The 104264-nt window shown below is 33.9% G+C and overlaps 9 protein-coding genes, 1 long non-coding RNA gene and 1 other non-coding gene across 15 annotated transcripts; 5 read left to right on the top strand and 6 right to left on the bottom strand.

The window, feature by feature from the left end:
- Positions 1-34201: 34201 nt before the first annotated feature.
- Positions 34202-34314, bottom strand: LOC112287165 (U5 spliceosomal RNA). The gene has a single exon (XR_002971206.1). It is a non-coding gene; the product is annotated as a U5 spliceosomal RNA (small nuclear RNA).
- A 2453-nt stretch (positions 34315-36767) lies between these two features.
- On the top strand, positions 36768-41633 carry LOC112286881 (putative chlorophyll(ide) b reductase NYC1, chloroplastic). The gene is made up of 10 exons (XM_024529237.3): positions 36768-37882; positions 38042-38120; positions 38447-38582; positions 39140-39214; positions 39426-39648; positions 39819-39887; positions 40064-40203; positions 40361-40483; positions 40635-40827; positions 41001-41633. Exons 1-10 carry the CDS (start codon positions 37148-37150, stop codon positions 41187-41189), a joined length of 1962 nt encoding a protein of 653 aa, XP_024385005.1. The 5' UTR covers positions 36768-37147; the 3' UTR covers positions 41190-41633.
- A 72-nt stretch (positions 41634-41705) lies between these two features.
- LOC112286882 (enhancer of rudimentary homolog) lies at positions 41706-43455 on the bottom strand. The gene is made up of 4 exons (XM_024529238.3): positions 43249-43455; positions 42784-42877; positions 42451-42571; positions 41706-42175 (listed from the first exon to the last, which is right to left on the bottom strand). Exons 1-4 carry the CDS (start codon positions 43249-43251, stop codon positions 42082-42084), a joined length of 312 nt encoding a protein of 103 aa, XP_024385006.1. The 5' UTR covers positions 43252-43455; the 3' UTR covers positions 41706-42081.
- A 2248-nt stretch (positions 43456-45703) lies between these two features.
- Positions 45704-51082, top strand: LOC112286816 (biotin--protein ligase 2). 4 transcript variants are annotated; one of them, XM_024529116.3, is made up of 12 exons: positions 45704-45930; positions 46293-46384; positions 47124-47813; positions 47954-48203; positions 48432-48493; positions 48626-48774; positions 49098-49218; positions 49478-49633; positions 49995-50040; positions 50148-50220; positions 50333-50409; positions 50588-51082. In XM_024529116.3, the coding sequence occupies exons 3-12, from the start codon at positions 47162-47164 to the stop codon at positions 50625-50627; spliced, it is 1626 nt and encodes a 541-aa protein (XP_024384884.1). In that variant the 5' UTR covers positions 45704-45930; positions 46293-46384; positions 47124-47161; the 3' UTR covers positions 50628-51082. The 4 variants fall into 4 exon arrangements, with proteins under 4 accessions (XP_024384884.1, XP_024384886.1, XP_024384885.1 ...); XM_024529118.2 differs by having other exon boundaries at positions 45842-45980; XM_024529117.3 differs by lacking the exon at positions 45704-45930 and adding an exon at positions 46031-46162.
- Positions 51083-54207: 3125 nt separating this feature from the next.
- On the top strand, positions 54208-58152 carry LOC112286480 (uncharacterized). Its single transcript, XM_024528391.3, has 6 exons — positions 54208-54352; positions 54594-54640; positions 54758-54977; positions 55179-55832; positions 55985-56403; positions 56616-58152. The coding sequence occupies exons 1-6, from the start codon at positions 54242-54244 to the stop codon at positions 57655-57657; spliced, it is 2493 nt and encodes an 830-aa protein (XP_024384159.1). The 5' UTR covers positions 54208-54241; the 3' UTR covers positions 57658-58152.
- A 1909-nt stretch (positions 58153-60061) lies between these two features.
- On the bottom strand, positions 60062-64659 carry LOC112286427 (putative plastidic glucose transporter 1). The gene is made up of 12 exons (XM_024528299.3): positions 63831-64659; positions 63335-63473; positions 62900-63100; positions 62643-62742; positions 62398-62510; positions 62086-62179; positions 61829-61985; positions 61535-61681; positions 61337-61410; positions 61077-61165; positions 60654-60768; positions 60062-60427 (listed from the first exon to the last, which is right to left on the bottom strand). Exons 1-12 carry the CDS (start codon positions 64084-64086, stop codon positions 60245-60247), a joined length of 1668 nt encoding a protein of 555 aa, XP_024384067.1. The 5' UTR covers positions 64087-64659; the 3' UTR covers positions 60062-60244.
- Positions 64660-65009: 350 nt separating this feature from the next.
- LOC112286425 (putative aarF domain-containing protein kinase At1g71810, chloroplastic) lies at positions 65010-73852 on the bottom strand. The gene is made up of 22 exons (XM_024528298.3): positions 72617-73852; positions 72177-72221; positions 71945-71983; positions 71594-71764; positions 71167-71319; positions 70764-70799; positions 70627-70670; positions 70264-70354; positions 70046-70087; positions 69746-69854; positions 69330-69444; positions 69092-69141; positions 68832-68910; positions 68491-68541; positions 68121-68262; positions 67780-67824; positions 67221-67349; positions 66890-66931; positions 66344-66616; positions 65773-66186; positions 65465-65596; positions 65010-65242 (listed from the first exon to the last, which is right to left on the bottom strand). Exons 1-22 carry the CDS (start codon positions 73061-73063, stop codon positions 65231-65233), a joined length of 2661 nt encoding a protein of 886 aa, XP_024384066.1. The 5' UTR covers positions 73064-73852; the 3' UTR covers positions 65010-65230.
- Positions 73853-78322: 4470 nt separating this feature from the next.
- LOC112286518 (callose synthase 5) lies at positions 78323-94329 on the bottom strand. Of its 2 annotated transcripts, none has more exons than XM_024528459.3 (43): positions 93953-94329; positions 93337-93553; positions 92991-93091; positions 92608-92729; positions 92320-92413; positions 92030-92140; positions 91821-91946; positions 91410-91502; positions 91126-91217; positions 90704-90830; positions 90049-90186; positions 89767-89843; positions 89571-89652; positions 89091-89216; positions 88830-88947; positions 88303-88637; positions 88113-88165; positions 87664-87724; positions 87280-87361; positions 87133-87182; positions 86902-86988; positions 86561-86686; positions 86270-86367; positions 85752-85836; positions 85387-85553; positions 85083-85206; positions 84868-84980; positions 84588-84720; positions 84306-84457; positions 83839-83948; positions 83500-83637; positions 83243-83311; positions 82886-83075; positions 82478-82709; positions 82128-82243; positions 81755-81838; positions 81342-81454; positions 80937-81166; positions 80028-80635; positions 79723-79912; positions 79549-79599; positions 79182-79364; positions 78323-78807 (listed from the first exon to the last, which is right to left on the bottom strand). In XM_024528459.3, exons 2-43 carry the CDS (start codon positions 93524-93526, stop codon positions 78580-78582), a joined length of 5805 nt encoding a protein of 1934 aa, XP_024384227.1. In that variant the 5' UTR covers positions 93527-93553; positions 93953-94329; the 3' UTR covers positions 78323-78579. The 2 variants fall into 2 exon arrangements, with proteins under 2 accessions (XP_024384227.1, XP_024384228.1); XM_024528460.3 differs by having other exon boundaries at positions 94142-94280.
- A 570-nt stretch (positions 94330-94899) lies between these two features.
- LOC149988332 (uncharacterized) lies at positions 94900-96353 on the top strand. The gene is made up of 5 exons (XR_016504911.1): positions 94900-94923; positions 95124-95174; positions 95329-95392; positions 95506-95629; positions 96229-96353. It is a non-coding gene; the product is annotated as an uncharacterized LOC149988332 (long non-coding RNA).
- Positions 96354-97921: 1568 nt separating this feature from the next.
- Positions 97922-99326, bottom strand: LOC112286519 (uncharacterized). Its single transcript, XM_024528461.3, has one exon. The coding sequence runs from the start codon at positions 99297-99299 to the stop codon at positions 98151-98153; it is 1149 nt and encodes a 382-aa protein (XP_024384229.1). The 5' UTR covers positions 99300-99326; the 3' UTR covers positions 97922-98150.
- Positions 99327-100461: 1135 nt separating this feature from the next.
- LOC112286269 (small ribosomal subunit protein uS9) lies at positions 100462-101127 on the top strand. Its single transcript, XM_024528001.3, has one exon. The coding sequence runs from the start codon at positions 100492-100494 to the stop codon at positions 100921-100923; it is 432 nt and encodes a 143-aa protein (XP_024383769.1). The 5' UTR covers positions 100462-100491; the 3' UTR covers positions 100924-101127.
- Positions 101128-104264: the final 3137 nt, after the last annotated feature.

The following is a 104264-nucleotide window of genomic DNA, read 5'->3' on the forward strand; positions in this document are numbered from 1 at the left end:
CTTATAAAGAAGCAAAGGAAGTATTGTATAGATGTAAAGTAAAAAATCATAAATATGTAATCTTTATATGTATGTATGTATATATATATATATATATATATATATATATAAAGCTCTAGCTATAAACATACAGATAAATTGTACAATATCAAAGTGTAAATAATTTTTTGGATATTACTAAAATTAGTGATATAAAGAAAATATTTTATTATTTTTAACTTATATACAAAATATTTATTTTGTATTCACATAATAAATTTAAAAGAATTACATAAAAAGAAGTAGTAGAATGCTTCTTATCTTATATTATAGAAAATAAAAAGATTTTAATTTTAGGTCTCACTCTTGACATATAATTATTTTTAACAAACTTTGCTAAGAATTTTTTTAAAAATATTTTTTATAATTTATAAATAGTATGAATATTTTTTTGATCTTATTCAAATTATCAAAATTAGAATTAATTTTATTATAACTTCAATGGTTTTATTGATATATAAAATCAGTTAAATTAAAATAGTTTAAAAAAATATTTTAATTTGATTTATACAATAATTTGTAGTGTATTCTAACAAAGTCAAGAACTAATTCCAAAACTATGTGTAAAATAAATTTCTATCAAAACTTAATATAAGTAATCAATAAAAAAATTATTTAAATTTTTATTATTAAAACATGTTAAAGTTATTGTTGTCCAGGATATCTTATTTGTTAGCTCATAATCCAAACTTTGATACTATAGACTTTGGTTGATTTAAAATTTGTCAATTCAAGTTAGAAAAAAATCTTTTGAATACTTGGATCAAAGTTGGCAATTAGCTCCAAAATATCTCCAAAATGAGTTAAAGATTTTGACCAATATAAAGTCTAGTACTTTAGAACTAGTAAAAGATTCTTTAAGGAATTTAGTTAAGACTAGTAGTCAATTCTAAAAAGTTTTCAAATGAGTTGGACTTGAAGTAACACTAATTTTAATAATTCTAACATAATTAACTTTTATCAAGTAAATAAATTGAATAAAAATCTTAATTGAAAGAAATTTGCACTATTTATTGTTACTACTTGGACTAAAATAAATATACTTTAATTAATAAAAAAATAAAAGAAAAAACAATATTTATTTGAATCTAAAATATTTATTTTTGATGGATCATGAGATTTTAATAAGATTTATTAATAAATACCAAAGATAATAATTCTTTCTACTTAGGATTTTTATACACTTATTATTAATTCTAATTAAATATGGTGGCTAATCATTTTGCTTAGGTAATTAATTAATTATTTTATAATAATCTAATTTTTTATTTTAAGAATTTGATTTTTAATTAGGATAATTATATCCAAATTGTTGTGGGTTCTTTTGTGGATCCTATTGATTCAAGTTTGTCAAATATTTATATTCTATAAATCTAAATTTATATAATATCTAAATTCTATTAGTTATAGTATATTAATTTTCTAAGGTCAATTGGTCCAAATCTGTTTAATACCAAAATTCTACTAGTTTGGATCTAGTGCACATTTAACTAGATTATTTAAACCTTATCTTGGACCTTAATGGAAAGCATGACAAGATAGTAATGTACATATTATATTGTCAAATTGGTTGTCTACACTCTACTAAATACATATTAGATGAGTTTTTTTCTTTAGAATTCTTTAGAAGTTATGCAGGATTGTTTATATATACATAATAAAACAAAGTTTTTACAGACCAAAATACTATAAAATATAAATTGAATAAATTATATCAAAGTATTATAATTATATTTTTTAAATATAATAAACCAAAAAAATCTAAAATTAAAGCATAAAAAGAAGGTCTTGAATTATTAATACAAGATCATCTCTTTTTTAAAAAAAATTAGTCAAGGTTAACTTTATCTAAAATCTTTTTCTAAAGTAATCACATATAAAGTTTTAAGTCAATCAATTTATAGATCTAAGATTAGATTTTCTAACTTCTAATATTAAGATCCATATTTTTATCCATATATATATATATTGAATTATTTAAAATATCAATTTAGATTGAAGTAACATAATAATTTCTCTTAATTGCCCTATAGATTGCATCTATAGTTGGAATATATTTTTGGTGATGAGTTCAAAAACAAAACCTCCAAAAATTATATTTTTACATTATTTTAGACTTTGATGTTGGCTAAAAGCTCAAATTTTATATACATGATTTAGTAGTCAAAATATTTTTAAAAATTTATTAATCATTTAAATCTATCTATTTAATGCCATTTCTACTTTAAAATTAATTACTATATCAAAGATTGTCCTATACAAGCAAAGACTAAGACCAAGCAAAAATCAAACTATAATAAAAGTAAATAAGGATTTCTACAATTACATAGTAGATTTATTACATTAAAAAAGAGGTGTGACTTGATTAAAATATGTTTCTTTTTATTTTATGAAATATATATAATTTTAATGGTATAATTATGCAAAATTTTATTTCAATTTTAAATAAGAAAAGAAAGGCCTAAAAGAAAGCATCACAATTTAAGAGTAAAATTAAATCAACTAATAATCTAAATTTTCTTCTTGATCTAATACTATTACAATTATTAATAGGTTTGAAATAATTTTCATTAATAAGGCCATCTAGTTTTTCAAAAAAAAATAACAATAAACAAGCATCTAACAAAATTTTAATTTGCAATAAAGGTTATAACAGCTTCTAGCTCCAAGCTACTTCTTTTTCATACTAAAAGCTTAATACTATCAAAAAATGATATAAACATGGTGATGATGGTACATACTATAGAATTAGATCAAAGTAAATATGTTTATAATAAAAAATTCCAAAAACTTTGGATTTTATATAATTATTTTATTTTTAATTTTTTCCATCTTCCAAAAGATAGCAAAAAAGATATTATCAAGGATATGAGTCACAAACAACAAAATCATCAATATATTCTTAAATCACTAAAAAATAATAGATATTTATTTGAAAGATATTATATTAATAAAATTATAATGACTATTATTAAAGACAAGAAGATTAGAGATCCTTGAAAAAAAATAAAGAATAAAAAAGGCATTAATTAGAGTGAAGAAGGCATCATTATTGCATCTATATATACTATCTAACTAAGAACTATGTAACAACATTCTACATGATCCCTAATATATGTCGAACTTGGAGGATATGTATCTAATTTGTAAGACAAGCTTCTTATATGTGCATTGTATGTCTAACTTGTATCATAAGTGGCCAATATGTGCAATATGTCATCAACTTATTCTCCAAGTTTTTAACCTATCAATTACTTATAAACACGTATAAAAGCAAAGCCTTGTCTATGAAACTTCTAAAAAGTTTTTTTTATAAGATATTATTAAATTTATCTAATTTTATATAATTTTACTTATTCATATTATCTATGTAATTATTAGAATAAATATATATGTTTAAGATATTATTCCCTCTATTTTAAAAATAAATTCTATAAAGAATGGTCATTATATATTTCAAGAGGCTAAAATGCAACAAATAGTATTTAATACTTACTTTAATCTTTATTCTATTTGAAGATAGTTGATAGGTCTTTTCATCCATCAATAGTATCTTATAATATCAATGACACGAATCAAGACAAGAATAATCTCAAAACACTCTTATGTAATTTAAAAAGAATAAATATTCACTCTAAAAGTAATATAATATTAAGAGTAAAATGACAATTGTTAAAGACAAGAAGAATATAGACTATTGAAACTAGATTAAGAACAAAAAAGACATTGATAAGAGTGAAGAAGACTTCACTCTTGCCTCCATATATATTATCTAAGTAAGAGCTATATGGCAACATTCTATAGGACCTCCAACACATGTCTAAATTACAAGATACATGTCTTAACTTGAAAGATAAGTTTTTAATATATATGCAATATAGTTAGCTTATTCCATAATCTATCAATATATGTGATGTGATTAACTTATTGACCAAGTTTTTAATGTATCAATCAACTACAAACACATGTTTAATCAAAGCCATGTCTATAAAGCTTCTACAAAGCTTTTCTAAAAGATATTATGAAATTAATTTATTTTTACCTACTTCTATTTAATCATATAGATAATTATTGAATAAATATATATATTTGTGATATTATTCTCTCTTCTAGAAACAAGTTCCTCAAAGAAAGGTCATCATATGTTGAAAAAATCTAAGATGTGGTAAATTATATTTGCAACATATTTTAATTTCTTTGAAGATGGTTGATAGATCCTCTCAACTATCAATAGTATCTCATACTAAGGTAGAAAGACCACCCTTTTATTTGATTGTTATTGAGGCTTTCATAACTTCTTTAAAATTAAATATTTAAAATACCATCAAGAATTATTTCTACCTCTAATAAAATCACAAAATATCAAAAATCTCTTCTAAGGTTGTAATACCAAATATGTTATATCTCACCATGCATTCGAAAAAAAAAAATGTTCTTAAGGATCTTCATCTTGATTATATCATTTTAAAGATTGTGACAATTGTAATGTCTCATCTAAAAAATTAACAAATGATAGCTCTTGAGTTCAATCTATTTATTGTTGATTTTTCATCTTTTTATTCTTACAAATACACAAAAACTACAAACAAGGTTAGAAGATAGAATAATATCTATCTTGAATCTTGTTTCTTTGATAGCAAAGATTTTTTATTCTTTATCTTCATTTTTATCAATATTGATAAAAAAACATCAACTTTCTTTATTGCATCTACAAGATTCTTTTTTGGCTCCCATAAGTGTTCATTAAAATCATATCATCACCAATGAACAAGATATTTCATCTTATTTCAGTGTTGCATTGAATCTAAGACTTCTTCTCCCTTGAATTTTTTATTATTATCTACTTTTATAGGAAAAAGTGGTATTTATCTTCTTTTTATAATATTTATTATCTTATATGGCTCAAGAAGAAACATGTGAAATAAGAGATGAATCTTCATAGACTCCAATAGATATAATTGATATGCAACATGATTAATTTTTTTATAAATAAAAAATAATTTAAGCTTATGATAATCCAACTTATCACAAACATGGCTAGTCTTGATATTATGACAAATTAACCATTCCTTGTTATCAACATAGAATTGAAATTACTCCTTGTAATAGGCATTTGTATTGATCTTTTATCTTTCTTTAACTTCTTTTAATTGTGCTTTCATTAATGTATATAGTTAAAATAAATGATGGGCCAAATCTTCTGTAGTAGAATTATCAACTTTAAAAAAAATTAAAAGCATCAAATTATAAATAATAATCATAATTAGCAAAAAAAAATATTTTTTATATAGACAAATTTATTGTATTATTATAAGCAAAGTTAGCCACTAGGAAAAGAATTATCTAATTATCTTGTTGGTTGTTGATGATACACTTTAAATACTATTCTAAAACTTGATTTATGTGCTCTATTTATCCATCAGTTTAAAGATAAAATATTGAGTATAATATTTTGTCAATCTTTAAAATCTTAATACAAATTGAATCTCTCTATCTAATATAATATCCTTGAAAAATCTATAATAGCAATAAATATTGTTAAAAAAAATCTTAATTATTTTTTCACTTATGATAGATTTTTTATATAATATAAAATATTACATTTTGATAAAATGATCTATTTTCACAAATATAAAATCATAAAAATTTGAAATTAAAAAATTTGTAATAAAATCCATAGAAACAAAAAACCATGGTTTTTTCAAAATAAGTAATGGCTAAAAAAGTACATAAAGTTGATGACGAGTAGTTTTTGATCTTAAAAAAATATCACATGATGTAATATATATATTTATTCCAATGATTACCTCTATAATTAGATAGAATTATATAAAAATAGATTAATTTTATAATATCTTCTAAAAAATCTTTTTAAAAGCTTTATAGATATTGCTTAGACTTTATAGTTTATTAATATGCTAGAAAATTAATCAATAAGTTACCTACATATTACACAAATGAGTAGTTTGTAGAATAAGCTAACTATGTGGCCTACATATAAATAACTTATCTTACAAGTCTAAACATGTGTCTAACAAAGTCAACACGTATTGGAGTCCTATAATATATTGCTATACAGCTTATAATTAGAAAGTATATATGAAGGCAAGAGTGAAGCCTTCTTCATTCTTATCAATGTCATTATAATCCTTGGTCTTGTTTTAAGACTTTCTAGTCTTTTTGTCTTTAATGATAGCCATTCTAATTCAATATATAACCATTTTTGAAGAATTTTCTAATCTTTTTGAGTAATGTAAGAGTGTATTAAGGATTTATTTCTTCAAGACTTATGTCCTTGAAAATTTGACAAGAATGTTTATTTATTATTTTTGTCTTAGTTTAGAAGTGAAATGATTATCTTATTTCTATTTTTATATTTTGAAGATTATAAATTATCCACCTTTAAATAAATAATTTAGTTTTATAAAACTAATTTTATCTTTAAAAAGAGTGGGTTACCTTTGTTTGTATAAATTTTCATTTGATATTAAAAGTTATAGATTATCCTCTTCTAAATTAATTTTTTGAAGTTATTTGAATTATCTATGAAAAAAAAGATTATAGATGCTATTCTTAATAAAAGTGAAAATAGATTTATAACTATTATAAATCTTTATAATTTTATTAATATTCTAAGAATAGAAATCTCACATATTTTTAATATTAATCATAGAAGTACTATTCCTACACATATAGAAGAAGTCTACAATCTATGCTAAGAAGTTGTGTAGTTGAAGAAAGCAAGTAGATCAATCTCACAATCAAATCCAAGAAGACTTGCTTCTACAAGCACAAAAGAGGCAAGGATTAATATGCCTAAAAAATTTGATAGAATAAGATCAAAATTTTGAAAATTTTTGTAACAAAAGATCAATTTGAAGTTGCATCTTTTTTAATGTTCCAATGGATTCACTCAAGTTGGATTCATAGACGTACTTCTACTAAAAATTATTCTTCCTTGGTTTGCACCTTTAATAGAAAAAGATTCATGACTATTCTATGATTTAAATTTATTCTTGAAAGTATTTATAGCTATATTTTAAAAAAATGATCAAAAAAAGATAACAAAGACTAAGTTTGTATCACTATGATAAGGATCATGTTTAGCTACTACATATGTTACTAAATTCTAAAATCTTATTTGTAACATTGTCATATTACATGTATTCTTGCTTAAAAATGTACCAAGCTCTTAGTTGTAGAAGGTAAGTAGAAATGCAAGAATAATCCTATCAAGTCTAATAGAATCATAAATAACCTTAAGAAGTCCTTAATAATCCTAATTGAACTTTGAAAAATCCAAAATAAAGTTAAAAGATGTTATAAAAGAAACACAAAGAAGTCTTGAACTAATTCCAAAGAAAAATAATAAAAAAATCTTTAAAAAATATGAAAATAAAACTTTAAAGAAATAATGATAATATTAAAGAAATACTAAAAATAAAAATCTTAATGTAATCCTAATTGAAATCCTAATTGAATCTTAATCAAATCTAAGCTCAAATCTTAGGTCAAATTCTAATTAAAATTATAATTGAATCTTAATCAAATCCTAAATCAAATCTTAATGAAATCCTAATTCAATCTTACATCCTAGATAAATCTTAGATAAGTTTTAAACCAAATTTCAAAAAAATCCTAATCTTAATCAAATCTTAAATCTAATTCTAATCTCTAAGTAAACCATAGACAGTTCCTAAATCTAACCAAATCCTAGATTTAATTCTAAGTCCTAACCAAACCATAGACAAATCCTTAAGCTAATCCTATAGCAAATTGAAACTTCAAAAAGTAATAATCAAACTATTAATATCAACTCAAAATTTGCATATTTCTTAATATCTTATTTAGAAACAAGTACAAGAAATATGAAATGAATCTTACTTATCTATTGAAAAAAATGCAAGATAATTTAATCAAGTATTAGGCAGCCTCCCACTAAAATCTGAATATTAAACTTCTAATACTAATAGCTCCTTCTTGAACCATTGAATTGCTTCTAAATTTTACTTTAAATGTTGGAAATTGAGTGTAGTATCCATATAAAAAAAAATCATTACAATCCAATTGATAAATTGCTAATGACCTTAGAAATATTCACTAACCTTAAAATTCTAATTTCTAAGATCTCAATCCACAAAAACCTTTATATACTTTGATCTAACTGTTTAATACATTTCAAATTTGCAAATACATTTATAACTAGCATTCTAATACATTGTCCAAAATTTACCTATATATACACTACAAAATTTAAGAAAACTTTAAATTTATAAACATATTTTTATTTCTCAAAATCTAAATCAACTAAAAAAAACACTAATCTTAAAAATCCCTCAAAAATTCAATATTGATTTAATTAATATAAAACCAATGCCTAAAAATCTCTTTTTAAATTTTTTCTTAGATCTTACTTTTCAATCTACTAAAGAACTTTGAAGTCATTATAGGTGTGCAGGTTTGTGCCTTAAAATTTGATTTTGATTTAAATTGACAACTGGTCCTCTCCAAGTATCAATTCTTAGCTTCTTTAGGTAAATTATACTAAAGTCTATTTTTAATTTCCTTCTATATGTGCCTTTATTATTTAATTTTCTAATCTATTTTTTTATTTTATTTATGATCATATAAAATAAATAGAAGTCTATTTTATAAAAAAAATAATATTACTACCTTTTAATTTTACTATCTTTTTTATAAGATATTAGTGAAAAAGGACCAAAAGATCACAAAGTCTTAGCCTTGCTAGATTCAAGGGGCTTAAACTTGTTTTATAGACAAAGACTTTGTCAAAAAAAAAGTAATATTGTTAGTCAAAAAAATTAAGTCCATACATATAGAAGTCATAGATAGTCATTTTTTGTTTTTTGAAAATATTATCTATAAAACTAAACCTTTAAATGTAGCAATTAAAGATCATAATAATATAATAATATTTAATATAATAAGATTTCCTTCTAATTTGGCTATTTTAGGATTATTATGGTTAAAAAACTATAATCATCAAATAGATTGGATTTCTTATAACCTTAACTTTTTCTATAGTTTGATCTAAAATTCTATTAGTTAAGTAAAAATATATAAGTCTAATACATCTATATGCTTACTAATAGATACAAAAGCTTTCATGCATGTGGCAAAAGAAGAGTCATTTTTTATTATATATGATATGCCTATTTTTAATAATAGAAAGATGTTAAGTAGTATTTTTAGCCAATATTAAGATTTTTAGGATTTTTTTAAAAAAAATATACATATTCTTTCAAAGCATCAATCCTATGATTGTTCAATTGATTTGCAAGAAAAAACTCAACCACCATTTGGATCAACCACCAAAATGAGTTGATTGCACTAAAAAAGTATATTGATAAGAATTTGACTAAGAACTTCACAAGCCATTCAAAATCTCTAATAGAAGCTCTTATCTTATTTGTGAAGAAAAAGAATGGATCTTTGCATATGTATATAAATTATCAGAGACTTGATAAGATCACCATCAAGAATACATATCTCCTAGCTATGATTTTAAGACTTTTTAACTAATTCAATTAAGCAAAGATCTATACAAAAATAGATCTATGGATAGTATACAACATGATCTACATCACACAAAAAAATGAATAAAAGACTACTTTTTAAATTAGATATAGACATTTTGAATATAATGTCATGCATTTTGGTCTCACAAATACACTAGCTACTTTTCAACATATCATAAATGATATTTTTTGTGAATTTATTGATGATTTTATTGTCATTTATTTAGATAATATTCTAATCTATTTTAAGAATATAAGAATTTTAAAAATAAAATCATTATTTAAAAGGTGCCTTCAATTCAATCACCATATATATGGATCAAAAAAACCTTGAGTACTTCATGTTGGCGTATATCTTGAATTGTTGCTAAGTCCATTGGAGCATATTTTTATCAAGATTTGATTTTAAGATTACTTATTGATCCAAAAAATAATAAGATTGATCAAACATCCTTTCTAAATGCTCTTATCTTGCACCAAAAGAAGATGATACATCTTTTGATCAATAAAGAAAAATTCTCTTGAAGTCGAATCATTTTCACCTTTGAGCAATAAAATCAATATTGACTATTGATTCAACATTTTTCAAGTAAGTTCAATTAAGTATATCCTCTAATCTTCTCATTCATGATATTAAAAATAATTCTTTCAAGTCTCATGATACTTCTAAGTTTGAATTCAAGAATAATCTATCTTATTTTAATAGATGATTATTCATTCTAAAAAAAAATCATGTTTATGTGTTCTTCAAGCTTATTATGATTTTTTAATATCTAAATATTTTAAATACAATAAGACTTTAGAGCTAATATCGAGAGATTTTTAGTGGCCTCAAATGTGAAAGGCAATTAAAGACTTTGTACAATCATGTGAAATTTGTTTAAGATTCAAAACTCTTTGTAATCAACCTTATAGACTACTTGCCCCATTACTTATTTTGGACCAATCATAAACTTTTGTTTCTATGGATTTATGACTGATCTTCTAATTTTAAGTTTATATGATTTTATATTTGTAATAATAGATTATTTTACAAAGATGGTATATTTTATACCATGTACAAAGTCTATCATAAGTAAAGAAATGACTAAGTTTTTTCTTAACAATATTTATTGCCATCATAGATTATCCAAGGATATAATATTGGATAGAAAAATTCAATTTATATTAAGATTTTGAAGAACTATTTTTAAGATTTTAAAGTTGGATATAAAGCTCTCTTTGACTTTTTTTTTACAATTAATAGGTAAAAAGAATATGTGAATCAAGTTTTAGAATAGTATTTGAGGTATATCATCAACTATCATTATGATGGCTAGATAATTCTTTTGCAATTGGTAGAATTTGCATATAATAATTTAGTATATTTTTTTATTCAATAAATACCTTTCTTTTTTAATTATGATTATTATCCAAAATTTGATACTTTTAACTTTTCAAAAGTTGATAATCTTATGGCAAAAGATTTGACAAATCATTTCTTAGAGCTACATGCAACAATAAAGGCAGAGTTAAAAGAAGCTCAAGAACAACAAAAGATCAATGCAGATGCTTATTATAAAGAAAAACCACAATTCAATATAGATAACAAGATATGATTTCTTTGTTGTAATATCAAGACTACTTGTTCTTGTAAAAAATTGAATTATTATAAGTTTAGATCTTCTTTTATTTGTAAACAAGTTAATTCTATTGATTATTGATTACATCTACTTGAATCTATGAAGATCCATCACATATTCTATATTGTCATGTTGTAATATAGTTAATGAATAAAAAAGAGGGGAAAAAATTATATTATTGAAGATCTCAATTTAAAATATTATAGAAAATTATCTTAGAAATATAAATAATAGTCAAAAAGATGGTAAAACTAAAAGGTGTTAATATTGCCTTTTTGCAAAATAGGCTTCTATGTATTTTGTAGGATCATAAATAATGCAAAACAAAGTAGATTGGAAAATTAAATGATATAGGTATTTGTAGGAGAGAGTTAAGAATGAATTTTAGTAAAATTTTCCTTTAGAAGCCAAGAATTAATACCATGATAGGAATAGTTGTTAACCTGGGTCAAAATCAAACTCCAAGGCACAAAACCGCATACCTATGGTATTGTGTTGTAACATAATTATATAAAGAAAATATAATCAAAAATAAAATTTTAATTAATATCTAATCAATTTTTTTCAATAATAATTTGAGATATTTAAACATGGCTTTTATAAAATCCTCTTAGATTATTTTCTTGTCTTAATAGCTAGTGGATTAAAGATTAATTAGTAATTTTATCTTTTAGGCTATAGAAACTCTTTTATTACCTTACAAAGGCCATAAATTGATAAAATTAGATTAAAAGAGGTAAATAATTAGTAGAGTTGATACTAAGATTAAATTGAAGATAGAGTTGGACTAAAAAATCCCTATGATAGGTTAGATTGATACCTGAGGGTTGACCATTTGTGGAATAGGACCAAAATTAGACCTGTATCCACTAAAATGATTGCCTAGGACAAAGTAGGAGTACATTTGAAGATCAATAAGTAGAATTGATGAACTAGCTTTAAATTAATTTCAAAGGTGTAAAGCTTGTTTTCAAAATATTTGAAATAATTTTATAATTTTTGTTCAAAATTAAGATTTGTATCGGTAATTTGGAATTTATTCAATACAATTAGAGCTAGTACTCTTAGCTTGTTTGTGCAATTGATATCACATCTATAGTTTAAAATTTGATAGTACTTGGTTAGTTGAGTGTGCTAAGTGTGTATAAAATTTTGTATTAATCTAATGGTGGAATTGAGAAATATATGGGATTTGATACAAGAGGATATTAAAAGTTAGAAATGTGAGGTTGGATAGGATTTCTATGATATCTCAAGATCTATTAATCAGATCAAGGTGAAATTTGGTATAATAATAGAAGATTTGAAGATTAATCTATATGTCAATTTTTAGTTGAAGTTAATAATTGGAAAAGGAGAAATTACTATTAGAATATCTATATCAACTTTCAAATTGACAACTAAGTGACATTAGTGCGGTTTTTGGAATTTTTCTTACAATTTGTAAGTTGGATTGGACTAAAATTTTTTAAGCATATGAAAGACTTATAATGGCATTTTCGTTAAAATTTTTGGACCAAGTAAATGGTCAAATTAGGAATTATATTTTTCTAAAATTCACTGACTAAAGTTAGGACTTCCAAAGAAAAATCAAAATTACCTAATTACAAAAGTAATAAGGCAATTGGAATTTGTGTATGGTTGAGGTTACTAAAAAGAGTATTTTTGAACACTTTGTATTGGCTTTAAGTTCTTTTAAATTGAAATATTAATTACTTTATATTTAGATGGTTGAAACCTATTAGGCTTTTTGAATATTTACAAGGTACAACTTTACCTTCCATAGCCAGGTGCTCTAAGTATTCTTAAGCAAGAATTCACATAATACAACAATGGTGACTCTAAGGTTCTTTAGTAGATTAAAGAGTGGCATTTAATAGCAGACTTGAAAAAAGATTTTTAGGTATTAATTCCATATTTTTTAAATCAATAATGAAATTTTGAAAGATTTTCAAATTTAGTGATATTCTTGGTAGAATTAGGATTTATAAAATAAAAATATATTTGAAAATTTAAAGATTTCTTGAATTTTATAGTATGTATATGGGTGAAATTTGGTCATTATATTGGTGTATTAGTCATAAATATATATAAATTTTTTGAAATCAATCAAATAGTTAGATTGAAGTGTATGAAGATTTTTGTGGATTAAAGTCTTAGAAATTGGAATTTGAAGGTGAATTAGTATTTCTAAGATCTTCACCAATCTATCAATTGAATTGAAGTGAAATTTTTTTATATAGATATTAGATTTAATTTTCAACATTTAAATAGAATTTAAAAACAATTCAATAGTTTAAGAATGAGATATTAATACATGAAGTTTAGCATTTACATTGAAGTAGGAGGACGCTCAATATACAATTGAATTATCTTACATTCCTCTCAATTAATAAGTGTAATTGATTTCATCTTTCTTATATTTGTTTCTAACTAAAACATTAAGAAGTATGCAAATTTTGAATTAATATTAATAGTTTGATCATTGGTTGTTGAGGTTCTATTTTGCTTTAGGATTTATTAAGAGTTTGTTTGAGATCTAGAATTTGTTTAGGATTTGGTTTAGAATTTGGTTTAAGGTTTGATTAAGACTAGAATTTGCTTAGGATTTGGTTTAGAACTTATTTGATGTTTGTTTAGGATTTAGGATTTTATTGGGATTTCATTAAGATTTAACCTAGGATTTGATTAAGATTCAATTAGGATTTTAATTAAAATTAAATTATGATTTTTATCTTTAATATTTCTTGAGGATTATTTTTGTTTATTTTGTAAATTCTTTTAAATTTATTTCAATAAATTAAAGTTTGATTGAGTTATTATGAATTACTTAAAGTTTATTTAAGACTCTATTAGATTTAATAGAATTATTGTTTCATTATCACTTACCTTCTATAGTTAGGTGCTTGATACATTTTTAAGCAAGAATATACAAAATACAACAATATGTCTCTTTTTGAGCCATGTAAGATAGTAAATATCTTAGAAAGAATACAAATGCTACTTCCTTGTATAGAAGTGGATAATAATCAAGAATTCAAGATGAAATAAGTCTTAGATTCAAAGTGATGCCAAAATAGATTAAAATATCTTGTTTATTAGAGTAGATATGATATTAATAAATACACATGAAAGCAAGCAAAAAAATATTACAAATGCAATAAAAAAGTTGAAGCTTTTCATTGACAATATCCATCAAAACAAAGATAAAGAAAAGTAATTTTCATGAAAGATTATGATTTTTCTTTATGAAAATCATCTCTAAAAGAGAGGATAATATAATGAAATTACATATTTATTCCAATAATTACTTATATAATTAAATAAAAGTATATAAAATAGATGAATTTCATAATATCTTTTAGAAAAACTCCTTGGAAGCTTTATAGATGTTGTTTTGATTTTACATATATTTGTAGTTAATTGATAGGCTAGAAATTTAGTCAATAAATTAGTAATGTATCACACAAGTTAGTAGCTTATAGAATAAGTCAACTATATGGCCTACATATAAATAACTTGTCTTATAAGTTAAGACATGAATCTAACAAAGTCAACACATGTTGGAGGTCCTATAGCATATTGCCACATAATTCTTAGTTAGAAAATATATATGGAGGCAAAAGTGAAGCATTCTTCACTCTTGTCAATACTTTTATAATCCTTATTCTTGTTTCAAGACTTTCTAGTCTTCTTGTCTTTCGCAATATCCATTCTACTTCAATATATTACCATCTTTGAGTGATTTTTTAGTCTTTTCAAGTAATATAAGAATTTATTAAGGATTTCTTTTTCAAGATTCATGTCCTTAACATATAATTGTATAAAATATTTAATTATCTTTCACATTTGAAGCCACCAAAAATATCTAAATATTAGCTCAAAAATATTCTTATAAGCTTAAAATATCATGCTCCTAAAAAATTATGATGAACTTAAAAAATAAGTATTTATGCTTTACTTTTTAGAATATATAATTTTTTCTTAAAATAAAATAGATTATTCTTGAACTCAAACTTAAAAGTATCATGAGATTTTAAAAAATTATTCTTAATATCATAAAAAAGAAGATCAAAGGACATACTTGATTGAATTTTCTTAAAAAATGTTGAATCAACAATCAATGTTAATTTCATTATTTGAAGATAAAAATGTTATAGCTTCAAAAAAGCTATAAAAGATGTATCTCTTTTTAGTACAAGATAAGAATGTTTAAATAGGATATTTGACAAATCTTTTTTTTTTTTGGATCAATAAGTAATTTTAAAATCAAATATTAATAAATACATGCTTTAATGCACTTGGCAACAATTCAAAATATGTGTTGATATAAAGTACTTAAGATTCTTGTGATCTATATATATGGTGACTAGATTAAAAGTGTCTTCTAGATAATGATGCTATTCTTGAAATGAATCCATAATTGCAAGAAATTCTTTGTCATAGATCTTATAAATAATCTTGACTATTAAAAAAAAATGAATAAAAAGCTTTTAGATGGAGCTAATTATTTGCTTCTATTTGTGACAAAATCACATCCATAGCAAAGTTTGATGCATTTCTTTTATAAAGAATGACTTACAAAAGTTGACATGATTTAAAATTGGTGCAAAAATAAATATTGTCTTCAAGGCTTCAAAAGATATTTTATTTTTTTGCTCTACTTAATTTTGTCTTTATATATTAAATATATAAAAAAAACTACAATTTAAAAAAAGTTCTTCATAAATATTTGATAGTAACTAGAAAATTCTAAAAAATATTGTGCATCTCTAATTATTTTTGGAATCTTCCAATTTATAGTAAAGTGAACCTTTTTGGTATCCATCATATTACCTTTGTTAGAAATAATATATTCTAAATAAATTAATTTTTATAGTATAAAATATACACTTTTCCATCTTAGTATATAATCTTGTATCTCTAAGTTTTTGTAATATACAACAAACATGAAATTCATATTCATCTATATACTTAGAGTAGATTAAAATATCACTTAAATAATAAAAAATAAAATCATCAAGAAACTGACAAAATATGTCATTTATAAGATGTTGAAAAGTAACTGGTGTATTCATGAGTCCAAAAGTCATGATATTATATTCAAAATATCCATACTGAGTTCAAAAAGTAGTCTTTTAATCATCTCTTTTTTTAATGCAGATTAAGTTATATGCTCCTTATAAATATATTTTTGTATAGATCTTTGTTTAATTGAGTTGGACAAAAAGTCTTAAAATCAAAGGTATAGGATACCTATTTTTGATGATCTTGTAAAATCCTTGATAATTCATATACATTTGCAAAGATCTAACTTCTTTCTTCATAAATTAGATAAGAGTTCTTTTTAGAGAGTTTGAATAGCATATGAAGTTTTTGGCTAAGTTTTTGTAAATATATTCCTTTAGTGCAGCCAACTTATTTTGCAATAAGTTGTAGATTGGTCCAAATGGTAGTTGAGCTATTTTTTAAGATTAATTGAACAATCATAAGATAGATGTTTTAAAAGAATATTTTTATTTTTCTTTTCAAAAATATTTTAAAAATCTTGATATCGATTAGGAATATTACTTGACATATTTCTACCATTAGAAATGGTTATGGCATATATAACAAAAGATGATTATTTTTTTGCTGCATACATAAAAGCTCTTGTACTTATTAGTAAGGATTTGGATGTATTAAATTTATATATTTTTACTTGATTAAAAACATTTTGGATTAAATTACAAGAAAAATTAAGAAAACAAGACATCTAATCTATTTAATGGTTATATTTTTTTAACCATGATAATTCTAAAATGATAAAGTTAGAGAGAGGTCTTATCATATTAAATATTACTATGCTATTATAATCTTTAATTGCTACATCTAAAGGTTTAATCTTATGTATAACATCTCTAAAAGGTAGCAAATGATCATCTATGAGTTTTATATGTATAAGTTTATTTTTCTTAATTAAAAATATTTTTTTTTATAAATTCTTCATTCATAAAATAAGTTGAGGATTCTAAATCTAATGATGCAAAGACTTTGTGATTTTTAGATCCTAAATATACACCTATTATAAAACAAGGTGAAAGATTTGATGAGAAAATAAGACCTTTATTAAGTATTATACATGATTTTAAGTGCATGGTCCCTATTATTATTAAAAAAAACTCATTTTTTGATATATTGTCTTCTTTGGCAACTGTACTTCTCATTTTGTGATTGTGTTGTCTTTTTGAATAATGTTGAACAGTATGCTGAGTTTCTCCATAATATAAATACAAACCTTTTTGACAATGTTGAGTCTTTATTTACTTTGTAAGAGGTTTAAAATATACCTTATCAATTTGTATTGGTTCCAACCTTGATGAATAAGTTTTTAAAAATTTATGAGCTCTTGTCATTACTTAATTCATTCTTCTTTAGCCAAATCTTTGATCTTAATATCTTTAAAATAGTTGATTCTTGAATGCAATGGCTTGAATAATAAATAGTTTCAAAGAATCTAATTTTGGAATTATTAATAATAAATCTTTTATATCATACTTTAATCCATATTAAAATTGATTGATAAGAGCTTTATCATTTCAATCTACATTACAAGCGAGGTTTTGGAATTCAGCAATATATATGATAGTTGGCCATGATTCTAATTGTAAAGATATGAGTTTGATCTTTACTATTCTATTTTTATTTATTTTTTTAAATATGGCCAAAAATACTTCTAAAAATAAATTTAAATCATAAAGAAGTCATAAATCCTTTTCCATCAAAAGTACAAATCAAAAGAAAGTACTTCCAAATAAAAGTGTGCCTATTAATCAAACTTGAGTAAATCTATTAGGATATTGGAAAAGATACAACCTTAAATATAGCTTGACTTATTGTAAAAATCTTCAATTTTTTTATCTTATTCTATTAAACTTTTTGAATATACTAATTCTTACTTCTCTTGTGCTTATAGAAATAAGGCTTCTTAAATTTGGTTGTAAGACCAATCTACTTACTTTCCTTAACTATACAACTTCTTAAAGTAGTCTAGAAATCTTCCAAAAGTATAGGAATAGCGCTTCTATAGTTGACATTGGTGATGCATGGGATTTTTACTTTAAGAATGTTGACAAATTCGTAAAGATCTACAATAATTACAAATCTATTCTTATTTTTATTAAGTATATCATCTATGATTTTTTCTTTCATTTCAAAAAACTTAATAAATCTACAAGTTAAATTAGAAAAAGATAATCTACAACTTCTAATGTCAAATAAAAATTATCACAAAGAGTTGAGATCTTCTCTCTTTAAAAAATAATTAGTGTTAAAAAAATAAATTGTTTGTTTAAAAGTAGGTAGTCCACAAGCTTTAAAATACGAAAACATAAGTAGAATAATCCATTCACTTCTAAAATAAGATAAGATTAATGAATTAATACTCTTATCAAATTTTCAAAGATATGAATTAAGACAAGAATAACTTCAAAACACTCTTATGTAACTTAAGAAGAATAAATATTCACTTCAAAAAAAATATAGTATTAAGACTAGAATAGCTATTGGCAAAGATTTAAAAAAATATAGACTCTTAAAAGTAAACCAAGAATAAAAAAAAGCATTGACAAGAATGAAGAAGGCTTCACCCTTGCCTTCATATATACTATTTAACTAGGAGCTAATGGTAACATTCTTTAGAATCTCTAATATGTATTTAAATTACAAGACATTTGTCTTAATTTATAAGATAAGTTTTTTATATGTACACCACATAATAAGTTTATTCCACAAGCTACAAACATGTAATACATGGCTAACTTGTTAATCAAGTTTCTAACCTACTAATCAATTATATACACGTGTAAAGTCAAAGCCGCAATTAAAAAGCTTTTAAAAAGCTTTTTAGAAGATATTATGAAATAAATTTATTTTTATCTACTTCTACCTAATCATATAGGTAATTATTAAAATAAATATATATGTCTATGATACATAATAGGATAAGAAGATGGCTCTCATATTTAATTATTATTGATGTTTTTATAACTTTCTTCAAATAAAACATTTAAAACACCATCAAAAATGGTTTTATCTCTAATGATATCACTAAATATTAAAAGTCTCTTTTAAATTTGTCATACTAAATATATTATATTTTTTCATCTATTCAAAAAAGAACATATTGTGTTTAAGAATCTTTATCTCTATTTTGTTGTTTTGAAGGTTATGACAATTGCAATATCTTATTTGATAACTCAATAATTAATATTTCTTGAGTTCTATCTATTGGTTGTTAATTTTTTATCTCTTTAGATTTACTAAGACAAAGAAATCACAATCAAAGATAGAAGATAGAATTCAAGCTTCATTGAATCTTGTTTTTTTTAAAATAGGGAATTTTTTTACTTTTTATCTTAATTTTGATGGATTTTGTCTACAAAAGGCTTTGACCTTCTTTATTGCATTTGTAAGATTTTTAAATAGCTTCTATGTGCATTTAAAAATATCATAGTTGTACTAATTTATAAAATATTTCAACCTTATTTGGTATTGCCTTAAGACTTCTTTAACTTCAAATTCTTAATTATTGTCTATTTTTATAAAAAAAAAGATGTAACATTTGTCTTCTTTCTGAGATATCCATTATCTGGTATGGCTCAAGAAGAAACACATGATGGATCTTCAAATACTTTAGCAGGTATAATCAATAAGCAATTAGATTGGATTATTTATTGATAGAAAATGATCTAAGCCTAAGATAATTCAACTTATTATAAATCCAATTATTTTTGATATTATAAAAAATTAATCATATTTTATTACCTACATAAAATTGGATATTTGCAATAGGCATGTGTATTGATCTTTTGTTATTGTTAAGCTTTCTTAAATTATGCCTTTATTGTTACATATGTTTTGCTATAAGATTATCAAATTTTGAAAGATCAAAAGTATTAAATGATGCATGATAATTTTAATTAGCAAAAAATAATTTTTATTAAATAAAAAAATATATGGTATTATTACAAGAATATTTTTTTTAATGATAAAAGAATTGTCTAATTGTCTTAATAGAACTTAATAATATATCTCAAATATTGCTTTAAAACTTAAAATATCCATTTTAAATATTTATTAGTTTGAGGATAAAACACCAAAGATATTTTTATATCTACTTTCTATATTTTAAAAAAAAAATTAAAACTTCAATATAAATTGAGTTTTTCTATCAAATATTATATTTTTTGGCAAAAAAAATTTCAAAAAAGAGTTTAGTTATTTCTTCATCTTTGATAAATTTTCTACATAATAAAAAATATGTCATCTTAGTAAAATAAACTATTATCACAAATGTAGATTTATATGAATTTAAGAATAGAAAATCCATACTACAAAAGAAGCTATGATGGTAGAATTTTTTAAATAATTATATATATATATATATTAAAGATGTGGATTTTCAAGAATATTATATAATAAAAAATATTACAAATAGTCAATTCAAAACTAAAGTAAATATAATATTAAAAAGCTTATTATTATAATTTAGTTAAATAATATTATTTTTATTCACCTAATTTAATTTTAAATATTAGTATTATATTAAAAAATTCATAGAATTATTCCTAATAGTTTTATCTATTAGAATTTGTATACTTGAAATACGCCAAAATTAAAATGTGATATAAATTAAGTAGAGATATTAATAATTTTTATTTAATTATAAATCTTTAAATAAAAATGTATTGTAATGTATACTTTGTAAAAAACAATCAATTACAATTATAATATAAAAGCCTAAAGAAAATATATATTATTAATATTAATTTCTTTAAAATTATCATATGATACTTATATATAAGGCTTAGTAAAAAAATTAAATTATAAAATAAATTTATCGAATATAACTAAGCTAAAAATATTTTTTTATAAAATGTGCTTTTATTAATCAAGATATTTTGTTAAGACTTGCAATAAAGCTTCAAGTTTTTGGTTTGTTATTTTTTGATAATTGATATAAGTAAATTCTACTATTTTTAATGAAGTATAGATTTCAAAGTAATAATAAAAAGTCAAATTATTAAGTAATATCTATATATATATATATATATATATATATATATATATATATATAAGTGTTTACATCAAAATAATAATTATTATCTATACCATTACAAAATAGAAGTAAAAGCATACAAATAATATTTATAGTTAGTTTTTTTGTAATTTATAGAGATAGTTGGTTGTGTATGAAATAATACTTTTTAAAGTTTAAAAAATTACAATCATAAAATTATTTAACTAATATAATAATCTACCAAATCTATCATAATCATTTAGAATGGTGTTTGTTATGACACCAAAAATGATATAAATATATATTGATAGATTATTAAAATTTTGATATTAATATCAGTATTTTAAAATACAAATTAATCATAATTTTAACATATTTTTTCTATAATTAATGTCTTTAAGAGATAAAACTTGATATTTATTATTTTTACATGCATTGATTTATCTTTGATAGTAATTTTTTTATATTTAAATAATTAATTTTTAAAAAAAAATAATATCTAAGAATATAGAAATGAAACTTATATAATTTTTAGATCTCAAATAAACTTATATTATAAAGCAAGAAGATAATTTTATAAATAATATAGAAAATTTACAAGAAGGCTCAAGCTATAAGCATCCTTCAAGTTGTTAAATACACATTCCAAATTGTTATATTTACTTCCAAAAAAAAGGCCTTTGATTGGCTAGTTATTATTGTGTGGAGCTTCATACCTACAATAACTACAAGCATTAGAGTTGCAATGGTCATGATAATTGTTTAGTGGGTACGGTCAAGAAAAAATTAATTTTCACTTTATTCTAAATCAAGTTCCAATTATAGTCACTACTAGTAGGTGATTTGGATGCATATTTGGAGATATTAAAGTTGTTATGTAAAATCTAGAAGTTAAAGTCTACTTGGTTGCTAGAATAGCAATAATACAAAGATAAATTTAGGATTGATGAAAGAAATTTAGAATGCAATGATTTAATCCTAATGTACTAAGATCTACTTTAATGAATTTATAATAGAATAAAAAAGAGATTATTTCAAATAATAATTTGATAAAAATTTCATTTAGAAGAAAAGATTAGCCAGAGCAAACCTTAAAGAATCATATCTTTTTAGATTGATTAATAATTATAAATATTACCTAATATAGAAAAATCTTAATTTAAAGTCTTGTTGGATCTCAAGCAATTGAGCAACTTTAATTTTTTGGTGTTGATTATTTAATTGGTAGTATTAATAATCTTATGCATAAGTTCATTGAAGTTGCATTAAATATTGATGCTTGTCTTTCAACTTGCTTTTAAAAATAAGTACCTATGCAACTTCACAAATATAATTGCTTATTTTTGTCAAATTGTATTTTTTTTTTCTTTAGATTTACTTTACTGCCTACCAATATTATAAGAAAATTTGCTCTTTGTTGCAAAAAACCTCCCAATTTCTAAAGATGCTCTAAATGCAAATACAACATAAGATGAATCTTATTCTATCTATTTTTAAGCATTTAGATTAAATATAATTATAGAAAAGAATTATATAACTTCTTGCAAGCATATTTTTCATGTTGATCAAATAGAATTGTGGCTCTTTTGCAAAAGAATTATTTGTTCCATTTACAAGATTGATTTTTTTTCATAATAGTAACAACCTCATCTTTTGGATTTTAAACAAAAATCTTGATATTTCTAGACATGCCTTCAATTTACCTATTATCAATGTACAAGACAAAGACTTATAGTAGAACAAAGTTAAAATCAATTTTCTATTAACTTCATCTAATAATTGGCCAATGGCACTATTATAGGGTGCTTGCCACCTTTTTGATTCATGCAATTGTGGTAGGTGTTGGATTCTACACATCAATAATTAGTCAATCAAAGGAATCTATTTTTTTTGGTGTGTATATATAAATTTGGAGTATCATATAGCAACTTGAAGTATGCTTATAGTCCGACTCTAATAAGAATCTAACTATACAATCTATATATTACTTTGATTTTTTTTCTTTATTTCATATAATACTAACTAATATATAAAAATAAATTCAGATAGATTCTAATAATATATTCTTTTATTAATCAAGTTTTATTTTTAATATAAGCCAAAATTTAAAAGATTAATTATTAAAAAGAAAATATTGGAATTAATTTATTTTTATACTGTATGACTTAAAATTTAAATAAAGTAATGTGTAAATTTTAGAATTTCGGAATTAAAATAAATTAATATATAAAATTTAAATCTTTATATATTTTCATTTTTTATCTATGAAGAATAGGAATTTTTTAATTTTTTTGTCATCACTTAGTATGTAATTGGAATCTTTTTATATGAAACTATCACATTATTTATTGATATTATTATTACTTGTTTCAATAGAAGAATTATAATATCAATGTCATTGTGTAGAACATGAAAAACAAATAATCAAGATGTATTCAAAAACATTCAAGTTGTCAAAATGCTTCTATAATATTCTCCTATCTTAGTACTTTTTTAAAATATGGCATATGGTGTAATATAATTAATAAAAAAAATTAAAATATTTAATTTTTTAATTCATAACTACTGACAAAATTAAATTAAATATTATCAATTTAAAATAAATAAAATAAAGAAATAAATTAAATAGCTACAAAAGAAATTTGCAACCATAAAGAAAATCTACAGACTTATTCAAATATTATATACTATTCATTAATAATTAAATTTTATCAATCCTATTTTATTTTTTAAATTATTTTTAAAAACATAAATCAAAATACATATATTTTTTAAAAAATAAATATATTAATACATTATATTTGAAGTCTTTGCTTATATCTTCTAATTTTTTGATATTATTAATATTTTTATTTTTCATTAATATCAAAACTACACAAAACCAAAAAAATAATAAAAATATATATTATAGATTTAAAATTTTGTATTACATCATATCATGGTATAAAAATTTAATGCAATAAAAATATTTTCCTTCTTTTGAGAATAAATTTTAAAAAATAAAATAAAGTTCAAACTCAATTATTCTATCATGTGATAATTCCAAAAATATTGTACTTCCATCTTCAACATGGATTACATGGTGTGAATCTTCAAATCAACTCACTAGTTGTTTTAAGATAAAAAAGATGCATTTAAAGTGCCAAAATTATAATATACAATGAATAGTATAGGAATTCTTAAGTAAATAGAGAATTAAAATGTTAGTTGTAAAAATAAAGTCTTAATAAGTCTTAGAGACAATTATCTTAGTTAATTTAGAACTTTTACTTATTTTTGAGTATTAAGAATTATTTATTAAAATCAATATCTACATTGGCCTTCTATCTATATATATTACTTATAAAAAAATTATAAATGTGAGTTAGTAGTTAAAAGAAGCATGAAAAAGAATTTCATGTCTTTTTAATTATTTATAAAAAAATATGATTTATAATTTATTTATATTAATTTTGTTATTATAAAAAATCACCAGGATATAAAAATATAGCATTAAAGTGCTATTAGCATTATAAAAATATTATAAAAAGTTTTAGAATTTATTTAAATTTTATTTAAATTTTATTTAGAATTGTTTAGGAATTTTTAAAGCAATTTTTAAGACTTTGGTGAAAATGAGTTTTACCACTTGGAAAGCCATTATGAAGAAATAGAGCAAGATTTTAAGGCCACGAAAAGTTTGTGGATTAATTGGATATTTTTAAATACCATGGTGAAGTCAAAAATGAAAAAATATTGGTTCTAGTAGTAGAAAATAGGAAGACTAGTAGCTAATGTAGTCCTTTTGGGAAGGAAGGTGCACAAGTTCCATACGGATTGTAGCATCTTGAATGTAATTAAAATTATAAGACTAAGGCCTTATAGCCTCTTTTAGTCACCTTTATTTACTACATATAAGCCTTAATGAGGCTCAAATCCTTAATCTATAAGCAACTTGCCATTGAGGTAAAATATTTTCACTTAAATATTTAATTTTTTACTTGTTATTTTTAAACCTTCATAATTTATTCATAATAATTCGAATTAAAAAGTTTTTTATACTATTAAAAATATTAAAAAAATATTTTTTAAAAAATAGATTTTTATTTTATTTTTATTTTTATTGGGTGAAAATTCAATAAACAAACTATGATGAAGTTTTAGATTGTAATTGCTTGGTTTCATTTATTTCATTTTTTTGTATTTGTTCTTCTTTTGTTCTTACTATTTGCTTCATTCAAACCATACCACCAATTTCAAGCAACTCTTAATTGAAGCCATCTTGTAATTTGGATTGAGAGGTAAATTAGTTTAGATGTAGTGTGTTACATGCTGCTATCAATAAATATTGTGGTAATACAAATCCAACAAATTGAATCCAAAAAAATAGCAAATTTTGAGAATTTAAAAAATTCATATAAAATTTTACCACAAATATTTGGATACACGTCTTATTTTAATATTCAAATTATAAAAAAAAAAAAAAAAAAAAAAAAAACCACTAAGGTAGACATCTTCTTTTTATTGTATATACATCTATGCAAAAAATAATTATTTCTTATTTTAAATCATGATTCTTATTATATTTATAGCTTTAATGTAAACATTTGATATATCTTTGTCAATTTTTTTTTTTTTTTTTTTTTTTTTTTTTTTATACTACTCCACATTATTTCAACCTTCAATTCTTGTGTCTTTATAAACCTTAGTCAAATTAACTTTTTGAATAGAAAATATAAAAATATTATTTTATTTTTATTATAATTCATCAACATCAAAAAAATAAATAATAATAATATATTTTAAATATTTTTATTTTTTGAAATTAAATAAATAATAAATAAATTAGGTATTTTTTATAGAAATATGTATGTGAGGGTATCCATATATTAAAAAAAGGGAGAGGAGATTCTATTGATAATAAATAGTTAAGAAGTCATAATTTATTAAAAGACAAAACTTAAAATAAGTTGAAATTTACCTACTATATAAAGTTGCACTGGGATTTTATATAAAGTTGTATTTTATTTTTATTATAATTCATCAACATCAAAAAACAAATAAATAAAATGTATTTTAAATATATTTTTATTTTTTGACATTGAACAAATTTCTATTTAATCCTAATACCAAAGATATGAGATGTTTGGTGATTAAACAACAATGCATCTTGGATATTACCAAGGCCTCTCTTTAACCTTCACTCACATTGTCATTGCTTGACATCATACCATTGTGTTGCTCAACTCAAGTACTTGAGCAACTACAAGTCATTTTCAATGAATTAATGTTAGTGAAGTTTTCTTTTTTTTGTTTTGCTTTTTGTTTTGGTATATCATTCCTTTGTACCAACTGGCTCTAACTTTTTGTTTTGTGTTGTTCAACTTCAGCTCTTTATTCTAGTAATGTGGCTTGTAATGGTGGTCCTTTATTGCATATATAGATCATCCTTTAATTCATTTTTATCTTAATTGATGTTGTCTTTCTTGCAAGAAGATGGTGAGGAAGGTTTCTAGGTTAAGTAGCTTCTTTTCTTAAAGTGCAATTGAGAGAAACTTCAAAGTTGGAATTTTCTTTTGAGGTGGTTTCATTCAAATTCTATGCCATTTATTACAAATATAAGACAGAAGTATTTAAGTCAATGGTAAAATTATAGAAGTCAAATTTAGAGTTACAAAGGCACTAAACATAAAAGCTTATGGAGAATAGGAAAAGATTGAGGAATTTTTACAACAAAAAATCTAATTCAAATTAGTGTTTTAAGATTTTTTAGGATTGAGTTTTCATGTTTTATGTATTTAGACTTCTAATTTCTTTAATTCAGCAGGTTCTATATTGCCAATAAAATGAATAAGGCTTGAGGCCTTTGTAAATATATCAACCTATTGTGAATATGTGGAGGTCTAACATACATTAATTGTATCATCTTGATATTTGTTTTTAATGTAATAATGGTCCAATTTAATGTATTTTTTTTCTAGTATATGACAGAATTTTAGACCAATCTTATGTTACTTATATTGTTGCATAATAGTAGTTTAGAGTCTTCATCATGAAGTTGTAGTTCTTTGAGTAATATATGGAAGTAGGTGATATTGCAAGCAACTTTAGAGAGACTATAATACTTTGCTTTCATGGAAGAAAGTGCTATAGCTGATTAGAGTTTACTCAACCAAGTAATTGGTACTAATCTAATTTTGTATAGAATTTTTTATATAGATTTTTGTAAGTCAATATCCCTGGCCCAATTTGCATGAGAAAAGGTAAATAAATCCCTTTTGTTGTAGGTAGGATATCCATTTTTTTGTAGGTAATCCATTTTGTCCTTGAGGTATCACAAGTTTATTTTGCAGCAACAAGATGTGTAAGTTGTAGCTTTTTCATATATCTTGATAATATTTTGACCAAAAATTATATGCCATAGCAACTAATCTTTATATTCAATAACCTCTCTATTAGGCTTTGGTATATTTTAGAATCAACTTCAAGAATCTTGATATTATGTTATAGTTGAATTTTTGGATTTATCAATACAAAGGATGTTTTATAATAAGTCACATTCTTGTTTCTCTTTCTACTTAAGATCTAAATTCTTAAAACTTTTTGAGTATTTGAGCTTTACTATGTATGAAATAAATCTAATTTTTGCTAGAGTCATTATTTGTAAAGACAAAAAAATACCTTGATCTTCCTAAAAAAGGTATTTTCATGGATCTAACTGAATCATGATGGAAAAGTTAAAGTATCTTTTTAATGTTATGTGGTGAGGCCTTTGGAAATGACTTCAAACATTATCCTCTTGCTAAGCTGTCTTTATAGGTTTCTTGAATGGTATTAAACAGTAGTCTTTTTACTTGATTAGTTGTGATAGATATTGCAATTTGATATAGTTTATATGTCTATATCTTTTGTACCACAGTCTTATTTTTTTTATTTTTTTTTTATTGTAATCAAATTAGCTTCAAGGTCTATTGTTTTATTATAAAACTAATAGAGTCTATTTTGTTGATTTCTACTACTTGCTACTATTATTTTTTTGTTATACTTATTATCTAATATTAAGAAATTTTTTTGTAAATACAACTACTTTGCCATTATCTATTAATAATCTTATTTTTCTTTACAAATTTATTGCCGACACATATAAAACATAATGCCGACATATATAAAACATAATGCAAGTTTATTGCTCTAGAAGTTGATGTTATATTGGTATATCCAAAAACTTAAATCTTGTGAATTTTCATCTATTGTTTTTACTAATCTATTTAAGATTTGTCCATCTATCACTTAAAAATTTAAGATTTCTTCTATAAAGTGGTTGTTAGTTCTTGAATCAATATAAAGATTTATGTTTTAATAATCAAGAAAATTTACTTTAGGTAATCTTGTCAACATATCATCTATAAATTTTTCTTCTATATAGTTGATGTTAGTATTTTGATATTGGTTTTATAAGAAATTGTCAATAGTGTAATTTAGTCCTGCATACATGTTGCAAAAATATGATCTAATATTTTGATGTTGTACAAATTCAAATGGCAAAGTAGAAGATGATTGTGTTCATGCGCTTAAGTAGTTTGATGGTCCATTGAATCAAATTAGGTTATGTGAGATCTTGGTCCTTCAAAGTATTATGGCATTGCTTTAAAAAAAACTTCTTCTACTTGAAAAACCTCGTGGACAAATATCTTGTGTGTGCCTTTCAAAGTAGGTGTATTGAAGTTGTACTACCAATGCTTCATCTTGTCTTAGTTTTTATTCTCTTATTGTCATTTGATGAATTTTAGTCAAGAATTTATCTATAACATCTTCAAATGTGGACTAATTTATATAAGTGATGCCTTGAATCATCATCTTGTAGCTTTGTAGCATTCCTTTGACAATAATGTTTATAAATATCTTGTTTGCAATGATTTCACCAAAAGCCTTCAATTTATTTTTCATGTCCATAACTTCTTTAAGATAAGTACTAATATCTCTTCTTTCTTTCATTAACATTCTATTTAGCTTATTTGTCAATAGCATGATTTTTTATTAATCTCTTCCATTGAATATTTTTCTAAGCATGTCTCATATATCTACCAAATCATAGTGGTGGACTATCTGCTACTAACATAATAAGTCTTGATTGTGTCCTCTATTTTACTTTTGTTAGTTGTATCTCACTGTACGATCTTCCTACTATAGTTACTAGAAATGAAGGTATTGACCTCTTTGTTTCTATAATGATGTTGAAGTTCTCTTGTCTCAGGATTGCAAACATTATGAGCTTCTAATCACAATAGTTTTCAACTCCTAATAACTTGTATAACTCTCCTACTTCACAACTTGAAGATTTCTCTCTAGTTTTTGTTATTTCTCTAAGGTTTAAACCTTTAGGGTACGTTTTCCTACAGTGCTTCTATTACCTTTTCTCACTAAGTAGGGAGTAGGGTTCACCTAACCTTATAATACCATAATTGCTCTAATATCATGTTGCTAATATATACTTAAGAAGTCATATTTCATTAGAAGTTAAAGATTATATACAAGTTGAAGTTTACTTGCCACATAAAGCCATACTTTAGTAACTTTATTTTTCTTTCTTTTTTTTTTCTTTTTTTTTTTTTTTTTTTTTTTCTTTTTTTGATGTAATTATAATACAAAAAGAAATGGAATGTTTGGTAGATGAACAAGGGCACAAGTTTGGTATCACCAATAGTTTCTACCTAAAAATTCTCAAACAAAAACTAGTTACTCAAAATATTGAGAAAATAGGAAAAAAAATGAATTAAGAAAAATATTGCTCAAAATGACTAAAGAAACCAACATTTTGTGCATAGATTTCCTGTGAATTCCAACAATATTGAATTTCATTAACTTCTTTTAAATCAAAAACCCAAATTGTCAATTGCACACATTAAAAATGTCATCAACTAAATTTTGGTAAGTTATATGAAAATTGATAATTTATTCACTGCAATTTAACACTTAAATAAGCATAAAGAATTAACTACATGTCTTCTTTGATAAGAATTGTGCAATTGTCCATGATGTATAATTTACAAATGTCACTGCAAATGAGATGTGAGTTTAAACGAATAAGGTTCTTAATGCTTACAGATCTCACATGAATAATAAAGACAAGTTAATACATTCAAATATTCAGAAATTTGATAAGTATATTTTTTTAAATACATGTAAATTTTATTTTTGAACCTTTGTATGACTGGACCATGAAAGGTAAGTTCTCAAAGTTAGAGAAAATTCAAATAATTGTATTATTTTTAAATATAAAATTGAAAAATAAAAATGTATAACTAAGCATATTCCAACAACCATGCTAAGACATACAAATTGATCAACTATCAAACATACTATTGTTGTAAGTTAAGTAATTACTTTAAAATATAAATGAAGCATATTGTTGTTTTTTTCCTTAAATGTATATAGAATTACATAAAAAATTAAAATTATATTTCAATTTTGTATCTATGTATGTATGTATATATATATATACACAAATAATTTCAAAATCAATGTCACTTTCATGTAGTTCATTAATCAAAGTAATGTGTAAAATTTTGATGCATTGTATGCAACTTACCTTTCAAATATTGTAAAAATATATGTGTTGTAAGCAAAGCATCACATATAAAGTTAACAATGTTTTTTTTTCTAAAAAAAAAAAAAAAAAAAAAAAAAAAAAACTCAAATTTATACAATTAAGATTTATTGATTATTCAAAAAAAAAAAAAAAAAAAAAAAAAATCAATCAATCCAATCCAATCCAACATCATATGAAAAATCACATTGTTTGAAATCACCTTTTCATTTCGTCAACATTGAAATGTTATATATTAATATCAGAACCGCATGTTTAAATTGAATGAAGTTATATAATATTCATCAGAATGACCACTTTAAACTCAATAGAAAGACAAAACTAGCTAATATTTTAAACTGACAGAGTATTGTTTTATTAAAAGCAGATTACATTCTTACTAAATGTACATCAAGTTTCCTTTCTGTTTTTTCTATAATTAAAAAGGCTATGTATGTATGTATAAACAGGTCATGAATAAAAGTTTAGAATTTAGTTATTATTATAATCAGTACTCCTTTAAAGTAAATAACTGCAATCTACAACATTTTGAGTTATATGAGGTTGATTTTGAAAACATAAAAATGATGAATATCGTATAACTACTTCATTTAGTGCAAATAATAATGATAATAATAATAATAATAAATTTATTATTTTTATATCTGATCAAAATAAGTACTCTGAACAATTACCTTCTAATCTCAAACCTATAATAGAAATCAACAAACTATCTGTAAATAAGTTCTATAATTTTCTTCATATGTTAAAATTATAGTTGACTTATATTACTGATATAATTTCTTTTAAGATGGTATCTTTTTATAATTATACCTTTTTTAATTAGGAAAATTAATAGGTTTTTTTTCCGAATATAAAATTTAGAGTTATTGTTATAATTAATGTAAAATATGAAGGTTTTATTGCAATTATTGGTAATTCTACCATTAAATTTTAGTAATTTTCATACGTCACTACTTTGATATATACATATACTTTAAACATGTTTAATATAGTTCTTAAGTAAAATATGTACTTTATTGATTGTCATCTAATAATTTACAGAATTTTACTAACACTATTAAAAATATGATTTTGCTTGAGTTCAACATCTTAAACCAACACTGCTTTATCTTAGAATATACTTTTACATGAGAAAATAAATATTCCATCAATTATTAGTTGTTAAAATTCTACAATATAACTTAACGTCATCCAAGCTAATACAGTCTAATACAACCACAAAACAATTACTGAAATATTAAAAAGGTGCTGTTGTTGTAAGGAACGTACAAATCTTGCAACGACACAACCAATAAAATTTGTTAAATATATACAACAACAATGATTTTTTTAGATATTTGACATTTTAAAAAAGATACAGTTATTTTTAATAGTTTTTAATATATATATATATATATATATATTCACAAAAGGGTAGGGGAAAAAAAATTAAAAAAAAAATAAAATCCTTTAGCAGAAGCAATGAATATAAATACCAATTTTTATTTTTAAATTTAGGCCAGTATTGGTAAGATATTGTCTTTCTTTTTTCTTCATTTTACTTTTATAACTTTTAAAGTTTAAATTTTAGAAAGACAACTTACTTTTATTTTCAAATCTTTCAAATCTTTTGAATTTTATGCTTTATAAGTTGTGATTCCTGAAGATGCAAATTTATGTATTATATTATATTTTTAAATATATAGTCTAGATTAAAGTATTAAAATACAAAAAAAAAAAAAAAAAAAAAAAAGCTAAACTAAACTAAAATCAAAATAAAACACCAATTTCTAATAGTTAATGGATAATTATTGATTTTTATTATTTAATAAAAATAAGTACTTATATGTAATTGGGCAAGATAAGTTGACATGGCTATTAAGAGGGAGGCAAGCAACCTAGATTGAAGAACCTTAGCAAAGCTAATTCCCATCATGATTTCCATCTGCCACTTCTGATGATTGATAGACTCTAATAATTATTACATTTATTTTTTTATTTTTTTTGTTTTTGCTACACATGATGCTGTTTAAGAAGGAAAAAAATATAAGAATAAATGATTCTACATAAAGCAAATTATATTTGCATTGAATACATTTGGAATAATAATTCTAATCATGTTACCCTGAATAAATTTAACAATCTGCATAAGATGTTATAAAATGGTCAAGTCAAACATAATACTTTATTTTTGTGTGAATTGTAAATATAAAAAAAATCAACGCAAATTATTAGAACAATTCAATCAAATTCATCGTTCAAGCACTTTTTCGAAACCATTTTTAAATTTGCATTGTAGGGTTTCAAATTTTCAATCCAAATGTGGAACACCGAAATCATTTCTCATTGTACATCTCAGCTTTACTGACTCTTCTTTCTTGATATTTTAGTTTTATTTTATTATTATTATTTAGGTCTTTACTTTACCTTTACAGCTTTTGGTGCTTTTATAACCAATTTCCTCTGCAACAAATGACTTTTTATGATTTAAAAGCCGGACGAAAAACATCCTGGAAAGCTGAATTTTGCACAAGCACTACAGCTAATCAAAACAGTCAAACTCTGTTGAATAAAATAAAGACTAATCCGTAAGCTCACTACAACAATTCCTTTGCGGCATCGAACAGGTCGAGAGGAAGCATGTTTTTATCACCCTCCCATTCAAGCCAAAACCCCAAACCTTGAACCGCTTCGAACATGAAATTTCAGCCATCAGTTACTAAAGAAATTACCTCAGATGCCATGTTTCCAATCTCGAGCAGTGCATCCATCCGCCGTTGCTAACACCAGAGGTGCATCAGTTCAAGAACCAGAATAAATGCAAGAATAAACACAAGGAACACTGTAAAACAATGCAACACTGAAATCAGAAAAACAGCACATCATCGAGTTTCTGCGGGGAGAACAGAAACAGCACCAGTTTAAAGGAATCAATTACAATTATACTGCTTCCGTTCCAGCAGCGAACGGTCAGTATTCTGCAGATAATGTTGCGAAATTCAACAGCAGCAGACTGATGGTGGAAAGAAATAAACTACCGCTACGGGCCAGTTAGGGTTAGAAAGTAGGGGCCCCGGGAGGACATGGTTAGCAGTGCCTAGGAAAGGACTGCTCGGAGATTTGCTGCGCTGCCAGGATTTCCAATGGCGAAGCGAGATCACAGCTACAACTGACAGGTGCGCTCACACCGAATTAAACTCGACACGTCCTTCAATCAGCATGGATGTCATCACAAACACTCCTCACTCTTCCTGTAGCCGACACACAAATGTAGTCGCACCATGATCCTCCTGGACCACTACCGTTTCCACTACGTGTAGTGTGTAACCCCAAAATTGACAAAGGAAAATCCAAGTTAATTTTCGCGTAAGTTAGGCCCTGTGAGGGGCATTCCAGAAAGTGGCGTATGCCGGAAAGTGTACTATGTGCACGGTATTCTTTAGTAAAAGGCGAAGGAATAATTCGATCTGAGCACGGCGTTAGGCTGCAAGCTATCACCGAAGGGAGCCTGCTGCTATATTCCCCTCGGCGGAAGCAATGACATGTTGCATATTTGATTCATATTGATTTGACATTCAATGCTTACGTTGGGTGTAACACATTTTTCTCTTGTTGTGTTGCAATTGGATTAAATAAATAAATCGTGTTTCATTTTTGTCTAGTACATGAAGACAAGAAACAAAAACATGTGAAGCAAAAGAGAAAAATAGAAAATTAAAATCAAAAACCCATTAGAAAAGACCTAATTTTATTTTTGTTTAATTTTTTTAAAATTATGTAATTACACTCATGTGTGTGTGTGAGTGAAGGGTTCATTTTCAGCACAAATAATGATAGTATACGAATAAATTAGTATAACCACATTAATCTTTCTTCCAAAATATCAATACAAGCATCTAATATTTCCTCATTTTGCTGCAAGAATGTCTCTTATTTTTGTTGCATTGCTGGATCCATTTTTTTTTTCTTACTAAAATAAAAATATACAAATGATGTGCTAGGCAACTGTTTTATTTTGTTTTTAAATTTTTTTTGTAAGAGTGTTGTTTAGTTTCTTGAGACAACCATGATTTTGTGGTTTGCAAAGAATTTGTTTCAGATAGTTAACAAGCAACTAAGGAATCATAATATCTAAAACATCAATACAAATGAAAATCTTAATAATTCTCATGTATAATATTTTTAATCAATTTCTATGTGTGTAGTTTACAATAATAAAAAAATATTGTAATAAATATAAAAACATATTTAAAATAAATTAAGGTATAAAGTTTTAAAAGGTAAGAAAAAGAAAAGAAAATAAAATAAAATAAAATAAACTTTTCAATTAAATTACTATAAGTTCATTTAGTTATTATAAAATAAGCATCACAACACAATAATAGTTGTTTGATTACTTGTTTTTTTCTTTGATTTTTTTCTTCTTAAAGCTATATTACTTGATAAAATACATGTTATTATTAACCTTCAAATAAATGTCATTTTTGATGTATTTTTATGTTTTCATTGTCTTTTCATAAGTGATCTTTTTAATTATGAAACCTTAAATTATAAAACCATCACTTGTAAGAAGCAATTTTTTTAACTCTAAATTATCAAGATGTATGAACTACAAACTAACTGTAAATATATGTCTGCAAAGTCATTAACACTACTTAGAAACAATTTATGTGTATCATTTTTCATTTTTCATTTTATTTTGTATTATTTATTATTCAATTCAATGAAGATTGGAAGATAAATAAATAAATATATAGATAGATAGAAATAATTATTCTTATATTACAATGCATGGTACATTTGTGTTCATTTAAGTTAAATCATATTATAAAAGATTAGCAAAAACTTGTGATATTGGACATGAAAGAGTTGTAAAAGCTTTTGGGAGTGGTCTGTTCAAACTAATGGCCTCCAAAAACCTTGCATTTTACAAGTTCTTATGTTCCCAAGTTCTCACCTTCCCTGCATTCCTTGCGTTCCCTTCTTCACAACCAATGAAAAGGTTTTTTTGTCTTATATCCAAGTTGTTTTATATAATAGATGTGATATTATTTATTATTAAAATAATATATTCCTTTCTAAGAAAATATCATGGTCTCCTACGATAATAATATCTATACACACACATATAATTTAAAACATATATTATTTTTTTTATTAAAATTTGTTTATATATAAAAAATTAAAAAAAAAACCATCGTTAAACAATTTTACTTATAAATATAGGTATATATCTTCAAAACCAACAATATCAACAATTAGAAGCTTCTATAATGTTCACTTCTTTAGGGAAACAAATCCCTTCATAATTTCCATTTAAGAAACCTCTATTGTTACTATTATTTTTAATATTTCCTCAAGACCCACTCATTGAAGTTCACTGCAATTCGCCACATTCTATAACTGACACGAGCACACACAGCTCGGATTGATATCCATCTACGGTAAGCTTGGCGGGTATCAAATGAAATAGAATGCACGAGAAACCGGGCAATATATACTTCACTGTTTGTCCATTCTGTGGCGACCAAAAAAGGATCTCTTCTCTTCCGCGTAATAAGATGGTTGTTGTTGCTGTTGAGTTCCGGACGAGCGCCAGATCGCGGCGGCACCGAGGGTTTTGCACGCAACCTTTATTTGATAGATAGATAGATCCCCTATGGCGATGTCGTGTTTTTGCCTGAATCTACGACGCTCTTTTTATGAGTTTAACTGTAGCGTCAATCACAATAGCAGGCATGGCATTGCACCGCCCAGTGCAAAGTTAACTGAGCGAGTAACATCGCTTTTGTAGTTTTCTGTAGTTTTTTTTTTTTTTTTTTTTTTTTTTTTGATGTAGGATGGAGCAAGTGAAGTGCATGTCGTGGAGATAGTTTTTAGGAAAGTAGGGGAAAGAGTAGTAGAGTAATGCGAGGCAGACTTTGATATCTTTTGGACGTGGAACCATGAGGCTGCCACGAGCGCAAGGCCTTTCCCACCCCTTCACTCTTTCGTCTCCGCTTTCTCTCATTCGTCAGTTTCTCATCTCCTCCTTGCGTAGTTAATTGCGATTATGATGTCAAGCACGCATCCGATAAACCAGTTAACTGTCACCTTCACGTTGCTTGCCTTTCCCCACACGCAGCAGTGGAGCATCAATCGCCATTTCTGTGTTGTGTAAGGTATTCGGGGGTGTGATAAGTCTAACGTTTTAAGTGCCAGGATCGATTGACAATTTGTGTTCGTTTCGAGGTGTGGTCGAGGATTTGTAAGCATAGTGGAGAGATCGTGAGTTTGCAAGAGAGGTGAAGTTGTTGGAGTAATTGTAAAGATTCACAGCATGGCTGCGTCGCCGTCCGCCATGCTTGTGCGACCGGACGTGGTTTTTGGAAATTGTAGGAGTGATGGAGTGGTGCATGTGTCGCTACGTGTGTGGCCGTCTGGGTTAGCGTTGCGAGGGAGCAGAGTGCAGATTTGTGTAAGGCGGGAGGCGAAAGGGAGAGTTTCGTGGTCGCACCGGTCTGCTTTGCTCTCGCAGAGGATGACAGTGCAGAGGAGGCCAGTGATGTTTGGACGTACGGTAATCAGGGGTGGCAAGACATCGTTTGTTGTGCATGCGGGGGGTACGGATGATTTGGGAGAAGTGGAGGAAGTAGGTTCGGGGGAAATTTTTGAGGAGAAGTTGAACATGAGTTTGGGGATTGAAGCTGGAAATTCAGCTGTCGAGGATGGTCATGATAATCTGATTATCGAGGAGGTTGAAAACTCGCGGCCGTCCGGATTTAGAGGCAACTCGGCTTCCTCTTTTGGTGCTATTGAATTGGAAACGGATGTGGTGCATCAAAGTACTAGGCAACAACCGGCGATGGTAAAATTTGTGAGGAAACTTGTTCGGGCATTAAGTGGACTTAAAGAGAAAGAGGATGCCCTGCTTGAGTTGCCAAGTTCTGTCAAGCAAAACAAGATTCGGTGGAATCCGCTTGGATTTCTGAACGGCTCCACTCCTTCGGCAACTAAGAAGTTGAGAACTAGAGTTTTTGATGGTCTCCGTAGAGCTGAGGATGACTTCTTCGCGGTACGTAGCATGGGGCATTTTTTCGCTAAGGAATTGGATACACCAACCTGCCTTAAATGCGTTTTGGTCTTGATGTTGTTTTTCTTTTTCGTTTTCTTTTTTTGAGGTGTATAAGGATTCCTAATTAACTAACATATCTTGATTTGTGCATGTTACCAGTTTACAAGCCAGCTCGGCAAGTATACTTTCGTCATGGCTGCAACTGGTGCCATTCTTGCCACAGGTTTTCAGCTGTCTGGTACGTCGAGTTTTGGCTATCACATGTTAGTTTAGCGGATTTTATGAGTGTCATAACATGTGGCTATTGCTGGGTAAAGACAATCAAAATGACCTCAGCCAGATGTATCTCGATGTACTATCTTCATCATGGTCATTGTTATGTCGAGGATGCTCATACTGTCACGTGAGGTTTATACATTTATTGGCACTATTCAATGTTTGTTTTTTTGAAGGTTTTCTCTAATCACATAAGAAATGTGATTAAAAAGACTAAAAATCCTGATAATTAGAAATGGATGTTATCGTTGCTCATGATATATTTACCAAGCGTACCCTCATTTTCAGGAGGAGAACCTCATCAGGAAGGAGTACTTTGGTTTAGTTGGCTTGCTGGAATAGTTCTTGGTTCAATGATCGGAGCAGGGCAAGTTTTGGAGGGTCATGCTAGACGAGGTCGGCGCAATGTAGTTATCACAGGAAGGTATGTGACAGTTTTGTCTTCAGAGGGAGACCCATAATTTTAAAGGACTAGAGCTAAGATAAAGGGGGTGATGTCTTGAGGTGTTTATTGAAAGCGCATATGCCTTGAAATTTCTGCTGCACTTGTTTTCTAAATACCGTACAGTTTTATCTACAGTAGTTTTGTCCACGCTACTGGCGGCTGTCTTTAACGTGTTAGTTTTTAAGGTTGATGTGGCTGAAGTAGAGCCATTACGTTGTCGATTATGGTTCATTGGATTAGTTTTCGCAAAGTACTTTTAGAATATAATTTTCAAAATAATCCTCACGAATTAATCTCAAGGGGGTTAGTCATTAGGTCCACTTTTTTTTACGTTTGTTCTGCCCATGCGCGCCTGGCATTGTTGCTATCGAAGCACGATGGTTAAAGGATGACGTTTTTCCGATAACCCTTCAAGCTGAAAGATATGCATGCGCTCGCCGCTCCTAAATTTAGTAATATTCAAGGATGGAATATAAGATCTAGTGTTTCGAAGATTACGTTTCTTCTTACCATGGTTTTCTCCCTTCTTTGTGCAGCACTCGAGGTCTTGGTAAGGCTCTTGCTCGCGAATTTCTGCGAGCTGGTGATAACGTCTTCATTACGTCTCGAAGGTGATAGTCTGATTTTCTTGTTTTTGATTTTGTATCTTATTAGTCATTTATGACTTTCGGGCGACTTTTTATAGCGCTTCTGGAGAGCTTAGTATGCAGGCTTACAATGGGGCTACATAGCTCCCCAGATGCAATAGAGCCGATCCCTTGGCAAACTGATCAATTAACAGCGTATTTTTCTATGTATTCTGTTGATGATGGTGGAGAACAGCCCCGAAGGTGTGGATAGCACAGTGTTGGAACTTCAGCGAGAGGTTGATGAGATGTATCGCAATTTCCTTTTGGAAGAGGATTCGCAAGTGGATGCAGCAAACACAAGGATTAGGAAGAATTGGCCGAATGTCGTAGGAATGCCTTGTGATGTTTCCAAGAGTGAGGATGTGCGAGCGCTATCAGAAAGGGTTGTGCAAGAGTTTGGGAACATTGATATCTGGGTAGGTACTTAACATGAAGCAATTTTTTCATTCAATTGAAATTGATTTCATTCTTTGCAATTTTTTTTTGTATAGATAGTGAAGTTGAGATGTGGATATGTAATGGGAGTGCGAAACAAATGGCTCTACGTACCTATACGCATTATAATCTTTCAGTTTTGTGATTACAGATTAACAATGCTGGAATGAATAAGGGTTTCAGACCTCTAGTCGAATTTTCGGATGAAGAAATCACACAGGTTTTGATTTCATCCGTGCCCTTCAATTTTACACATATTGCGTACTACGTTCATCTTGAAATGAATTTAAGCAGTTCTTGCAAGAACTTTTAACTTCTTATGAGGGCAGGGAAGGCACTCTGCTCAAATACATCTATTATCTACTTGGAAAAACTCACTCAGAAGTTGTTTATCAGATTGTGTCTACAAACTTGACGGGCTCTTTGATATGCACTCGTGAAGCTATTCGTGTTATGAAGAAACAACCCAAAGGAGGACACATTTTTAATATGGATGGAGCTGGTTCTGGAGGCACAAGCACTCCATTGACAGCAGCGTAATTAATTGACCTTCATCTGTTGCAAATATTGGCAGTTGTCGATGTTCTTTAATTTCTGCATGATTATGTGGTATGGTAAAGCATCACACTATTTTCCATGTTATTTGAACTGTTTATTTCTACATATCTAACTTGAATGTCCTTTAAATATCAGGTATGGAGCAACAAAATGTGGATTACGGCAACTTTCAGCTTCCCTATTGCAAGAATGCAAGGGTACTCGAGTGGGGATTCACACTGCTTCTCCGGGCATGGTTCTCACCGAGCTGCTCCTGAGGTACATTATCCTTTGTATTCTTTGCGGGGCTAATTTGATGGAAATGATTCTCTGACGATGGAAATGAATTATTTTTGATGCACTTTGTGATCTGAGCTGTTGTTTTTTGGCCTTTAGTATTTTGAACGAAGAGATATTGATTGTTGTGCAGCGGCGCCTCCCTTCAAAACAAGCAAGTATTCAATATAATTTGTGAGCAGCCCGAGACCGTAGCCCAAGCGTTGGTGCCAGGCTTGAGGACTGTGAAAGGCACTGGCAAAGCCGTTAATTATTTAACCCCTCCACGAATAATCCTGGCCATCCTCAATGCTTGGTTCAGACGGGGTCGTTGGTTTGATAAAGAGGTGCGTACATCTTTGAACTTCGTAGATTCGCTTTAACCCTATTTATCTTAAAATATACACTCTACTTTTAAAATTTGAAGGTCTCCGAAGGTAAAAATACACACCACTCTTCATATGAAAGCGTCAAGTTGAATAATGTGTCTAATCCCTGACTCACATGCCGACTGTAACAGGGAAGAGCAGTGTATGCGGCAGAAGCAGAGCGGTTGCGCCTCTGGGCAGAAGGGCGAGAAAAGTCTCCAGTGACAGCAGCAATGGAGATGATTCCCAGTGGAGCATGGGTTTCTCTCTTTTCATCATCTGTGATCACCGCATATGTGATACTATCAAATGTATCTGGTAGTGGCAGTTCTGGCACATAATGTGCCAAGCCAGATTATTACATATACATACACATACGACTGGATTCTGCTTCTCATAAAGATCAATCGAAGCGGTTATTCATTCACAATTCGTTTCTACCAAATTTGCTGAATCAACTGAAAACAGTGGAGTTAGAACTGAAAATGATTAAACATTGATTTATTGGTGGCACGGAACATGCCCAAAAATCTACATTAACTTGGTGTAAGCACTATTCTAGCATAATCTGGATGTTACGCTATCCAGAAAATACTTTGTAGCTTAATTGTTTTGATTAGGGTAAGATACGCGCTTCGATATATGCCTTGGGACTCGTGATTAAATGTGTTGTTCCAAGTTTGTAAGCTTACCTTTGTTTAGATGTGCGGAGGATATTCTACTATCCTGCAACATCTTAAGCTAAGCTTGTATGTAATGTACATAAAATCTATCTTTTTTCCTCACTGGTTCAGAGTTCCTTGACGTGTTGCGCAGTGTTTTTGTGTTTCCTGGTGTTTGCGTGGGGATCCAAACACTTGCTCACACAAATTGACTTTACAAAGTTAATTTGAATCGAAAACAAATGATTTGTTTATGAACCATGAAGGCATTTGTTCACGGAATCATACTGGCTCAAAAATATAGAAAACCAACGCTAAGACACATCAGAGTCAGATTAAGACACAGGTCTTCCTCGCCTCACTCCTGTACCGATCTGGAACATATTGAAATCAGGCAATCTTCGCAGTGGTACGTGTTGAGAATCAGGAAACTAATTAAAACCAACGGTTCACTCCACCATAATCATCGCATGTGTCACGTATGTCACCTAATCGTCATGGCCACAGCAGGCTTCACGACTTTCCTGTATTCGCATCCATTCCACAAAATGAGCAAAGAAGTCTGCTGGTTCTAATCCCTGGCCAACGCCTTCAGCCGTTCGAAGGCCTGCTGCTTGATCCAGGATCGATCAAAAGGTGCATAAGCTAGGATAGTTGGATTGAACCTACATCAACACAAAAAGCATAAGCCGATCAACTTCCGAAATGAGAACAGACATTTTTCACCTACACATGTAACACGTTTTAGAGCTGCTGGCAGTGGTAAACATGAACTTGTTCTAAGTTCCGGTTCGGGCACGATGATTCAGAAAACACCAAAGACAGTTCGATGCACCGGTTTTCTTGAAAGTCTTGCATGACAAGAAAGATTGAATTGAATCCTTGTAATTCATGCATCACGCCTCAGCAAGTGCAGGGAGGAGAAGACAGCGCAGCTTACACGAGAGCACTCATGTCAGTGAGAGCATCAATATATTTGTACAAGTCCGAGATATCATATGTGATGTTCCGTAGGTTGGGATTTGCATCTTTCAATCTCTTCTCAAACAATCCACAAATACCTGCTCAACAAAAAGATACAGTGAATATTGCAAAAGAAACAAAGAACAAAAAAAATTTCTAAGCGACGCCAATCCTTGTAGAATTCCGTTCAAAGCTATGTGTAATACCAATTTGCTTGCAATCTAGGCATACACTGAACTGACAAACAAAGATCAGATCTGCCTCGACAGATCTTGCAGGAGGAAAGAACAGTGGGAGAGAAATTAAGTACCATCCATAGCATCTGGGACAGACTGGTAATCTATGAAGGTGCGTGTGGCCCGATTTTGAGTAGGCTGCAATAAGATAATCGTGTGCCTCTGCGTCTGCAAATTCATGATAAATCAACAAAATGAACGACCAATTCAAGCCACCGATTAACTTTCGCTAGGGAATGATAGTCAATCCCCGATTCAATACACACATCCCGGATGCAGCACAGAGACCTAATATTCCATTCCCGGTAGCTTCCCCGCCTCCCCTCCATTCTTTACTCCGACACTCTCCGCGGCCTCATCAAAAATCTCCTCACACACCAAAAATATCTTCGCAAACGAGCCAAACTTAAAAGAGAGACAGCTAGAAACCAAAGTGTACACAATTCAAGCCTCCAATCCCCAGAGCAAGCAGACTGCCCGTCTACCAAAAATTAACACCATGAGCAAGCTCCCTCACAGAAGAAACCGATTGCACGTACCATGATGGAAGCACTAGAAATACGGATTCACAATTGAGTGAGAGAAGTTGAGTGCGAAGTGGTGCCGATGGAGAAGAACGAAAGTGCGGAGACAATGTGGAGATGCAAATGAATTTGGAACAGACAAGACAAGACAAGATTGGAATGAGAGCGAGCGAAGAAGAAGACTCTACTGGTGGAGTGGTGACAAGCAAGCAGAGTCGGACCTCTCTCACTTGCTAATTTCGCTTGTACCTGCATGTGTGTGTATATTCGGAAATAAAAATTGAAAACTTGAGTAAAATAATAAATAAAAATAAAAACGAAATAAAAGAAAAACCGCTTTTGGAACTTTTGATCTAAGATATATAAATAAATAAAATATAAAGTATGTGTAGTATGCCAAAACATGTGACATAGATAGACGGATAGATAAATATAAAAATAGACATGTTTTGGTTTCAAGTATTTTTTTCTAAATTTTAAAGTTGTTATGTTATTAATTTTAAAGTTTTTTATTTTATTAAAAAATTTATTAAAAACTAAAGCAAAATATATTATTCATCAATGATAAATTAAAAATAAGATCTATTATATATATATATATATATATATATATATATGCATAGACACATACATAAAATCATAAACACATTAAATAAAAGCCAATTTACAAGTACATTCATATAAAATGATTAATAAAATAAGTTATATAATAATTATAATAATTACATAAAATATATAAATTGTTATTAGTATTCAAAAGATAATAATATATATCTAAATATGCATACAAAGCATACTAAATAAATCTCAATTAAATATAGTTCTTATAAAAATATTTATATTTATTTTTGAGATATCTACAATATTTTGCACACAAAAAAAAAATGACAGTTATGTTTCAAAATTTTATTATTTCAATAAATAAATAGATAAATAAATAAACACAAAGATAAAATTTATAGCTTGTGTTTATATAAATATTAAAAGTTAGAGGTCGTTTTTCTTAAGGATTAAAAAAAGAAAAAAAAAAGAAAAAACCAAAAATAACAGTGTCTAATCAAAATCAAGTAGTATAAGTATGTTGGAGCTATTAAATATATATATATATATATATATATAATTTCTTCATGATAAGTTGGAACAAAAAAATAATTGTGTTTTAATCATTTATAATATATATAGATAATAATGATAATATTGTATAGATAATTATATTATAATAATAACAATGTCTATTGATGTATTTTAATTACAATATTTTTTATTTTTAGTTATTTATCATACAAATAATCTTATTGTTCTTTAAACATATCATTAGTGGTTTTTACTAGTATAGGTAAGAGAATTGCAAGAGTTTAGATTTAAATAAATATATATATATATATATATATATATATGTGTGTGTGTGTGTGTGTGTGTGTATATTATGAAAAAATATAAAAGAATCTAAATTAATTTAATAATCTTTTGTAGATTAAATAGTGTCTTTTAAAATTCTTTTGACAAACCACTATAATAATGTTTAAAAATTAAGAGCCTATTTAGCTTCTTAAGATCATAATAATTTGTAGAAAAATTATGTTTAGATAGATCTTCTTTAAAGACTAATTGGCATTGAATAATTCCATTAAAAATAAAAAAAAATCAAAATCAAAACACTATTGTTACACTAAAGAAAACACAATTTAATTAATTAAGACCACAATACTCACTTGATAAATAAATTGTGGGGTGGTAATACCATCAAATTTTTTATTATTATTATTATTTTTTTTATCTATATACTAAAATACCAGCATGTAAAGACCTATATATTTGTATATGTATAGAGTAACATGCTTCAAATAAGATGACAATGGATGTTAACAATTGGAATATTAAGTTATATTTTGGGTAGTAGCAATTTTAGAGCAAAACTTAGCTAAGCATTTATTTTGAGCATAAAAAAGTGTATTGGATTCTTAAGGTTTACAAATTTACAATAATATTATAAAGAAACTATATATATGCATATATAAATATATATAAAAAAAAAACTGAGAAAATATGAAATCAACACAACATTTGAGTTCAAAGAAGTTAATATCAACACGGTTCCAAAAATAATCCCAATAGTAACAGTTGAATAAAGAACAAATACTTCACATTTTCACCTGTAAACGCCATGTATGTATATTTTACTTTATAGACTTTAAATTTTGAAGCATGAAAAGGCCTTGAGAGCAGCTCCAACACATGTCGTATTAGCGAGACTTCTATTGCAAAAAGTGGCGCCAAAAAGTCTGAATTAAGCGCTTTTTCAAGTTTAACATTCCTCATAAGCTCCGACCAGTGGGTGCCGTTCACACGGGCACTTCCGCGATTCCTCGTTGGAGCATGGACGAACGAGAATTGGAGGAGAAACCATTTCCGTCGGCGGCTTCTTCTCTTCTGTCCTTGTCCTATCTGATATGTCGCCAACGCCGAGCTGAGGGTCTTGTTGTTTTGTAGCTATCTTGTTATTTTGTAGTTATCACTGCGCACAATCCGCACTTGCTCCATCCACTGCAGTGCTTTTTCAGTTCCTTTGTCGTGTGGACGCGAGGCCTATCTCGGAGCTGAGCTATCGGATTTGACGCTCACGACAGTTTTTCGATACAAGTTTGGATGATGGTGATAGAGGGGGATTAACAATCCCGAGCGTGTTTTTGTCTGCTGGTATGCTCCATTGGCACCCTCAGTTTTGGCTCTGTCGAATGACATAATTGGTAACTTTTTCACTGCCTTTTATCGGTGCGTTCGTTGCGTCTCAGACATGCCTCAAGTCGGAAGTTGAGACGTCTTTGAATATAGTAATATATTTGAGCAACTCTAGGGTACGTTCTTGAAGAAGGAGGCGAAGGAGATTAGAAGTGAATCATGATAGAGGTTATTCGCGGTTGGACGTGAGGTGATGATGGCTGTGGTTGAGTCTGTGTTTTTCACAATTGTGCACCTGATGTGTAGTGTTTGAGGTAGTGCGGACGGCAGTCGGAAACGTCTAAATCTAACACGAGTTTGATTTTGGTGGTGTATCACAGGTTCAATTCTTTCCATCTAAAGTAGGAAAATATTGCGGGATTTTTCTTGCAAGAAGTATATTGGAGGTTGCCTTGCATACAAACTTGCTCAGGTAAGTATGGAATTGTGTGTCGCATTTTAGGAGCCTAGTATGAATGGAGATTTGAGTTTAAATTTAGGCTAATACATTCCGGTGTGTTGTAATTGACCACTGTGAGGCACTCTACCCGTCAGTTTTCTGTAGTAGTAGATCGCGATAGCATTGCCGGCGTTGGGTTTTAGTGGTAAATAAGCTCGATTTTGGGATCTTGGAGCCCGTGGTGCGCCAGACTCTTTTGCGCGGGAAGGTCGTATTTAACTGTTTACCGGATGTGTTGAGGACGAGGACCGGGTATGCGGGCAGTGCTTTCAAGAATAATTGTCACTGATTTCCAGCTTCTGACGATATTACATGGTGTGGTCATTAGGGTTCGGTGTTGAGGCTTAAAGGGCTATGAACTCTGGATTCATGAAGAGGCTCACAGTCTACCGGACAGTCTTCAGTGAATCCGTAGAAGTTCACGCACATTCCATCCGAACGCCTCCTTTTGTTATTATTCATAGGCGACAAGCGGTCAATGTGACGCCTCCAAGGGTCATTCCTTTGTCAGCAAACATTCCTCGAGTTTTAATGGTATCTAGAGGGTCTCCTACGTTGCCAACAACAGTTGGTGGGAACACAAATGGACTCTTTGTGGTGAATACTGGAGATGATCGAGGAAATTCGAGGGTACTAGAAGGACCTGTTGGTACGGAAGATGTTTCTAGTGAACTGAAGCAAACTAATGAGGAGTACTCTGTCTGTGATGCAGCTATTTCAGCCTACAAAGAAGAGTTTAACAAGAATGCGATGGAAGGGCCTTACAAAACAGTAAATATGATTGAAGCACATTCGGACAAGGATGGCAAAGAAAAGGGAACGTATGCAAGTGTAAGCGATTTCGAAAAAAGTACAGGGAAGGTCGAGGGTGTTGGGAAATCGGTAGGCAATGCCGATGAGGACGCAGTGGGCAAGACGGAGAAGATGGGCACTTTGGCTGGCAAATTTGAAGGAAAGGGTGTAGGTAAGACAGAGGCGACTAAAGGTGAAACCATTGGAAAAACTGAGAATGACAATGTGGGGAAGCTTGATAAGAGTATTGAGACAGGAAAGGTTGTAGGGAAAGCTGAAGGAGATGTGGGCAAGGTAACAGGAAAGGTTGTAGGGAAAGTTGAAGGAGATATGGGCAAGGTAACTGGAAATGTTGTAGGGAAAGCTGAAGGAGATGTGGGCAAGGTAACTGGAAAAGCAATAGGTAAAGGCGAAGATGTGGGTAAGGTCTCTGGAAAAGGAGGTAAAGTTGAAGAGGGCGGGATTGAAAAGGCTTCTCATAAATTCGTTGGGAAAGATGAAGGAAGCAGCGTTGGGAAAGCTTCTGAGAAGAATCCTGGCTACGAGGTTGGGAAAGCGGGGAATAAAATTCAGAATCAAACTACGGAGAAGATTTCTAGCACAGATGATAGTAAGTTCTTCGCTTTTACCGGTGTCTAGAAGTGCTCCCGGTCCTGATTTGTGCACTATGCTAATAATAATGCTTTACTGAATGATCAAGCTACTCCATTCATTATATTAATTTTTGATATGCGATGTGGTTGTGATCAGATTCCAAGCAGTATGTAATTGCTGTTGCTGGGAAATCAGATATGGGGTTCAGTTATGCAGAAAATCTTACTGGTACTGCCGGATGCTTGAAGCTCCCCGAAGGATCTACTTTAGTAGTATACGAGAAGGGTGAATCAAATGAAGATGGATTTCGAGTGGATGTCTTTATGGACCAGCTTATGACTCGTCGTTTTGGAATGTTTCTACTTTATGCTCGCCAACTGCCCTCTACTCATACACTGCTGTCTCAGTACGTTTCCGCGCAGGACTATTTCGTTGTGCATGCCTACGGAATTGAAGCTTTAAATTCACTGTTCAATGACTCAAGAGTTTGCTGCCAAGTACGAGTGTCTTTGCTGTTTTCATTGAGAATCATATGATTGATGGTGTCATCCATCAAACTGTTGTGAATCACGGTCGTTGGCCTACAATGCTCCTGCCCGAGACGGGCCTCACAAGTATTCATGGTGGTTGACAGGAACTTTAAAACACTGCCTGTGGGGACAGTAAGTGTTGCTGATATTCAATTTCAGGGAAAAGGTGAGACGTAGAACCGTAGAGTTATTTTGTTGCTTATGTTTTGTTCATCTATATATATTTATATATATAAACTTAGCTCTAGCTAACCTCTTAGCTTAACATATGGGACGTGTTGAATTGGCGCATCTACAGGTCGTGCTGGCAATTCATGGGAGTCCCCCAAGGGCTGCCTCATGTTCTCCTTCACTGTTCAGATGACAGACGGACGTGCAGTTCCGTTTTTGCAATATGTGGTATCGCTCGCGGTTATCCAGGGTATCGAAAGCCTCTGCATAAGCAAAGTACGTGTACATCTCCTTGCGGTTCTTATGTCATAATTGTCGTTCACTCTTTGCTTATTTGAATTTGAAAATTAGTTGTCATTAAGCTTGGACATGACTTGATTATTTAAAGTAAGTCTTCTGAATGGTAAAGCTCCGTAATATCATGGTTTGAACCGATTTCTGTAAGGACTAATTTTCAAGGATGTTGTCACACCGCTAAACACGAAGGAACATCAGTATCTTCCAGGTAGCTGCACACAATAGTCTCGCGCATGTAATTGCAAACCTTGTCTAAAGATGGAACATGGAGACTCGGTCAGTAATTTGCTTCCTTTTCGCAGGGTTTTAATGCACCGGAAGTGAGAATTAAGTGGCCAAATGACCTGTATGCTAAAGGGCTTAAAGTTGGCGGAGTCCTTTGTACGTCAACTTACAGCTCAAAAAAGTTCAATATTGTGGTTGGTAAGCATGATATCGGATCTTTTCTTGGTATTTGATGTTCCTGAAGGAGTCAGAAATGTACAAGACAGGGTACGAAAGAACTTTGTGATTACGAGAACCCAAGCATGGAAACACTGAGAATTGCGATTTATCACGTTTGTTCGTGAAAATGTTATCTCTTTGTATGTAGCGGTATTTAAAAGATGTGGCTCAATAATTACAATGAATCATCTCTAATATGCTGGCTCGTTCCTGTGCAATTTTTCGAACGAGAGTTTAGGAGTAGGATTGAATGTGGGCAACAAACAGCCTACGACTTGTTTGAATGCTTTGCTAGAAGAAATTAACGAGGAAGCACCTTCCTTGCCAAGAGATGAGTTGCTGGCTGCTATCATCAGCAAGTTTGAGGATCTTTTTGATGTATTCCTCTCTAAAGGTGATCTGAAACATTTATCCCAATATCTGCTGAGGCTGTTGTAGTGCAAGGCGTTACATAGCTGTCCAAAGCAAAAATCTACTAAGAACATCCTTTCACATTGATAATCAATTTTTTTTTCAACCATTGTTTAGCTTTGATTTAAAAAATACTAGATTGCAAATTAATGATGTGTTAAGCTTTAAAAAGTCATTTCATCTAAGCTCATTATAATGAACGAGTTTCGATTTTATTGTCTGTAACATGTGTATCGATTCAAGGGTTATTATTTCTAGAGATTTTCAATTGATCCGTCAAACCAAGTGCGGTAAGCCATGGACTTTGAATTTTCTGTTAACTTATCTAACTCACAACTTTGCAGGCTTTTATGCTCTAGAAAGCGAATACTACAAGCGATGGCTGCACAGGTGTGACGCTCGGTTTAACCTTCCATCCATAGTTGCACAATGAGATGAAATTTGTATGGGTAATTTTCGCTCATGATATCTTACTTTTAAATGCTTTCTTGCCACAGCGGTCAAACTGTAGTGCTCGAGGAGATTGAGGAAGGCAGTTCTGAAGTATCACATGTCCCTCTTAAAATTCAGGTAAGCACTTGCATGTGTATCTTACAGATTGAATGTTGATGGTGATTTGGAATTCTTTTTTGTTTGATTTGGTCTAGTTATAAATATCTTCATTCTCTATTCTTGTTTTCAGGGGTTGACACCAGCAGGCTACTTGCGAGCTGTAGATGATGCATCAGAGACATATGAACTTCATCCAGACGGAAACAGGTAAAAGGGCACACGAATTAGAACCACGTGAAAGAATTTTGGAGTTCGTTCTTCAGCATTTCAGACTTCTTTTGCTCTGAGTGTTCTTTGTTAATAGGTATGTTTTGACAATGGTTGGTGACCCGTGGGGCTTTCTTGAGCTTTTGAAGCTTAAATATTTCTTTGCAACTTCTTGCAGTTTTGACTTCCTGAAAGGCCTCGTGAGAAAGAAGATGTGAATTACGTATTGATTTCCTTCTGCGAACCAACTCTCAATCTGGGACATATATAGATTCCCCATTGTGCAAAGCTTTTTCGTCCTCAGTGAAGTCAGTGGAGGATCGCCTGGTCATCAAGCGCTTAGTCAAGTGTGATCTGTCGATACCATTATGTAGGACATCTCGTACTACTATCTGTTATGTATTTCAGGTGCTTGCTTCCCGGAGGAAAAGCACGGTAAGCTTTATTGTGATAATGTACACGTGTCAATATGAGGAAGCCTTTTGAGATGGCGAACCCTATACCGAGTGAGACCAATTGAGAGAAATATATCACCATTTTCTGTAGTTTTTTTGCAGATGCATAGTTGTGTCCCACTTGTTCAGAAATTTCATGTTGTACAATTGGATGTTGTATTACCTGAAAATGTTGTAGTGCACATATTTTTCAATAAAACGCATGCTGTTGGCTTGGAGGAGATGGTCAATAAGCACTGAATACCAAGTTCTATTTTCCTTCGAGCGAGTAGGAATGTTAGAGCACTGAGATGTTGCACACTTTTAATTGGAACCCTTGTCGAGTCAGCTTGTCATTTAACACTTTTTTTAAGAAATGAAAGCATTGAAGGTTGTCTCCAGAGGAAATCAAGAGGTAAATATCATTCTTCACTGGATCTCTTGCATTTTCTTTTTCATACCATGATTCATGAACAATTAAAGAAGTTGGATCGACTCCAATCGGACAATCCACCTTGCCAGAGTTGCAATACGCATCTGCATAGATCAAGAAGCGTCATCATATCGAAATTCCTGTGTGATTTTATAACGATTACAAATTCTTGTCACCATAACTAGGAGCTCAGATCTGATGTTGGAACTTCAGATCTAACTAATCAACTCGATTCCTTCTAACGGACAGTCTTACAATGGCACTGCCACCTTGCACGAACGCCGACTTCCACTTCGAGTGCTACTGGAAATTCCGTTCAAGATGAGGAGATTGCTTGCGACGTTATCTGTCAACGATGTGGAGCGAACACTTCACTTGGGAATCAAAACCAAGTCGAACATCCCTTCTTCATCTCTGCGGTGACAGTAGTAAATTTCCTCCCCCCCGTAAGCATTTATCTAGATTCACCGAGCAGGGGTAAAAGGGTTGACCCGTTATGCCAGTTAGTGCATGGAACTTGCAGGTGCCGAAAAATTTGGGCCCCAAAGGTTTGCAGACTTTTGTCTGAATGCGTCTCACCACAGACGCTTGTTCGCCTGCGCGCCCAGTTCCAATACTTTCGGGAGGTCGCTCGGTGCAATATTAGGATCCGTACGTCGTTTGCGTTCATTTCTAACTCTGCAGATGCTATCCAAATGGCGCAGCGATCGGTTCCCTTTTGGGGCCGTCTAGCATCGTCCAGTATGTACAACTGTATCTACCATCTCGGCCTTCACAGCTAGGTACACTGAATTGAGGTCGTCTGATACGACTCTTCGGATTTTTTTCGTCCTGTCGACATTGAAACAACCTCCTGTCGTTATTCTTCTAGAGACCCGATTGGTTTGCTAGACTAAGCTAGAATGGTTGCAGGTGAGTAGTCGATCAGGCGAAGGTGAGAACCTGATGTAGGTCCAAGCAGGTACGGTGCTGCGGACGAGTCTGTTGATACACGACTTGCGTCATTGAGCTGTTTTGAGAGTTCGGAAGTCCAAAGTTGGTTGTTCGGGTCTGTCGACTGTCGTGTCCGGTTGCTTGCAGCGACAGTGGGATAACAGTGGAAACATGAGCTTAGAGTTCGATTTGCTTAGCTTGGGTGTAGCGGAAATCGTGACCACCAGGTTTAGATTTAGGTGGATTGTGAATGCCGACAATCTCGTTGCCGACTTCGGAAATTTCACCCACTCGCCCAAACCTGATGAGAAGTTGCGGCGTCGGTGTATCCATAGTGTGTTTGTATTCAAATAGTTGCGCTTGTTGCATGTGAGCGATTAATAGGCCATCCAGGTCAAGTTTAGTTTGATATCTACTCCTGGTTAGGTGATTTAAAGCGCCGTGGTCACTACTCATTCTTCCTAGTCTTCCTCTCAATATAAGTGTGCAACTTATATTAGTTGCACACTTTACAAGCATAAACTTTCACGTCTACAACTTGCAGCGCTCCTACAACTGTACCAAACAAATTGGCTTCATGGCATTTATGAGCAGGTGGTGTAGTATGTTAATTGTGTAGTCCGCTTACTAACTCTATGTCTCATCAGGTGCCACTAATGGTCTTTGGAAAGCAGGATCGACGTGCCAATGTAGATTGAAGCTATTGTTTCTGGATCGTCTGGATAATTGGAGGAGCAGACCTACTTGTGCAGGTCCAATTCTCCGTAAAAGAATAGATCAGGAATGCGCCATGGGACAAGGGTCGGGTGGAATGCTTTAAACAGGGCAGGGTCATGTAATTCGCAGTGGAAGTTTCGTAGCCCGAGGCAGAGAAAGTCGACCGTGCATTGGGGTCATGTTAGAAATGGCGGACATGCACTCCACTAGTATTGGTAGGAAAGGGGTGCCAGGAAGAGATGTGCAAGCAAGCTCCTCTTGGAAGGAGAGGAGACAGTGCGAATGCAGATTGAACAGGCTTTTGTTACTCGTTGTGGCATTGCTAGCTGCAGCATCATTCAATGTGTGTTTGGCACAGAGCTTCAACGATGCCGTCGCATACTTAGATAATGCTGAGAAAGAGGTCATGAGAGTTGCCGCAAAAGCCACCGAAAATTTTGCCAACACTTGTGGTATATTTCTCACCCATCTGGACAGTCGTGCTTTTGTGATCCAAGATTGTGATGAAGCAAAAAACTAATTTTTCCACTATTATTTTGCCCTCAGCTGGCACAATCTCCTTCTATGCTACATTGAATAGTTCCCTTCGTTTGTTTTAGATTCCTTTAATAGTTGAAATCACACACCTCAACGTTAGCTTAAGTGTTTTCAGTTTCAGTTTTTATTTTTAGCTTTCACTAAAATAAAATCAAGCAGGTTTGCATCGCTACTTCTCTAGTGCCTGTCAACTGTTAACCAGTGGGATTGCTTTGCAAATTCTAGCAGGTTGTATCCGTCGGGATTGTTTCATTTGAAGAAGTTTTCTACTAGTAGCCACCACTAGTAAAAGAATCATGAAAAAAAAGTCTGAATGCATGTGTTGCAGGCTTGGTGGCTTCCTGTGGAGAGAGCTGCTCAAGACAGTCGTGCGAACCATTGGAAGGGGACCTCGACTTGTTGACGTGCAAAAATGTTGCGCTCAATCCAACTTGTATTGATTTCAAAGGCAATCGTGGATGTTCACAGCTGCGAGTTACTCTCTCTAAGAGTTACGTGAGGTATTTTACCGATCCATCAGTGTCAATGGGCTCGAACAAGTCTGGAATGAGGGTTTGGTTCTCAGAGCCATTACTGCAGAATAAGTTCTTTATGCACTTAGACACAGCTTGAATATACCCAAAAAAAAAAGTGTAGGGATTTATAATTTTCTCAGCATTATGCAGATTTCAGAAACTTGGCTAGTGTGACCTGACTTGTAACTTGTAACTGACAGAGTTCCCACTCCACTCAATGTAACTCTGACAACTGCAGCCAACACACAATCTGCAGTCAGAGGATGCTCGATCCCCTTTTTATGGAAATTTCAAAAAATAACAACGCAAGCAACCTCACTTCGTGGTTCTACCTTGGATCAGTAGAAGGGTTGCAGCGTTCATTTCCTGGTCGAGTAAGCTGTGAGCTTGCCCTTACTACAAAAGAATTTTAGAAAACCTAGCATTTGGGTGCTTGTTCGATTTGTTTTTGACTGGAGCATTTAACCAAAAAGTCAGTGACAAAGAATGAAACGATGTAAACTATCCCGTTTTTAAGGAGGTGAACACACTGTCAACGAAAGCATGTTGTAGTATGTTATAACTTTGACAATAATGACCGTATTAGTTCGGATGTGATTTTTGATCGTGTTGCAGGATGTGTCACGGACGAGTTGCACATTTGAGCCCAGAAAGCGTCCGTGGTGAGTCTGATAGGTTTCCCGTAGAACGTTTTGTTAAGAGAATCAGGGTCATCACTGTTCCGGTTGTCCTACATAGGTCATATTTTTTGATCTATCATGGCGTTCGTGTGTTTACAGGTACATGGGTGCAACAGCCGTAACGAAGGATCTTGTCATTCTTTTAGATAAAGGAAACTCGATGGGCGGTGCTTTACCTGGTGATATTTTAATTTCTAGAGATGTCACAAAGTTTAATGCAGCTGTAAACATCGTCAAGGATCATCTGGATGCCCTGACGTATGGTGATCGTGTATCAGTTCTTTCATTCTCACGCAAGCGCGACTTGGTGTACAAGACAGTAAGTGTGCTGAGGTTAAACAAGCAGGCTCAAGGGTTTACGTATCTTGTTTTTGTTGTTATTGATGTTTGCTGTTTTTTCTTATCCTGCATTCTCAGTTCTGATGGGAAAAGATGTGGACTCAATAAGATAAAACTGTATTGTAGATAAAAATGAGTGGAAGCTTTGCATTGTGTGCTGATATCCTCGAATGGATCGCAGATGGTGGCCAATGGTATGCCTTCCTACTCACAGCCCTTGAAAGACGAGCTAGATAGATTGTCTGTGAATGCCAGGCAAGGGGTTCCCGATCTTTTATCACGGATTCTAAGAGTCAATGAAACCTATTCTCGCAGACCCAGATCTCAAGTTCTTAAAATCATGTTCGTCATTACAGACGGGCGGTTTGCTGATGAAACCATACTGCCTGAGTTAAGCCCAGCCCTTCAACAATTGAGGTCACAAAACGTTTTGTCATTGTTCTACAGCTTCGATCGCAGTGATCCTGCCAAGGCTGTTTTATCCAGTATAGCTTGCAATGTGAGTGGCGTATACGAGCGCAATGAAAATACGGTCCAGAATCCTCTTTGGACCCTGAGGTCTTACTTTGGAATCATAGCTCAATGGCGCTTGAAGGCTGTTGCCTACAGGCCTTACTGGATTAAGCCCTATAGAGATAGTGGTAGCCTCGAAGACGTTATAACTGTTGCTTACCCCGTCTTTGCGCCAGATAACTACACACTTATTGGGGTAGTTGGTTCCGATGTTATCATAAACGAGTTGGGCTCCATGGCCACTGCTGGCTTTTCTTCTGCATTGGTTGGACGACCCACTGATGATTCCATCTCTGTTACTCCTGAACCCCTCCCTCGCAATGTAAGTCTCACATGACTCCTCTAAACCTGGCTGCTTCATTTACATTATAAGAATGGTCATAGCTGTGTTTCTCTTGGTTGCAGTATTTCAGGACCCTCCTACATTGCAATGATAAATTTTGAACGTCCATTTCTTGTGGAGGATTCTTGCAGGTGCAGTTATCGACCTTGAACACGTGCTCCACTGTTGTAGCTCCTGCTAATCCTCTATGCGTCTCTAATGACACCAGCGGCGTTTCAGTTGAAGAAAGTGTTTGTAATTGTCCTCCCACATGCAAAGCTCCACAGAGTAGCGACTCCAAGGCCTTAATATCAGTAGCTGTGATCGCTGGCGCAGCAAGCGGAGGTGGTGCTCTTGCCCTACTAGCCGCTGGTTTTTTAGTTGTGTATTGCTTCAGGCGTAGGTCCAAGGCTCGGAAGATAGAAAAACAGGTCTCTGTTGTAGCGACCAACGCTTCAAGCTCGGAGAAAACCCTAACTGCATATTTTCAGGGTGGAAAACTTTTGAAAGGGAGCACATCTAGGTTTTCTGAACCCCGGCCCAACTCAGTTGTCTCTGATTCTTCTTCACGGTACGAAAGAAATACGTTACTTTATACGATTGGGAGTTAAATTTTAAAGGGTCCTTTATGCTGCAAGGTGCATGTTGGTCTAGGTTTGATTACCTCTTAAGGGGATTACAAGGTCGGACAGTTTTGAAAGTTTCGTAAGTTCTCAGCTCATGATTTTTGAGTTGTCTTTTTTCCATGCTCACATTTTCGATACATGTGCCAATCATGTGCAGAAGGCGAAAAAGTTCTAAAGCTGCGGCTTGGCCTGTTAGAAATCAATCCGTCGGCAGAGACGTGGCGTGTTTCACAATGGAGGAGCTCGAGGAAGCAACCAACAACTGGTCAAAGGAAGCGCTCCTAGGTAAAGGCACCTGTGGCAGTGTCTACAAGGGAAGGCTACATGGCGTGATTCGGGCGATCAAAAGACCTGACACGAGTGAAGACGTTGCCAAGTCTACATTTGACAAGGAACTGGACCTGCTGTCCAAGTTGAACCACACGTGCCTGGTGCGTCTTATCGGCTACTGCGAAGATGAGCGTGTGCTTGTGTTCGAATACATGCAGAATGGCACTCTGGAAGACTGCCTCCACAAGAACCGCCTGGAGAGGGCTTTAAGCTGGAAAGAGAGGCTGAAAATCGCCGCAGGTGCTTCTAAAGGTCTAGAGTATTTGCACGAATACGCCACTACCATGATCATCCACGGTGATGTGAAGCCAGCCAACATCTTGTTAGACGAGAAGCTGGAGGCCCACATCGCGGACTTCGGGCTGTCTCTCTCCAGCCACGATCAGAATGTGTCAATGCTGTGGGCTTCGCGCATGGGGGGAACTCCGGGGTATTTCGACCCAGAGTACTCTTCCCTTGGTTCTTTCACGCCGAAGAGTGATGTCTACAGCTTTGGGGTCGTGCTTTTGAAAAAATTTAGTGGGCGGAAAGTGGTCCACGAGAGAAGGAACATCACGAGCTGGGCTGCTGAGATGTGTGAGCAAGATGTGGCGTTAATCTTAGACTCCAGCTTGGAGCCATCCCAGCGGGTAGACTCTATCCACCCGATCATTCGCCTGGCTTTACAGTGCGTGCAGACGGAGCACCGATATCGTCCGAAAATGAAAGATGTGGCTGCCAAGTTTAGCAGCGCGGTTGCAGACTGGAATAAGTTTGAGTGGGAGGCTTCGTCGACTGTTAGAAATCATCCCAGTCGGAGGCAGCATCCTCAGTACGGGACTTTTTCCCATCCTTCAGACGGATTCGAAGGAGAATTATATGTACCATAACTTCTAAACAGCAGCCCTGCGGAATCATGCCGCCAAGTCCTCGATAGATTCGGCCCGTAATTCATCTGATCTGCCATTCGCAGAATTCTAGAGTGTGTTGCCTTTGGGTCTTGGAAGCTTTCATAGCTGCCAACTGCTGTGCATGTGTGCACAATTTTCGCTAGGCAGCGTGTAATTTTACCGCCTCAGACGCAGCCCATCTGTGACTTAAACATTCAAGTCATCGTCGCTGAAATGAGTACCTCACCTCCCCTCGTGCGGCTATGGGCAGATGATCAGCCCTTCCTTCTCTCTACACAGCTGAAAAACTAGCAACTAGTTCTATCTGAACTTCAATCGGTTGATTGTAGTCCTTACGATTCAGTTTCTTTAGAATCTGTTCGGGCACCGACTTCATTCCTTCTAGAGATAAACCAGCTAGTCTCTGATTGTTTGAGCACTACCTTCATAGGGATGATCATGGTGCTCACTTGTTCATGCAAATATTCTAGATCATCCTCTCGTTGTGTGCTATGTCCTTGAGGGCAGACTTTGGGAATTATCTGTAGTTGTGTGGTGGCGTATTTGTAATATATATATATATATATATAAATGTGTAGTTGGAGGTGTGTTTTTGTCAGGCACCCACAAGTGGAAAAGATCAAAACTCATCATAAAGAGAAAGAAATGTTTTTCTGATTTCACTAAGTTTGGAGATTTTGGGTTTAATCAAAAACTCTACAACCGTCAACCCTAATTTTTTGTGGATTAAATTTCAATAGTTGAGTTCCAAGATCTTACAATCTGTACTTTACATCTATGTAGAGTTCACTCAAGTGTTCTTATTTTGTACATTTGAGGTAAATCACTCTAAGATTATATTTGCCCATTGAAAAATTTTGGCATTATTTGAAAAAAAATTGTAAACATAAAAAAATACCTTTGTCTTTGTGTTATAAACAAAGTCTGTCTAATAAGAAGATTTTTTTTAAAAAAATATTTGTTTCTTAAAGATATATAAATATGAAGATTATAGACTAATTTTGAGATATAAATATTTTTTTAAAGATTAAGTAGATAATATATATATATATATATATATACATGTCTTTAGAATATAATCAATATTCACAAATAAAATGAAATAACATAAATACAAAAAATGTATAATAGAAAGAAAAACAAGAGAGGAAAGAAACAAAAAAGAAAGAAAACAAGAGAGAATTGCGAATTGTACATAAATCACTACAAGAAATGATAACACACTTTTTTTTGGTCTTACAAAGCATATCAATAGTTAATCATAAAAGTCTTTTAACATTAATTCGCATTGGAACAATATTGTTTGAGGTTTTTGAAGAACTAAAGCATATTAGATTATTTCAACTTATTAATGGTTATGAAAAGGTTAGATAATTTGAACAATATATCAAAAGTGGTGTATTTTAAGATGTTGCTTGTGCATGACAGGATAGCAATTTAATTAAAGTTGCAATATTATTTTAGAGATAGAAAAGAAATTCATTTCCAAGTAGTGATTGAATAATTAGACAACAATGAAGTGGTGTTGTTATTAGGTCTTTGACCAACTTGAATATTGTTTTTAGTCTTAACTAAGCTAGCTTATATATTATGTGATGTTTTGGATTTGGTAGAAGTAAGTTTAAAAACAAATAAATAATACTAACTTTATAAGTGTAATATATTTTTAAATTGGTACTTAATAACCACTACTAAGATTTTAGACTTATTAAACAAATTTATGGTAATAAAGTAATAGTTTAAATAATTAAAAAATTGTTAATTTTTTTTATTGTGTTCTATTCACAATTAGTACAAACCATATAAAGAAATAATTCTAATATTTAAGACTTGTAATTTTTCAACTATTTCAAACACAATAGTGTCACAAAATGGTTGTAACACATCCTATTAGGTTGAATTCACAGTTGCCTTTTCATAAAGTCATCTGAGTGTTAAAAATAAAGTCATTATCCTGTCTCAAGATTTTCAGTTTTGAAACAAATAGAAAAAATGATAATAATAATAATAATAATAATGAATACATCACATATAAACAAGAGATCTAATTTAAATTAATATTTGGATAAAAAAATTGTTACCAATAGGGCATATACACATCACATCAATTTGCACTGATTATAATGGCTTTTCTTTTTCCAACAAAGCACAACTTCCATGAAGAGTTTAACACGAATGGCACAAGAATACATGAATATTTGTTCCTTATAAATTTTACACTGGTTACATGTCCACAATAGTCCATCTAACAAGTTTTGGTGGTGATGTACCATTTACAGATGTATGAATCAATTTTAGAGTGGTTTAGTATACAAGCCACAATGTTGACATCAGCGACATTACAAGGTAATACCACCTTTACACAATCCACACTGCATGCACATTAAGAGGCAATTATTTGGAAAAACTATATTGGTATAAAAGCCCTTGAGGAGGCTGAAGTCCATACATGGTATTTCTCCAGCTGAAGAATCTTTGCTAACATGAATGTCGGAAACGTTTCCTGTACGAGCATTCATCGCTTCAAAGTATACAAATACAAAATCAACCCAATTAAATGATTTGCTCATTTCTCTGGATTCATGAGCATCTCAATTTCTTCCAGTGATCGACCTTTTGTTTCAATAATGAAACCGTTTGCAAACGCTATGGCCAGCAATGAAGTGACGCCGAAGGTTGAGTACACTGCCGGAAGTCCAAAACGCTGAACCGCCTCTAGGAAAAAGAGTCCAATTCCAAAGTTGAAAACCTACCAACGTTCATTAAATATGATGAGTATGCGTTAAGATGTTAATCAAATGAGGCGTTGCAGAATAAGCAAAATAACCACTCATAAAGAGAAGGGTGGGGGAATGGCTCAGGAAAAAATTCAAGATTACTACCTCCTTAAATATACTACCAAGCCGCGGTCAATCTTTTCACAAATTGATTTCATGAGTAGACATGTAACCGAGCCAAGATAGTTTGAAGCTTACCCAATGTGTGCAAAGGCTAACGGCCATCGTCTTAGACCGTAATCTCGTTGTGCACAGCTCCGGAATGATCAATGCCGTGACTGGTCCTGCTCCTAAGGCGAAGGTAAAGACATAACTGTAGGGATAATGGGGGTCAGAACTAGTGGATTCAAGACATATAACGAACATCGGAATCTAAGGAATAAAACTGACCACTACGGCGCAAGTTTCAGTTCTATGTTACAAAAGTGACCGCATAAACCTAGTCCAATGTTTGAAATTATAAGATACGCGGACCAGTTGAAGATAGTAATCTGATCATATTGGAATACATGTGAGCAACAAGCCACAATGAAACAGGCATCAGAAATTTTTACATTATGATACTGGATTCAAAGTAATAAAAGATTGGCATTCCTAAAGGTGGAAGGGGTAAAATCGTACAAAAGGGTTCCCCCGACAGAAAGAATATGTGCGAAATCCGAATTTCCGGGCATTTCTAGTGCTGCTACTAGCAGAGCCATTGAAAATGCCTGCCAAAAGACACGCGTCAGATGCCTCCCATGTATTTCATTTCCTTCCCATCTCCTGGCAGCTCATAGGGAATCAGAGAATGGACCAAGAAAACATGATATATGGGGTCACAAAAGTCTAATCAAGATGCATCATACTGAATATATCACGACTGACATCGCGTTTATTACCATTCCTGCGTAGCTGCCCATCAGAAGCTTCCGCCGACCTTGATTGTCCATCAATGATAATGCTACTACAGCCCCTGGTATTCAAAAGCGATGAACTGTTTATTAGCTATAATTCATTCCCTGAGGCACTGCTTTATCAAGAAGAGGGGCATGCTTAAGAGTACCTATTAAAAAACGTCAAGGCAAGAGCCTACTGACCTATAAGGTTAGCGAGGCCGACAGCAGCGCTTGCCGCCACGCTGTTTGTAATACCAGCATCTCGGAAGGTCAAAGAGGAAAAGTAAAGGACTCCATTGATTCCAGCGAATTGTTGCAGAGCAAAAAGTGCGCTTCCAATTGCAGCTACTGCACAAAAGCCCCGCATCATCACTTCGAACAGTCAGCTCCGCAATTTTTTAAATTTCCTTGTAGAACTCAAAGTGGACCAGATCAGTGACCTCAAGGTGATTTCAATAATGCTAGCAAGCATTTCCAAATAAAAAAGGGTACGACCTTTGAAATATGGTGCCTGTATAAGCTCTGACCAGGTTATATCCTCATCCTCTCCTTCATTGGAACTCGCAGCTCGCAGCTCTTCCATTGCAACTTCTACTTCTCCTTCACCCCAGAGATTTTTAATTACATTTTCAGCCTCGTCCCATCTTCCCATCTGAATGAAGACATAATGTATTGTCAGTAGTACACAACGCCTGAGATTTTCAGCAAGTAATACACTGCTTCAGCAAGAGATTGAAAAAACGACCGCGTACTTGGCCCAGCCACCGCGGACTCTCTGCTGCAAATTGCATGCCGACCATTAGAGCTACTCCAGGTATTGTGGCTAACCATAGCATAGTTCGCCACCTGCCGCCCAACGTTCAAACTTTCAGCGCGAAAGAAATCCTGTAATCATGGTCTGTTCACTACTGTATCAAAATCATCTTATTAAAGTTCACTGCAACTCTAGATACCTCCCTCTATGAAACCCAGTACCATATTAACAGGAAACATTTCTGGATTAAAAATAGTTTAAAACAAATCAAAATGAAATTAAATTCAACAATGAGTGTTTTAAACCTTACCAATGTGGATCTGTCTCAGCAGGAAGACCGATGAGAAGAGCTGAAATTATACCGATGCATGTCCCGATCTGACACATGCTCCCTAACGCTCCTCTAAATTTTGTAGGGGCTACCTGAGTACACCATGCAGGTTGAAAATATACCATGCAAAAGTGCATTGGAAGGCAAGGTTGCAACTACTACCAACGATGCATATGAATCTTTAAGTTTCCAAGAAAGAGCTTCGGATGAGGAGTTGCCAGCACCTCTGAGATGTACATAGGAACCAAACCAGTGTTGACGCCGATGCCAATTCCAACCAAAAATCGCCCTAAAATCATGAGATTAACAGATTGCGCACTCGCACTACACAATACCACATTGAAGCCAATGAGTGAAAGAGCTCAAAGGAACACAACCTCTGTTGGAAAAGCGAAATATAATTGCACGAGTTACTGAACAAGTCAAACTTTCTGAGATGATTACTATGTCGACCGAGATGCCATCAAAATTTGAGCAGCACCTTAAGGCAGCTCCGAGAACTAGAGGGATTGCATCAAGTTGGAACGTACTTCGCCGCCCAAGCTTGTCAGCAAGAACACCTCCAATAACGCTTCCTAAGAAAGCACCAACGATAAATATACTGACTACAAAGCCTTCCATTATAGTATCTCCTTCAAACTTCAATTCCCGCGCTATGGACTCCAAGGGGCCATTCATAACTCTGCAAAGCATCACTCGTTACAATTAAAAATACGCGTGAAAAAAGCTCAAATCACTTCATTTTATTCATTCCGTACGCACATGGACACTTAATATTTATCGAAAAAGCGGGGCTGATGGAAAAGTTCCTCCTTTAATCCAGCATCGGTAGGTGGGCGATGAGAAAATTGTGAGCATTTGAGTAATTTCTGGAATATCTAACCTCGGACCCGCAGAGAGAAATCACTGTGCTCACCCGATATGATAGCCGAACATAAAATTGGCCATGGCTGCAGTCAAAACATGTGGAAAGGCAGGCAACCAGGAGCTTTCGGACTCGACAGGCGCTAACGCTGCTTCCAGAGCACGATCATTGCTGGATTGATTTGAAATACCTGAGCATGCCATAATCAGTTCATTCTTAGAGTACACTATGAGCGCGAAAGAACATAAAACCATGAATCCCTTTACGAATACTCAGCATGATCTCCTTGTGAAAATAATCTGTCTTAAACCTATTTTCAACTGTATCACTTTGCTATTGCAGCTGCGCATTTCCTCCTAATTCGGCAGGCTCATAAAGTTACTAATTCAGAAGCTCTATGTTACCGGTTAAAGAATAGGAAGGTCTCGAACCTCAAAACATGGTAATATGCCATTTTATTCATATTTTCTATCTCGAAAATTTCCTAAACCTATGAAACGTGCAAAAGTGTGAAGGATTGTAAGAACTCAAGGACATCAACACCTACCGGTATCAGGAGCGACAACAGATTCCTCCTCATCAACCTGAGCTTTAAGCGACAGTGATCGACTACGCGGCCAAGCTAGTGTATTAAGAAGAGGCAGGTTCGGTAACTTCTGCTCAAGTCCAGACACTCGTTGAGGCTTAGCAGCGACTGCAACGTGGCGACGACGCACGTTGTCGATAGACTGCCTGAGAAAGACAGGATTAGAGAGGCTTATGAAATGGTGCAGCCCTACGGCGAGCCCAAATGTGCACGCCATCGCTCAATCCAAGACAACAATTCTTCTGCTAATTCCTTCACCACCCTGCCACTCCGCAAACTTGCTTCAACTCCGCATCATTCAAAGCGACGAAGCTCCCTGTAATTTTCCGAAGTCCCGAAAAAAGGTGATCAGGGAATGCCGTCGCGCGCTAGCAAAGTGCATCTGCGGAATAAAATTTTGGAATACTCGGCATGGTTCTTAATCTTTAGTAGAAGCTTCGTGTGCGATCGTAATTGGTGTCAACAACCATCTTCGCGTGCTTTTCCGTTTTCTGCCATCGCCACCTGTTCGATTGTAATCCTACCACCAGAGATGCCCGCTTCCAATTGCAACCCCTACTTTTCCATACTACCCTAATTTGTGGACAGCGTTCCAGCGGAAAAATCCTCCGACGCGCTACATGTAAAGTGAAATTGAGGGGGATAGAAAATCGACAGCCTACAGCTATGAATTCCCGCAAGCAAGTCATTGCCCGACTCTCAGGCTACTCTGCACTCTGACACCGTCTGGATTACTTCAATAGGTTCGGAGATAGAACCGCAACATTTGCTTACATTGTATCAACTCACTACGATGTATTTGCGCATGTTCGAAGAATCTGAGGCTTCAAACAGTTACTAAAAATACATGCAAGATTGCTTGACTACAATATTCGTCACATGGACGAAAGTGCTTTGTTGAATTTCTTTGAGTCTAGTTTTGTTCATTAATTTGGCAAACGATTTCTAATCAACCCGAGAGATGTATTCAGTGAAGCTGACCGCGGGTACTTGAGTCATCGGAGAATCCATTTGTGTGCGGCATACCAGTGCTGCTTCAAACATCAGTAGCTTGAAATATGTCACTAACTTGGATTTCAGACCAGAGAATCTACGTGAATGATACTAATATGCTGAAGAACAGGTTCTGAAGCACGATGCTCAAGCTCAATGCACTTGTGTAGTAGCATTATACGAATTACAATAAAACACAATGTTATTGTTCAATCGAAGCCAAATTAACATAATAGTACATGTGTGCAATTGTGGTATGCAATTGGAAGTCTAAGAAGCAATTAAGCCTAAGAAAAAAACATATCGTACTATGCACACCAAGAACCTTCCAATAATCTAGGTCTGCATGTATCAGCTTGTGATCTCTCCTAGTTCTGATCCTGAAACACGCCACCGAATCGGACCAGGACGTCAGAAATTATGCAGGTTACATAATACTATACACTGATGAATTCTCCGATGCTCTTCCGCTGCCAATTTAACCATCAATTTTCTGGAAAAGAACCGGCACATAAAATATATCCTAACTGACTTCTTTATAAGGCTAGTTAACATACCCCATGCTTTTAAGACAACTGCAGATTGTGGAGGAGGCGGAGTACCTTGTAAGAGTACCGACTGCTACCATTGCGAGGAAGGGCTCTCCTAATGGTGCGCGCGGCGACACGCGATGCTACCCTTCCAGCGAGTTCAGCGGGTAGGAACACCGCTTGCTGACGAGCTCGAAAGGGAAGCTGAGAAATACTATGTGTTAAGTCACGCTTTTTTTCCTCATGTATAATAAAAGTAGAAAATATTTGTCAGGAAAAACACCATACATATACAACAGTCAACGATTATTACTTGAAAATGGAGTACCCAAGTGGAGTTCTAGCCTTTATAAATAAAATAACAGGTTTAAGAAGTACACCTCAGGAACAACAGACAGTAGTGGTAAATGCTGTGTCAAGCCACTGAGACTTTGTAACATATCAGTGATGTCGTCCATTGAAAGGGATGTCTCCGAATTGTTGTCATCAACAAACTGGGTCCTCTCCACCAGGTCGTTACTGTTCGCGCCGCTGACAATCTGCGTCTTCATCACTCGCCCATTTTCCTTACTGTTGTTTCCGTTTGACTCTGGTTTCACAAACTGGGTCCTCTCCACTAGGTCGTTACCGGAACCCTGAATAACCGTTGTCTTCGGCACCCTATTGTCACTGAAGCTGTTGTCTCGGTTCATCACTTCAGTTCTCTGTATAAGATCCTTCCCATCGTTACTCTCCGCAAGAGTTGTTCTCATTGCTGCTCCATTCTGGCTTCCAACCCTCTCAACCTTGGTAGACTGAACAAGTTCAGACGACATAAGATTTTGGATTTAAGGTGTAATAGCCTTACTCATAGACATATTGAAAGATGCATACATTTACGTGAAAAAGGTGAGGAGATGCTTGTAGAGCCAAGTTTAGAAATAGAGAACATTACACCAGTTGTGGTAGTACCTGAGTGATAGAACGAGGGTTCGCTGTTGAACGAGTTGCTCTGTTAGTAGCTCCATTTACACCTCCGCGACCACCCGTCATACCTGCCAAAGTCCTAACTCCTAAACCACTTTCGGAATTCATGAATATGTTCAGAATTTGCTGAAGATTTTCCAAGTTCTTACGATCCTCATCTTCAGTTACAGGTGCAATCACTGGAAGAGCTATAGGAGAACGTATTTGTATGTTGTGAGCAACAGCGTCAAACGCTATTCGATTGAACGCATCTATACCCTGCAGTACCGGAGATTGCAGATTCATATGTAAATATTCATTGTAAAACGATAACACGGCTTTTCAGAAGCTGATATTACAATGTATGCAGATCACAAAGATTTAAAATTTTTAAATCAGCAAACTTCAAATCTGCTTGGAGTACTAGACTAATGTATTTCATTGAAGAGGTACCCAGAAAGCCATATCATCCAAGAAACGTATATTACATGTCACCACCCAGACAATTCATATCACCAAACCCAAGAGCAAAGAGAAGGGCGTGAAATGTACCTTGGCAAGTTCATCCAATACCAATTCTCGTACAAAATCGCCCTGTCATGCAGAACTTCATAAATAACTATAAAACATCAAATTGAATAGATTTCTTTTACATTGGCATGCATGATACCTTTGAACCCAAATGCCCAGACCAACCCATAATTGAAATTATGGAAATTTATCATTAATTGCATTTGAAGTCTACAAAAATATTATTGACATGAGGAATTATACTTGCTTAGAAATCATTCAAAGACATTATAGAACGTTCACAAGTTCTTCCACTAACCGGAAATGTTTTTTAGACAGGAGGGAGGAGACAGACAGAAGACAAGACTAATACCTGATCTGTCAGTGCAAAGGTGAGAAGGCGTTTCACAAGATTCCTAGTGTCCCTTTCTGTTTTTCCTTCTCGCTTCTCAGCTGGTTTATTTTCTACCACTGCCGGATCTTCCAATGGTTGTCGCATTGACTGGAATTGTCAAACACATGCCACAATGATTTATTAACCAAAAAAGAAAAAAGCTCTGACGAACAAAGCGGCTGCTAACTATATCCTATACGTAATAGTAATTCATATCACAGGCAAAAAAAAGACCAAGCTAATTGTAAATTCCTAATATTTTTCCATATAAATCCTAGATGGACCATTTCGTGAGCAAAAAGGACGACCAAAGATATGAAGATATTTCCATGCAAGCCTTCTGGGGTTGTAAACAAGCCTCTGGTTAGGCTTATCTCTAATACCAACGATCTTCTCAGAATTGTGCACAAAACAGTTTAATCTCAAGGGCCTTGTATGCAATAACAAACCTAATCGTGAGTTCCTACTCAATCACGTGTATAACACAACCTGTTAAGTTCAACATAGGTAGCTAAAGTAGAACAATGGAAGCACTCACCTCTGTTAACAATGATTCCAGGCGATCGATTCTAAAAGCACCGTCCTGATAACGTATATCCCTCGAGATTATTAGGATTGTGATTACAATTTTGTATTACAAAAAAAAATCCACTAGGGCATGGTATTACTTCAGATAAAACACAACAAAGGACTAAACATTAGAAATGACAACTGTTATCAGCCTGAGCTTTTGATTCAGTACATATTTTTCTCCAACGACAGCAACCTAAGTCACGACAGGTATAATACAAGCAAAACTTATACAAAAAACAAAAAAAGACTCGAGAATCGACCCATCAGCTTAAAATTACACGAGAGGAAGGGATATGTAGCAAGTACTTTGTATACTATTTCCTGAAGAGTGGACCGAAGCTTTGGTGATTTGTCAGTGAGGACCTTCCGCGCTATCCATGGATATGAACTACTCAGTACTTTATAGTTGGGATCACTACTAAGGGCAATGCCTTCAAGTACTGTTAAACTGCAGGATAAAAAGATTTAAGGTGTGATGCAATATGTCGAGCTGAGTAAGTGTGATACGAAATATTTAACATCCAACTATCCAACAAACTTAAAAAAAAAGATACCTCAATCATATCAAAAGAGCAAGAGAATGAAGTTATTAAATAGATACTGAAAGCTTATGCTGAAGGCTTGGGATTCTTTAAGACCCTACAGCGTAAGGAAAGAAACGAAGACGACAAATTACCTACGGATAACCAGCGAAAAGTAGGAAGGAATGCGGAATTTGAATTTATACCTGCAGAAAAAGAGGAGCTCCATCAATCAATGACAAAATATTTAATCATGTTTTTGGTTAACATATTGAACTATTCATTTTCAAAAATAGACAAGAGGAGGGGCTTAGTTAATATCCAGACAAGATATCGTTAAGCGAATGTTTCGGATTTGTTGCCAACACAAGAAGAAATGAATCTGTGATCAGTTCAAGACATTAAATAAAACTTTGACAGATGATGTCATTTCGACACGTTAATTGACTATGACTTGGAAAGATTATAGAGGTTCATGGAGTGCAGGCGTGCGTACATGGTGACACCTAGTTTTCCTGACAAATCTCCAAAACTTATATTCCGAACGCCTTTGCTCACGGCTTCTTGAAATACGCCTGCATCGTTTCACATATTAAAATTCAAGCGAATAATTATATGGTATGCTGAACGGAACAACTACAACAACAACAAAAGCTTGCTTCAACATCATGACCAGAACATGCCAAGCAGGAATAGGCAACTAATCTTCCGTTACAATTCTTGGCATAAACAACATTATAGGAAACTTTCTCGTACCTGTAAGCGCCTTCGAAAATTCGCCCATTTCTGCAGTGGGTGGTACAAGCCTGCAAGGAAAAATCAACATTAAGACACATTTTAAAACAAACTTCTCCCCTTTTTTCCCGCATCTATACAGGTAATTTTGTCAACCATCCATTAGTGGAAATTTTGCAGTCTATCAAGTGAAGCATTTCGACAATCAGAATCCAAAAGGTCTCCAACTTAAAAGTAAAATAGTGAAATCAATATTTACCCCAAAGTGACAAAATCGCCAGCAAGAAGTTCATATTCACGATTGACAAGGTGTACCGACGCTTCAATCAACCCGTCTCTGAGATCTTCCCTCATTTCACCCATCATTCCAAAATCTGGACATTTCAACACGTCATATAAGGAGCCAATATATGCAAATTGTCGAGTGGCAAAATATAATACAGACTAGAAGTTAGTAGTTATATTTACTTAGAGATGAAGAGTAGGTAACTCAAATATTCTATTCCAGTAAAAGCTTGCAAGTACTTGATCATCTTAAAATGTCAATTAGGAATCAAATTTTTAAATAGAAAAATCTCGTGGTTGAAAATGAACGGTCTTGTTTCATAAATTGAATTGCAAGTCAATCGTTATTTCAGATCAAAAACTTTCTCTAATCGGAAATTGAAGCAGTACCTAGATAGGCTAATTTGCCATCTGGAGTGCGCAGTAAGTTGCCAGGATGTGGATCCGCATGATAAAAACCATTATCCAATAACTGTGTCAAGGAGCAGAAAACTCCTACCTGATTGACCAAAAACTCATAAAAAAATATCAAACAAAGTTAACTTTCACTCAATCAAAGTCATAATAGCAATGATATCAAGTGCTCCTATGTTTATCCCAATATCATTCAAACATAGTAGATTCACATGAACTTCAATGACTTGTCAATGAACTGCAAAGACAGGATTTTGACAGGTGAAACTACACCACCTCAACTAAGCGAAGGTCACTGACTTCAGACAATCGTTGTCCCTGCAGGACAGCAATCTTGAAGTATTAGCGCATTTTTATATTCTGCTTAGTATGAACGCATCATAATTTGTTGTACATAATAAAAATGAGAATAAATTAAGTCATCGCCACACATATCTATTGTTCAGAAGGAACAAAAATCAACAATCGTTACATGAGGAAAGAAAAGGACATACCTCAACCCATTCCATAACAAGAACCCGGCGACTCGTCAACTCTGAATACATCTTCGGTACTATCACGTCAGGTAGAGTTCCAAACATTTTCCTGTCATAGATATCAACTTTAGTCTGGAACTATTTTTATCTTCAATTTTAAGACCATATTCAAGAAATAAAGACCAAACTAAAAGTAGGATTTAGTAGGTTGAGACATTATACACAACAGCTTAGGATTCAGTTGTAAATGATTACAAAATCTTAATTGTGCATATGTGTCGCAGACTCCCTCAAACAATGACCACTAATAATACCACTAGTGTCAAGCGCATGAAGAATCGACAGGAAGTTTAAGGTCAGGTGCAAGGAAGGGTTTCTAACCGAAATCGTAAACCATTACGAGCCTCTGCCTGATAATCCATTTCCTGTCGAATCAAACATTTCAGTATTAGTACCAATGATTAACGTTTTGGAAGGTGTTTGTTAATCAATAAGACCACGGCAGTGAGTGCACATACCTTGAACAAACTTGAAGCCCATTCGTCAACAACACCCTGCAAAAGCCACATAAAACATGTCAAACTCACGAATCAAACAGTAGAGTCTACCACTTTTGTATTCATATTTGCGGCCAACATCACCTTGCAAACAAACATGCAACTTCGCTAAATTACCAATAGCTACACCAAACCGATTTCTCGCGAGTTGAGAGGTCAAATTGCAAATTGTACCAGACTCTTAACAGAAACCTATTAATATGGGGCTTGTACAGTAAGAAAGCTTTCACGGTACTAGTAATTTGCCCTTGCAAGTACAACTTCACAATTATGACCTGGTACTAAAGGGTATCTCGAAGGCAGTTCAAAAAAACTCAAAACTTTTAGCACCAAAAGCAAGTCGAGAAGGGATAGGGCATTTAACTGGAAGATCTGTGTTGAGTTTCAGCAATGACCCTGCAAATTTTGCCAGTTTGCGCAAGATATAAAGGTCGAGTGCCATGGCTGCTCGAACCCCCGGTCGTTGCACCTTCACAGCTACTGCCTCACCATTTGGACGCAACCGTGCTTGGTAAACCTGAAACCAAAAGTATAAACATGTTCCATAATTGTTATATTAAACTTGGTTCCATCACAAAAACTTATCATTTCTTAGAGTGTTCAGGACAAAAAAGCTTGCTGATATGAAAGAATAATTAACGTGGTGCAGAGTTGTTGAGAATATAGTACAGCTGCAGAAAAGCTTTACTGAATCTACCAAAGACCTACTAACGCATCACTAGACTGCGTATCAGAAATTAGTGGAAGGATCAACCGAAAAAGCGAGATTTCATAAGCAATTGTAATAGCACCTGTCCAAGAGAAGCAGCAGCAACTGGCTGTGGAGAGATTTCAGAAAAAAGCTGGTCAACAGTAACTCCTAGCTCTTGCTCAATGATTTGTAGCGCAAGTTCTGTCGAGAAGGGAGCAATACGGTCCTGTAACAGAGCAAGCTCTTCCAAATACTCTGGCGAAATAACATCCTATCATGCAAGGTCCAATGTTGAGGGATTTCAGCAACCAGAACAATGTAATAATTATGTTCATTCTTGTTGCGAATGCCGTATTTATTCAAATTCTCACATTTTTCTTCAAAACCACTCAGAAAGCTGTACATCCTTCCATGTTTTGCAAATAAAGACCATAAAAAACGTAATACTTACAGGGCGTGAAGAAACCGCTTGAGCAATCTTCACAAATGCCTGTCACATGATCAGGCAAAAAAGGTCAGAATTGTAACATTGAAAGCCAAGAAGCTTATGTATAGGGTACGTGTCAAGGTACATAAAATTGCCAAGGCTGGGTTTCAGTAAAAACCAAATATGCCAACTATCTCTAACTTTAAAAAGTTCTAATAATATATTTCATATTTCAGATTGGATAGTTATTACATACAGGACCGAGTTGAACAAGAGATTGTCGTAATTGTGCCGCCCGTTTCTGCACAAGCATAATCCATCCACCCATCCACCCATCACATTACATTCCCATACTGAGGAACATATTTAGGATCTAAACATTAAAGTTTCAATTAATTACGTTGAAAAAAACTTAAACCTCTGAATTGGATCAATAAGTGGCAATATTATTACCTCTCATGAAAGCATCACTTCGACAATATAATTATAATACAGCAACTTGAGGATAGCCAATGATCACAAGCGATCTTAGGAACAAAAAAATTTCAAGCAGGTGTGGAATACAGGTGAGGGATGAGATATAAGAAATTCCAATACATATATCTGGTACTGCGTTTGATCCTTCACGTCTCAAAGTTTTGTAATTTGTATTCAGCAATTACAACGACGCTGGTCTTCACAGACTCTAGAACATACCTTGAAGTTTTGGTCCTTCTTTCCAAAGAAAGTGTCACCATATCGAACTGCAACCCACCACCCTAGAGTCCCTGCAATTTGAATCAACCTTCTTGCTAGCAGAAATGGCCGGCGATTGAAAACAGCAGCAATCTTATCCGCATTATACTCGTCCAATTGATCAGCTTCCTCGATGGCGGCCTCGGCAATGTACCCAGAGTATTTGGTAAATGTATCTGGCTGCGAGACTGTCTGCTGCCAAGGGTCTCCCTTCCCCGAAGACTTTGAAATTTGGCAGGTAATTCGACGAATCTGTCGTCCGAAGGGCCTGGGAAGTGTTACCCAGAGGGCAGGATTGATGACCAAAGATGGACGTAGGGATCTCTTGGGGCTGTGTGTGACCACCGAAGATCGTCTGTGTATGCTGAGTAACGTGGGTGCCCCTAACATGGCTTCAATCGTCGCCATGGTGGGCTCAATGGATTAAATTAAAAAGCTCACTCTACAAAATTTGGTGCTCAAGCTCCGAAACAAGCGACTCTTGCTTACCCATCACCCCTTCTCGAAGCTGCTGCTCAAATGGTAACGAGGATTTGAAGCAAAAAATTAATTTCAATTGCTGGCATAATAACCAAGCTCCCGACTCCCAAAAGAAGTTGTGATCCGCAGCAATCAAACTGGACGGAAAATCTAATTTGCAATTCGCAATCACTACGGACTACGGTCCAGATTATATAATAAACCAGGATGACTAGTTCAAACTAAGCGTCGATAATGCCATAATGTTCCAAATTATCCTGTGCGAAGCCCGAATTCCGGTTCCAAACAATGCCGCAGAACGTATGAGCTCAGATGCAAGAGTGAGCTCTTTTCAATACTATCGCATGTGCACTGCAAAAGCAATTGGATGTAAACCGACTGAAATCCTTACAGTCACGCCACAACATAATCAGCCTGTCAATGATTCCACAGGTCTCACGCTCGTTAGACCCAACAGTGTACCAGTGCGCTGCTCGTCCTCCCACCCAATCACACCACAACCAGATGATTTCAATAGAGGGACAAAATGCGATAGATGACACTCTCTTCCTTGACCATGGAGAGCGAGCCAAGTGGGTACACTGGGAAGTAAGATAAAAATATCAATCCCCCATCCACCACAGCAAAAGCATATGTGGACACCCCGTCATCACTACTTTGGTTCATAGCCCTAGGATTTCATTGAAGCCTCCTACACCGTCACAATTTTCCTCTTTCTCTGCAAATGCGTGTCCCTTGGCTAAATACTGAACAAAGCCCTTCTCATTATCAGTGCAATTAGGACGAGTTCAATGTTCTCCGTAAAATCTGTGGCTCGTCAGCAGATTGTAACGTTCAATCCGTCGCTTACAGAGAATACAGAGTGTGTTTGTAAGTTAGCATCGAGTTACAGAGCTCGAGGAATATTCCCGTTGTCGGATCACAGTGTATGGTGTTCACAACAAAGAATTGTGAAATGGAATTGTGTAGATTCAACCTAGTGGATGTGGACCTCGGCTGTCCACAAACACAAATTAGCTGGTTGGTGCAAGTCTTTTCTTTGACGACTATGCTGACCTGTGCCTGGAACAATGAACCATGCACCTGTGAAAGTTTTCAATACGGTGTCAAAAGCTATATTAAGGTTTCGGACCAAATATAACCCGGTCTACATTCCGGATCTTTCTTTGGCAGTGCAGCGTTACCCATATGCTGGATTCGATCACCTTTGTGTTCTCGCAGAGAACAACAGGTGTTGAAAAAGTACTTGCAATTTTTTCTTCGAAACTAGAAAGTGGTTCGGGGCCTCATGCACTTGGCTGCCTCTCTTTCTCCGGCTTTTTCCTTCCACTTGTCAGCTCACTTTCGCACCATGCTGACCTCCTCAATCCTGCCAACCATCCCAGAGGTTCTGATCCTAATTCGGAGGTCATCAAAGCAGGAGTACGCGGCACCCGCTTCTGGAGGAGTAGTGCTTAAGGTTTTGCAGTACATTTCAGTTCAAAACCAATCGAGCAAGCAGAACATTAAATAATGATCAGCCGAACACTAGCAGAAACATTTTCATGACCTTGTCTAATACACAGTTTAGATTAAGGGTTTCCGCTGAAAGTATTGTCCGCGACGCGAATAATCTTAACAACAGTTGCATACTCACGTAGAATCTGTTACTGAAAGAGAATATCACCACCGCAAGAGATAGAGACCGCTGAGGTATCTGCAAGCGTTTCTATGATGCGCATCTGATCTTCGAAAGAATATCAACCGCATGCATTGCATGAGCAGTATCCAACACAAGAAGGCTATCAGGAATAGAGAACAACTGCTACAGAACTGCAACGTATTCAATCGAATTGCTCTTAGCGCTTTGTGGAGCTGGCAAAACAATAAGGTCCCTCACAACAGGATTTCAGAGCGTTGCCTAAAACTTAGTACATGTTCTGGGAAATGTTGTGGGAAAAAGGATCTTTCAACTCGTGAGATTGTCACATGAGCCATTCATACATGGGTAGCAACAACTGAGTACCGTTGAATAAGTTGAATGAGTTGCAGTTGAATTCGACCAAACATGTTTGTGCTCAGCCATAGTATTTGGTCAGAACTCAACCTCCATTCACAGATCCAGTCTCACGAAGATGCACATTAATACATGCTACCTCTAGATTGTTGAACTGAATCCGTAACCATCCACATCAAAAGGCAGAATTTTCGACACCTTACCGACACATTACCAGCCACGGATAGATCTATCCTCTCTTTCCCCAAAAAGCTCTTGACAAGTTTAATAAACATGTTCCATAATTAATACATTAAACCTTGGTTCCATCACAAAAACATCACAAACATCATCCGATTCAAGTGTTTGAGAAGTCTGTAGTGAATACCCACAAACTATCACTCTATCTTTTGTAGAAGAAAGATTAACCACAGTAGCTGTGAGGCAGTGTCTTCATTTGTATGTTAATGTTTCAACTAAGGACTGCATCAAAATCCCCACCAGAGTGCACGTCTGCTCTGTGATGTGAGTTCAACAAGCACAGACAAACAAGAGTATCCATTTACCATAAAATTGTTGCAATATTGCAACTTGTCACCATCTTCTCAAAGCCAGTCATATTGAAAGGTCTATAATCAATAGGGCCTATGGACTTGTCCCATGGACATCAAGTAATTTCACAGTTTATTGAAAGTTACAAGCTATGCATCAATTGATGCTCACACAAGGCTATTGCATTGTGCTTAAACCTAAAGCATAAAAATAAATAAATCACTTCACGTATTTGGTTACCATTTCAAAGGTATATGAAGCATGAGCATGGAAGTAAACACCATGCAAATAAATAAATAAATAAATAAATAACTAAATAAAAACATAACTATACAAATTATTACAAACGTTTATGTTATGGGTGTTACTTTAATTAGAGGTAATTAAATAGAAGTTGAATTAGTAAACATGGTATTTATACAAGAGTTGGAATTATAAAAAAGTGCCAATGATACTTCTTTTGTTTTTATAAAAGTGAGAATAATTTGTCAAATAAAAAAGATACAAAAGTCTATCATTATTTTCTTACAAGTAATCATTTTTTAAGTTGTAGCAAAATTTAAGGCACTCAATTGAGAATGCACCAACATACATAGTATATAATTCTTACATATGAAGGTACAATATAATAGAGGATTGTTATAAAAACAATTGTTATACTAGATTATTATTTGAAATTTATTATGTAGCTATTAACATTATTAATTTTGAATAATATTTTCTTGATGCAACCTTTAAAATTATATTTCATAAAAAAGACATGTTGCAATATAAAAATCTGCCATCTCCATTAGGGCTTGATAAGTTTAAGAATTTAATTTAACTTAAATAAGAAAAAAAATCTAAAATAATAATTATAATCTATATGTCAATGATACCTAGACAAGGGACTAAAATATTAAGTAGTAAAAAGAAAGTAAGATAATATTTTTAAAAAAAATTAGATAAAAGACCAGAAACAAATCAATTCTTTGATTTCTTAAAATCTTTGCATTACAAGATTGAGGTGCCACTTGTCTTCTTATTTTATTTATAATATGGCAACTACATTTAATATTAGCTTCCAGAAGAGGTTCTAAGACCTATAGAATATGCTAGAAGTCTAAGCTATAGTTTATGAAAAATAATGAAAGATTAAAGAAGGTCTTAAATGGTTAAGGAGGATAATAAAAGATTCTAAAAAATTATAAAAGGTTCTTTGAAAATCCTAAAATCTTATAAAGTGTTCCAAAAAATTCTTAATGTATATATTTATCACCATGCATAACTTACACAAAAAAAGACTAGGGTTTACAAAAATGCCCATCTCATAAACTCCGAACTATTCATAAATAATGACAAAATTTCTAATACCAAATTTTGAAGCATCACTAAACTACCCTTTTATTACATCAATGTCATGTTGGCAATTTTTATTAAATGTAGAAGACTTTTTAATCCATACTTCTCCAAATGATTGATATTTTTTGTATACTTAATTAACCATGAAATAAATAATATAAAATATGCAACAAGTATGTCAAAACTATGTATTCCTAAATGTTTGGTAAATTTTATTATATGTGTTATGTTTTTGGTATTTTGGAATGTTTTTATCATTAATTTTAATAAGATCAACAGTATGAAAAAATTTAGAATTTTTTTGAAAAAATCTTGATATTACATCTATATTTACAATATGTAAAAGAAGAAGAAAAAAAAACAAAACAAAACAAAAAATGAACAGTAACACTTTTCTACATCTCCTAACAAGCAAAATACTATATGTGCTTTGAACAAATATTTTTTCTCCTTTGTTGCCATAGATGGACTTGTAATTAAAATTAAATTATCATGTTTTTGTTTGTGAGTATCACCGGTGAGATATCACCCGAAAAAGCCACGTTTGAAACCCCCTATAGTTTTGAATGCGAGTGTATATCACAAAGGACAATGCAAGTTACTGCAACCCATTAAGAAAGGGCAATCAATATGTAGTGTCTTCCAATGAGATGTCTTTTCTGCTTAGGGAATTTAATCAGGGTGTTGAGTCTCATATTTTGGAACTGCTGATGCCTGACGGATAATATCAGTTTGTTTTATGACAGATCCCCACATCACTTTGTGGGAGACTTTACAGACACCAGCAGTGGGCAGGTCAATGAAGTTGTTGAGGGCTTGACGACTTGGTGAGCATGGGTTTTTAAATAATGCCAGATCTGTAGAAATTATTGTGCCTGATTCTTCAAGGATGGTGAAATATGTGGTTCAGTACACGTCATACCTTGTTGGCATCACAAGAGGATATCAACTAGTGGTTCAAAGAGGTCTACACACAAATGGAGCCAGTTATTTATAATTCAAATTGAGCAGAAAATGAGAGATTACAATTACCAAAATTTGTGAGTCTAAAATCAGGAGTTGTCACCAGGTTGCTTTCATAATTTAAATCAAAATCAACTTAAGTATTGTGAAAAGCAAAGTTGAGATAAGATGTACTTTTACCCTACATGACATAAATCATAAATGATTTGATCTGTTTTACCACAAGTATCTAACACAAGTGTAAACATTCAACCGAAATATTTGGAAGAATAAACACGGTTCAAGCCAAAGTAATCAAGCAGCTCTACCCTTGCAATACGAAGAACGAAAATCTCAATGGCATACCTAGGTACGAATTTCATACAAAATTGAGATCAAATTATCCCACCTCAAACGAGGAAGTATCAGAACACATTCTCGCAAAATTGGAATGTGCTCAAAGTATTTGCATCCTGTTGAACAAATTTACCCTCGCGTATAGCCTAAGTAATTTATACAAGTACGAGTAACTCGATCCCAAGTATCTGAGCATTACTTCAATCGAGACAATCTGGTCTCCTCTCAGTAACTTAACTGTAGTTCGCTACATATTAAGTCACAAAAAAGTTCAGAGTTACAGCTTCTTCCTGCCAGCTAGAATTCTCGAAATTTGAAGTCCTCGACTGAAAGCTTGATTGAAAAGTAGCCGTGTCTGGAATTCCGACACAAATGGAAACCATGAAAGAACAGCAATGGGTGTGAACAACAAGATCCCCATCATGTACTCGTAGCCGCGAGCAAGCGACTTCACCGACTTCCAGAACCCTAAATTGATCACCACTGGCTTGCATGCTACCGCAATCTGTACGACACGAAACAAAGAAAAGAATTTTAGGTTAGCTCAGTTTTCACGACATGAGTAAATCAATCTTTATCAACGTTTCACATTAAATTGCGAGGTTCTAGGGAGTTCAAAGACATCACAGACGGGATGGAGAAAGCACAAAACTAGGTCAGGAATAAAGATTCAGTATAAAATGGAGGATTCATTTCACAGGGATTCATTCAACCAAAAACAAATGGAAAGGAGGTTTGGAAACCAAGCATACTAAATCCATATCCTTCAGGCGTCAGTTCTTTATAGCAAGATCTATAGAAGCTTAAGTGAATAGCGTGAGGCAGAAAGTGACACCCAACAAAAGCCTGAATTTTACCACCAAAAAATTAGTAGATCACCTGTATCAGAGCCCAACCAGTGGGTATGAATGCTAAAATGCTGGCGAAAAGGTCACCAACAGTGAGATTTTTCACGTGTAGAATGGCAATGACTGATACAGATCCAATGAAGACCAAAGCCTTCAGAAGTCGAAACATAAGCTGGAAGTCTGCACTAAACTTATCTCTTCCCATTGAGACGATCTGTAGACAATAGGGCATAGAATGTAAATAAACGGACATACCAGTGTCAATTTATGTAGAGCACATTGAAGTCTTTATTAACCCTCGGCACAAAATCAAGGCAGTCAACTTTAAAAAGATCTATTCTAGGCATAGGAAATGATTCAAATGCATCAGTACTGAATGGTATAAAAGTCGCCCAAACCTTAAGTATGGCTAGAACCGCCACAATGACAAGCCATGAGAGGCCATACACCTAGAGAAAAAACAAAACAAAAAGTAAATCTCTGGCAGGGAACCCAATGTAACACGGAATTTAGATAATATGACAAAAAAATTACTGTATGTTCAAATGGGAGGAGGGATACAAGAAGAGTACACTTATGCTTAGGTTGTTTGAAGACCGGGCTATGTTCAGATGGTAGACGATCCCATATTGATATAAAAAGAACCGGAAGGATAGTATGCTCTCAACCAAACGGCCAAAAAACCCAGTATAATTCAGGTGTTCTTGTTCCTCATCCCACCAAGACTCCCAACTCTTGCTGCCTTCCACTCCAATACCACCTCTGCTAAGCCAAAGAAAAATTAACAATCAAACAGTTCCAGGGCTCTTTAAAACATGAAGTATCACAAAGAAAAACAGGAGCTACAAAGACAATAAAGGCACTGGTATCTACAAACCTGTTACTCATCCATTTGTTCCAATCATCCCAATCCTCCACAATCTTCTGCCACTCGAATCCTGATGGATTGAACAGAAATGGCGCGAACAGCCAACTTGCGACTAAAAACCACATAGAAACCGTGATCAATATATAAGTTACAGCCCCTTTCGCAGATTTGGTAACATATAACGTGTACACAATGAGTAGCAGGAAAAGCTCGATTGCTTTCGTAAAATGCGATCGAGAATATAGTCGGTAGTTGTCAGCAAACCGCTCATGTCTTACGACAAATCCTCGCCCAGTAGCGCGGTACTTTGCACCACCATGCAGAATTGTGCGACCAAAGTAATGAGTTTTTGTTCCCAAAGAAAATGTAAAGAATACGGATGCAAGCTGGAGTTGCATGGTGAGAAAATCGCTCAATGCAGTGCGAAATCCCCTTTCCAGACCTATCTCCATCACCATTGGCAAAGCCATAAGCAGCCCAAGCTGGACAAGGGATTGCGAAGCCAACGCTGCAGTGAGGGCTTTATTATTTGCAGTATGAACAAGAGAGTCGTCCACTCCGCTCAGAGCGAGATAGATTCGGCCGTACAGGAAGATGTACACTGTAAGTACTACAATCTGGAGAAAGGAGACACCAAGTTTTAGTACTGTTACTTAATTTCAATCCGCACATTGTATGTAATACGTCATCTTTGCAGTGATGTCATTTCTAGTCATATAAATTCAAAAGAGGAATACGGCTTGATTCTGCACTTTCATTTGAAATCAACTAGTTGAGTACCTTGCATCGAAAATCCGGGAGTACTAGTTTAGAGAGCAATTTGTAATTAAAAGAAAAAAAATTCAGCACAACACCTTCCTTTCCCTATGTCCCGACTTCAAAAACATTGGTACGAGTAGTCGTGGTTAGAAGTATCACCATGGTACTGAAGTAGTAACCAACAGTAGTAAAATAGCATGACAGCATACGGAAGAAATCGAATCGATGCCCCAAGCGATAGATATCTCTACTGAGAGCTTGCTCGCCATTCCCACAAGCAATTTTGGCCTCAAACAATGAAATCTGGTTCAAGCCTACATCTCGCCCTTTGCCAACTTGGATGTACTCATGATGGGTTACATTACCACGACGTAAGATGGAATTAAAACCTGCTCACATTCCACAATAGAAAATTTCTGTATCAGAAAGTATTAGCTTAATACGACTCGATACACTCTACGCAATTGATGAAATGCGATAGACGGACTGCTCCTGATATTTTCATTACCAATCTAAAACGCTAGAGCTGGATGAAGACATCGCAATATCAGGGTATCTGCAAACCTGCGAAAATGTCTTCACTCAAGTTGATCACACGGGATGCCTTGCTCATCCCTCCCCTCGTTATGTGAAAAAGCCTATCAAACACATCAGGGTGCCCATAATGGAATCGCACCCTGGAAGAGACAATTGAAAGTGCAAGTCGTGAGTTCCCAGCTTGCAAATAAAAATAAGAATCAAAGCAGAAGTCAACCCAACAGCACATATACATTTGAATGTGAGATATTTAAAACACACAGGGCACACATAAGTATCTTACGTTTACTACAAAACATACCCAAACATGGCGGTGAAATGATTAAAGACTCGTACACTGATTAGGTGAGCACATACAAAAAACAGGCAAAACTATAAAACTATTGATTAAAAATACATCGATATTTCGCTAGTGTCGAATGAAGTACATAGTCACTTACTTGAGTGGGCTAGCGAGAACTCGTTGACCTATAGTAACAAAACTTGTTTCTTGATTTGACATGAACCATGCAAGAGAAGACACACTGCACATTTACAGGCATTAACTTTGATCAATATCAACTGCGCTAGATTGCTGGAGAATTAGGTGATCATAGAATAAAATAGCATAAGAAATACTCAATAGTTTAATGGCCCTGAGAGTATTATATATTTCAAAAGTTTCTGTTCGGACACTTGAGTGTCATCAATTTGGGAGCAGAGGTGAATGTAAACCATAGTTAAGAATCAACAAAATGAGCTTGAGATCATTGCTAAATATTCATGAATCAATCGTACCATACAAATGAACCAGACGCAATAACTCGACAATACCTGCCAGTAAAGATGTGCTCACGAACACCTAGAATCGTAGGTGGTCGGACACCATGAGGTTCATGAAACTCCTGCAGGAGATTCCGCATTTTAAACGCTTCTTCAAGATAATTATCCTGCCAGATACACTTGAAGTGATAAGTTCTACTAAACCAACGACAAAGTCATCTCGGGTCAGAACGTCTCGTTTACGTATATCCGAAGTAAATCAACAGTCACGCCCGCACGGAAGACAAGATACGTAAGAACATGGTTCATTACACAAGTATAGAACTTCGAGCAGGAAATACAAGGAGTGAGTTCACACGAAATTAACAAATTGATCATAGGTGCAGAAAAAGAAAATTAACCTGATTCATATCAATTGTTTGTAAGCCTTCACCGCGAGTAAAAATAACTGCATGGTTCTGGTTCTCAGGCTTTCCTTCTCCAAGTCTTACTGTACCAGGCAACTTGATCCGATAAATCTCTTGATCCAATCCATTCACAGCCTTAACCAAAACGGAGTAATACACCTTGCTAGTTTTCTCATTCTGCCGTTCTTCCACCTCGTCAATATATGCGACCCGAAGCGATGGATTGCTGCCCCAAAATTGCTCGTGTCAAAACGAAGTTCGCAAAGCAAAGAGATAATTACCAAAAATGAACACAGGCTTGAGGTGGTGCACTCATTCTCGTGAAAGTTGGATTTTACAGTAAAAGTTGAACATTCACAAAGACATACAATAGGAAAGAATAAGTTGAAAACCAAAACCTACTTGAGCATGAGTTTCAATATTTCGGTGGCACTATGGTGACCTTGACGCTTTTGATCACCATACATTTGACATGCAGCAACATAGGTGAACTTCATATCGGCTATAGCTTGCAATTGTGACCATGTGGAGCGCTGACTTTTCTTTTGTTCAGGAGTGGCATCTGTAAGGATTTTGTACCCATCCTCCAGCTCTGCACATCCCTCAAAACAAATTAGAAAATCCGAACTACGATTCGGACGTATTCATTCGACCAATTACGGATACTATATTGAAGGTGTTCGTAATACCTAGTTCCATTGTAAAAAAAAGGCACGATACATTATGCTAGACCTATTTGCTAGAGAAATTAATTAGTACCATCATCAGTTGCCATATCCAAGAAAGCCTGCAGCTCCAAAGCTCTTCTGTAATACATCATACCACGCACTGAAAAAGCCGAACCAGTTAGACCAGTGAGAACGTGCCTTAAACTTGTAAGCAGGTATAAATCTGACAAACGGCACAAATAGCTGGGGTCCCAAACAATTGCTATCGTACTGTAAATGCTCAAAACGTCAATTCCAGAACAAAAATAGCAACATCGCAAAAAAGAGTATAAAGGAAGTGTAACACACCTGTACGTGAAAGAGTCTGTCCACGGAAAGAGGCCCACTCTCGTAGTTTGTCTTCCAAATCGTTGCTACTAAAAATTTGAGCCTCAGGGTCATCAGAGTTCTCAAGACCAAGGCGCTGAAGAAAGTTATTCCATTCATCTGTCCAAACGATTCCATTCTAAGTATAATGGGCAAGTAACAATCCGAGTTTCAAGTATAAGATCAGAATTTTAAAAATACAAACCCTTGCAAAGATAATTATTCCTGTTGCTGCAAAGCCTAGATTCTCACACTATTAGTACAAATCATTCACTAGAAACAGCAAGCTATTCTAAGTACCCTTCGTTTAATGAGTCGAACCTGGATAAATCTTCTGTAGATAGAACAGAACAGATATCCCATCTTCATTCTCCTTCATTAAGTTCTCCTTCGAGTACACCACATCTTCCTTATAATAGGGAGTTAGAACACTGCAACAAGTCGAAAGCAAAGTCAACTCCATAAGCACAGTAGACACATTCGAAAACGATGATTTAAAGTCCATTACAGATGATGATTGCAGTCAGTGATGAAGAGAACGAATTCCAAATTGCAATAACCATTCTCTAGCCAGCGCACATACACCAAGTATAAGAGCTACGACGATAAATCAGTCTCGGGTATAGATTTCTAACACTTCAACATCAAGATCCATTATTTTGTAAATTTAAAGGAACTCTAGTTGTATATTCAAGATTCAATCCGCCTAAAATTTTCGAATTACAATTTAGGACTGTAGAGATACAAAACGAAGGTGTCCATGTTTAGGAAAAAGGGTCTCCATTTACCTGAAAGACAACATGTTTCTAACCTTGGGCGCTCTGGGCATGTTCATAAATAAAGAGTTGGTAAAAAAGGCAATTCGTCGTCGGGCTTCCAGGTTTTCGGGCACATCCATCGCAGATTCTCTTTCAGTCAAAAGAAGGTGGAGCCGCTTGATCTGTAACCAAAACCAAAGGAGTTGAAGTCACCAGACACACATAGAATAGCGAAAACAATCCATTTCAGAATAATTGACTGACAACCGCACCAAATATAAAACAGATAACAGAATTGGAAACAATACTAACCTGCTCAATCCAAGCCTCCTTTCGAGGAGGAGGAAACAACACTTTAGCAGGTTCATCACCCTTCGACGAAAAGAGTTCCGACTTTCTTCCCTGGCCACCAGCCAAAGCTCCATGACTTGTATCCCAGCTCTCTCTGACCATGTATAAAAGAAATAATTGAATTCACAATGAGTAAACCTGCTATGGTGCAGACTTAGAAGTTGTCCGACCCAACGCTTCATGCTTTACAGAAAATACTGAACAGTAAGCTGAAATGTAGATACAAAGAAACAAACGATACCTCATCGTCTCACTCATCATGTCGCGAGTGACGACTTCATACATATCCTGAAGTTTGAGAACGACAAGATCACGTGCATTGTCAATTGCTTCTTGACCTGCGTAGTCCTTCTCCTGCATTGAGTGAAAGGCATCAGCTAAAGGTTGGGATATCAAGTAAATCTAAGATGAATATTACACCAACCTACTTAAGGAAATCAGGAGTAAAGAACCTACAAGTAACTCAAGAAGCTCGATAAACTTCACACTCAACAATGGTAAATCCCCCAGATTGAAGTTATCAAGAAGTGTCTCTTTCTCCACATTCTCATCCACCACGGCCAATAAACCTTCAATCACCCTACACTCATAGAATCCAGATGGATGATTAGTATTAGTTATTCCCTGCTAGAGAATCAAAAAATCACTGTTCTATAAAAAAATGACTCATAAATCCGTAAATTCAAGACTTCCTTATTGATTACAAAAGCTTTTAGAAAAGGAAGCACACTGCATTAAGATGGATTTCTTCGACTCGTACCTAATCTCAACTTCTCCAACAATAAGCCTTTTTAACACCCGCTTAAAGGATTCATAGCATTCAACAACAGCACATTTCATGTACTCATCATTCTTGATCTTTCTTAAAAGGTCAGCAGCTCTGCCAGTCTCGGCTGCCTGCTTAGCCATTTGTAAAGCGATTGGAACCTGCAAGAGATCAGATTTTTAGAAAACTATAACAGCCTATAACAAATAAAACAGAAAAAACAAGGCAAACGACTGTGTTCAAAAGGCAAGAAATGTTGCGTCGTATTCATATTAATAAAAAATTAAACAACCAAAATAAAAGCTAAAATACAATTCCTTAAGCTAACTAGTATTTCATTTACAGAAACTTGGCCATACCTTGCTAGCAAGTAAAAACGGAGGCCATTGGACCAATTTGAGATCAGGATCTGACGAGTAGGGAACCAGCATCAAGTCTCTTTCCCTGTGTCCAGTTAGAACTCACAATAAGTCTAAAACTACTAGACTTTACTTTTCAATGAAATTGGACGCTCAACATCAAATCAAAATTTAAATTGTGTCTTGTGTAGGGACCCAAGCTCCCCAAACTGGACTTGACTATTACTTGCAAGACACCAATTACTCAGAACATGACATAACAAAATCTTAACTCTACATATGTATTTGAAGCTCTCAAGATCAGAACACTCTAATTACTAGCGGTGTTGGAGTGGTTCAATTAGAAGGACCATTCTGAGCGTCGATCGTCAGAAAAACAACTCTGATCGGTAGCGCTCTCAGGGACGACAACCCAGTATGACGCATCCTGACACGCTCAATTTTAAATTACAAATGCCTAATCTCCAACAAAACTACTTGTTGTTGAACCAAAACTGCTGCTGGCTTAGACATCTTGCCTGTTACTTATAAGGTCTTCTTCTCGAAAACTAGTGATAACTTCATTCCATAGCTGAGAAAATCTAGCAGCTTTCGATCTGTTGGTTGGTGGGGCAACCTGATGTTACAATAAAATTTCAACAACCGCCAAACAAGTATTAAGGCCAGTAGCAACAGATTCGAAATCTGAGATCAACCTTCACTCCAAAAGTCGTTCTCCACTTCATAACCCATTCTTAACAGTAGCAAAATAACTCGTATTGAGCACATAAGCCTAATAAAGGAGAGTGCTGCAACTACAAAGACATTACCTTTTCAAAATCTCGAGAAAAGGAGAACCCCTTGCGAGCCCGATTATCCTCATCAGGAACAAGGCTTTCATTGAAGGCTCCGGGCAATGAACTGAAACGAGACCGCAGCATACCTAGAGTCCGTATCTGTACAACATAACAATAGTATCAATCATTTCGTAATCTATTCAAATACAAAGAACGGTGTGTTACAATTTCAAATACGTACTGGAGCGTATAAACGTTTGTTACCGATATGGTTAACTTCAACAGTTTATTAAATAGGCAACTGCTAAAAAGGCGTGATTCAATCATTAATGTGAGCACTAATACCAATGAATATCGTGAAATTGCTATCATACCTCACCGAGTCGGCGAAAAGAACCCGAAATCCCACCAAAAATAGTTGAATAAACAGCATACCAAATTTGAGAATCCATGAAATATACCTGAAAACCCAGGATATTTTAGGCAAAATAATCAGAAGACAATAACATTAAACATTAACAATAATGAAGCACTAAACATCAGGTCAGAAACCAGATAGTTAAAAAACTTCAGGAACTTTCCAATCAAACAAGTTATTGTCTCACCAATATAACAGGAGCCCAAAGAGAAAGGAGTGCTCCAGGATTATTACGGGCTACATCACATCCACACAGCAGTACTTTAGTCCGTGTTCAAAGATGAACTTTGTTTCCGAACCCATACACAGATAACTTGTAAGGGTAGAACAGTACCTTTTGGGAAAAACTCATGCCACGTGTACGATACATTGGTCTGCTGCATGATTGCTTTAGTAGGAGCTACAAGAGGCTCGATCTGCATGAGAAACCCGAAAAGATTTAACAGATGCATCTAAAAGGCAGGCAGAAAACTCTGCAGGATGATGTAAATTTTAATCACTTGACAACAACTCTAGAGAAATATGTTGCATAAACTTTGGAATCTGAGATACAGCTAGCGTAATTGACTTGGCAATAATCACAAACATTAAACTGGATTTGAGCGAGGGCACAGCAGAGCTTGAAAAATGAAACCCTGTACATTTATTATACACTTTTTTTCGTGTGGGGGTGTCCTACCGATGTACGCACAGGAATGTAAAGTTATTGAGAAAGTACCTGGATAAAATAACTGAACGCAAACTTGCTAGCGATCAATAGGACCCAAAAGAAAGTGTATCTGGCACGATTGCGAAGTAAAATACGTTCATGAGCAATCTTGAGGAAAGCATTGAACTGAAAAAAAGTATTCAAGCACGTTCACAAGGCACGTGGATTCTTCTGCCGGAAATAAAAATAGACAATTTCAACTTAACACTGAAAAACGATTTCTATTGAATCACAAGGCATGAAATATATAGTAGCTAATGTCCTGATATAAGAAAGCGAGAATAGAAAAAATAGACTAAAGATGCAAAAATGCCGCAAACAAAACAAAAACAAGTGAAAAAAGAATCACTGGAACAGTTCTGATTCAGGAGATATCATTAGAACTTGACGTCTAACATGTAATTGGAATATGACATACGAAGAACAGTACAGACTATCGACAAAAGAAATCGCCTTACCCAATTAGAGCAAACTGGCTTTCATGCATTCCTCGTCCAATATACAGACGCGGCTGTAATCAATCCAAGTAAATCTCAGAGCTACTTAATCCCCAAATACAGAAAAATAACAATCTAAGTCAACAGAAATAAAGGCTATGAACGCAGTTGACGAAAAAAAGACAGCAAAATGCAAGGAAAGAGACGGCACCTGTGACCACCATAGTAAGACACGCACAATAGGCCAGTTGGAACTCTCTATCCACCGACGAATCATAGGAAACATAAAGAAACAAGCACCTATTATGTTCGGCACCAGGTACACCACGACCGCTGCAATATACAGGTAGGAACTTTCCCAACCACTCCCAAACCACTTCTGAATTACACCTACTAACCCCTGAGGGTTTTTCCAAGTACGAACGTAACAGACAGTCAAGACAATGACCCAAGCTGCTGAAACGAGAAGTTTCAAGATAAGTCGAAGTACACCAAGGAGCTTTATACTGCTAAAAGCATGGTAGCCCATAAAAAGGTCCAAAAATGCTGCGTACAACCAACAAAATATTTGACCAACCTCATTAGTTGCACATCAACACTTCACACCAACTCTTCAAATACAATGAAGAAAAGAAAAAAACCAGAATGTAGTTAGTTCTGATAAGTAAATAGATAAAGCTGTGCTTATGAGGTTCTCATATAAGTGAGAGGACCAAGGTTGAAGGAAATAAAACTTGCCTTGAATAAGTCGTAGAATGGAAGCAGTTATGAAAATGCTCAGAACCTGCTTGATCACTGTCCCATTGAAAGCATATTGAAGGTTGGGTCCAACATTCCAAGCAAGGACTATCATGGCCTGTTCGAACATAAAGCATTTCAGCATGAAACACATCTTAGTTTCCATCAAGTAGAAGTTTGAATCGCAAGACATAACTAAGTACTAGAATTAGTTGAAGAATCAATATCAACGAATTGTGAAAAGTAGGACTAAGAAAAGACCTGAAGGCCGAGGATATAGAAGGCCCACAAGCGATCGAAGCTTCGGAAAAGGTGCCAAAACGTCCTTATCTCAACAAAAAAAGACTTGCTTGTTGATTGAAAGAACTTCCCGTTACTATCCTCTGACTGCATGCATAATTAGAGTGTTACGTGGGATGAACAGGCCACGGACAAGACTCTCATGACGTCAAACAAGACGGTAAAAAATAAGTCAGAAGTAGAGTCACTTGTATTCCCTCAAGAACCGCAGTTCCAATCCTCATTCCTGATAAAATAATATAGGGCTCACACTGGCTCTATCCAGCAGAACTTCTTTCATGTCAATTGGCAGCTTCGCTGGCAGAGCTAGCAAATATAAACCCCAAAGGCTACTACTACTGGCATGCCCAAACTTCATCTAACTTAAACTGTCACCATAGTTGCATGTAAATACGAAGAAATAGAAAAAAGTCAAAGAAATGCAGGATCCGTCGAGCATACCCTTTGTGAAGAACGTTGAGTAGGAACAAAGAAATCGGCATCAGTTCTCATTGGCCATCCCAAACAAAAGCAGTCCACTTTCCTGGAGAACGATTCACAAAAAAGAGTAAATTAAACCTCTTGAGAACTTTATCCCTCTCAAAAACTCTCAATCTCACGTGTTCCAGCCAAAAGAAATAATGAAAAATTAATCTACCAGAAGTATTCATTCAGGTCGTCGTAGTTTCGCCAAGCCGAATGGGGTGCAGTCCCATTCTTGTTCTTCAAGGTCTCCTGCACAACCGAGCACCGCGGAAAAATACAATTACAGATAAGAAATCCCACTCTGTACTGACATCAATAACAAAAATTAAAGACCATGCTCTGGGTTGGACAGAAACAAGCTCAGCAGGGTAAATATGGCTATTCGTAGGGTATGCAAAATGTGATGAATCAATGCAATAAATTAAAAGCTACAGATGGCTTCATAGATACTAACCCTGGAGATGACGTCATAGATAGGGGTGACGACCAACGTCAGAAAAGATTCTGCCTTCCCACCATAGGCTGGCTTCATATTGTCCCCAGTCACCATACTCACGTTACCGGCAAGCATCCCATGCAGCTCAGAGGCCATCTACAAAAGTGAAACACGTCAATCAATCACGGACACTCAGTGAGGAGAAAAAAGTAGATAGAAGTACTAGAACTATGGAAGAACTTATCGTTCCAATCTTGCCCACGACTGGATCAAGCAAATGTTTGCAACTACAGTAAAACAAACAGGAAAAGTCGCTAACAGCTGTGCCGAAGTTAAAATCTTTAAGTTTCATCGAAATATACGAGGATCCAATAACGTGAGCCATTCTCGCATTTAATACGTAACGATGTCGCGAAGTTAGCTAACTATTTGCCCTGAATTCGGTGGAAGTTGAGCATAACTCAAAACCACGATGAACAATCTGATAACAATCATTGCAAAGGCCCTCGCACAAAAGTAGGTGAAAGAAACTTTCGCTTCAAAAATAATAATCTCACTACACGCAACAGCAGAGTTACAAAACAAAACTTCGTTAGCTGTTCATTGTAGGGACTGAACTTAGAAAAAACATAAATGTCAACTTCATCAAAAATGGTCATCACTCTCAACTTACATGGTGGTAAATGTAACAGAGGCATTCCGGCATGAATCGAAGATTGGCAGCTTCTCCCCATATAAGAAGATACAGACCCATGTATAAGATTTTCCGTTGTCGTTCTTCTTGATGTATACGCGGTAACCTGCAAACGATAAGGAGCGCCATATCAATTAGCACGCGCTCTGGAAAAGACATCAGATTAATTAAGAAACAAAACTAAATGGCAATGGGAGCAGGATGTTTCTAAGAAAGAAAAATGTATCAGCCCTAAGAACTGCCAAACCTAACATGCTAAGATAAGGGAATAGACTGTGATCCTACTGATGATAAATCTCGAAAAAAATTATGTAAAAATATGCTAGAAGATAAGGAGCACTATGTTACACATTGATGTCTTGATTTACAGAAGAAACAACAAAGCAAAACGGAAACTTCACCAGAGTTTATGCTTGCGACCAAGAAATTTGCACCAACTCTTGTAATTTTTGAACAGTTTGTTCATGACTGCATTCAGAGCTCGGTCATCAAGCTGAAGTCCAAGAAATAAGTCAAAAACACGTAAAACCTGTCAATCTGTGTCCGAATTTGCAGAAATATGCATGAATTTGTTCTACTCATGTGTAATGTAATTTTGAAAAAGAGGAATACGCTATTTTCCTACTTTGAACCAACTTTGAAACCTCAAAGCATGTCCGGATGCACATGAAAGTAACGACACTACCTTGTGCATTGGTTCGGGGCGTGGAAGCAACCGATTATGCACGTTTGCGAGCATTAGAATTAAATGTTCCCGCTGGTTTGCCACATTGTCTTTCTGTGTACACGAAAATCACCAACCCACGCAAACAAACGTCAGATACTCAGAAAAATTCAATGATGATTCACGCTTTCGTGTGCGAGATCATAGGCTTCATGACTTAAGTTCAGAAAATGCTCCATACCACACTCCACTAAGATCTCAGTACAACTATATACATTCTCACACACAGAAAGTGCCTAGCATAGAATCAAAGACACCTGCATCTTCCAAGCACGATGATATGATTAGTGAATGGGGCCTTCAAGCGATAACTGATATCATGCTATTATCAGAATGAAAAATATCTGTGCAAATACGAACAAGAAACCATACCTGAAATCCAAACATGTCCTGAAGCCAGTCAAGGCAATCAAGGTCTCCTGCTCTCGGGTGCGATTCTTTCTCAGTTTGCCACGGCAATCCACGCACATTTCGTAGCGATTCAACTGCAGCCCTTACCTGTGGCAGCCACACAGAAGTTGGAGCTATGTTTCGACCATGTGTATGCCGAGGAGAAATGCATACACTGAACTGGAAATTACCTCGTCAAGTTGCATAATAGCCTGGGAGGCACCAGCAGCATCAAGAGGAAGAACATTGTAGGAGACATAAATCTCCTTTTTCTGCTCAACATCTGCAGCGGCAGCAATGATCTGCAAAGAAAGCCAAACTCTTCGGATGTAGAAATAACAAATAACGTTCAGAGCAGCAACTTCGAGCAACATGCAGGCGCGAATACAACCGTGAAATTTCGTGTGCCTATAACTTCTACCTACATTACGGACGAATTCGTTGTAAACACATGAGAAATTTCGGGTTCAACTGTAAAGACCTCAGGTGGTGGTTCTTCAGTCTTATCTCGATTCACAGCCTTCAAAACCTCAAAAAGCACGGATGCGGTTTGATACGCTTTTGCTAACTGCGCCCTGCAGACAGGAAATAAAAAAAAAATGACGCAATGGAACCCACAGGCTAAAACATCACCAGTAACAATTATCAGCTGTAGGGTTTCTCGAAAACCATGATTTCAAAAGTTAAAACCGAAAAAGTATGAGACCGTCTAGGCCACATCGAAAGAGTACTTTGATAGACATATCATGATTTCAGCTGTGCAACACACCTATCTGAGTGCTCAGCTCCATCAAGAGCCTTCACATAATCATTGTAATACTGTTGATAGTAGCTTTGAATTTCTCTAGCATCACTCCGTCGATGCCTTAGGGCAAGAGTTGGCTCATTATCCTGGAACATTGACGTCAAAGAATCAAAAATTAGTATGTGACATTCTATCGTGCAGGAAACGGCGCTAATCCCTTTTCTAAAGATCTCGGTTCACTCATTGTTGCAATGCTCGATTCACAGAATGTGCTAATTTATAAACTCAGTTCCAAGAGCTCGATCAAGTACATTCCTAGTAAGATTCTCCTCAAAAGCACCGTTATTGCCTTGAGGCAAGAAAATGAGTCTCCAAATGAGGTTGAACGCAAAATAATTAGGACATACCCTCTCAAGCCTCTGTAGCAGAGCCGTTTTAAATTGTCGAACCCCACGACCACTTGATTTCGGATCAATTCGGTGTGCTTTTTCAAAAGCGTGGTAACGACCTGTCACATCAGGCACGGAGCGATTTCGCACTTTATACCAATCATTCTCCGAGTCATTCTACGTTGACACGCTAAAGTAAAACCAAAGAATTGACTAATTGAGGACAACCTACAGCAGGTAACAGATAAATACTCACGAAAAAAACATGCAGACGATAGTTAAGAACCAAACTATCCCTAGAAAAATCTAGATACACATTTCAACTCCCAAGCTCGAACTCGTGTGGCATCAAAGTCACACATACATAGATATGCAACCCTGGGAGTGGAAGACTCGATCTCATTGGCAACTCGCAAGATTGGAGCGATGGCCGCCAACGAAGACGGTACCACCTCACTGTCGAATGATTCTGTAACCCCTCCAACTGCAGACGCCCGCGAAGTACGTCGGGGCTTATGCGTACTCCCGGTCTCTGCACCTTCACCAGAAGCCATTGTCGCCTCACACTAATCGAGGCGTTTCTAGATCCACAAAACCAAAATAAAAAGAATCACAACATTAGGATGCTGCTTCAAACCGAACGCTGCATAAACATCGTTCACAACAGTACTCAGCGGCAGTCCTCAGGGACAAATAAATAAATAAATAAATAAAGCACAAAACACAAAACAACCTGGAAGAATAAGTATACTAGTCGAATTATTTCACAACCACAGAACACGCCCAAGAAGAAAAATGTGCTCAGTAGGAGCACTTCGGCAAAACAAAAGGATGGTGCAATACGCCCGACGGGCAGACTTCACCGCCAAAGACAAACAACCCCATCATTAAGGTGACAAACTCGCCTTCCTGAATCTAAGCAAGAACAGGGGGACTAGTATTCAAATGCAGCAGAGAGAACATTCTAATCCCGAACTCACCAACGCAGCAGAGTACGAAAACTGATGGCGAACCAAACTCTCTCTGGTTAGCGTTCAATAACAACAACCCCACTCCCTCACTCTCTCACACAGACTCTCCCTGTCCATCATCCTCCCATCAGAGCCGCGCAAGAGCTCAATGTTGTTCGAATTTGCCCTCGATCACACGCACCGATCCTAGTCACTCACCCCCATCCTTCCGTCACGAAGAGCACTTGAATGCGCACACGCTACCAACTGAAAGCGCGGTGGCGGATCCGTCCACCAGAGGCGCAGAGACTGTTGGAAACGGGAGCCAGCAGCAATGGCAATCGTCCTGCACCGGCCCTGGACTCTGCCATGGGAGTGACGCTGTACCGTCGGGAATAGAGCCGGCGTCTTTCAAATTGAAAAGTAAACTCAAATTTAGTCGGAGTCACCGGGGGCCCCCTTCGTAGGCGTAGCCCGTAGTACCGAAGGTCTCCCCTGTCTCTCTCCCTTTCCTTCGCACAGTATAACCTCATTCGCCCCTATCACTGCTCCTCCACATAAATTAATTACTGCAAAAATGTAAAGGCTCGGCCCCTGCTCACTTTTTTGTCACTTTCATTGTGGGCTACTCCTACTTCGGCGTTGTATGATTGAGCTTCAACTGTTAGTTTCGGAGGGTAGTGCCGCATTGACTTGGAATTCAACGTAATTTTACATCTCCCCAGGTTTAAATGTTTCACAAGTACTTCTAGATGATTCCATTACTGGCTGGGAGACAATAATCCCTCTCTTAAATTACCCAGTTACCAGCCTAGAGTTCTGTTCATATATACTACTTCATTTATTTTATGGTATGTCATTGATAAAATAAAATATAAAGAAAGGAAAAAAGCCTTGCAAAATATTGTGTAGGAGACCATACTCTACATGCCATTATTAATGACCCACGAAAGTTCTTTTTTTTGGTGCTTTCTTGGATGTATCAACGTCCAGAGGATACAGTGTGTGAATCTCTGCAGTGCTTTAGAATAATGTATTCCGATGATGCATAGGTTCCATTGTTCCATCAACCTTGCAACATGATAACTGCATAGCATCTATAATAAATCTTTTTTCCTGTAAGGATTGTTGAGTTCTCTGCAAGCTTTGTCTATTTTGTATCTGATTGAATCCGCACTCTTTCCCGAATCATAATGTGTAGGAAAGTTTACTAGTTCGAGGAACGAGATCCTGGGGAACAGGGATACAAAAGGCAATGCTGTTGATTTCACTTCAGCTGAGCAACCTTATTTTCGAATTTCAAGTTTTATAGTGATATTAGAAATAAAATGAAACATTAATCAACATGCACAACTAACCGAAGTTATAGCTTGCGTGTGTGGTGTTCTTTGTTTTCTATACATTAGAATCAGTTGGTGTGGCACCAAGGGGATGAAATTGCACCAAAGATAGACTGTCGACGATCACCAGGTTCGAACGAGCCAACCGAGTTCGTCATTTCCTACTTTCTGTCACTAATTTCAAACCAATAATGAAAAAGTTACCGAATGTATTCACATGTTCACAACCACGAACAACCGCAGCGGAGCCTATCTCCGTCATAAGCGGCCTACGACGGAGGAGACAAAGGAAAGCAATGGCAATACTCAATGCGTTTCCTTCATCCGATGGCAGTCCTGGAATTTGTCGTATGCCCTATTCCTCGAGGTTAGCACCTATCAGATAGTCTCCCTCTTTTGCATTGCCTCACCTCATTCTTAAATTGTCGCCATCTTCATTTGCTGCGTATGAAGTGATATTTGTGCAAATTCTTCTTCGCGTCTGGGAGCTCTTGCAGTGGAATGAAGCGATTCTGTTCTGCTCTTCGCATGTGTCACTGCAACCTAATGCAGCTTCATTCGTATTTGGCTTGTCGATTGTGCACGATTTAATGTCTAAACCAGCTAATTCTCTCACTTCTAACGGGATGCCGTCTGGGGCGCCGAAACCTGAGTTTGTATGTAGCTGCTTTTGATGTGTTTAAGGACGATGGAAGCAACTCGAACGGCCACCTTGCGATCTTGTAGTTTTTAACTGTGCGGAAGTAATAAAATTTTACGAACTGAAGCGGTGTGCTGTACTGAGATGCAAGTTTCAGCAGGGACCTAAGTTGTGTCGAAGTAGGGCTTATTCAAACGTCTGTGGAGGATTTTTTGTTTGCCGGGGATTCCTTGGTGGCTATCTTCATTCTTGAATAAATTAGGAACCAGAACTTAAAATATTCTCAGATTTTCTATTTTCTGACACATGTGGACCTACGGCGTCAGGTGCATAATTCAGAACACCTTGAAGTGAAGGTTAAAAGGGCAGATGTGAACTCATTTCCATAGAAATCGATCATAAAGAAACTATACTTTGCATTTCTTCAGGAGACACTTCTGTTAAAGTGAATCGGACAGCTTATCATCTTGAGTTACAAATGGTGTGGATCAGGTCACTTTGTGGACACTTTCCGAATATGAGCAATGCAATGCGAACGATGCTCTGCATGTACAATTCAGCTTGTTGTAACTTTTGTATGTATGCTGATGTTTTAACCGGAGTCAGTTTTATCTCCAATTACAAGAAATGCACTAAGAAACAAAATGATGAGGATCCACGAGTTTACGCAAGTATGAGGCAGGGATTTTGTGCACGTCAGCACGCCACAGAACTTAATTTACATCGTGACGCAATTTATTAAGTGAACTTCTTGGTCTTGAATTCGATCGTTCTTGGAATCAGGGACGTTACTCAGTGTTGGAACTGTTGCATCTGTCCATTTACACATATTTTTAATAGAGCTTAGTCGTGGTCTCTGCAGTTTGTGCACTAATAACGATCAGGCCCTAGGTTGCGAAATGTACTCGCACGTAAGAAAAATGTCTTTAATCATACTGGTTTTGACTTCGTCTAAACATGTACTTGATCGCTTTCCCGAATTCATACTCTGTGCGAAGGGTTCCGAGGGCTATAGGCCTTCAGAACCTCAAAGGATGGAGATGGATACCAAACATTCCCATTTTCTCATACCCATAATACAAGCCATTCCTTCCTCTAATTACAAATGCAAATTGAACAAAAGAAAAAACGAGATTTTGACTGCAGCTGATAATTGCAACAGTCTTAACGTGAACTTAAAAATACATACGAACACTGAAATCTTCTCATTTCATACCATTTAACATATCATGTGGTAGAAAGTGAGCAATCTTAAGAATGAAATGATCGTTAAACAAGGTAAGAAATCGGAATCCATATCAGAAGCTGAAGATTGAAGAGATTTCTTCACTAACGTTCTAAATCCAGACAAAAAAACGAAGGAAATCGAGTACTCCGGAGTGGCACATCGAAATGAAGTCATTTTTACAATGATGTGATGGACGCAGACGCATGTGACTGGAACGGGATTGAGCATACCGAGACCCAACCAGAGATATCTTAGAGCAATGCCTGATGATAGATGTTGGCGTAACCTTGAAAGAAACGACAGCATGGCTTAGAGATGAGCAATGTTAAACAATACAACGAGGTCGCATCTTCTAGTGCTTAAACAAACAAGAATTAAAGAAATTTGAACGTGTAAAATGCGGTCGTGGATGCGGCAATAAAACTGAGTGGGAAACCGTGGACGAAACTCTCCAGGAATTTTATTTTTTAAATCACAAAACAAAATAATACTAGCAGCAAGTGTCACCCAAAACATTCAACAGCACTGAAATATTACTTGAACAGAAGACATATCCAGAAACAAATTCTTATTTATGAATTTAAGATCAGAACCACACCATTCAATATTCCATGAACAATATTTGTTGAAGAAGCATATTTCAATTAAATTATGGTTTCAATTTTCATTAAAGTATATTACACAACAGAACTGCCGCAAAAAATTATTCGCTCGTGTTCTTGGAATCTAGTAAGAACTAAGTTGTGCATGCTAGCTATGTACAGCAAGAAAATGCATGCTTAGCATAAATATGTGATTAGGCGAATTCTGTCTAATCTCCTACTGTCGTAATAGAAATCTCAAAGCCCTCACTCAAATCCGCATGTAAACTTGTGATTCGAACAGCTGTGGAGGTTGCTAGTCGTGTTCCCTCCAAGTACTTGCTCATCCGCCTCTAATGATTTCCTCGAATCGACGCAACCAAAGAATCGGAACACACCAATGTACACCAGAAAAGAGAAATCTAGTTTTGTCACCAGGTCAAGTTTTCAATCTTTTAGCACCGCTCAGCGTGATCAAGAGGGGCTTTCTTTCCAAGCACTGGCTGCTTCCTGAAACCGCTAGTGAATCCGCCTTGGGATCAGTCAATTTGCTGGAAGATGATGATGCACATGGTAGCTTCTGACGGACACAATTACTGTCCAGCGTCTGTTGTGGCGTATGTGCGTACACTTTTGCGTTGAATGGAGTGGATATTGGGTGAGTATTAACGTTGTTCGACTGCACAGAGATGCTTGAACCATTTGATCCAGACCTGCTTGACGCACTTACATCGTTCTTTTGAAATAGTTGAATCATCGAGAAGAGGTGACGATTAGGTAGCAAATCAGAACCTGTGCATTTAGTGGACTCGCAATTTGGACATTTTCTCTGATCAGCAAGAACAGCCTTTATGCAATTGGAACAAAAACTGCTGCAACAACAACGTATCAGAACTGGATCTTTCATAACACTGAAACACAATGAACACAACAACTCTGGTGGAATCTCCATGCTGCAAGGCATCTTGAAAGGCTCAGTACGGATGTCGACCTTGCAAGGCGCCTTTACAGTCTGCAATTTCGTGCCAGGCATTTTGGCACTCTGAAACCCTCCTCTCCTAAACCTGCCTACACTCTCTCTAGCGGTCTTGTTCGCCGCTAAATTAACCCTAGAATCCGCTCCCGTAACGCAGCTTGTCGCCGTGTCCCAACTTGAACATCTAATCTGGTCACTGATCGGCGATGAGTAGACTTCGCCGAAATCATCATCAAACCCTGCTACTGGCTTTGAACGCTCCTCAATTTCTTCACCGCGATTCTCCCGCGCAACAGCCCGCTGCTGAGATAAAACATACGCAGGAACTCGCTTCACCAAAACGCACGAATACTTGTAAACCTTGCAATTAGAACCTACAATCTCCTCTCCAGAATCAGCATCGTAGATGCTAAAATCGAACGCCTCCTTCACATGCCCCTTCCCTCGCAAAATCCCGGGAGAGACACGCTCGGCAATTGCATCTTTCAACTCCAGGAGGGACATGTAATCACCAGACACAGGGACATTATCAAACGCCTTAGACGAGAAGAACCGGAAGCGAATTGCCATAACGGAAGCAAACAAACAGTCATCGAGGAATCGAGGCAACATGCTATATACCGAGTTTCGGCTGATGAGGCAGTCGACTGGAGTGCTTCCTTGACATGATCGCGTGAGCTTCAAGAGACACCCAGAAGCTTCGGCGCAGTCAGTCTGTCCGAGCTGGCATTGGTAGGGGCAAAGAAATTTGCTTGGACAGCAAGTAAACTTGTGTAAACTAAATAATAAAATGTATTTATATGGTGTGCAAAATTTCCAATGCATATTATATTATAATTTTAATTTTTTATTAATTAGTACAATGTCATTCAAAGTATAAATAGTAGTGTGATATTGTATTATTTATCTATTTACTTCTGTTCAAGAAAAAAATCAAATTGCTACAATTTAGGTAATTCATTTTACATCTCTTCTTTAAAATTTTCAAATCATTACAATTTTATTTTCCGTTATACTTCTGTTTGACATGAAATCGCTTAGTACCGAAACCTGTAAAAATACACAGAAACAATGACAATAAATATATATATATATATATATATATAAATGAAAACCTAAGAAGTCATTTAATAGTTTAAATAATCTATACACATCATAAAATCATGAATTAAAAAACATGATTTGTAGTGTAACAATGTTCACTATAAAGATATCTTATATATATGTATATATATATATATATTCACACACACACACACACACAAATCAATAGAATGTCAAAGTCAAATTAATTAGCTTCAAATAATTTCCGTTCATAAATTCCACCTCTCCAATAAAATTACCACACTTAATTTAATTGCTACATTCAACAGTAATTTTTTCGTACGAATACAATCTTACATTAGCACACATGAGTTTCTATCATGTAATACAATTTATAAAATACAAAAAAAAAAAAACTTGTATATCTAAAATTATTTAACGAAAATATATAATTTCGTAAAAAATCATGACAGTAACATTAAAGTTAAAATGAACATTTACCCTGGCATGGAGAAAGATTCGTCAAGATTTTTCTCCCCTAACTGGGGTCCACGGATGAATGCCAACAATATACTATCATCCACTCGTAGGATGCACGACTTTCATCCTCTGGGTGAGAACGGCCAGGGACAGGGAACGTGACCATTGGAACGTGGTGGTGGTGGCGGTATTGGTGTTGGAAGCCCTAGTAAGAGACTCGGTTGAATCTTCAAGGCCCCTCTTATCAAGCTGCCTGCATCGTGGTGGCGGTCGACGAGCCATGGCGGCAGTCGAGTCAGTGCAGTGCTTCGGTCGCAAGAAGACCGCCGTAGCCGTGACTTACTGTAAGAAGGGCCTTGGTCTGATCAAAATCAATGGCTGCCCAATCGAGCTGGTGGAGCCCGAGATTCTGCGTTACAAGGCCTTCGAGCCCGTGCTTCTGCTCGGGCGGCACAAGTTCGCGGGCGTGGACATGCGCATCCGTGTGAAGGGCGGAGGTCACACGTCGCAGATTTACGCCATCCGGCAGAGCATCGCCAAGGCATTGGTGGCGTACTTCCAGAAGTACGTGGACGAGCAGTCGAAGAAGGAGATCAAGGATGTGTTGTTGAGGTACGACAGGACCTTGCTGGTGGCCGACCCTCGTCGGTGCGAGCCGAAGAAGTTCGGAGGTCGCGGTGCTCGTTCTCGTTTCCAGAAGTCTTACCGTTAAGAACCGAGGTGTGAGAGTCCGTTGCCTCTGTCTAACTACCGTTTCTGGAGTTTTGATTGGAAGAGGACGAGGAAGATTAGACTTGTATGACCTACTGATTAAGGTTTCACTTAGGTCATGCTATGGACTGTTGTGCTGTTTGTAAGTTTCCTAGGAGGCCTCTTTCGCCTCTTTATCTTGTAGAAAGCATACATATTTGGTTTATTTGCGTTTATTGTGCATGCTTTCTTTTTTGGTTATAGGTTTTTGGATTTCATAATTCTTCATTGCGCTGTCATCTTACTGTAGTTCAGGAGTCCTTCTCAGTTCGATTTTCATGCTTGTCTGGTGTGATGGGTGATTGAATTGACAACCATGTTTTGTACACGACGTCATCGTTGCATTGCGTTTGTATCTCCCAAACTATGAAGCCCTTTGCAATGTGGTTGATGTAGGGAAAAGTGTCCGATTGTTACGTAGTCAATTTTGATCAACCATGTTTAAGTCCTTCAGCAAGTTATCAGATATGAGAGAAAATAATGATTTCACAATGTCAGAAGCGGCAAAGGAAATATAGTTGTATGGCTCATGATAAAATCTTGGCCTCTTCGAACTTCGCATGTTAATCCTTCAACACTAGTGTGAATGATTTATGAGTGTTATTATTATGTAAAAAACACAAATGAGAGATTGGAACGGATTACGTGTTTTCTTGTCAAAATTTAAACTGCCGACTGCAGGAAAGGCCCCCTTTCAAGGAAATTCGATGCTCTTCTGCAAATCCTTTTAAGTAAGCCACTGTGACCCGAAGTTAGGAATTGAGAGAACTTGCTACCTTGTGCTTCCGCCACAGGGGCAGTTTCGTCCCCGGCTTTCAGCTCATCGTTGCTCAATGTTATCATCGTTTCTGGAAGTGCTTAAACTCTGCAATCGTCGTTGAAATGGGCAACTCTTCCAAGATTGTCTATGGGTTCTTCTCACCATCAGCATTAAAAAAATTCTGGAAATTGACAATTGGATTTAAAAAAGGACCTCGGCAGCAACGACGATGAGTCTCCTCGCAACCCCATCGGATTTCATTATTTTGATTTGTTACTATGCACATCTTTTTAAATTTTCTATCTTAAATCTATTAATGCATTTAAATAATTATAAAGATAATTTCAATCAATCATGGGTACGTGTGATGCTGATGGTGCTACAGCAAAGTTATAGCAGTTTGCTTCAATCAATATAAAATCCTAAGTCTTTGTGAACTCTGTCTATATATTGGTATTGATATTACTTTTTTATTTCATAGGTTTATTTTTTATTTTCATATTAACATCTCTCTATATATAATACAATATACTATTGTTTGTAAATCACATTTCCTAAGTAAGATGTAGAAGTACAAAGCATTCAATGAGAAGAAATGGGAGAAGTTCAACTTTTTAATTCTTGAAAAAGTATTTTTAAGAATTAAAAAAAAAAAATACAAATATTTTTCTAAAGCATTATTCATATGATTGCTCAATTGATTTTTAAGAAAGAATTCAACTGCCACATGGACAAATTTATAGCTTATTACAAAATAAGTTGGATGCACTCAAGGAATATATTGATGAAAGCTTGGCCAATAACTTTATATACCATTGAAAATCTCCACTCAAAGCTTCCATATTATTTGTAAAGAAAAACAATAAATCACTTTGGATGTGTGTGGATTATCAAGGACTCAATAAGTTTATCATTAAGAATAATTATCTTCTATTTTTAATATCAAGACGTTTTGATCTATTAAATTAAGCTAAGATCTTTATAAAATTAAATCTATAATGAGCATACAATTTGATACATTATTAAAAAGAAGATAAGTAAAAGACTATATTTTGAATCAAATATGGGCATTTTCAATACAATATCATGCCATTTGGATTCACAAATATGCCAATTATTTTTTAACATCTAATATATAATATTTTTTTTAGAGTTTTAGATAATTTTATTTATTTATTTATTTATTTAGACAAGATTTTAATCTACTCTAAGAATACAAAAGATCATAAATTATATATTTATTTTACATTACAAAAACTTCAAAATAAAGGATTATATGAGAAGATAGAAGAGTGTGCATTTCATACATCTCAAGATGATTTATTAGGATATACTATTTTAAATGATGATTTTATGATGGATCCTTAAAAAGCCTAAATTAGCATGGATTGGAAGGTTTCAAAAACAATAAGAGATGTCTATTTTTTTTTTTTTTTTTTTTTTTTTTAACTTGACAATTATTATTGGGTCTTTATTAAAAAAAATTATCAAATTTCATCTCTACTTACACATATGACATATAAAGACAAACTTGAGTAGAAAAATGAAGCTAAAGTATAATTTATATATATTTATAACATAATCTTAACTTATTTATAAATATATTTTTATTTATACTAATAATATTTTAATTTTTAAAATATTTAATAATAATAATTTTAATATTTTTTGATAATTAGAATAAATAGATCTTTATTTTTAGGATAAAAGATAAAAGCCCATGATTGCCAAAGCATATAATGAGTTGAAATCGACATACATTATTTGGCCAATTTTGTTATTAGAAAAGCAAATTAAGAAGTTATGTAAGAAAATGACAAAGTAAAATTTATTCTAATTTATGTGCAATGATTACTATTATTTTCTAATAATTTTAACTTAGTTTTTTAAATTTATAAATCCAATCTTAAAAATTACTATAATTTTTTTAATTAATTTAAAAATAAGAAGATAAATATCTACTTAAATGTATAATTTTTATTTTTATTTTTTATTTTTTCTAAATCAAGACGTGAATTAATATGTTAATTTTTATTAAATATTTACAGTTATAATTTATTAATTTACAATAATATAGTTACAATTTAAGATATTTATTTACAATAATATAGTTACAATTTTTAATTTTTATTAAATATATCAAAAAACAAAAATTAAATCAAATCAAAGAATTATGTGTGTTTTATACACTTGTCATACCATCTCCAAAAGTCAAAGTCTCAAAAAAAATAAAAAATAAAAAATCTTTGTTGACAACAAATTTTGGGTGAGTTGTTTTTACAATGACTTTTCGAAATGAGGTTCTAGATGTAAAGACCTCCTGATCAAATGATAAGCAACAAACTCTATTTACAAGACTACACATCAATCTTGATGTCTCAATAAAGTCTTGATTGATTTTCCCATCGTTCATTATATTATGCACATGACTTCAAAATAAACGTTCATCATCAATTCCAATGCTAACATTCTATTCCAATGATAATATTATATTCTAAATGTTGAACAATTAAGGTAGTTGACTCATTCATAACCACCCCCCT

The sequence above is a fragment of the Physcomitrium patens genome, chromosome 9 (genome assembly GCF_059467195.1).
Source record: "Physcomitrium patens ecotype Gransden chromosome 9, ASM5946719v1, whole genome shotgun sequence".
NCBI lineage: Eukaryota > Viridiplantae > Streptophyta > Bryopsida > Funariales > Funariaceae > Physcomitrium > Physcomitrium patens.

Bases quoted from the DNA above. Each gene is read 5' to 3' on its own strand.
- LOC112286816 (XM_024529116.3), top strand. From the start codon at position 47,162: ATGGAAGGGCCTTACAAAACAGTAAATATGATTGAAGCACATTCGGAC. The intron at 48,494-48,625 runs GTGAGACGTAGA...GCGCATCTACAG, and splicing joins TATTCAATTTCAGGGAAAAG to GTCGTGCTGGCAATTCATGG. The intron at 49,219-49,477 runs GTAAGCATGATA...ACGAGAGTTTAG, and splicing joins AAAGTTCAATATTGTGGTTG to GAGTAGGATTGAATGTGGGC.
- LOC112286480 (XM_024528391.3), top strand. From the start codon at position 54,242: ATGCTCGATCCCCTTTTTATGGAAATTTCAAAAAATAACAACGCAAGC. The intron at 54,353-54,593 runs GTAAGCTGTGAG...ATCGTGTTGCAG, and splicing joins AGCGTTCATTTCCTGGTCGA to GATGTGTCACGGACGAGTTG. The intron at 55,833-55,984 runs GTAAGTCTCACA...GGATTCTTGCAG, and splicing joins CTGAACCCCTCCCTCGCAAT to GTGCAGTTATCGACCTTGAA.
- LOC112286269 (XM_024528001.3), top strand. From the start codon at position 100,492: ATGGCGGCAGTCGAGTCAGTGCAGTGCTTCGGTCGCAAGAAGACCGCC.
- LOC112286425 (XM_024528298.3), bottom strand. From the start codon at position 73,063: ATGGCGACGATTGAAGCCATGTTAGGGGCACCCACGTTACTCAGCATA. The intron at 67,350-67,779 runs GTGAGTGCTTCC...TGACAATTCCAG, and splicing joins TGGAATCATTGTTAACAGAG to TCAATGCGACAACCATTGGA. The intron at 66,932-67,220 runs GTATTAGTCTTG...TCTGCATGACAG, and splicing joins CCTTTGCACTGACAGATCAG to GGCGATTTTGTACGAGAATT.
- LOC112286427 (XM_024528299.3), bottom strand. From the start codon at position 64,086: ATGGCGTGCACATTTGGGCTCGCCGTAGGGCTGCACCATTTCATAAGC. The intron at 62,743-62,899 runs GTGCTGCTCAAA...GGTATTGTGTAG, and splicing joins GTTCTCGGAGCTGCCTTAAG to TGCGAGTGCGCAATCTGTTA. The intron at 61,166-61,336 runs GTAATAAACGCG...GTCTTTTGGCAG, and splicing joins TGGGCAGCTACGCAGGAATG to GCATTTTCAATGGCTCTGCT.
- LOC112286881 (XM_024529237.3), top strand. From the start codon at position 37,148: ATGGCTGCGTCGCCGTCCGCCATGCTTGTGCGACCGGACGTGGTTTTT. The intron at 38,583-39,139 runs GTATGTGACAGT...TTCTTTGTGCAG, and splicing joins AATGTAGTTATCACAGGAAG to CACTCGAGGTCTTGGTAAGG. The intron at 39,888-40,063 runs GTTTTGATTTCA...GTTGTTTATCAG, and splicing joins CGGATGAAGAAATCACACAG to ATTGTGTCTACAAACTTGAC.
- LOC112286518 (XM_024528459.3), bottom strand. From the start codon at position 93,526: ATGGCTTCTGGTGAAGGTGCAGAGACCGGGAGTACGCATAAGCCCCGA. The intron at 89,217-89,570 runs GTATGCTCGACG...TTATGCATGCAG, and splicing joins CTCAACGTTCTTCACAAAGG to TCAGAGGATAGTAACGGGAA. The intron at 84,458-84,587 runs GTTAGTATTGTT...TTTTGGTTACAG, and splicing joins AGGAGGCTTGGATTGAGCAG to ATCAAGCGGCTCCACCTTCT.
- LOC112286519 (XM_024528461.3), bottom strand. From the start codon at position 99,299: ATGTTGCCTCGATTCCTCGATGACTGTTTGTTTGCTTCCGTTATGGCA.
- LOC112286882 (XM_024529238.3), bottom strand. The intron at 42,572-42,783 runs GTACTTAATTTC...TTTGTTGAGCAG, and splicing joins TGTCCCAGATGCTATGGATG to GTATTTGTGGATTGTTTGAG. The intron at 42,176-42,450 runs GTAAGCTGCGCT...GTGTTGATGTAG, and splicing joins ACTGACATGAGTGCTCTCGT to GTTCAATCCAACTATCCTAG.